Here is a 144179-nt window from a genome sequence, read left to right as displayed (position 1 = left end):
AATCTAAACTAAACTAACACATTAACTAACAAAAACTAAACCTAACACTAATACTAACACCTAACACTAACCTATTACTAACCCCTACACCCCAACACAAACCCCATCAAATGTTACCCACGTCACATCCCCTATCCCATCCCTCCATGCGCTTCCCCAAGCGCTAAGCGCTCTACCCAAAGTGCTGCGCAGACCCAGGCTTAAGAAAAACATGCACAGGCCTATGCTTGGGAAAGGTGGCGACCAAGTTTGCAAGGGGGGAAAAAGAAAAGTTAAAATAAATTTAATCCTTGTTCATAGCCTGCAAAAATTGAAGGAGGGAGACAGGTGATATCATCCATCATGATGACAATTTAACTTGCAACAAAACAACTTTTTTTAAAACATGACTCAAAACTGACACCCAGTTGGAGGTTAAATGCAAAAGTTTATTAGATAAGAAAAGATATTGTTTCATTTTATTTTTATATATATTTTGTCCCTTATTCTTCTTTAATTTAAATAGAAACATATATTAGATATTAGAGATATTTTAAGGAATCTTTTAAAGATTCTCTATTGCTAAGAGGGATTTAAATTGTTTCCCCATACAAGAACCAGAGAGTTTTTACTCTCTTGGAACATTTTTTTTTGTCAAAATTTTTCTAAGTATAAATTTACAAAGTAATGTATATATATATATATATATATATATATATATATATATATATATACAAGGGGTATATTATTTGAATGGATTTAAAACATGGATTCAATAGTTGTGTAAGTATAAATTTACAAAGTAATGTATATATATATATATATATATACAAGGGGTATATTATTTGAATGGATTTAAAACATGGATTCAATACTTGTGTCACAATAATACAAGATTTATTTGATCTCCTAATAAATACAAACTTGAATTGAAATATCACTCATATCCATTCTTCTTTCCTTAACATAATTTCCATTTTTTTTAACAGATAAGGAAACTTGAAAATTTTTCTTAATTAAACCATCATCATTTCATCCTATTTTTGATGTTCATCCATATAACTGAAAATTACAATTAAATCTCATGATAAGCAATATTACTCAATCACCATTTTATTGGAAAACTTGATTCAAAGCCTTAGCCGGGAAATAACCAAGAAGAAAACTCGACGTTGTTGCCATTACAACAAAGTTTTGAAATAAAAATTACATAGGATTCCAATCCCAAATTTTAAACAATCAAATAAATTTCCTTCAAGTCCCTTATCAAGGGATCAACATCATTTTCTACAACACATTGCTAAGATCGTGGAGAGAACAAAATCTGATCAGGTGTCAAGCAAGCATGATCAAGAGACAAAATCAAACATGCATATTCATACTAGGTTTTCACAACAGGATTCACAAAGAATCAAAACTAGGGAAAGGTGGATTTTTCCAACAGGAGATGTCAAACACAACACCAAACCAGGTGCCCAATCGGGGCTATAAATCAAGAACTTTTATTCTTCCATTCTTACATGCCAAAACTCATACATGGTTTGTGCTGACAGGTAGGGGCCCATAACACCCTACCCTCTCTCCCTCTTCTCGTCTTGAGAAGAGACTCTACACTGTTGGAGTCCAACTAAAAGTACCTTTCCCAAAATTGGTCACTTCTGCCCTATCCAAGGGTGAGTAATACCAAAATACCCATACAAGAAAACTTCAAAATTTAAACATTAACATGAAAGAAAAGCATTCAAGAACATGATTTTCAATCCTTCCCAACATACCCAACATACATACAAGTATCCAAACAACAACAAAGTAGCATAAGCATGAAATAAGCATGAAAATCTAAACAAGGGAGATGAAGAACTCCTACCTTCACTTTGAGGTAATGGCAAATGAACAATTTGAGTAGAGTTTTTCCCTTCCTTGCCTTCAATCTTCCAAGACTCCTCTCTAAAAGTAGATATTGGATAACAACCAAAACTACTCCAAGAAGGGCCTCTAAATAAGACTCAAACTCAACCACCAAAAAGGGCAATAACTTCTCCCACCCACCTACAAATCTAGAAGTTTCTAACTCAACCCATACTAAGGTTAACCACTAAGTGGAGTTGAGGTGATGCAACTCATGATAACCACTTTTTCAGTGACCTCAAAAGTCAATAAAAGGGGCTTAGAGGTTGGAAAATATCCCCAACCCATGCCCATACCCTTTGGGCATAAATATTTCATGTTTTAAAGCCTTAGGAATAGGTTTCGAACCAAACAAAGCTAGGAAATATTTAGGATCATCTAACAACTCTAAAAAAATGTAAATTAAGCACTAATCTGGATTAAGGGTGACTAAACTCAATTAAGAACCAAATTAGCAAAAAGACACTAACTTAATCCGACTTAGGTCCAAAGGTTACATAGCTAACCCTAACTAGCACGCTGAAGAAATAAATAATTTCACGAGTGTCAAGTGACACTATAAGAATACAGTTAAGAACATTAACATTTACTGATCATAGAAAGATACATGCATACATCTCACAATTAATTTAGTTACGAACAACAAGGTTTCCACAATTAGCACATAGGGATCATTTATGTTCCTCCATCGGATTTCTAGGCTAAAATATCTGCACACTCATTGCACACATCAGTAGTCCCATAAAATCACATGCACATATGTATATATGTATCAGGAAATCACATAAATTAAAACATACATCTATAAATCAGTTAGGGTTTCTCTCATCCTATTCAATTCTTAACCATTAAAATCTCTTAAATCAAAGTGTTGATCCTACATTTACTTATTTCATCAACATCCATATACATATGACATTAAATGACGAACATCAAATATCTAAAAATAACATCACACAATATGAAATAATATAATATGTTCTAAGCATCAGATAATGTCTCGATATCTCGAGTCGTGAGTATCAAAATAATAATGTAACAACTAAGGCTATGAAGGGTCGGGGCGAGGCCTCACATAGAAATAATAAAAGAATTAAAATAAAATTTATAAGTCTACCTAAGAGTAAATGCACCTCTTGATTTCACAAATGTCTACAACACAAGAGTTAGTGCACAAATTAAGCACATGGTGTCTACAACCTTGTGACTCATCTAGAAGGTTGGAAAAGACTCATGCTTAGTTGTCAACACCTTTTAGTTATTTTTAGAGACATTCTAGGTGCTTCCTAAGAGTTCTTTATATTCAGGCACTCTTAGAAGCTTAGATAGCGTGTTTGGAGGACCCGAGAATGTTGGAGAAGGAAGGAGCTTGCTCTACGAATTCTGAGGAGATGTGACTTAGCATCAATGTCCAAGTAGACACTTGTGATTTTGGCATATGTTATTTTGCTTCTTGCACTTCCTATCTTCTTTGTGTCTTCTGAATGCTTTTTGAGGATTTTCATATCTTGGTTGTATGCATTTTGTTGTGGGTAGTTAAATTCTTTATAAGAAATTTTCATATGCATAGATCTAAGAAAACTATGTGGCTAGGGTTTTCAGATGCGTATGGACAAACCTATTTAAAAGAATTAATGGGTAAATTTAGAGAAAATTTATTATTTAGGAGAAATTCTCAATTCATCGGATTGGAAAGCCTTTTTGTTTTAAAACTATGTATATGTTCTCTTTTTAAAATATGCAAATCTGCATACATACATATATATATATATATATATATATATATATATATACATATATGTTTATTATAAAAGAATGTTGTAATGCTTAGTAATAACCTGTGTGTGTGTGTGTGTGTGTGTGTGTATGTATGTATATATATATATATATATGTATATATGTATGTATATATATATATGTATGTATATATATATATATATATGTATGTATGTATATATATATATGTATGTATATATATATATATATATATATATATATATATGTATGTATATATATATATGTATGTATATATATATATATATGTATGTATATATATATGTATGTATATATATATATATGTATGTATATATATATGTATGTATATATATATATATATATATATATATAATTGTTAAAACGTTGCTGATAAAATATTCCCAAGGGAAAATATTTATTGAAAAATTTGAATTCGCATATGGGGAAAAAAAAAAATTTAAAATATTATAAAAAAAATTTAATCAAATTTTTGGGGGGGATAGACCCGCACCCCATACTCGTTGTCTTGCAGGGTACTTATCATCACAGGTACTGTGACGATAGAGGGCTACAAGCCTTGCGACAGTAGGGTACCTGCGTACCATGACAGCAGTTTAACACATGCATTATATTAACATTATCAGATTTCCACAATCCATTTGTAAATAATTTGTCTTCTGGATTCGATTGTGTGCGCTTTTTTACCATCAACATTTTGAATCATACTACATGATCCATCATCAGGATGAGAAAGTGCAGGAGTACAAATGTTGATCAACATCTCTACTCCTGCACTTTCTCATCCTGATGATGGATCATGTAGTATGATCCGAAATGTTGATGGTAAAAAAGCGCACACAATCGAATCCAAAAGACAAATTATTTACATGCATTATATGTTTTGTTTTTTTATTTGTTTTTTTTTAATTGAAATATGTGATTCGATTTTAATGTGATATTGATATTAAAGTTATTAAATATTAATAACTTTTAAATATTGATTATTATATATTATTAAATATTAATTATTATTATATAATATATATTATATATATTATAAATAGAATTTAATTAATAAATCAATTCTTTAATAATTAATCATTTTATAATATTTTAGTTTACTAATATAAATCCAATTTAATCGATCTTTCAATGAAGGTTAGATTATGAGGATGAATTGTGCTTGTTTACATTGAATTTTTCTTATGTCCTATGGAACATGATGGGGGTCTTTTTCAAATATTGTATACACTCTTAGTAACATCTTAAAATATAGATTTAATGGGTTATAGGAAAAATACTTTTATCTACCAAACAAATACATGGGTTAGGTAAAAATGTACAAATTTCTCCACTTGATATCTAAATTGGAAACGAAAATTGAGACCTTCAAACTTAATTCAACTGAGTAATTTTAGCAAAAAAAAAATATGTGTTTGCATTTTGTGTTCTCACTATGCTTCTTGTTTGGGTTTGGGTTGACTAGCTGTTGACCAGTTATAGGATGTCTACCAGAGGCTCGGGGGTTATGATTGTGATGTCATGATGATGTCTTTTGATCTCGATCTTTTTAAAACTCAACCATGGTTATGTGATGGCATGCTGATTGATATTTTCTTTAGTCTTCTTGTGTAAGCTATGATCTATGTAGCCTTTTATGAGATGTTGATCAGTTGTATTTGGATTACTTTCCAGTCACTTTGATGTGATTGAATTGTTTATCTGATCTTGATGATGTCATGTTGTGACATGTTTTGACTCAACCAATTTGGAGTCTTTGATCAGTATTACTTTGAGATACTTTTTGGTTTCTTGTTAAGAACCAATGATTATTGTGATTACTAGTGATACCTTCAATTTCCAATACAGAACTGTTGTGGTCATGATTATCTATGGATGCTTTTCAGTTGCTCATGGAGATTTGATGCTCTTATTGTGTATTGTCTTTTGGTATTTTTCTAGTCACTTGTATAGGACTGTGGTGATTTTGTGATTTATGATTCCATGAGCTTAGGGTAGGTTATCTACTTGTAGTGTCAGGAAGTGGCTTGCAATGGGGGCCAGGGCCCTAAGAGGTTGCCAGGGTAACTCATTGTAAGTTGTTTTAATAAGTGAAATCACACCTAATACTCACTTAAATGGAGTTAATAAGATAATTTTTTTTTCTTGCCCATGCCTCAAGTGCTAGTACAGACTAGGATAAGAGTAGAGAGAATGCTTGGTTGCGACCTTTCATTTCATAGTATGCCTCATCTGTATGAGAGGATACTAGTGGCCTCATAGGGATAACTAGGGGGTCGGGGTCTATTGAGAGACTGCCAGGGTAACTCTAGCATGATACGTGTGATGACACTTTCCCGCTTGCATAGTAGGTTTCCTATATGTCTTTGTGTGCCTCTGAGATTAGATGTCATTTTGTGATTGGAACCTTTGAGTTAGTATACTTTTAGGATTCTTGGACTTAGAAAGTGTTTGTGCTTTGTGATTTGATAACCTATTTGGGACTTGAGATTATCTCCTTAGTGCAGTGGGAGTGGACCATTTAGGTTCCACACGGCCGGGTGGTAGTGCTTTTTCACTCTTATCATTTGAGATCCATTTGAGACACTGTGGCTGATGCATTCTTTGTTGGCATCTATCTTCATTCTGTTCATGGATTATGATGGTGGACACATATCCTTAAATTGATGATTTTGATATGTTAGATGATTTTAATTAATGCTTTATTTTGCATGTTAGATTCCATTCTGCATATGATGTAGTATGTTTTAGGAGTGACATTCCTATTATGATAATACCGATGGTCTCTTTGATGATTTGGGATGTTACACATGGAGGGATGGCTAGGGCGGATGATGGTCTAATGATTCTATTTACGGTTCGAAGGAACCATGCACTTAGTCAATTATGGTTGATGATATATGGTTAACTTTTATGATGGATGTTTATATCTTCTATGATGATGTATCATGTATGACATGTGGTTTCATTTACTTTATTGCATCATGGACTAGAATAAGGATGATGATGTACTTTATTTTCACACATGTATATTCTTTTAAGCCTTTCATACCCTGTGGCATGTATAGTGGATGATTAAGCATTTAGAAATGTATTTAAGAACGGTGGACTTTTCATTATTATTTCATGTGGATGTAGTACTAGATGGCATTAATATTAGTTAATTTAAACATGATTCAACATTAAGGGATCCTTGAAGAATGTAACCTATTATGTATGTTTATGTTTACTTTCAGTTAAATGATGTTGTTGCTTTCACTACTATGTTACGAATGGTTTACTTTTATGTTTCAAAAAAAAAAAAGTGTTAGCAAACTTAGTGAAACTTTAGGTTAATTCTTTGAATCCCTTGGCGGGGTGTTACATTTGGTATCAGAGCCCAAGTTTCTACATTGGGAGCTCTGGGTATTTTGGAACAAACTAGGACTTTGAACTATCATGTATATCTCTTTCAAACTTGAAACTAGGTGAACTAAAACATAACTTAAACTATTACTTGCATATGTATCACACTGCAACACTTAGGTTTGAAACCTGAAATTATACTGAAAGCCTAAACATAGGCAAACTAAAATTGAACTTAGTCTATTTGTAAACTTGTGCCGTATATTCTATATAGTAGCATGCCTTATGGTTGTAATAGTACTTTGTATCTTGGATATTGTGGTAGGATGGTATCTGGGACAAGGTCTTTTGTTAGAGGCCATGGAAGAGGTTGTGGATGTGGAAGAGCTATCAGTGTCCATGAGTCTATTTTTGGAGGGCCTGCTCATGAAGAGAGCAGAGGAGAGCATGCTAGTGAGTAGCAGGAAGAGAGCCATGGGGGTGATCAAGATGAGTCTTAAGAGGTTAACTTGAGACAAATGATGCAAACCATTCTTGATGATGCACATCAGTCAGAACAAGAGTATAGACCTAGGTCTAGGAGCCCTCAAAGGGATTGACAGAGATCCATTCTATCTACTCAATTGAAGGACCTTTTTAGATCCAAGGTCAAGCCCTTTAACGAGTAGGGTTTTGGATATGTGGTCGAATAGTGGCTTATTGCCCTTGACAAGATTTTTTCTATGCAGGTATTTGATAATAATTTAAGGCAATATTCGCCATTACCAACTTGGAGAATTTTGGGGCCACTTGGTGGACTATTGAGGAAAAGAAGCTGGGTATAGATATGAACAGTATCACTTGGGAGCTATTCTTAGAGAGTTTTCGCGAGAGATTCTTACTAGAGGAATGGAAGAAGCAAAGGGCAGATGAGTTCCATAATCTCAGGTAGTATTATATGACTATGATAGAGTATGAGCACAAATTCTACAAGCTCATGTCCTTTTCAAGATTCAGTGACAACTTAGCTTAGTTGACACAACACTTTATTAGAGGATTGAACAACCATTTAATTGGGGGTGTTAAGGTGTTTGAACCTAAAACCCTCAAGGATGCAGTACATCAAGCCATCCTTGTAGAGAAGAATGTGAACCTAGGACATGGGGGTTTTGTAGGAGAACCTCCAGCATCAAGGTCGAAAGGTGGTCAGGGAGCAAGTGGCAATAGGAAAACTCCTTCTAGGGGTAATCAGCGACAGGGAGGAACTTACCTCTAGCACAGAGTGGTGGCGGTGGTTCCAATACTAGGAACTATCACAACACTCAACGCAACAAGTTCAACCAGTATGATCAGCCATCTCAGAGTGTTCAGCCTTATCCTAGTAGGGGTAGCTTTCATAGTGTTTATTCTTATCCTAGTGGGGGTAGCTTCCAACAATCTAGTGCACCTAGAGTTCAAAGGAGCATCAATGGAGAATGTTTCTCATGTGGACAACACGGACACAACTCATATCACTGCCCTCAAGAGAAACCTCAGTTCTCAGGCTAGGGATCCGTAGCCTTAGAACCTATAGTTAGTGGCATGGGTAGAGCCCAGAGAGTGTACTTAGTGGAGTCACATCCTCCTACAAAGGGAAAGGGTCCAATGGGAACCGCATAATGAGTTCTTAGCTTTACTTTTCTTGTAGGCTTCCAGGAGTAAGTCTAATCCTAGGGGGGGTGGATATAGTGCCTGCCCTCATTTACATTTTTCTAGATACATTGTTGCTATCATGGTCAAACTCTATTGAACTAGTTTTATGTTTACGATTAGTAGCATTGTTTTGAGATTTTTAGATATTGTGTTATGGATTTAGTTGATATGTGATGAGATTACTTAGACTCTACATTCAATGGATGCATGATGAGTATTACATTGCTTCTAGTTATTGATGATGATTAGTTAGATGTTTTATTATCACATGTGTTTTCTTATGGATACTTACCCCATATTTGCATGTGTATGGTGTGCGCGTTTGTTTCTTATGTATGGTGTTTCTGATTTGGTTAAGGAAGGGAGTCGTAGTCACCTGCTAGTTGGGATCTACATGATGCACCACTTCCTGCCATTACTTGTTTAGCTTAGCCCATATATATATATATATATATATATATATATATATATATATATATATATATATATATATATATATATATATATATATATATATATATATATTGTATGTACATGCATGGATTTTATGTAAGTTGTAGGTACCGGGTATCGACTTCCCTGAATCGCCAGGATAAGTGTACCCTATCGCACTATCTCAATGGTAAGAGAGGGGAGATAAATTCTCGTGTCCAAATCCTAAGCCCTTAAACCATTTTTTCTAGAAAGGTAGGACAAATATCTGAGATATTTTACCTTCCAAATGTGGCAGATGACATAATTCGTGATTTTACCCCTTTAGACTGATTTTGTATGGATTGTTTTGTGATGGGTTCTCATATTTTATCTTCGAGGTCTATGGTGAATTTTCTATTAATTAATTCTTAAATTAAAAGATTTAATTAATTAATAATTTAAATATTTTGGGAAAAATTAATATAATATCATGATCTTTTGATATTTTGACTTTTATTAATTAAATGGGAATTAACTGAGAAAAAGAATTAAGTAAAAGAAATTAAAATCAATAATAATAAAAATAACAATAAAATAATAAATAAATAATAATAATAGAAATAATAAAAGAATTAAAATAAAAGTTATAAGTCTACCTAGGAGGAAACACACCTCTTGATTTCACAAATGTCTACAACACAGGAGTTAGTGCACAAATTAAGCACATGGTGTCTACAACCTTGTGACTCATCTAGAAGGTTGGAAAAGACTCATGCTTAGTTTTCAACACTTCTGGTTGTTTCTAGAGACATTCCAAGTGCTTCCTGAGAGTTCTTTATTTTCAGGCACTCCTAGAAGCTTAGGGAGCATGTTTGGAGGACCTGAGAATGTTGGAGAAGGAAGGAGCTTGTTCTGCAAATTTTGAGGAGAAGTGATTTAGTATCAGTGTCCAAGTAGACACTTGTGATTTTGGCATATGTTATTTCACTTCTTGCACTTCCTGTCTTCTTCATGTCTTCTGAATGCTTTCTGAGGATTTTCATATCTTGGTTGTATGCATTTTGTTGTGGGTAGTTAAATTCTATATAAGAAATTTTCATATGTGTAGAGCTAAGGAAACTATGGGGCTAGGGTTTTCAGATGTGTATGGACAAACCTATTTAAAAGAATTAATGGGTAAATTTAGAGAACAATTACTATTTAGGAGAAATTATCAATTCATCGGATTGGAAAGCCATTTTGTTTGAAAACTATGTATATGTTCTCTTTTTAAAATATGCAAATTTGCATACATACATACATACATACATACATTCATACATACATACATACATACATATATATATGGGCATATGCATTGAGTTGTGGTGCCAAAAAGGTGACATGGTTTTTTTTTCTCCCTAATTTCAATAGTGTGTGCGCTATAGATCGCATGCACTATAGCGTGCATTCACTATTTGCGTTATCAAAAACTTATATATGATGGGCTGCAGACCTAGAGCCCATCATTTTTATGTTCATTTTTTGCTATTCCCATAGAGAACGGCATGCATGCGGGTCAAAAGCCCAAGTTTTCACCTTCATTTGCGAATATGCCTCCTCGCCAACGAAATCGAAGACAACAAGCACACCCACGATGATGCCGTAAGTGATATTAACTTAACTTTGCATTGTTTAATATGTTTTTCATATTGTTTTGTAGGTTTTTTATATTGTTTTTTAGGGTTTTTACAAATTTCATTTGGATTTGTTTATTTATTTGGATTTAAATTGATTTTTTATCAGGAAATGTCCATAATCAACTGAAAAATCCACAAAACCCTCAAAACCCTCAAAACCAAAACCCTCCTCAAGAAGAACAACAAATTCCACAACCCAAACCAATTGCAAGACCTTTGCCAAGCTCACAAGAAAATATAATAAATGAAATAGGGAGAGGCAAAACTGAATTGGAAAGACTCGTTGCTCAGTTGAAAGAATCTAGACAAACCAATCCAATGAGGGCTCAATTGGCATCATCCCTCCAATCCATTAACACCCAGATAGCCTCAATTAGTGGTCAGTTAGATATTTGGCAGGTTAAGAGGGATGAAGAAAAAATATTTTATGCAAATAAATTGTCATACGAAGATGTTAAGAAAAAAGAAATACCAAAAGGTAGTATATGTGCATTATTTAGAAAACCCGGTGAGAAAAATATTGTTAGAGAGGGTACTAAATGATTCCCCATCCATTGGTGCATACATGATGCTATTAGAAACAATTTTTGGGATAGATGGTGGATGGTTTTTGATGCCTCTCCTTGCAACAATCACGAGGTCCCCATGTATTTTTTGAAGAAATTATATTGTGAGTTTGTCCTTGGGGAGATCCCCAATTGTTTTGATATATTAGACTCCCAGCGTAGATGTAGGGGGTCATCATTTAAGAGGCCAGGAGCATGTCATGACCCTAATGTAGTTAGGGCACCTGTGGTCAAGCCACAGCGTAAGCATGTGACTATTCCTTCAGTTGTGAAGGAACATGTAGAGGTCAGCACTCTAGGGACCATTAATGCTTTGACACAGACCCTCATCCATTCCACAAGCCCATTAGTTGAGGGGGAGCCTTCTGTGCATCGTGGTCACATGTGCACTTCATGCGGATCCCTATGCACATTTGGCACTCATGCTGGAGATGGTGCGGATGATGGGCTTGTCCCCAATCAGTTCCTAAACGAGACATTTGGCATTGAAACATAGGTAAATTACAATTATAATTTACTAATTTGATCACATTTCATATGTATAGTGAATGATTAATTAATTAGCATCTATTGACATTGTTCAAAATATAGGGTCAGAGTGTTGCTGGGCCCAGCAGTGATCCTCCAAGCCCATTTTTTGTCCCTTCCACGAATCCTGAGGTATGTATCGATTTAATCATTTTAATTAATATATATATTTATTAGGTAATCATATTAAGGATTGGCAAAAAAAATATGCATGTGCATCAGTTCTCCACAGGACCCTCAACCTTTACCACAAACTCAGAGCATAGAGATCATACGAGCTTCACACAGGTACAGTTATTTCATGTTAATTTAATTCATTTGATTATATTTATTTTATGTTTCATGTTAGATGTAATGTGTATTGTATGACATGCAGCTCATGATGTCAAACACACCTCCTCATCTGCGATAGTCTGTTGATAGTGGAGTGGCCGCAGTTGTGGCTAGCTCACAGCCACTAACGGAGGTATGAAAGAATTTTCTTCATTTTAGTTGTTGTTTATAATAGTTAATCTCAAAATTTCTAATGTTAACCTTTGTTTATATATTACTATAGCTTTTATGGTTTTTACACAAGCAGTATGTATGTTAGGCCTACTAATACTCTTTTAATTATGGATCGAAACCTTGTTTTTGTTTTACTAAGTGGTAAGGTGTAGTTTTGTTTAATGGTTAATCTGTTGATAGTAGGTCAATTTATTGTTAAAGGGTCAGCCCCCTAGTTTTGGCTACTTTTAATTCAAAAACTAGGAGTGAAGGTAGAAGTGGCAGTGAAAGAATTAGATAAAGAAGAACTAGGAGTGCATATTGAAGTTAGAAGTAAAGAAGAAGTAGGAAAATCAAATAAAGGTATAGGACTAAGAGTAGGAGATAATGAAATTAAAAGTAAAGATAGGAATAGAAGATTAGTTGTATTCCAAGTTGATTACAACTAGGAGTAGGACCTACAAGATGGAAGTTATATGTTTTCGATAAATAATAGGTCAAGTTTAAAGATATAATTGGTGATTAGATATACTCACCTTGGTCTAGTAGAGTCATAAGTGCATGAGAATTTTTGTTTTAAATTAATATTATTCATAGGCCAAAGTCAAATGTTGAACTTGATAATAGAACTAGGCATATCCTTAGGATTCAAAGAGAGTATAGTTTTTGGAATCAACACCATCAACTCTCCTTCACTATTTCTTTTCGATTAATGGAACTAGCATAATAAAATTCTACATTCTTTCATTCTCGTCCTCCTCCTCCTCTCATACAAAATAAACTTGGATAAGATAACTTACTAGACTTTTGGATTCATGGCCCTTCTCTCTTCTTTTCATACTCTTATAGCTATGCTAGTGGGATAAATCATTGAGTATTTTCTTATCTTTTTTTTTTGCTCTTTCTTTTCTCAAGTGCCCACTTGATCTTTTTCTATAGCTTTTTCAACACGATGCTTGAGATTGAGACATTTTCTTGAGTAAGGTCTCTTCAACTAGTTGACTTGGAATCTTAGTAAGCTTTGGGATTTTGTTGTTCTTTTATGTATCCTTGCAAATGAATGTAATAGTTAATATTCTTGGTTTGGGAGCTTTTTTCCTTCAGCTTGGTGATATTTAATCTCCTTGTAGTTTTCCCAAAAATCTTTACCTCTTTCTCTTTTTTTCTTCTACTTTATTGTGTGCATGAGGTGGATACATGCTTCCAATAAAGTGGGGACTACATGTATCAGTTGAAAAAGTAAGAACACTTATTTGGTATTAATTTTAGCCCCATTTTAATATACATTATGGGTTCCTACATTGATTTCACACTCTCCTAACACTCATTGGACCTTCAAATTATTATTTAAGTCCTATATTGATTCATTTTCTTTTAAAACTCAAGGTTGCCCTTATCTATAAGTGTGCTTCTCTATTTCAACTTCAATCAAATAATTCCTTTCATTTATTGGACCTTATCTTACCATTCATGACATGTATTTTCTCTCTAAACCCAAAAATAAGTTCTTAGATCAAATTTCACATGCTCTAAATATCTTTGACCCACAATCAAAACTTGGGTTGGAATTGGTGGGCATAAGATGACTTTTGTGATATTTACTTGGGTACAATATTTTTTTTGGTGATATTTATATTTATAAGTGATTATATTTATTGAATTTTTATAGGGTCTTGTCACACCTGATCGTCCACGAGCATTTGAGGTGAACTTACAGAGTGACTATTTGTTGGAGGTAAGAAAATAATTGATTTTGTGTGTACATATATTTGACTTCAACATATAATAAATATTGATTCATATCTACTTTCTTTGTATCATTTGGAGCTGGAGAAGAGCCTCAATAAGAGGTCGAGTGAGCGTGTTAGGAGGGCCCCATCATCTCCACTGTCTCCCTCCACATGACAGCAGAGGACGTCGAGAGACTTGTTTCCTTCCCCTCGTGGGAAGGAAAATATGTAGTTGATCTAGACATGTATATATATAGGCATCAGTGGACATATTCGATACACATTTGATGTATATGACATTCTATATTTGATGTATGACATTTATTTGATGTATGACATTATTTGACTTATGACATTATTGGTTAATATATGCTACATTTGTTCATATACGACATATGATATGATATGTTTGTTCATGTATGACATTAAATTATATATGTTCATATATGACATCAAATTAGATATGTGCATGAATGAAATTAAATTCAATACCTAATCTATTCAAAACTTTGATAGAATATTGATTAACAATAAACTTTATCATTATTTAAGCATAAGTTAATCATTTGCAATATGTCATCATAATATGATTTATGATCTTGTTCATGTTTAAAGTTTTCCTTCTCTATCATTTGTTTATCAAGTTTAATTCAATACCTAATTAGTTTGAATTTTTGATACAATAGTAGAGAAAATATGGATTATTTGCAAAATAAAGTCATTTTAAAAATCATAATTGTAACATAATCCCTGATATTTTTATGTGTTTTCATACATTAATGATTGTAACATAATCACCAGTTGATTGGAATGTTTTGTTATTATTCTATAGTAACTAGATTAAGGTAAAAATAAAAGTTTAATAAATAGTTGTGATGTATAAGAAAGAAAGATATCTCACATGAGAGGGGGACGAATCTAAGATGACACATCAGATACTTGTAAGAGGGAGCTATACTTGTTAACGAATTTACAGTACATGTTATGGAAAATCATAGAGCATCTTTAAAAGGAAATAAAAGAGTATGACAAGTGGAAGGAACATGTTGTTTTGTAGACTCATATTCAAATTTGGGTGTTGATTTTCTAATGAAGGATTCAAGCACTACAATTTGGTAGTTTTGGCTCATGTTATCCTTGTATCTCACTCTATCTTATATCTCACTCTCTCTTATCCCCCCCCCCCCCCTCCCCCCTCTTTGTATTTCTATTTTTTCCATATCTATGTATCCATCTATCCTCTTCATCTCCCCCTCACTAATGTAGAGATGTTGAGCAAGAAGTGAGGTTTAAGCACTTTCTTGCTCCTAATCTACCAAACTAAACTTGTGGCCTTCCTAATATCTTACTCCTTTAGGATATCATTTTTGTGGCCTATCTAAAGTGATAGGGTCATTGTGAACTCCTCCAAGGTGAGTATTTCTCCAATCAAGATCTTGCACCTTTTTGTTTTAGGGATACTAGCCCTATTCCAAGCCAATAACTGTAACTCTTCACCAATGGCTTCAACAACCCCAAGTTTCTATTGGGACACCTTCCTTATGTTGAATTGATTGAGAATCAACTCTTGGTTTAACCCTCCAATTGTCATACAGTACAAAATGTTGACTATCATAGAATTCCTTGTAGGCCTCCTAATCTAATTTTCTGGACTAAATTCCTCTTAGTTTGAAATCTAACTATTCTATGGGTAGATTCAGACCCCCTTTGGAAATTTATTTAAGACTCCAAAGCCTAGATTCCCAATTCCATTCCTATAGCACCTAACCCATGTAAAATACATAGACCTAATAAGGTCACACTAGGTTTGGTTTTCAAAGTAATTGCTAGATAATTGGTGCATGGCCTCAAACCTCCTCTATTCACCAATATTTATCATCTTTAGATTATGATGAAACACAATAATGTTTCCACTTTTTTTCTATTATATATTCCCCCTTATGAAAATACTCATAGAACTAATAAATCATTCATCTCCTCCTTGCAACACTTCTCTACTTCATGCCTTTGCTTGACTCATATCTTAACTATAACACTTCTCTCCCTGAGTAGCATTCACCAATAGTTCATTTATCCCCCTTTGACTCATATCTTCTATTTTTACATCACTACCTTTGATATAAGTCCATTCAATATTTTATCTTCATTAACAATTTATCAATGTTTTAAACTAAATTTCCAATGTTGTTAACTAAATTTCCCCTTTTCTTAAAATCTTTAAAGTTAGTCAATATTGATTATCCATTGTCACATAGGAATAGGATGAGGTTGGGGATAGGGTTTACTCGGCCACTCGAAGCTAATAGAGTAGAAAATTTGATCCCACAACGAAAGGTGAGAGAGATTTGGCAGTTGGCAACTTTGTACTAGCCAACACTGCAAGTTTCAGCATCACCCGAGATGGCGTTGTAAAATGAAAATGGATTGTGATCTCCAAAAAGTGAGAGATTTTATTGTAGGTCTCTGCAACACGGTCCTATAGGAACTGGAATCGTATCCATACCTCACACGAGCTCTGAGATATGCCCCGTCAAAGATCGCAGCCCTATGGGATTTAGTGACCCATGGGGACATTCTGATTCAGCATGCTTGAGAATGTTTGAGCAATGAAGGGGATAGGACGAGGTTGAGGATAGGGTTTACTCGGCCACCCAGAGCTAATAGAGTAGATAGTTTGATCCCACGACGAAAGGTGAGAGAGATTTGGTAGTTGGCAACTTTGTACTAGCCAACACTACAAGTTTTAGCATCACTTGAGATAGCGTTGTAAAATGAAAATGGAATGTGATCTCCAAAAAGCATGTAACATAGTCCTGTAGGAACTAGAATCACATCCATACCTCGCACGAGCTTCAAGATATGCCTCGTCAAAGATCACAACCCTATGAGATTTAGTGACCCTTGGAGACATTTTGATTTGACATGCCCGAGAACATTTGAGCACTAAAGGGGATAGGACAAGGTTGAGGATAGGGTTTTCCAAACCACCCAGAGCTAAAGGAGCAGACAATTCAATCCCACGACGAAAGGTGAGAGAGATTTGATAGTTTGCAATTTTGTACTAGCCAACACTACAAGTTTCAGCATCACCCAAGATGGCATTGTAAAATAAAAACAAAATGTGATGTCCAAAAAGTGAGAGAGGTTATTGTATGTCTCTGCAACATGGTCCTATAGGAACTTGAATCATATCCATACCTCACACGAGCTCCGAGATATACCCCATCAAAGATCGCAGCCCTGTGGCATTTAGTGACCCTTAGGGACATTCCGGTTCGGCGTGCCCGAGAATGTTCAAGCACTAAAGTGGAAAGGAGGAGATTAAGGATAGGGTTTACCTGGCCACTTAGAGCTAACAGAGTAGATAGTTCGATCCCATGAAAAAAGGTGAGAGAGATTTGGTAGTTGGCAACTTTGTACTAGCCAACACTGCAAGTTTCAGCATCACCCGAGATGGCATTGTAAAATGAAAATAAAATGTGATATCCAAAAAGTGAGAGAGGTTATTATAGGCCTTTGCAACACGGTCCTGTAAGAACTAGAATCACATCCATACCTTGCATGAGCTCTGAGATATGCCCTATCAAAGATTGCAGCCCTATGGCATTTAGTGACCCTTGGGGACATTCTGGTTTGGCATGCTCGAGAATGTTTGAGCACTAAAGTGGATAGGATGAGGTTGAGGATAGGGTTTACCCAGCCACCCGGAGCTAATAGAGTAGATAGTTTGATCCCATGACCTTTTTTCCACTAAGTTGCAAATTTGAGCAACTTTTACAACTTTCAACAATGCAACTTTGCACAAAAAGTGCAATTTTTACATTTTTCACTTGATTCCAATTCTATGACTTAGAAAAGGTTTGGCAACAGTAAAACCTCAAAGGAATATAAGAATATAGACAGTTTTATGGTTATTTCCTAAAACTTGCTAAATTGTTGCAAAAGTTGCTAATGCAACTTTGCAATTTTTGCATTGACAACATTTGGGTGAATTATGCATTTTGGCTTGGAGGGTATAGAAACTAAAAGGTGTTGATAGGAACATGCTAGATAGGGTAGAAAAAACCTATTAAAGCCTAAAAACATCTTAGAGTTGACTATTTGTAGGATTTGCCCATCAGGACCTAGAAGGGTCACTTGGCACATTGTTACAAATTTGCTCATTTTGGGTTGTTACTTGGGTCCATCACCCTATCCTCTACATCAAGATTGATCCTAGGTTAGGGGTGGATATAAAAGATCTATAAAGGTATTAAATAATGTAATAAGGCTATCGAAGCCTCCAAAAGATGTAAAAGCCACTAAAAGTGAAATATTTTGTAAAATTGCCAACATTGGCAATATAAGCCAAAATGGGCTTAATCAAGTCATGTAAAGGGTCCAAAGGGAGGTTTCATTTGGTTTTGAGAGTCTAAATGAGTTTAAAACCTCATTCCCACATGTGGGCGACAGGTTTGGGTAGTCAAAATTTATTGCTCCAAAGATGGATTTAGTGTTTTCTCTAAACAAGAGTTTCATTTTACATTGGAAGTCATCTAATATAACCAAAGTGAAGGTGTTTGAACCATTTTGGGATTCTAGAGACATTGCAAAGTAAGATTTCTAGAAAGCCCTAGGGTAAAGGGGCTAGAAAGGAGGGTTTTGTAAAAACCATTGTAAAGTTGATCATGAGACCAAAAAAATAAAAGAATCCTTGCATTTGAGTCATCTCTTAAGATTTTTTTGGGTCATCAAAGTTCCAAAAGTCAAGGGATTGTGAGTTGCTTTCTAAATAGCCTTAAACTAGGCCTAGTTGGTAGACTAAAATAGCTAGTTTTGATTCTTTATAATAGTTGGTATGTACTAGGTGAATGGTTCATGGTAATCTAGCCTTCTAGTGTTGTTAGTTTTGATTGTTCTAGAAAATCAGTTTTAGTTTGGTATTGGAAATAGTTTGGAGTTGGAGGACAAATGATGGGGAGGATCTTGAACAAGGTTCTAGCCTCAACTAGTAGAACTCACTCCAAGCTTTTTCCTAGCCTCTTAGGGTATTTCTCCTATACCCTATTCCAAGGGAATCTTCTCTCTATTCCCTTATTACACTAATCCTCACCAATCAACTCAAAACTCTATTTCCATGGGGTCTCCCTAGTGCTCTCATTGTACCATTCTTCACAACTAGCTTCCAAGAGTACATTCTTGGCTATATTGAATTCCAAGGCTTGTATTAGGTCTCATTCAATAGTTTTAAGGATCACTAAGTGGATTGGAGTATTGGGTTTCCAATCGATTTGCAGATTGCATAGTTAAGAGGGCTACTAGGACTAATAACAAATTAGGCCTCCAAAACTAGTTTTTGGCTTATATATCCTCAAAGCCTTAAGAAGAACTCAAACAAATTTATGATTTGGGTACCCTTTTGGCTCCCCTTGAAGATTTTTTAGGTCTGCAACACCCAGGTTATCTGTATAAGGGATTCCCAAAAATATGCCTACTTACAGGGTTTCTTGTTTGTATGAAGATGAATATAGAGGGTTTTTCCTTCCACAACTCAAATGGAATCTACATGACTAATCTTCTGGAATTAATTTCCTTCACTCACCACTCTTGCCTTCCATGAATTTGTATAGCACCCAACTGATAGGGAGAGAAGGGATGAATCAATCACTGATTCATGTTTCCAGTCTACCTCTGAGACTTAGGGTGTCCTCCAAGATCACCACATGGATTTATAGGATCTTTTTCAATCAAAGATCCCCCAATCCTAAAAGCTTCTCCACTATCTTGAGAAGTTTTCACTTCTTGCTTTGTGACAGGGTGCCATTCTCAATGAAGATCATTGAAAACCTTCAATCAAGCTAGGTCTTCTTGACCAATCTTACCAACCACTTGTAGTATCATGGAAGGAGTCTCACACCCTTGCATTGTACTCCTTTATCATGTCAAAATAGGTTTTTGAAGCCTTCTTATTTACTAATTTCACAAAATTGCTCCAAAATAGAGCTATAAGGAATCAAAGGACAACCTGTTGTCCTATCTTGTTTGTTGGCAAAATGGAGTGGTGGAGCACTATCCTTTCACCCAAAGAATCTCCTTTCACTCCTCTTACAACCTCCTTCAGCAACCTACAACAAAACCCACAATATTGCAATGTAAAATGCTTATTTATGCAACTCTTCCCTAACTGGGCTTGCTTTGGCTTGCCTAGGGCAAGAGATTAAAAATGATTGCCAGCATTTTGAAGGGCCCCGCTTTTTCTTGCATATAGTACATTGAGTGTACTCACTATCCAAAAAAGGCCATAAAATTCCTACATTGTGATAGTGAGTTATCTCATTTTCTTTACAAAGTGTTGTAAACTAGACAGCAAACTACCTAAAAACAAAAGATTTTTATAACTACCAAACGAAATGCTTTCAAGCCAAACTTCCTAAATAAAAATTGTTCTAAATCATTCCATATAACATTATATGAGGTACAACATGCAAAAAAAATGAAGGAAAATCTCAAAACTGAAAATAACCAGTCTTTTTGCTCTCAAAATGCATGCTACAGCACTTGTTTTTTTTCAAAATGACAACTTCTTCCTCACTTTAGGGTTTGGGAAGTCATTTATACTTCCTCCTAGGTCTTTTCCTCCCCTCCTAATGCTTTTCATCAGGCTCTTTATTTTTTAAAGAAAAAAACTCCAATTTCTGGCAAAGGACAACATTTTTTTCAAAAATTGCAAAATTGCAATAGAGCAACTTTTGCAATTTTTCTTGCTTACATGCCTTTTTACACTTCCAACTTGTCAAATAGGTCACCCCTTAGAAATTTCATGCTAGAGACCATTTCTTAAGTTAGTTACTCATCACTTAAGCTACCCATTACCCCATGGTAAGGTATACCTTGCCTTTTAGGCCATTTTGCACTCTACCTAGGACATTTTGACTTCCTACACCCCAACTACCACACTTAGGAAGAAGTCAATAGTAGGAGGAAGAATTTCTTGACTACTAGCCCCTTTTTTAACATGGATACTAAGAGAAAGTAAAAACCTAATGTGGAAGGTAAGAATTATTGTTTGGGTAGGAAGAATAATAAAGAAATAAGAGAATTGGCAAGTAAAGTTGATATAGTAAATGGGAGACAGTTCACCATCTAGGAGAGTTGTAACAAAATTTATAAAGGAATATCATATCATATAATATTAGAGGATTGAATGCTCCTCATGAGAAGGATATTTTGTGGAATGTGGTTTGGTAGCATAAATAGGATGTGATTTTGGTGCAAGAAACTAAGATGACTAGAGATAAAGGGGAAATGCTTTCTTTCCTCAAAATGGAAATTTTTGGTTTTTAGGTGATATTTTACTTTATAATATGTCATGTATGTTCAAGGAAAGGTGAACTAACCTTTTTTTGAATTTGGAAGTGGTTGGAGAAGGCACTTTGAGAAAGCCCTAGTATTGAAGGGTAATTAGGCCTATTTTGTTGAATCCATAGTGTTGGATCAAATAGTTGGTCCAAAGGAACTACAAATGAGATTGCTATATGTTTTCATACTCCAATATTAGTATTTTTAACTATAATTTATTTGGATGGGGTTTGGGAGAAATTGGTGAAAATAAGGAATTACTTGATTCATAGTGATATTAAGATCAAGCCTAGATAATTTCCAAGTAAGGGGTTTTGAATAAACCTATTAAAGATATGCATTTAGACTATTGGAACAACCTAATTGAGATATTTGAAGACCTTAGAAAGATTTGGGACAAGCCAATAAATTTGGTAACCTGATTTGAACATTTGGAGGGATCCTTGTGGAGAAGGGTAGTTATTTAGTTTAATGGTTTGAATCTATTCTTGAAACAAGTCATTTTTTGAATGTTTATTACTTCTTGGGGATCTAGTTTGACTCCTCAAATCATTGGTATCAAATCTAGTAGATCTACTGAGGGGTGCAAAATTAGTTACTTGTGTTGTAGATTGTTATATTGAGAAGATGCCTCCAAAAAAATATATAGAAGGAGATACAAGAGCTGATATAAGCTACTAAAATAATGGATAGAGAGTTGAGGAATCAAAGAGACTAAGATGCAATAAGGTGAAGAGAACTGAGACAAGTAAGCAAGTAAAATGCAACCATCTTGAAAATCTTTGAAGCTTTGGAAAGGATTCCTACGAGGGATGTGCATGAAGAACAAGAAAGTGATGCTTAAGCACTTGAGAATCCTCATGGAGAGGATGGAGGGGACTTAGATCTTGAAGAAAGAAGGATGATAAGGTTGTTCAAAATATTTCAATGTGGTATAAGAAAGACAATAATTGATTTCCATATCTATCATGGCAAGATAAATAGTGAAGAGGTTTTGGGGTTGATAGATTCCCAAGAGAACTATTATAATTATGGAGATATAAGTGAAGTAAAATAAGGTAAAGCTATACAAAACATAGCTAGGAGGTAAAACATTGACATGGTGGAGTAGTGTAATGGAAAAGAGGTTTTGTAAAGGTTGAACAAACATGACCAAATGGTGAAGGATGTGCCTCTTCCATCAAATACTACAATCCAAAAATAGAGGATAAAGGATAACTTGAAAGAAAAGGAGATGGGTTTGATGACCTACATAGAGGAATTTCACAAGTTGAGCATAAGAGGTGGATTTGAGCATAAAGATGAAAATGTTGCAAGGTATCTTAATGGGCTTATATAAAACTTGCAAAATGAGATTACCTTGATTTTTCCTAAGATGCTTAGAGATAGTTTCCAATTGGCTATAAGTGCATAAGATATGGTCAATAGGAAGAAAGAGAGACAAGAAGGTGGTAGAGGAAATGAAAATAGAGGAAGGGGAAGAAAAACCAATAATATAGGAATAGGACAAGGAAGAAATGACAAGGGTAATGAACCTTTTTTTCTTATCAAAGAGGAGGCTATAGAGTTGGAGGAAGATTTTGTTTAGGTAGAAGAACATGGATGTTTATAGGAAGGGTAGGGAACACATCAATTAAGTGTCAATTAAATGATCAAGGTGAAAGGAAGATTAAGAAGAGGGTCAAGAAGTTAGAGCACATAGAGGTTTAGATCCTTATGTTTAACTAATTTTAGAGACTAAAGGATAAATGTTGATTTTTATAAGGGGAAAACAAAAAAAAGTGAAACCAAAGCTATTAATTTTTAGAGCACAATATAAGAGTCAAGATAAGTTTTGAATGACAAGAATTCATCTAGGTTCCAATAATAGTTTAGTTTCATATGAAATGGTGAACAATTTATATTTGGAATGGTCACCACACAATAGACCGTATAGAGCATCAAATGTAAGTAGTGATGATTTTCTTAAAATATAGATGACTATGAGGTGACTATCCTAAATTGAATGACATCTCTAGGAATTGATTAGAATCTAGTTCTATATGATTGTGCTCTACTTTAAATAAATGGAAGTTCTGAGCATTGTAAATCTGTTTCAAGTCATTAGAATGTGACTTTCCAGAAGTATGTACTTATAACTATTTTAAACTATGTCAAACTCTTCATGAAAGCTATGACCCACCCAATGCATCACCATTGTGTTGAATCTTCTAATATACATCTCCATTAAAATATGTTTTCTGGTGTAAACCTGTGAGGAATAGTTGGTATTAGGAATGTGACCAATTAATACTACAAACTTTAGTATTGAAAAAATTTAACCATATTGCGGGTTTAATTCAATTGGGTTTGGAAATAATTTATTATTAACATGTGTATGAACTGCCAGAGCAATTCTAAATATAGTAGATAATAGCCTTCCATGTTTGATATTGAGGGATAATGTATGCACATGCTATAACAAAACTAGAGGATCATATTATATGCAGATTGAAATTTCTATTTGTCATTCAAAACATAGTAAAAAATTTATTCTAGGAAGTCTATGCTAAAAACTATAGTGTACAAACAACCATTACTTCATAAATCACTTCAACTTAATCATTACATTGTACAAACAACCTCATCATATGTCACTTGAACAAACTGATCATGTTACAATAGTATTAACCTCATGGAACACACATGGGATGAATATACATAATCAACTATTAACCCTTTCCAACACTCCAACTTTATGATAATGATGAGTCAAATTCCAACAAATCGGAATCCTTAGAGAGAACTATAAAAGGTACTTGAAAAAAGAACACTAATAATTATTGAGGATGTGAATTGATAATACCATTTCGCAGATGATTTTGGCATCTCACCCTTTGTCGCTTGTGTGTCAACTTTATTAGCCCTCTTCTTTTGTGACCTACAAATGAAGAATTAGCACAGTAAAAAATCTAAGATAAGATTTTAAAAATGGGTCCTATTAAAGAATCTAATATAAATTTAAATAATGTATCTAGATTCTAAACAAATAAAAATTAAATCTCATCACTTACACATCATAACAATACGGTCCACCTTAGTCATGTGATAGTCTTGGGAAAGAGGTTGTAGCATTGAATTTGGATCCAATTGATCACTTTTTATCTCTCTCCCTCTCTCCCTATTCAAGCTAATGAGCCAACTAGATCTGCTCGACATTTTAATGTCTCAAGTATTGCCTCATGGTCTAACTCGTGAACTTTCCAAAGAACCTTATTATGTGGTTTTCCACCATATTTTATCAAGTGGACATTTGATGCGATAACAAGGTTTGAATAATGAAAAATCTTCCTCTCTGTTTGCCAATCCTTGAATAAACACAAGTTAGGATTCTTCATAGGATATCATCTAATCCATGTGCCTGTTACAACCACCGCACCAACATGGTACTCTAAACCTTCACCATCTATAACCAAGTGATCCAATTTTTTTTTGGATTCAACACAATGACACAAATAATAATCTATTTGTTCTTCATTGTCTTTAGGTGCAATAACAGTAAAAACATGGTCTGTAGTGACAAATGTACAAAATGTGGTCATTAATTCAAAAAATACTTGGGTAAAAGTTATAGAGTTACATATCAAAATTACAAAGATATATATATATATATAGATTACCAAGTTGCACTAGATCTGACAAGTAGTCAAAGTCAATAGACGAATCCATCTCCACCATTTCTAGTGCTTGTGGGGGATGATAGGTGTCAATTGGGTCCAACACCCGTATATCCCATTTGTCCACCCATTCAGTTGACTCATAGTCATCCCAATTTTCCTCTACACATGATGGACAATAGCATGCCATTTTTTGTGTGTGGATACTCCATGAACCTACATCAGAGCTTCTAAAAGAGTGTAACTCACTAGATCCTATTAGTGTGCAACAATCCTGATATAGTGTAATGTTAGTATTATCTATCAACCAAAAAAATCTACGAACTGTAGACTCACCTTCCTTACCTGGACCCATTGTAGCGTTACACCATTGGATGATGGATTTTGCATCTATCAATTTTGCTCCATCTTTGTACTTTAGTTCTTCACAAGCCAAGGCTCTTTTAATGCATGCGCCTACACCATTGTGCTCTCCCTTACCATTACCAGCCTCTGTGAAATTTCACATATATTGAATTCTATACAACTTGTGCATCCTGCTCAACCAATAGAACATCCACGTGTTCTTGAATTGAGATGCACAATTGTCTCACCAAATAATGTGTTGATGATATGATATGCCCCTATTAGCCAAATCTCCATAAAATAGTTGAAAACAACCATGTATGAACTCCATAGAATGTGATCAATCATTGCTGATGTAAAAATGGTACTCCCTCAAAATCTTCCTATCATCCTCTGTACTTGTAGGTGAATGCATGAATTCTATGTGAACAAATATGGAAACCTACTAAGATGTATAATACTTTTCTTGCACCTCATTTTTTGGTTGTAGTGTGTATTTCTCTACAAAATCTACAACCAAAACAATGGTATCCAATGGAAACGTATCTTTGCACAACTTGAATTGCAAATCCAACCATCGAGCTCTATGAGTATGCCTTGTGTACTCGTAAATAATCTTTTCATGAAAAATCTTCATGAACTCATACACTGGAATCTTTTCAATGACTAGATCACATCTTTTACCATGTTTTCCATCTTTTAGAGCATATGTCACTATCTTGAATTCTTCATAATCTACTATTTCATTTCCAATTGCATGCGTACTATCCATATATTGACAAGTTGATAAAAGTTGCAAAGAACCACAAAATAAGCATGTACCATCCAAGCATGATGTCTTGTAAAATTGTTGGCCATCCCTTATTTCAGATAAAATGTTGGATATGAATTCTCTTGAAAATCTTGGTGGCTCTTTTATGTCACAATTCTACAAAACAAACTAAGAATGCAAAACTACGCATATATGCCTAAAAACATCAAAATGGTTAAAAAATTCAATATGTATCCTACAACAACAAGTTGTGCGTGTGTGATTTATCTTCACATAAAAAGGTTTACCCATCTCAAAAAATATTTGACTTATTCGAATTTGAGGATACATATCAATAAGTTTTGCAAAAAATTGTGTTTGAGTTGAGTCCAAAAAATGTTTCGTATGTGGCTCGCGATTTCGGCTACCAATCCTCCTTCTTACAACATCCCTTTGATTAGGAGAAACATGTGTATTATTTTTTCAAAAATCTTTGATCAAAGATTTCAAGGCTTCACTAATTTCTTTATCCTTTCGTAGTAGTCTACTGCCAAATGTCCATAACTCATTTTTTGTTGGATCTTCTACTCTCTCATGCCTTAGCATGGCTCTCCTTAGGGTACCTCTACCAATTTTTAATTTTTTGCTTGTCTTTCTCATGAGTTGAGCTTTCTTCATTTGGCTACTTACTATTGTCGATGTGAGTACTCATCTTGTGATATTACTATCTTTGGTGTGTGATTTAGAACCCACTTTGTCATAAGAATTCATTAGATTCTTTACAATATTTATTTCATTTCAATCGTCCATCCTTCTTAGCCCAAGAATCTTCATGATAGGCCTAAATTTCAAATTTCTTATCATTTAAACAAATAATTGGCATTGACCTATAATATTTAATTCTTCAAAAAATAATCTCCACATACTATTAACTTGTCTTTGACAAGTACACTTGCTAATCTTGTCAGGAATTGATTTCAAAATGTTAGTATCAATATAAATCAAATATTTTGGTCTTCTAAAACAAATTCTAGAAGGTGTTCTAATCTCTTCAATTCTCTCAACATTTTGAACATCAATATAAGGTTGAGTGTATTGCGTACCTTGAACCGAAGATGATGTGCCTTGGCAATAAGATGTAAAAGATGGAATATCACCTACTTGATGTGTTGATGTTGTGCTTTCAACATGACATGATGGAGTTTGTATATCATCAGATCTACAAATCATTGTCTCTTCTACATGAGAGGATGATATGCCTTCAACATTGGAAAATGATACTCCAACATTGGAAGATGGTGTAGCAGACGATATGACTCCAACATTGGAGGATGGTGTAGCTTCACAATTCAATTGTCTTCTTGAGCGTAACAATCTCATTCGTTCTCTTTGTCTTTCTAATTCTTCCTCTTTGTTTCTTTGTACTGGTGGTTCTTGATCCTCTTCAAAAGTCAATTCTTCATTATTTCTTTATAATTTTCTTTGTTCATGTAGTAATTTCATTTTATCTCTTTTAATTGCCAAATCTCTCTCCCTATCTTCATTTGTTTGAACCTTTGGTTTCTTCCTTGGCATGATGATGATTTCTACATGTCAAATTATTCAAACATCCAAATTACTTAAAATATGTAAATTAAAAATTACTCAATTACATATAAAAATTATAATTATTTGAATGAATACACAATATATATCAAACGACTTGTCAAATTTCTAACCATTCTGAAATAACATTTCATTCAAACATACAATTTTTAATGAATTCACTATATATTAAATAACATGTCAAATTATAATCAAATTTGTATCTATATATTGACAAACAATATTTAAAATGGATCGCGCTAACCTTTTCTATACAAGGAATATTCAAAAAGTCTTCAAATCATGTATCCAATGATTGAATTTGGTGTTTGCTACCTTCTAAAAGTGTTGAAATAGTGTTTGCTATATTGAAATCCATGATTTCTATCAAAATAATTGACCAAAAGCAAGAAATGGATGAAATGGGCCCCAAGGTTTCTTTTTTACCATTTTTAGGTGATTTGAGATAGTGCATATGCACTATAATGTGTACGCACTATGTTAAATAACATCACTCCCCATCCTTCCTACTCTCTCTCCCATCCCCTCCCTCTCTCTCTTCCTACTCTCTCTCCCCTCTCCCATCCTTTACAATCTCTCACTCTCCCTCTCTCACCCTCTCTCCTCTCCCATCCTCGACACTTTAGATCTCTCACACACTTATCCCGCTATCTCTCTCCCTCTCCCTCTCCTACCACCTACTTTCTCTCCCCCATCCCCTACTCTGTCTCTCCTCTCCCATCCCCTACTTTGTCTCTCTTACATACATTCCCATTCCCCCTATCTCTCTCCTTCTCCCTCTCCCTCTCCCTCTCCTACTACCTACTATCTCTCTCTCCCTCTCTACTATCTCTCTCTCCCATCTTGTATGAGCTCTCTCTACCACCACCTACTCACTCTCAGACTCTCTCCCATTCCCTACTCTGTCTCTCTTACACACACACACTCATTCCCCCTCTCTCTCTCTCCCTCTCCCACTCCCTCTCCCACTGCCTACTTTCTCTCCCCCATCCCCTGTTCTCTCTCTCTCCTCTCCCATCCCCTACTCTCCCACACTCACACTCTCTTTCATCCCCTAGTCTATCTCTCTCACACGCACACTCCCATCTCCCCTCTCTCTCCCTCTCCCACTGCCTACTTTCTCTCCCCCATCCCCTACTCTCTCACACTCACACTCTCTTCCATCCCCTACTCTATCTCTCTCACACACACACTCCCATCCCCCCTCTCTCTCTCCCTCTCCCACTGCCTACTTTCTCTCCCCCATCCCCTACTCTCTCACACTCACACTCTCTTCCATCCCCTACTCTGTCTCTCTCACAAACACACTCCCATCCCCCCTCTCTCTCTCCCTCTCCCACCACCTACTTTCTCTCCCCCATCCCTTGCTCTCTCTCTCCTCTCCCATCCCCTAGTCTCTCACACTCACACTCTCTCCCATTCCCTACTCTGTCTCTCTCACACACACTCTCATCCCCCCTCTCACTTTCCCTCTCCCACTACCTACTTTCTCTCCCCCATCATCATACTCTCTCTCTGCCACCCCCTGCTCTCACACTCTCACACTCTCTCTCATCCCCTACTCTCTCTCTTTCATAGATACACACACTCTTATCCCCCCACTCTCTCCCTCTCCCTCTCCCACTCCCTCTCCTACGCCCTACTATCTCTCTCTCTCTCAAGTTCTCTTTCTTCCTCTCTACTCTCTCTCTCCCATCCCTTACTCTCTCTCTCTCTTCCATCCCCTATTATGTCTCTCTTACACACACACTCCAATCCCCCCTCTCTCTTTTCCTCTCCCACAGCCTACTTTCTCTCCCCCATTGTCGTACTCTCTCTCTACCACTCCCTACTCTCACACTCTCTCCCATCCCCCACTCTCTCTCTCTTTCATAGATACACACACTCTTATCCTCCCACTCTTCTTCTCTCCCATCCCCTACTCTCTACATCTATCACACACACTCCCATTCCCCCCCCCTCTCTCTCTCCCTCTCCCTCTCCCATCGCCTACTTTCTCTCCCCCATCCCCTACTCTCTCTCTCTCCTCTCCCATACTCTACTCTCTCACACTCTCACACTCTCTCCCATCCCCTACTCTGTCTCTCTTACATAGAAACACTCCCATCCCCCCTCTCTCTTTCCCTCTCCCATAACCTACTTGCTCTCCTCCATCATTGTACTCTCTCTCTCTGCCACCCCCTACTCTCACACTCTCACACTCTCTTCCATCCCCTGCTCTCTCTCTTTCAAAGATACATAGACTCTTATCCCCCCACTCTTCTTCTCTCCCATCCCCTACTATCTACATTTGTCACACACACTCCCATCCCCCCTATCTCTCTCCCTCTCCCTCTCCCACTCCCTCTCCTACCACCTACTATCTCTCTCTCTCTCTCTCTCTCTCTCTCAAGTTCGCTTTCTTCCTCTCTACTCTCTCTCTCTCTCTCTCTCTCTCTCTCTCTCTCTCTCTCTCTCTCTCAAGTTCGCTTTCTTCCTCTCTACTCTCTCTCTCTCTCTCTCTCTCTCTCTCTCTCTCTCTCTCTCTCTCTCTCTCTCTCCCATCCCTTACTACCACCCTCTCTCTCCCATCCCCTACTCTCTCATGCTCTTCCATCCCATAATCTCACTCTCTCTCTCTCTCTCCCATCCTATACAAGCTCTCTTTGCCACCACCTACTCTCTCTCACACTCTCACACTCTCTCTCCCTTCCCCTAATCTATCTCTCCTACATGCTTCTATTCCACCTCTCTCTCCCTCCCACTCCCTCTCCCACTGCCTACTATCTCTCTCTCACACTCTCTCCCCCTCTCTCCCATCCCTCTTCCATTGCCTACTCTCTCTATCTCTCTCTCCCTTCTCTCATTCTCTACTCTTTCTCTCTTTCACACACGCACCCATCCCCCCTCTCTCCTCTTCCATCCCCTACTTTTTCTCTCACTCGCTCCTCTCCCACTCCCTCTCCCATTACCTACTCTCTCTCTCTCTCTCCCCCTCTCTACTCTCTCTTACATTTTCACACTCTCTCCTATCCCCTACTCTCTCTCTCTCTCTCTTTCTCTCTTACACACATTTCTATCCCCCCTTTCTCTCCCTCTCCCACTCCCTCTCCCATTTCCTACTCTCTCTTCCATCCCCTACTCTCTCTTGAGCTACTTTGTCTTCCCCCTCTCCCATTCCATACTCTCTCTCTTTCACACACATGCACTCCCATCCTCCTCTCTCTCACTCTTCCTCTCCCACTCCGTCTCCCATTGCCTACTCTCTCTCTCCCCCATCCCCTACTCTTAATCTCTCTCTCCCAACCTGTACTCTCTCTCACACTTCCTCTCTCTCCCATCCCCTACTCTCAATCTCTTTCCCCCATCCTGCACTCTCTCTTTTCCATCACTACTCTCTCTCACACTTCTCTCTCACATCTTGTACTCTCTCTCCCATCCTATACTCTCTTTGCCACCCCTACTCTTTCTCACTTTCTCTCTCCCCTCTCCCATCCCCTACTTTCTCTCTATCTCTCTCTCACACACACATGGCCATTCCTTTATCCACCCTAGTTCTCTTATGCAATTTAGGTCTACTGAGAAATCATGTTTTAGATAGCGCATGTGTGCTATAGGGCACATGCGCTATTGAAAGCTTATTTAAATCCAAGCCTAAGGCTTGGTTTTTCCTTGGAGATCAAACCCAAAGGTTTGGAGTTTATGAAGAAGTCTGAGATGTGTTTTCCAGCAAACATACCAAAAATGATTGTTTTTTCTTGTGTGCTCCCCTTCAAGATTCCTTGTGGTTGGGTATCGATAAGATCAGGTTACATAGCATTATAGGTCTCTATGTTAGCTATCTAACCATATAATTTATTTTTAATTTGAACTATTTCAAACCTTTCATCTATAATTTTGTTTGAACGTATGTTCATTTTTTGTCAAAAACCACCATGTACTAATTGGGCTATAGAATTTAGCTTGTTCATCGAATTTTGCAACAACTAAGTGTTTTAGAAAATAGACTTCATTCTACACACTTTGAAAAAAAAGGTTTTGATTTTAGATTAGTTTTCAATTATTTCTAGGGGGAGCACACAGATATTTCACATTTTTGGGATGTGTCTAGTTAAAAAACTCATTAAAAAAAAATACACATTATAAAATTAACTAAAAATCTGGGATAAACTACACAGTGTTAAGTAACTTTTGACTAGAGCGATTAAAGAATTTCAAAAAAAAAGTTAAAATTTTAGGGGGGCCACACTTTGTGCTATGTTATATTTTTTTGTAATAAACAGTACCACTTTTTGTAGCCCCCTTTTTTGAGGACCTAAAACTAAACTATTTTTAAGAAAAACTAGTAGTTTAGAAACTAGATTCAAAGGACTACGACTTTTGTTTTTGTCATATCTTAAAATTTTGAGCATAACTATCTTCAAATTCTTGTTGAAGTTCAAAATTTACAGATTTTAGGGAAAAGGTGTCCACTTATACCCCCTTTTTATATATATATTTATATATGTATATATGTATATATGTATATATGTACATATAGATATATAGATACATATATACATATATATACATATATATATATATATACATACATATATATACATATATACACATACATACATATATACATACATACATACATACATATATACATACATACATACATACATACATACATATATATATAATTGTTAAAATGTTGCTAATAAACTATTCAAAGTGGAAAATATTTATTGAAAAATCCAAATTTGCATATGGAGTATAAAAAAAAAAATTTAATCAAATTTTTGGGGGAAATAGACCCACGCCCCGTACCCGTTATCTTGCAGGGTACCTAACATCGTAGGTACTATGATGATAGAGGGTATGATGTACCCGCTACTGTCGTAGGCCCTGCGACAGCAGGGTACCTGCATACTGCAATAGCGGTTTAACACATGCATTAAATGTTTTGTTTTTTTAATTGAAAAATGTGATTCGATTTTAATGTCATATTGATGTTAAAGTTATTAAATATTAATAACTTTGAAATATAGATTATTATATATTATTAAATATTAATTATTATTATATAATATTTATTATTATTATTATTATTATTATTATATATATTATAAATACAATTTTATTAATAAATCAATTCTTTAATAATTAATCATTTTATAATATTTTAGTTTACTAATATAAATCCACTTTAATCAATCTTAGAATGAAGGTTACATTATGAGGATGAATTGTGCTTGTTTACATTGAATTTTTCTTATGTCCTATGGAACACGATGGGGGTCTTTTGAAAATATTGTATACACTCTTAGTAACATCTTAAAATATAGATTTAATGGGTTATGGGGAAAATACTTTTATCTACCAAACAAATACATGGGTTAGGTAAAAATGTACAAATTTCTCCACTGGATATCTAAATTGGAAATGAAAACTGAGACCTCCAAACTTAATTCAACTGTGTAATTTTAGCAAACCAAAAACATGTGTTTGCATTTTGTGCTCTCACTTTGCTTTGTGTTTAGGTTTTGTTTGACTAGCTATTGACCAGTTACAGAACATCTACCAGAGGCTCAGGGATTATGATTGTGATGTCATGATGATGTCTTTTGATCTCAATCTTTTTAAAACTCAACCATGGTTATGTGATGGCATGTTGATTGATATTGTCTTCAGTCTTCTTGTGTAAGTTGTGATCTATGTAACCTTTTATGAGATGTCGATTAGTTGTATTTGGATTACTTTCCAGTCATGTTGATGGGATTGAATTGTTTATTTGATCTTGATGATGTCATGTTGTGACATGTTTTGACTCAACCAATTTGGAGTCTTCGATCAGTATTACTTTGAGATACTTTTTGGTTGCTTGTTAAGAACCAATGATTATTTTGATTATGAGTGATACCTTCAATTGCCAATAGAGAACTGTTGTGGTCATGATTATCTATGGATGCTTTTTAGATGCTCATGGAGATTTGATGCTCTTATTGTGTATTATCTTTTGGTATTTTTCCAGTCGCTTGTATAGGACTGTGTTGATTTTGTGATTTATGATTCCATGAGCTTAGGGTAGGTTATCTACTTGTAGTGTCGAAAAGTGGCTTGCAATGGGAGTCAGGGCCCTAAGAGATTGCTAGGGTAACTCATTGTAAGTTTTTTTAATAAGTGAAAACATCACACCTAATACTGACTTAAATGGACTTAATAAGATAATTGTTTGTTCTCGCCCATGCCTCGAGTGCTAGTACAAACTAGGATAGGAGTAGAGAGAACACTTGGTTGTGACCTTGCATTTCATAGTATGCCTCGTCTGTATGAGAGGATACTAGTGGCCACATAAGGATAACTAGGGGGCTAGGGTCTATTGAGAGACTGCCAGGTTAACTCTAGTGTGATTCGTGTGATGACACTTTCTTGCTTGCATAGTAGGTTTCCTACATGTCTTTGTGTGCCTCTGGGATTAGATGTCATTTTGTGATTAGAACCTTTGAGTTAGTATACTTTTAGGATTCCTAGACTTAGAAAGTGTTTGTGGTTTGTGATTTGATAACCTGTTTGGGACTTGAGATTATCTCCTTAGCATGGTGGGAGTGCACCATTTAGGTTCCACGCAGTCGGGTGGTAGTGCTTTTCCACTCTTACCATTTGAGATCCATCTGAGACACTGTGGCTGATGCATTCTTTGTTTGCATCTATCTTCATTCTGTTCATATATTATGATGGTGAACACGTATCATTACATTAATGATTTGCATATGTTAGACGATGTTATCTTATGCTTTATTTTGCATGTTAGATTCCTTTCTGCATATGATGTAGTATGTTTTAGGAGTGACATTCCTATTATGATAATACTAATGATCTCTTCGGTGATTTGGGATGTTACACACGGAGAGATGGCTAGGTCCCACAATGGTCTAATGATGCTATTTATGGTTGGGAGGAACCATGCACTTAGTCAATTATGTTTGATGATATATGGTTAACTTTTATGATGGATGTTTATATCTTCTATGATGATGTATCATGTATGACATGTGGTTTCATTTACTTTATTGCATCATGGACTAGAATAAAGATGATGATGTACTTTAGTTTCACACATGTATATTCTTTTAAGCCTTTCATACCCTGTGGCATGTATAGTGGATGATTGAGCATTCGAAAATGTATTTAAGAACGTTGGAATTTTCATTATTATTTCATGTAGTACTAGATGGTATTAATATTAGTTAATTTAAACATGATTCAACATTAACGGATCCTTGAAGAATGTAACCTATTATTTATGTTTATGTTTACTTTCAGTTAAATGATGTTGTTGTTTTCGCTACTATGTTATGAATGGTTTACTTTTATGTTTCAAAAAAAAAAAATGTGTTACCAAACTTAGTGAAACTTTAGGTTAATTCTTTGGATCCCTTGGCAGGGTATTAAACTCCCTTCCCCCATACCCAAATACATCCATGTGATTCCCTAATTACTCTCTAGCTCATCTCTCTCTCCCACCATATTGTCTCTTTCTACCTCATCTCTTCCCCTCTTTTATCTTTCTCTTTTTTCCCACACCCTCTTAACATTTTGTCCCCTAATTACTATTTATCTCTACATCATGTCTTTCACCCTCTCGCTCTTATCTCCCATTCTCTTTCTCCCTAATTGCACTCTTTAACTCTCTCCCCTCACTCCTCTCACAATATCACCCACCTAACCTTTTCACCCTTTATATCTACTACACATCTCTCACCCTCTCTTGCTCACATGGCTCTTTGCCTCTCTCTCTCTCTCTCTCTCTCTCTCTCTCTCTCTCTCTCTCTCTCTCTCTCTCTCTCTCCATTCATTTGATGCCCTAATTATTATCTTTCTCTCTACCTCATCTCTCTCTCCTACGAAGTCTCTTTCTACCTCATACCTTCCCACATTCCTCCTTTCTCCTATTTCCACCTCTTCTTACCATATACTCTCCTTTATTACCATTTATCTCTACATCATCTCCCTCCCTCCTAGCCTCCTTAATCTCTTTAACTCTCTCCTCTCCCTCCTCTCACAATATATTCCCCCTATTTACTTCTTGTATCTACCCCATATCTTTCACTCATGTATCTTTATCTCTCACAATATCTGTTGCACATGTCTCTCACCGTATTGTTTCTCATGCCTTCATACCCCCTTTATCATGACCCCTCTTATTATTACTATCTTATCTATTTGTTTCATCTCTCTCTCTCTCTCTCTCTCTCTCTCTCTCTCTCTCTCTCTCTCTCTCTCTCTCTCTCTCTCTCTCTCTCTCACACACACACACACACACACACACCTTTTGAAATTTGACTATATGCATATGTTTAAAATGAATTTATAAGATTGATTTTATTTTTATAGAACACTTTCTCCTAACATTCTTTTGATTTTAATTTTATACATTTACCTTCATTAATTTAATATTTTCCCAGATTTATAAATTTCAATCTTATTTTAAATTTTTTTATAATATCTACCATTTTTTTAAAATTAAAATCTATTGTAATTTCATTATTTTATTATAGTCAGAACTTTATTATTTAATTACTTTATCAAAATTTAGTTATACTAACCATCTTTGAGTTTATACTATTAGAAATATGGAAAAAATATCATAATCTTACTTTATTTAAGTATTTGTAAATAAACTACATCATCTAATTGAAAAATATAGAAACATCTTAGTTTTCTATATACTTTTAAAAATATTCTATAGACTTTTGAAACTACATATATGAAATGACACTTTTCTTATATATATATATATATATATATATATGTATGTATGTATGGAATTTTTTCACTATTTCTAAACATCTTTAATTTCAATTAGAAAAGTGTAAAAAAATAGAAACTTATAAATAAAAATGCATTTTGTCAATATAGAAATATTTTATTCTTAATTAGAAAAGTGAGATCTTTAAATGTTTGATGTTTACTAAATTTTTATTATAACAATTAAATTCTAAACACTTCATAAAATAATTCAAATAGATATCAAAAAACATATTATTAATTACTACTTATAAATAGATGAAAAATTCTAAATAATTTTCATTATTATGTGTGCTTGTTATTATTGTTCACTCATTCTTTCTATTACTAAGATATTAGTTTAGCTTTTAGAACACACATCAAGGGTGCAAATCTAGACCTGATTGAAAGATTAACCAACATCTAGAATAACTTATCCCACATTCAACCTCTCCTTTTGATAAAATTCACTTAAAAATCAAAATCAATTTATATACTTTAAACTCTACCCTATGATTCAGATCCATATGAAGAGGAACATACTTCCAACTTTGGAACAAAATAATCAAATGTCTATCATCTTTATTTTGATTTATTTGAACAATTTATAAAGAAGGAAAGAGAAATTGCTAGTTTGAACTATAAAATAAATAATAAATAAATAAATCTTCTAACCCAAACAACAAACCAGGCCCCAATATTTTACACTGCCTTCCTAGCACTAGAATTGTTGTTGCTACTACTTTGGTTGGATTGTATCTTTTTGTCTTCTTTTGATATCGATTGTTCCATTGCAAAAATTATGTCCAGAACCCAGGCTATTAATTAATATGTTGTGCAATGAATTTTCATGTAAAAGTTTAGTTTTGGCACTGAATTTGATGTTATTGTCTACCCTATCAAGATGATCGTAACACACTTGGCAAAAATATAATGTGACTTCATATTGCCTTCATCCTAGAGATTTTTGTCTCCAATTCCTAAAAACGCTCACTATACATGCAACGCTTCAATATTTTCCTCTTGCGATGCATGTGAGATTTGAGCACCAAGTTGTACTACATGCCAAAGGATGGAAAATGATTCTTTGAAATTCCTTGCTCCTTCAACTTGCATCAATGACACGACATGAGCTACTTTAAAGCCAAATTACCCCCTACAACCCTAAATTTTTCATGAAACATGAATAGAAACACTTTCCAAGCAATAAAATTGACATGGATTTTTATCATTTGAGGAGGATGACCTGACATTGATGATCAACGATTGAAAATAAGGATCTAGTTCTGTAAAATGCTTGAAATCACTCTTTTTTCTTTGGCCATGATAGAGAATTTCAAAAGAAACAGTGAAGTGACATAAAGCACTGTATGATACATCAATTTGCATATGAAATTCCATTGAAGAGAGGGAGAATTCACCATTTCCTGATCAATTTTTCATCGTTCGATCTGTTTCCACCACCTTTAGCCTCCTTCTATGTAGCCTCATTGGAAAGATTTTCTTTTAAACACCATAGGATTATGAGTTGTATCATTTAGCAAGATTTTCAGGTCTCTATTAGAAAAGTGAAGTGATATAAAGCGTTGCATAGGTTTGTTTGAATTGTAACCATCAACAAATGCATTAGTTCTTTATAATATATAATTATTTCATGTTGCAAGACATGCAAATGACCATTTAATTTAATGAAAATGTCTAAAAGTTTGTATTGATGAATGCTTCCATTGTAGAAATCCTCTCGGCTTAATTAATGATTTATAGTAAAAAATTATTCAGTTGACAATAATCCAATTCAAAGTTTTGTAATTTCTAAAACTATTTTTCTTTAATTTGATTGGTTAAAACAAATGGAACGATAAGAGCAGATTGCAAGGAAAACTAAAGATTATAACCTTAACAAAGTTAAATTAAATTTTGATAATTTTTGTGTCAATTTTTTATTTCATACCTATCTTGTCACCAAACTTTTTTTCATTATGAAATATTTGAAACGATGAAGAATAGTTTATAAACAATTATCACAATTTTCAATATATGTTAATAATTTATAGATAATTAAAATATATTACATTTTTATTTTGAAACTAGATAATAATTATGAATAAAAATATAGCATTTGTAGTTATATTTTTAAATTTTAATTACTTTATTTACATTCATTACTATTTCATATCTTACACCAATTTATTTTATAAAATTCAATATATCTTCATTGAATTTTTCATATCATCTTTACAATAAAAATTTTATGATAGAAAAGAAAATTATTTCTATAATAGAAAAGAAAATCCTTTATTTATATTATATCATAACTATTATAATTATTATTATAAATTATATTATATATATAATATTTTAAGTAAATAATTAAATTAACATCATGATTTTGACATGGTAAACTTAAAAATATGATAATAATAATTAATAACAATTTCTTTAACAATATTTATTTCAATATTTTTCTCTATATTAGTTAATATGTTATTTAAATTCTTTTCAATGACCGCGGCTCTATTTCAGGCCAAATTTTAAATGATTGAAGTTAAATTCTATTTCTAATTTTCTACCCAAAATCAAGACATGTGTACTCAAAGATTCTACTTGAAATCCTGACCATTATCTAAAAGAAAGATCGATGGCCCAAGATGAATTTCAGGCCAATTTGGAGAATATTTTTCCATGTGCCTAGATTCATCTGGAATCATGACATGTGTCCAGTCATTGCAAAGCTCAATTAAGTGTCAAGATTCAATATTATTAATAATTATGTTTATAAATAATTATCATAATTATCAAAATATGTTAATAATTTATAGATAATTAAATTATATTACATTTTAATTTTGAAACTAAATAATAAATATGAATAAAAATATAGCATTTGTAATTATATTTTTTAATTTTAATTATTTTATTTGAAATAAACTATTGTCATTATAATTTATTATTAGTACTTGCTGGTAGGCTTAGGACTAAGTACTATTGTGATACATTTTGGATTTTAGACTTTAACTATTGATTAAATTTGTTTCATATTTTTATGAGTAAGAATAAATCATTTTAATTTCTTTTATGAAACTAATATATTGCATAGCATAGATGCAAAAAAATTAACTTTAAAATTTTTATATAATATTTTTCTAAGTTATGATTGGATGAATTCATTTAGCTCTTATATTGGCCGGATATAAGAGCTAAATATTTCATTTTCAATGTGATTCATTAACGTTAATATTTTTATTTTTTTAATATAAGTGCATTGGTTTATATTTTATATTTTAATAATGTATTTTTTAATAAATTCTAATATAATATTACTTATATATAATCATTTAAGACTTATATTATTATAAAATTATTATCATTTTTATATTATAATTATTTATTATATAATAGAACATATAACATAATTATTTATAATAGAATATAATATAATAGAAATGAACGTGAAGACGATCTATGATTTTTCGCATTGTGAAAGTTTTTATTAATGTTTTTTTTCTGCGATATCAATTTTTGCCTATTGGGTTTTTCTACTAGCAAGGTGGTGTTGCCAGAAGGTAAGTCAATCGATGGTGGTGGATAGCTGGATTTCCCCATGTGTGTAACAGAGATAGGTAGTATCTCTCCTCCCTCTCCCATTAATTCAAATTTGCATTATGTCTTTTTGGCAGATGCTTCATTAAATTGCTCAGCACCTCTTGAACCTCCTTCATCTGCAACAAATGCTCCTCTAAATGCCAATATTAATGGCACTACTCCTCCTGCTAATCCTACCACCTTCAAAGCCAAAACATTTTTAGAGGTAATTTTTCATTCTACTAGGATCGTCAATGCCAAGGTAAGGTTTGTTATTGCACAATGAGGCCACCCCAACTGGTAAGGACCCTCTCGCTTCCTTGATACCCTTTTCTTTGGCTCCTAACTCAGAAATGATAACTGAAATTGTTAAGGAAAAAAATAGACTTAAAGACACTGCTATATTTTTTGTGGCTATTTAAATTGATAAGTACCCTCCTTGCAAGTTTTTGGATGATTGGTTCCATAATTTTTGGAACATTAAGCTAGGGTTTCATATATCATTTTGTAGAAAAATCCAAACAGGCTTATTTGTTATCTTTTTTGCTAATCAAGAGGCACAAAAAGAAGTGTTGAAAAAATAATACTGGTCTGTAGGATCGACTTCCTTCCACACTTTGGCTTGGACCCTTGAAGCTGTCCATGAAGAAGTTCTAGCTCTGTCAGTTCCCTGATGGATCCTTATGAAAAATATACCCCCTTTTCTATGGCATTTTTTAGCACAGTTATTAGAACCCTTGGGTAAAACTATTAGGATGGATGATACGATTAGACTTGTCCCTCACATGGATGCTAGGGTTCTCATCTCACTTCTCCTCGGTAATAAAATTCCTTCTGAGATTACTATCAATGTGCTAAATGAAAGTGTTGTTTGCCCTGTCGAAGTTTTAGGTGGCTTGAATGCTTTTTTTTGTGTAGGAAGGAGGGCCATCTCAGGAAGGATTATCCCATTATCAAAAAACCCTTGGCTAAATTCACTAGTAACCCTAATCTGCCTTCAAATTTTGCCTTGCCAATTAACTCCTCTTTTGTTTCATCTTCTACTAATCTTCCTTCTATGAAAATTTTTGAATCATCTATTATGGTCCAGAACGCTCCTCCTTCCAATTTAATTCTTTTGCCTCCCCCAGGGATGTGTTGGGACCTGATCTTGATGATGGTTTTAGAGTGGCTAGGAATAGGAAGAAGAGGAAGGGGAATAGCTCTAGTAACTCAAAGCCAAAGAACCCCAATGGTAAACCTACTACTCTTCTTACCATTGCCCCTTCTTAGTGTGTTATGATCAAGTATCCTCCCCCTATTACTAATTTTGTTAAACCCATTTCAAATACTCAAAAATTGCCACCAAATTTTTTTAAGGAAATTGATGATGATTATTTAGTTGAATTTATTCCTACTAATGGCTTGTCTCAAAATGTGGATATGGAATTGCCAGACTTTGATGAGGATCCTAAACCAGATGACCTTTCCACAAAAAGGCATGGGAGGCCACCTGGGTCAAAAAATAAACTTGTGGGTAAAAAATCTAGAGATAAATCTAGCAGTCACATAATGTTTGTTGATAATGTGTGCCTTACTCCTATTATTGGTTCTCAATGATTTTTTTATCATGGAATGTTAGGGGTCTCAAGTCTCTAGATAGAAAACATGTTAAGAGTTTGTTAAATTCTTTTAAGTCTGTGGATTTATTTATGATGCAAGAAATTAAAACTACTGGTTTCACCCTTGAAACCAATCTTAATTTTATTTGGCAAGATGCTATTAAATTTTACTCTAACCACATTAGGGGTAAAGGAGGAATTTATATCCTCGTTAATCCCAAATGGAGGTCAGTCATTACTAATAATGGTGCCTCTCCTTGTCAAAGGGTTGTCTAGTTCATCATGAACGTTAATAATAATCCTATGGGATTTTGTTCTATTTATGCTCCTAATGATACCAAAGATAGAATTTCCCTTTGGAATTTGCTTGCCAATCTTCCAAATATACCCTGGCTTTTTGGAGGGGATTTTAAAACATAGTTGAATCCCAAAGTGATAAAGCTAGTGGAAATCCTTTTAGATGGAAGGATTATGAAAATCTGCACTGGTCTAAATCTATAAATTCTAAAAACCTATTTGATCATCTTGCTAATAATAAAGATACTAATGCTAGAATATTGCAACTTCTAGCAAGGTCAAGCTAGGAGATACTCTAGATTAGATCATTTCTATGGTAATAAGGATTATTTTTCTTTTTTACCAGATAATAAAGACAACATTGTTTTGGTCACCGCTACTATTATGTCTGATCATCATCCTATATTCACCCATGTTAGTATCAATTCTATTCCTATTACACAGAAGCCCGCCTGTCCTAAATTCTTGTTAAACTCCAAACTTCTTCAAGATGAAGATGTTCTTTGTGCCATTCAAATGATCAAAAACATCAATCATTTTAATTTGAAGGACTCTTCCATGATTAAAAAGTGGAAGGCTAACCTTCCTGCCTAGAAGTGTTTTCTTCAAACCATAGGCCAAAAGTTTTCCAAAGATTATAGATTCATTAAAATGCATCTCTACTTTGAACTTCAAATCGTTGAGCAGAATGTTCAGGCTAACTCCTCTAATATAAATCTCTTGAACTAGGTGCTAGCCGCCAAAGATGCCCTGAGAAAACACCAAAAAATTAAAATTCAAGGAGCGAAAATTTGATCTAGAGCCAATTGGCTTCAACATGGGGACCGTGGATCTAATTTCTTCTTTAATCTTCTTAAGAAGAAGAAAATTAAAGAGTCTATTGATAAGCTTGTTATTAACAATTAGGAAATTTTGGACCCTGAAAGCATTACTTTGGCTTTTGTTGATTATTATAGTAAAATTTTCTCATCTTTGGATTCTTTGGAAGCTGATGAAGTTAGAATGAAATGCAGGTCTCTTCTGCCTAATAAACTAGACTCTATTGATATCATATCCCTTTTTGAGCCTATATCTATTGATGAGATTATGGGGGCTATAAATAACATCAAGGATGACAAGGCCCCTAGGCCTGATGGGCTTCCTGTTGAATTTTACAAGTCCAATCTTAGCTAGATTAGTAAAGACATGCTGGATCTTTATAATGAGGCCATGTGTGTTGGTTCCCTTAGTTCTGAGATCAACAAGGGTATTATTAACCTCCTCCCTAAAGATGGGGATAAGACTCTTATCAAGAAATAGAGAGCTATTACTCTCCTTAATGTTTCCTATAAAAATTTGGCTAAAGTTTTAGCCCTTAGGTTAGTTCACATTCTCCCTAAGTTAGTTAGTGCGACTCAAATGAGTTTTATAATAGGTAGATACGTATTGAAGAATCTTATCACTACTTGGGAAGCCATGGATTGGGCTAAATGTTCTCATCAAAACTCTGCTTTGCTTCTCCTTGACTTTGAGAAAGCCTATGATAGAGTTGAGTGGAATTTTATCATTATGATGTTATAATCTTTTGATTTTCCTCCTTATTTTTGCAATGCTATTCAAATCCTTTTCAAAGATTCTTGTGCTCAAGTTGAGATTAATGGTTCTCTCTTTGACCCTTTCCCTCTCAGTTGGTCCATCAGGCAAGCTTCTCATTGGCTCCTGCTCTTTTTGCAATTACTACTAAAGCCTTCTACTATATTCTTAAAGATAATATCCTATCCCCAAAAGTTAGAGGTCTTTACCTTCCTAACAATGATGAGCTTATAAATAGCCACTTTGCTAATGACACTGCTTTGTTTTTTGAGCTCATTGATAGCAACCTTAATAAATTACAAACTAAGTTTCGGGTACTCACATCTCTTAGGCTAAATCTATTTTCCTAGGGTGGGATGATCAGCCTCCTGAATGGTTTTCTTAGCATAACTATCAATGGGGAGGTCCTAATAAAATTTTTAAGTATCTTGGTATACGCTACTCTGTTGATCCTTCTCTTAAGGACATGTGGACTTGGGTTAAGGCTAAGATTGAGAATAAACTTAATAAATGGCATTATAGATCCTTATCTCTTGCTGGGAGAATTCAAGTTTGTCAAAAGATTCTATCCTCTTATAATATTTACTATTCTTCTGCTTGGATGTTCAACAATTACCAATTTCTTGAAATTCAAAAGGCTATTAGGCATTTCCTTTAGTATGATGGCAAGGGAAAAAGAAAAAATCATGCTATTAAATGGGATTGGTGTCATACTGATAAGACTCTAGGAGGGCTAGGGCTAAAAGATCTCAAGTTACAAGGTATAGCTCTTTTCGCCAAGTGGATCTTTCAATCTCTAGAGGGTGATAGTCATTGGAAAGTGCTTGTTAGACACAACATTGAGAGAGGGTTTTCCAAGAAAGCTAGATCTTGGAAGAATCTACCTTTCTGTGACCTTATTCTTGGTAAATTCTAGGTTGTTGTTCAAGCTTTTTCCATCTTCAAATCTATTTGGCATACTTGGGACCATGTCTGAAGATTTATTTCCAATAAGGATTTTTATAATGATAATCAACTTCATGGTGAAAGATCCATTTGGTGGAATTTGAGTATGAATGACAAACCCCTAGCTCTCTACCAGGGTTGTTCTGCCAAGTCTTGGGCTAATTCTAGTATTAGTCAATTTGCTGATATTTTTGAACATGATAAACTTATTCCTTGGGAAGATCTCAAGAGTAAGTTCAATTTACCTCAATCTCATAAGAAGACTTATAATTTAATATTACAAGCCTCTAAAGACCTTCCTTCTATCTATCATGTTGATTCTCATAGACACCTTAAATGTAAATGGCCAGATGGAATTTTCTTAGACAAGCTTAAAGCTAAGAATATTTACAAGATCATTGATTAAAATGAAGATATTATAGTTCATATTAACAAAGTCTAGTACTATCCTTTTGATAATAAAACTTGGAATAAATTTCTGGACACTATTTGGAAAAGTCCCTCTGAACCAAAAAATTCAATGTTGTAAATGACTGTCGTTACTTGATAGACTTTCGATTAAAAGAGATAATAAACATTTTAATATATGTAATATCTACAAGTTGCCTGATTCTAGTAGACATATCTTGTTTGATTTCCTTTTTGCTAAAGAAATATGGAACCTTTTTGGTATTGTTTATCCTATTAATGTGAATATCATTGAAATTGTTACTGGTCACATTAAAGGTCTTAGTAAGGATGCTAATTTTTTTTGGAACATGCTATCTTCTAACATTCTTTGGCAGATCTAGAAATGTGGGAATGAGGAAAAATATCAAGGTAAGCCAAGGGTTCTTACTGATTTTTATTGTAAACTCACATATTTTAAAATCTTCTTGTAGATTCAAACTACCATGATGATTGAAAAGAATAAGCTAAGAAGGTTCTCAAAGATGGTTAAGCTACTTTCTTCTTTTACAAGCTTAAGTATGGCTATCAATGGAGAAGGACTCTTGATTATTTGCAAATGTTTGAGCACACGTGTTGGAGATTGAACCAAGTGATTAGAAGGAATCATAACACCAAGAATGAGCATATCCTTATGATGTCTCAGTTCTAGGAGTGGAAGAATATTAATTGGATAGAAGGCCCACTCGGTTGGACCGTGTGGGTGGATACTTATTTTGATATTCTACACTAGTTCCTCTATTGTTTATGTTTTGTTCATGTTGTATATGGTATGTTCTAGTTGTATAGTTGCTACTTTGGATTCGAAGTGAGGCTATGCCTCTTTTTTGATACTCAATGAACTGTGTATTTCTCTTTTTGATCTCTCTATAGCTAATAGAAAAATAATATAATATAATATAATTATAACCATATGATATATATGTAATACAACATTTATATCAGTGATTATATTTATGAATAGAATTTAAATTTAAATTAACATCATTACAAAAATATATAATTATATAACATTTTTATTAATTAAAATATTTTATATATTATAATAAATGTATAAAATTTAAATTTGATTTATATAAAAAATAAAGGCAAGTATTAAGCCACTATGTGGAACTTGTTTCATATCTTGCACCAATTTTATTTTATAAAATTTAATATATCTTCATTGATTTTTTTATATCATCTTTACAATAAAAAGTTTATGATAGAAAAGAAAATCCTTTATTTATCAGATCTATTATTTATGTTATATTATAACTATTATAATAATTATAAATTATATATATATATATATAATATTTTATAAAAACAATTAAATTAATCTAAAATCAGGACATGTGTACTTGAAGATTGTACCTGAAAACTTGACTGTTGACTAAAAGAAAGATTGACAACTCGAGATGAATTTTGGGACGATTTGGGGAATGTTTTCCCATGTGCCTAGATTCATCCAGAATCATAACATGTGTCTGATCATTGCAAAGCTTAATTATGTATCAGGACTTAGTTAGTATTATTAATAATTATGTTAGTCTTTAAAAAAAATTATTACTTAATCCTGACTTGATGATGTTGTAATTGTTAAGTAAAAGATAGATGAACGTCAACAACAATGGCCCAGGATGAATTTCAGTTAAATTTTGGGTCCGCCATCACTATTGTCAAGAAACATCTAGAATCATGACACATGTCACAATTTCGAATGTTTCTTGACAACAGTGATGGTGGACCCAAAATTTACCCAAAAATTATATCGATAATTAAGTTTTATTTTTATTAATTAATTTATTTAAAATGAACATTGAAAAAATTTCAAAATTCAAATGTATATTAACATAATAAATTTTTACTTTTTATTATTACAGTTATGTACAAAACTGCATTATTGAGTCTTTATGTTGTTTAGATGTAGATTGTACATACTATTAGTAAAGTACCTAAAACTATTAATTACTTAATACTTTCACTTTAACTTTTAACTATTAATCTTCTATGTTTTTAGAGTATGAAGTTGAAAGTTCTTCAAGTCAAGAGTCTGATATGATAGGGTTTTCAAATTTCAACTTTTCAAAGACTGACGAAATTCCATTTTGTATTCTGAAAGTTGAAAACTTGAGTATCAAAAGACAACACCAATTATCAAATCTTGATTTTAGGTATTTAATTTTAAAAAAAATTCATTGCAATTTACAACAATAGAAATCCTTATTTTAGTTGTTTTAGGTTTACACTTTACAATTTTTTTAAATAGGGCTTGAAGAAGAATTTTGTGTAATAACTAGTAGTAGGCATGGGCAAAATAAAGTCAAGAACCTCCCCTACAAGTGCAAGCATAAAGGAAAATCAAAAGAAAGACATTAAAGAACTCAGGCAAGTGCTACAAACCTCAAGTTTCATGATGAATATCATGATATTTATTATCCTATTACCCATGGAGATTTTGGAATCATGGAAATTAGACATTCATTGTTTAATAAGTGGAAATATCAACAAAAGGGGAGAACTTATTACAAATATAATAGTAGTATTCATGCACATAAAAATAAACTAGCTACTTTGGTTACTGGATTAACAAACCTTGATGTACCCAAAGTATTCCTTGCCCTGAAATTATAATGCTATGCACTTAGAATTATGATGAAAATAGAAAGGCAATTATAAACCAAAAAACTCAAGAGGAAATTTTATCTATAACTAAGAGTGAATTTTTCACTCCATTAGACCTAGGGCTAGGGTTTAAACTAGAAAGCTTTAACAAGCACATTGACTTGAATAAACTAGCACAGGCTTATGACAAACTAGAAATAGTTTTAAAGATTTATATATTAAAGGTTTAATAAACTTAGGGTCCTCTACTAGTGTTACACTTGACATAGACCATAAGCTTCCTTATCAGTATGATATTTTTATGTCATGGGTTCAGAATATTATTTCTTTGTTATCATTTTGTCTAGGATTGGACAATAACAAGGAAGTGGGGGCCAGTGTTCTTGAGATGATTTATAATATCCATTTTCGAAGTCAATTAGTTGAGAAGGTAGATGTAAGATATAATTTTGTTCAGCACATTGTTCAATCTATGCAATAATAATTACTAATCATTAAACAAAGTACAACTATAGACAAGACAAAGACTTTAGGTTCACAAGTTACTTGTGATACCTTCTTTTAGCAAAGCATCACCTAATATTTGAGATAGAGAACAACAAGCTTGATATTGAGGTATATAATTTTGATGAGAAAACCCATAAGAAAATAGAGACTCCAAGTCTAGTATATGAGTGGACACATAAGATGAGGATGACTGCTAAGAATAAAAACTACAACCATTTTGTAGACTTCTTTTTGGCACATATTTACCAAAAAATCATAGGCACTACGATGCTTAGATTGCCTATGTCTTGTAAAGATTGCATTCAACTGGGAAGTATGATTCAATTGGCTAATTGGTTCTTCATGGAGGAGTACACTATCTTAAGGTTTTATGGTTCAGTGGTTGAACCCTGCAAACTTTCAATGCATGTTACAAAAAGGGTTTTTGCACTAGAATATATATGGTAGATGAAGAGTGCAAATGAACTTTTCACTGGACAATAAAGAAAACAATATTTCCTTCCTTGCCTTTCGCAATTGGAGGCCTCACATTTGAGAGAAAGGCTTTCAAAGTGGCAAATGAATTGGTAACTTTTTTTGGCTTTGATTTTGTTAGTCACTGGAATTATGATCCATTAAACATAATAAAAACAAGACTTATTGCCAATGGGAACTATGTGAGCAAATATCAACATCAGGAGAGACCATTGATAGAAAATTAAAAAAACAAGGATTCATAAGATGAGGTTAAGAAAGAGATGGATAAACATGCAATAGAGAATAATATTTCAATACAAGAATTGTCATGCCAAATTACGACATTGTACATATTAGAGTCACACAAATCAGAGCCTCTGACATACTTAAATTTCTACAAGAAAGCATCTCAACCTTGTAAGAGGCCTATGCCAAAAGAAATTAAAGAGGCATGCATAGCTGAATTTTGGTGTCGAACCGAGATGACTGATTTTTGGAAAATGAGGAAAAAATTGGGTGAACCAATGACATCAATAGGTTTTGAAGAAATTGAGGAGGATGGACTTTTCAGCAATTTTTAGAATAAAGAGCATCCAACTATACTATATGATTTTGGTAGTTGTTGTGACAGTGATATTGAAAGACAAAAGGACCTCGAGTCTAATGCCAACATTCAAGGTATTTAGGATTCTAGGTCAACCAAGAGTAGACATATTGTTAATCTTCAAATGAGTGATTCTACTAAACAAACGTATGGTAAAGGGGCAACTATGATACAAAAAATAAGTTATGCAAGTATAGGGCCCATTGGTACAAGTGGTGAAGGGATTTGGAATCCAATTCTAGTACCAGACCCACCCAAAAGAGGAAGTAAACCAATTATTAGACTCTCTAATGAGATTGAAGACAATTCATATAGAAAGGGCAAAAAACATTATACTTCTACTTTTGAAGGTCATCCCAATACATCATTTGTTAAATCTTCAAATCTAGTTGTAGTTGATCCCACTAGCACTGGCACTAGCATGGATGAACCTTGTGTAAAAAAGACCACAAAAAATGTCAGTGGTTACTTCACCAATGTATGCACCAGTAGCTTCTATACAAAACCCTAAAAAATAGTCCTAAAACACCAGGATTTGGAATGGGCCATCTTCAATATGTTGGCAATCCTCAAAATATAATTGTAGGTGGAGTAAGTTTAACTTGAGTTGGAGGAGCATACAACAATACAACTGATAACTCACCTTTCAAACACCCAATTGTATCAACAAACCCAGATTTTAGTTTGAATGAGTTTGTATCAAAGTTTGAACAGACAAGTGAAAGAAATAGGAAAATTATGAAGACTTTGAAAAGTGATGCAATTGTTGAATGTCAGGGATCTACTAATAGAATATTTCCAACATATGATCCAAACAATGAAATGATGAACTTCATGTTTGTTATGCTCCTGGGTAGAGATAATAATCATCCAAAAAAATGTAATAAATTATAATGATGTACAAGTTACTAGTCTTCAAATGGATTTGTCAAAAGTGAAAAATATTGACAAAATCAATATATCAAAAGAGAGCAACAAAATGGTCTACTCTACACTTTTTAAAGTGGAGAGGGAAAACAAAAGGCTTACAAAGAAAATAGAAAAGTTACATGCAGACCTTGATAATGTGAAGGCCAAGGAGAAAGCAAAAGACAATAGGTTGAAAGAATTACAAAATAGGATAAAGAATTCTTCTCCTACAGAGGCAATTGTCAAGCAAGAAAAGATGAATGAACAAGTGAAAAAATTGACTAAAGAATTGGATGAGTGCCAAAAAAGAATCCAACATGAAAAGCCTTTACTGCACAGTTGTTCAAGTCTATAGAGAGTAGTGCACAGGTCAATAATAAATTGAAAACTAACCTGGACTTTTTTGTTAAAGAAAATAATAATTTGAAGATTGAATTGGAGAATGAAAAGAAAAAAGAGGAGTCTAAGGCAAGGATAATTTATAATTTGTATAAGGAACTAGGGAATTAGAAGAAAAAAGAGGAGTCTAGTGCAAACACAATCCACAATTTGAACAAGCAATTGGAGAATATGAACAAAAAAAGAGTAGTCAACTGCAAAAATAATCCTTGATTTTGAAGAACAAATTGGAGAATGCAAAGAAAACAGAGTCTAGTGCTAGTGCAAGCAATAACACAATCCACCATATGAGGAGGGAATTGGAGAATGAAAATAAAAAAGAGGAGTTAGCTGCAAAGAAAATCCTAGATTTGAAGAATGAATTGCAGAACGTGAAGAAAGAAGAATCTACTCAAACACTTCATGATTTGAAGAAGGAATTGAAAAATGCAAAGAAAAAGGAGGAGTCTAATACAAAGACAATCCATGATTTGAAAATGTAACTTGAGGATGAGAAGAAAAAAGAGGTAACTAGTGCAAATACAATCCAAGATTTGAAGAAGAAATTGGAGGATGAGAGGAACAAAGTAACTAATTGGCAAGGGCAACTAGAAGAAATATAGAAAAAGAGTGAAAAAGAGATGTCTGAAATGAAGAAACAAATGGAGAATGTAATAGCACAAAATAGAACAACATCTTCCAAAGACCATCATGCGAAGGATACTATAATAAACATGGTTAAGCTTATCAAACAAGAAAATTGGGACAAAATAATGAAGAATAGTGATAGTTTGTTTGAATGGCTTGATTTAAATAGCAATCTCAGACTTCTCTTTGAAAATGTAAAAAATGATGTTCAGGTTAAAAGAGGAATCTTCAAAAATTCCTTAAAAAATCATGGTAAACAATTTTTGAGTAAAGTATGAAGATCTAGTGATACGGATTTGGAAAGCCATGGAATAAACAACTTCTTGGATGCCTTTGTAATGTCATTTTTTGTCTGTCACAATTGTTAACAAGTAATGGAAATAGGTGAAGCTCTCAAATCTACTTCAAAAGACTTGATGAAGATGAATCACATCATACTAAACTTGTTAAATGTTGGATTACCAAATCCAACTAACTTAGAGGGTAGATTCATTAGAAAAGAAGATTACATAAAAAAGTTGCAGAACACCATGAATTCTAATTTAGGTAATTTGCCTAAGGAAACAACTCCAGAAGGAATTACAAGTTGCATCAAACTACTATCAATAATGAATGCAATTATAGATAAATTCCTCAATTCATGTAAAACTATCTCTCTGAAGTATTCATTGTTGATGAGGTAACAACTATTTAGCTACAACCTCAATGTAATGTCCCCATTTTAGCAGTTGACCAAGTGTGTGTGTGTTAGCCTTTTTCTACATGGTCCCGAGGGTTAACGAAGGGTTTAATGGGATCCTGGAGAGTTTTGACCTAGTCATTTCCAGTTTGGGCCAAAACAAAGTTGATTTACTTAGTTTCAGGCATACTTACTACTTTTAGTAAGTCGACAGGACACAGTGTAGGTCAATTTTGGTGATTGGATTCGATACGCCTCGGTGAGAGCTTTTTGATGAGCTATCACTCGCATTATTTGGAGTCCGATTGCTAATACATTTTAATGCCTGAAGTTTTATTAAAGTAATGTCTAATTTAATTGTAAAATATTAAAGTGTTACTTTAATATTTATTTTATGGTGATGTGTACCCAAGGGAGACATAAAGGGTATTTTAATATATATTTTATATATTACACATCTTTTATCCCACATTGCCCATATGAGTTGAGCGGACCCTTGGAAATAGAATAAAAGGAAGCATTTGTGGCTTCATTAGGCAGGTTGAATATGAGAAGAAATTGGTGTGTGAGTTGCAGCTCCATTCTTGGCATTTGAGGATGTCTATCCTCTCTTGTAACATTCTAGACGTCATTCCCTTGGGGGTTTGGCCTTTGGAATTCTTTTTTATTGGCTTCATTATCAGGCAGTTTAGTTGCATTTTCGACTACAGGCAAATTTGGTATTTTGCTCATATCTTCTTCACTACTTGTCTGACGCTTATGCTGCTTTGAGGGAATGGTATTATGAAGGTAGTGGACTGATTGAAGGACAAAGTATTGTAGCAGCAAGTGCAAAAGCATGGGCTACAGTATTATGTCAATATTGCTGAAGTAATTAGTGAGTTGATAAATCTGCCATGTATTTGGTTTTATGAATTCTGAAAATAACATTTTATTAGCAGCAGTTCATTTCCACTTTGCATATCATTGTAGTTTCTTTCTTGTTTATGTTGTATGATACCAATTCCATGCATGAAACACAAAAAACAAATAAACGTTTAATTTTTGAAGTTATAAGGGGTTTAAAACATTTAACGAAGAAATAAGAAGTTGAATGCAAACTGGTTGACATAATTCCTTTCAGCAATTTGGTTTAGTTTTTTTGGGACATCCAGGGGTGCCCATCATAGTGGTATCAGAGCTATAAGTCTTGCCATCCTGTGGAGGTCTTATAAGGAATTTGGAACAGCTGGATAGAGGGAAAAAGTGTTTGATGAGATGTCAAAACACTAAAATCAGAAATAAGTAAAAAACACAGGCTAAGCATTTATGTTTGAGCATGCGACAGGGGTCTTATAATTTTTGCGATACTAGAGCAAGACAAAATAGGGTTTCAGACTTGCAAAGAAAATAGTCTAGTACGTCCATGCAGGTGGACATTGAATCCAACCATACAAACACAGAGGAGATATTCTTTGATCAGGACAATAATATGGGTGATCGAGATGACAGGAATACAGGATTAGGTGGAGGCGAAAATGCTGGTCCAGATTAGGGGGAGGTACTATTCAGATAGTTACTAGATACATTAGAGCAGGGGCAGCGTATGCAGCAGGAGCAGAATAGGCGAATGGACATGATGTTGCAGCTCATGGCTAGATAGATGGGTGTCAATATTAATCCAGGTGATGCCAACAACAGAAACAATAACAATGAGGGAAACAATAACAACGGGGGAAACAATAACCATGGAGGCCAAGGCAACAACAATGGTCCTGAGAATAACATTAATGGTAATAATGGACACGGCAACAATGGGAATGAGGCTAATAACTTTAGACATGTTGCACACCCAGCATGGACTGTGAGCTCGAGACCTCTTCTACCCACTTTCCCACCCAGAGATCCAGTTCAACCAGTAAACGAACTGCAGATTACCAAGTTACAAGATCAGTTCAGGAGGAACTAGGAGGCTAGTGGACCGGAGTTTTAGGCAGATATTTCTCTTAGAGATTATATGGACTTGAGGATGAGACACATGCCTAAAGCAGGAGGGAGGAATCAAGACTTTGAGTTGAGGAAGAAAGTTGGAAAACTTTTTTTACCTTATTATGATGCTTCAGGGAAGATGACTGTACGAGCTTGGATGCAGAAGGTAGATACATACTTGCAGCTAAATCCTATGCCTGAGGAGGAGGCTATCAAGTATGCGACTATACACTTGGATGGCGTTGCACATGAATGGTGGCATCATGGCATGGTGACTTTGGGGCATAATCAGATTACATCCTATGAGGAATTCATCAAAACATTGATTGAGAGATTTGACACTAAGGATCCTGAGTTAAATTTCAAGGACCTAGCACAGTTAAAACAGTCAGGTTATGTGGATGCTTACATTGCCGAGTTTCAGCGCTTGTCTGTACTTGTTACTGATATCTCTTCTAGGAGATTGGTGGTGTTATTTTGCGATGGTCTTGCTGATCCATTACGAGGTTGGGTGAAGGGACATGATCCACTCACCTTAGCTGAAGCAACTAAAAAGGAACAAGATTTAGCCCCTTCGATATACAAAGGAAAAAAACATTCAATAGATTCTTCCTACCACAAGGACAAAGACAAAAAACCATTTTAGAAAGAGTATAGCAAACCCAAAGAAGGATCAAAAGGACTAGACAATGAAACCTTGACTGAACTTCGAAAGAAGAAGTTGTGCTTCCATTGTAGAGAGCCTTGGGACTTATCTCATAAATGTTCTCTCAAGGCTAAGGCAAATCAAATGGAGTATTTTTCAGCAGAAGAGTCAGAGTCAGAAGGGGAGGATCAGCACTCTGATTCAGATGACGGTAACACTATAGAGGAGAACAACATTCCTAAGGATGATAGATCGTTGGCATGCTTGACAAGGGCCCAAAAGGAAATCACATTTAAGGTCAGGGGTACTATCCAGGGGCAGAAAGTGATATCTCTTATTGACACTGGGGCTACACATAACTTCATAGATGCATAGTTGTTAGCTAGGAGAGGGTTATAAACAGAGGATCATGATGGGTTTAGAGTCATGGTGGCTAACGGTGATAAGTTATTATGCACTCAGAAGATATCTAATCTTCACATCAGGTTTGGAGACGGCTATGAGCTGGAGGATGAGTTTTATGTTGTGGACATGGGAGATTATGATGTCATCCTTAGCATGACATGGATAGCTTCACTAGTTGAGTTCACACTCAATTTAGCGAAATTGGAGATGAGATTCCAACATGAGGCCAGAACTGTGGTACTAGGAGGACTTTTAGATGGAGGTTGCAGAGTAGTGTCCTTGAGGATAATGCAGAGACTTTTTTGTCATGATGACATAGAGTGGGCAGCAGAGTGCTACATTATGCCAACTTCACCAGAGCCACAAGAAAAGAGTCATCCACCAGATATCTAGAAGATACTTGATAGACACGCTAAAGTATTTAGCGATATTCCTCATGGGGTTCCTCCTGACAGAGGGATGGAACATGTTATTGAGCTCAAGGAGGGAGCCAAACCAGTTATGATTACTCCCTATCGTCATCCTAAGAAACACAAGGATGAGATAGAGAAGGCGAGTAAGGATTTGTTGGAGATGGGGCATATTAGGCCCAATAAGAGCCCCTTTGCTTCAGCAGTAGTATTGGTAAAGAAGAAGGATGGGACGATGCGCATGTGCATTGATTATAGGGCACTGAATAAGAAAACAATTAAAAATAGGTATCCCATTCCTAGGATTCATGAGTTGATTGATGAGTTACATGGGGCATGCTTCTTCACCAAAATTGATTTGCGATCCGGATACCATCAGATCAGGATGAGAGCAAAGGACATTGAGAAAACAGCCTTCCGATGTCACTATGGCCACTTTGAGTTCATAGTTATGCCATTTGGTCTAACCAATGCACCTGGTACATTTCAAAGTTGTATGAACCAAGTATTCAGGAAGCAGCTGAGGAGATTTGTCTTGATCTTCTTTGATGACATCTTGGTCTTCAGTAAGACCTGGGAGGAGCACTTACATCATCTGGAGGAGGTGTTGTCTATTCTGGAGAGAGAGTCATTGTATGCTAAGGAATCTAAATGTGAGTTTGGTATGATTGAGCTCCTTTACCTTGGGCATATCATTAGTGCAGATGGCATTCGGGTTGATCCCGAAAAGATTAGAGCTATTGTAGAGTGGCCTACTCCCACAAACCTTACACAGCTTAAGGGATTCTTTGGTTTATGTGGTTTTTATAGGAGGTTTGTTAAGGGATTCTCACAGATTGCTACACCCTTGACAGATCTTACCAGGAAAGGAGCCTTCGTGTGGACAGGGGCAACACAGAGGTGTTTTGAGCATTTCAAGAAGGTAATGTCTTCATGTCCAGTTCTAGCTCTACCGGATTTCATGAAGCCTTTTGAGCTTCATTGTGATGCATCAGGTGATGGGATTGGAGCAGTATTGATGCAGGAGAAGCATCCCATTGCATTCAAGAGTAGGAAGCTCTGGGGAGTTGAGAAAAGTTATTCTATCTATGACCAGGAGATGTTGGCCATAATGCATGCATTAGCCAAATTTTGATCATATTTGGTAGGTGGATGTTTTGTGATCAAGACTGATCACAATAGTATTAAATACTTCATGAGCCAGCATGATCTTAATGACCAACGACAAAATGGGTGACTAAATTGAAGGTTTATGACTTTGACATAGAGTTTATCAAAGGTAAGAAAAATGTGGTGGCTGATGCCTTATCTTGGAGACCTCACTTATGTGCTCTGGCAAAGATTTCAGGAGATTGGAGAGATAGGATTATAGCAGAGTATGTTAGAGATGCTTGGGCTTCTGGATTGATTTCAAGTACCATACAAGATGATCGCTATGAGGTGATAGATGGGTTGATCAGAGTTCAAGACAGGGTTTATTTGATTCTGTCATCACATTTGAGAGAGGAGATACTGAAGGCATTTCATGATGCACCCACAGCTAGACATCTGGGGGTCTTCAAGACCTACAGGCAGATCTGAGAGCGATTTTCATGGAAAGGGCTCAAGGATGATGTTCAGAGGTATGTCACGAAGTGTATGGTTTGTCAACAGGATAAGGGAGAGCACACATTTCCTGTAGGTTTATTACAGCCCTTGCCCATTCCTGATAGGAAATGGGAAAGTATTTCGATGGACTTCATCATTGGTTTACCACGAGTGCAGGGAAGGGATTGCATCTATGTGGTGGTGGACCGCTTGACGAAGTTTGCTCACTTATTTGCTATTTCGTCCACTTACACAGCAGCACAGGTGGCAGATCTTTTTTTTAGAGAGATATTCAGGTTACATGGGCTACCCAGATTCATTGTCAGCGATCGAGATAGTAATTTTATGAGTTTTTTGGCAAGAGTTGTTTAGGTTGTGTGGTACAGATCTTACACCTAGCACTAGTTATCATCCGCAAACAGATGGGAAAACAAAGATTGTGAATAAATGGATGGAAGGATATTTGAGAAACTATGTAACCACACAACAAAAGGCTTGGATTAGATGGTTGCATATGGGAGAGTATTGTTATAACACCACTTATCATATGTCCAGCAAGATGACTCCTTTCATGGCACTCTATGGTTATGAAGCACCTAGCTTCATGGATTTAGTTTTGGGGGACAGTAGAGTGCCCAAAGCCAAAAACTTATTGCAGGATAGTCAGGACATCCTGAAAGTGCTCAAAGAGAATATACAACAGGCCTAGAATCAACAAAAATTGTATGCTGATCAACACCGAATAGAGCATAGCTTTGAGGTAGGGGATATGGTTTACTTGAAGCTACAACCATATAGACAGTCATCGCTCAAGAAGAGCAGAGCTAAAAAGTTGAAACCTAGATTTTATGGTCCCTACAGGGTGATTCGCAAAGTGGGCAAAGTCACCTATGAGCTTGAGCTTCCATAGGGCAATCGAGTGCACAATGTGTTTCATGTGTCTAGGCTTAAGAAAGCCATTGGTCAGAGTGCAGTGCCTTCTGCAGACTTACCCCCTTTGGATGAGGAGGGGAAGCTTGTGTTAGTACCCGAGGCTATTCTGGACACCAGAGAGAGGAAGCTTAGAAACAGGATAGTGAAGGAGTATTTGGTCAGATGGAAAGACCTGCCGAAAGAAGATTCTACATGGGAGAGTGAGCAGGTTATTCAGCAGGCTAGACTGAGATTGCTTGAGGACAAGCAATTTCAAGGGGGGTAGACTATAATGTCCCCATTTTAGCATTTGACCAAGTGTGTGTGTGTTAGCCTTGTTCTACATGGTCCTGAGGGCTAACGAAGGGTTTAATGGGATCCTGGAGAGTTTTGGCCTAGTAATTTCCAGTTTGGGCCAAAACGAAGTTGATTTACTTAGTTTCAGGCATACTTACTATTTTTAGTAAGTTGGCAGGACACAGTGTAAGTCAATTTTGGTGATTGGATTTGATACTACTTGTCTAATGCTTATGCCACTTTGAGAGAATGGTATTATGAAGGTAGTGGATGTTAGGATAAACCACGGACAGAAATAAAAACTACATGCAAATATAACCAATAACAAAAAAAATAATAGAACACACAGAAATGAACACAAGGCACCAAGATTTAACGTGGTTCACCCAATCCTTGAGCTACGTCCACCAAACAGCAAGTCCGATCTTATTACAATCCAGTGATTACAACCTGATTACAATCCGTAATCCCTTACAGCTCAATACCGCCGCAAGAACCAATTTCGTATCACCACATATCAAAAATACCCAACCCTAAGCCCTTTTTATACAAGTATTAAACTGCTTTAGGGTTATAACATGTCGGCCATATGTCGGCCATAATATGTCGGCTACCATGTCGATGTCGGCTACTTCCAAAAAAAAAAAATTTTCGGGGCGATGCCCCGAACCCCACTATTTATGAAGTATGTACAGTACTTTCCTGATCAGTCACCACAATCTAACAGTGGACTGATTGAAGGACAAAGTATTGTAGTAGCAAGTTCGAAAGCATGGGCTGGAGTATTATGTCATTGCTGAAGTAATTAGTGAGTTGATAAATCTGCCATGTATTTGGTTTTATGAATTCTGAAAATAACATTTTATTAGCAATAGTTCATTTCCACTTTGCATATCATTGTAGTTTCTTTCTTGTTTATGTTGTATGATACCAATTCCATGCATGAAACAGAACAAACAAATAAACGTTTGATTTTCGAAGTTATAAGGGGTTTAAAACATTAAACGGAGAAATAAGAAGTTGAATGCAAACTGTTTGACATAATTCCTTTCAGCAATTTGGTTTAGTTTTTTTGGGACATCCAGGGGTGCCCATTACACTCAAAGAAATGGAGCTTCCAAATGATGCAGAATGGAGTGCCCTAAAGAACTTCATTGGAGCTAGGTCATCTTCTCAAACTATTACTGTTGATGTTAGTGGTAGTCATAACTAATAGCACTAAGAAGTAACAAATTAGTAAGTGATAGTACTATAATCATTTTGTTACTTGTTGCTCTTTAATTTTAAAATTTGGATTTAATTTAACTTTGTTTAATGTTAATTGTTATAGGAATCAAGAGCCAACATATCAGGATAGTTGGACAACTAGGAACTAGCATACTATTACTACACAGAGCAGATGGAAAAAATTTCCCTACTACTTGAAAAAATTGTAAATTGATAATGTGGAAAATTAGCAATGTGATTGTATACACATAATGTATTATGTAGTAATAATCTGATTATATATACAATTACAAACTAACCTACAACTATTGTTACTCCCTTGTATCTACAAAAGGGAATTCAAGGTCATTTCAATTTGACATTAAGTCATTTGGAAAGGGTTGTAATTATTTGTAATTGTTAAATGTATTATGTTATAGGCTGATTTATAATTATAAATTATAAGAGATTTTTTTTTTTTAAATAGAGCTTCTTCTATTAAATGTATTATGTTACAATTTCTTAAAGAAAGTAGAATTGATCTAAAAGTACAAATGTCTAAAAATTGGAATGAATGAAAGTCTCAAGTTCAACATGTACTATTGTATTAAAACTAGAATCAATGAAAATCTCAACATTTGTAAAAGATACAATTAATGAAACTCTCAATATGTGTAGACTCTAAAAGTAATAACTAGTTTCAATGAACATCTCAACATGTAAGTTTGTAACATCAACATGTTCAAAAAAAATTTAAGCATCTATAAAAGGACAGTGAATGAAGGCTATAAATTCACTTCTACAAACATAATTAATTAGTAGATAGGGTCTTAGGTAAGAGCTACTAGCCTACTACTTGACTCACGTAGAAGTTAGAACTTGAACTTGAGAAGCTAATATAGTTGCCACTCTACCTAGACTGGCTCAGAGTCACTATCATCAGAATCCTCCTCATTTATTGCATATAATATTTCATTATTCATTGTATTTTCTTTAGATTCACTATCAGTGTTAGTATGCATGCCAAAGTCAACATCATCTTCATTGCTTCCAATATCAGGACATGAACCACTACCACTTGGGTTTGAAATGTTGGCAATCCCTCTTCTTTGACATTGGTTTCTCCAAATGATGAGAGCCCTATCATAATGAAAAACGTCTACCTCATACCTAAAATTATAGAGCCTCAAACAATTATCCAAATTTTTGTCTAATTTGTTTCTACCCTTTGACTTCAAGAAGCCCAAAGTATTGAAAACTCCTCCACTGAACCTAATATCATTATCAAACATAAATTGGTAAGCTTGAAACAAGGTTTTTTCCAAAGCTTTGTTACCACTCCTCTTCATTTTGGTTCTCCATAAGATCATATTGTTCCCTCATTATGTTTGCAAAAGAATATGATCAATCTCTCGGTCAAGATTCATCTAAAATTCCATTTATAGTTACTCCATTGATTACTTTAGGTTTGCAAAAATGTTGAATCAAATTTTTTATCCTTCTTCAAAAATTAGTCGGACAGTTTAGAGACCAATATTGTGGAAAACCAATTGACATTGCTTTGAGCATTTCCTTTAGAGGGAATTTGAATCTAATTTCTAACAAAAGATTGTAGCAAACTCACTTGACAGAGTCAAGCATAGAGTCTTTGATCTTCTTGAAGTCTTCATTTATAACATGTGAAATTACCTTTTCTATTCTGATTCAACTTCACTTCCTGCTTCATTAGGGTTGGAGTTAGGGTTGATGCGGGCATAATACTACATTGGTATGTCAACTCCACATACCCTAGCATAAACCTCATCATTTGCACAATTATGTAAAAAGTTCCCAAGATTGTTCAAATCTATGATTTCTATCCACTTGCAAACTTTGATTTCTATCCATTTGCAAACTTTGATTCATCTAATGATAGTAATCGATACAAAGTATCCAGGCTATTACATGTCATTTTATGCAACTTATTATATTCTGTAATGTACATAGCTCTTTGTTGAACCTTTTTTATAATATTTCTCCTGTCCTATAGCATGGGGAGAATAGCTGCTAAAGTGAAATCTATCTCGCATAGAGTGGATTAGTCCAAGCAATGATGGATATTCAAAGATTACTTGATGCACTGATCCATCCAAAGAGATCAATTTGGTATCATTGTCTTTAAGAAGCTTCCTCCCATTAATAAGCCCTTGAGCAAAGTGTTGAAATTCTTAGACCCATTTTGGACTTTGACAAAAGTATTGGTAAATCTCTTTGATTAGAGATTCCACTTTACTTATACAACCAAAATCACGGACAATTCCAAAAGCTAGATTCATTTGATGGGCCATGCAATGAATGGAAATAATGTAGAGTGCCAAATCATTCTTGATCTTTTTGCAAAGACCACCTTTATGACCTTGCATAACTGAAGCTCCATCCGATCCAATACACACACAATTTTTGGTAATCTCCATGTTATCCAAACCTCCATATTTAATTAAAGTAGTCTTTAATCATTCATATAATTTTTTAGCTGTCACACTACAATTCAATTTAGCAACAGATAGTAGAAAGGGTTGACAACAAAGATCGTTTATAGTATAAACATGCATGCACACCTAGGAAGTGTTATCAATTGTTGTGACTTCATCTAGAGATAATGCAATGAAATTTGAGTATTTTATTTTTTCCTTCATATCTTCTTTTTCAACCTATGCAAGACATCTAGCCCATTCCCACCTGTTATTTACAGACCAGTGACTATTCGGATAGTTTCAAACTTTGAAAAAGTACAATAAGGTATTAATTGAAGGGTAGTCTATCATAAGATGTCCTCTACTCAAAATATAAAAGACCACACTTAATTGAACTACTTTTCCAATATTTTTCACTTCCATTGCTTTCCTAATAAAATCTTCAATGGAGCCTTTTACTATAGAACACTTCTCCTGTAATTGCTGGTGTAAGTCGTATATTTTGGCATTCTTGATATGTAGACAGTTGTCCTTTTCTTTCCAAGTTAGCACATATTTTTCAACTCCATCTATAGTTTCCTTTTTGTAAACTTTACCGACATGCTTTTCTATGGTATCAAGTTTAAGCTGCAACCTCTTCTCCTTCTTTGTTATCTCTATGAAAATCTTACATCTGTATTCTATAGGAGGCTTAGCATCAATTGGATTGGCCATTGGTTCAATGAACCAGTACTTTTCCACCCATTCTAATTGAAAATTCCTTTTGGATAGATCCCAATGAGATCAATCTTTCTTTGATTCCAATTTTCTTTTCCCCTTTTGTGCATGAACATGATTTATGGAATCACTTTTGGTTTTCTTACCTGATTGGTCTAGGATTGACTCCAACTCTATAATATCATCTTGTGACTCCCTACTTAGGGGAAGTGCCTCCAAATCATGTTCAAGTTCATCCTTGACTGAGATATTAGGTTCACCAACTTTAACTTCTTCAATATGGTTTGAGTCTCCAACTTGTGATGATTCTCCTTTTTTAATAAGCACTAGAGATCTAACTTGTGAATCTTGTAGGTTGCCAACATTTCCACCACCAAAATATGCCACTATGGTTCTACATTTTGGTAATGGTGGCCTCTCTTCACTTTCAGGCAACCTACCAAAACCCCTGTTACCCCTCTTGTTTGACATTGCAAGCTAATAAAGGATGCAAAAAATAAATCAACTTAGTTGTTGAACAAATGACTCAAATAGTGATGACTCAAAGACTATGAACAGTGATAGTAGACTACTTAGACTACATATAATAACAATAATATGATTCATTCTCTAGAAAAGGGTACTACTGCTATGGTAATACAGTCTATAGTACTACCCAATATAATTTGAAAACCTATAAGCTATCTTAGCATGTGAGATGTCCAATCACTAGTGGACATTAGATAGTAAAACTAAACAAATAACTAGTACCACTGTACTAGTACAACAGTACCACTGTCGAAATAAAAAGGAAAATAAAAATCAATTGCCTTTTATGAAAACTAGGGTCCATGAGTCAATGGGCAATGCACTCAGCACTTTAAAACTTTGGTAGCAATAAGAAATGCCAGTCTCTAGACCGAAAAAGAGTGAATTGTGTAGAACAATAATATTTTATAGTCCAATCTAGGTTGGTGAATTACGCTAGATTAACAAATTGGAATGTCAAATGCAGCATGAAACGCACCTTCCTATGCAAGCCCATAGTAGGAAATAGTTAGCTAAATCGGGCTGGTGGTCAACACACGTAGGGAAAATGGTAGGTGACACCCAACCAAAGGGAAAATTATTTGGTTGTCGTAATGGCGAAAGAACGTGGGCCAATAAGAAACAACATGCAAAGAATGGTGACATGTTTAAAATAAATGCATATTGCATTGGCAATTGGACTGATATTTTTGGCCAATCATGTGATAACTAATGGGTGACTACCACAAGCGTTGGACCTAAATCTGATAAATATTTGGCAACACGGTTGACCTACGTTGCATGTGCTATTCGCCAAATGGCGAAGATTCGCTGCTAAAGTAATCTCTAACATGAAATGTATGTTTGTTCCCCATAGAAATAATTGAGAACTAATCAAGAACTAAAATTTCTTTTTTTTTAAGTTTGTAGAATGGAGTTGAGTTTCTAAAAAACTAACTTGTTGCAAAATATGATGAAAGAGCCAAAATCTAACCCCCAAATACTACACATCAGTTTTTGAGGAAAAAAATAAGCATGCACTCAAAAGAAGTTATAGTTGAAAGCCTTAAAATAGTCCAAACTAAAAATAAATAATATGGCTAGACAGATAACACAAAGATCTACAATATCATGTAACCTAATTTTATTGATATTCAACCATGATGAACCCTGATGGAGAGCACACAAGAAAAGTTAAGCAATTTTGATAAGTACAAATCATGTCTATTTGAGACTACCAAACCTATGTTTTGGATCTTCAAGGAAAGTCCAAGCCTTAGGCCTGGTGAATTCTAATGCATGATTAAGTGCATATTCCCAAGAGCATTCTTTCACTATTGCATATGCATGATATATAAAATATCATGTGACAACATTATAGGGAAATCACAATATAATGTGTAAGTGCTTATTAAGATATTTACAAAGGAAAAATAGAGGAAGGGAGGGAGGGAGGAGATAAGGGGATGGGAAAAGAGAGGTATAAAATGAATAGAATAAGGATATAGAGTGAGAGGATATGACATAGAGAGAGAGAGAGAGGAGAGGAAGGCATGGAGATAGATAGAGAGACAGAGGGGATTGTTATCTATATATGATGGAGAGAGGAGTGTAGAGAGAGAGGGTGTAGATGAGAGATTGAGAGTGGAAGGGAGGGAGAGGGAGGGAGGGAGAGAGAGAGAGAGAGAGAGAGAGAGAGAGAGAGAGAGAGATTTTTGCTAGGATGTAGATAGGAAGGTAGAGAGTTGATATGATGGGGAGAGAGAGGGAGGGGGAGAGAGAGAGAGAGAGAGAGAGAGAGAGAGAGAGAGAGAGAGAGAGAGAGAGAGAGAGGGAGGGAGAGAGAGTAGGGGGTGGAGATTGATTGAGTGAGTGGATGTGTGTGAGAGAGGGAGAGAAAGAGAGAGGATGTCTAGATAGGAAGATAGTGGGAGAGAGAAATTGGATATAGGAAGATAGTGAGAAAGAGGATAGGATGGAAAGATATAGCAGGGGATAGGAAAATAGAGAGGGGATGGGAGATATTTAGTGGAAGAGAGACTAGGGAGGATGGATAGAGTTAGTAAGGGATACGAGGAGAGAGAGGTTTGTGAGAGAGTAGGAAATAAAATGCAAAGAGAAAGAGATAGTTGATAGGATGGAGAGAGATAGTAGAGGATAAAGAGATAGAGAGAAAGAGGATGGGGAGAGAGTAGGGGATAGGATGTGGAAAAATAGAGGGAGGATGTGAGAGAGATAGAGTCCAATTGATCTTCGTTGATTCTTTTTAATCTCCTAAGGTTTCTTCTCTCTCTCTCTCTCTCCCCATGGACTATCCAATCTCTCCCCCCAACCTCTCTCTCTCTCTCTCTCTCTCTCTCTCTCTCTCTCTCTATCCCCTACTATCTCTCTCCACACCCTCACTCTCACCCTCTCTCTATTCCTATCCCCTACTATATCTCTCCACTCTCTCACTTTCTATTCTTATCTCCATCTTATCCACTCTATATCTCTCTTCCTCATTGCATCCTATCCTAGGTACTCTCTCCCAATCCTCTCTTGAAGATACAAGAAACCTTTAGAAATTGAAAAGCATCAAGAAAGATCAATTTGACTATCTCTCTCTCTCTCTCTCTCTCTCTCTCTCTCTCTCTCTCTCTCTCTCTCTCCTCCTCCTCCTCCTCTCTCTCTCTTGTTAGGATTAAACCTCATACAAAAATAACAATTAAATGCAAATATAACCAATATCATAAAATAATAGATCACACAGAAAAGAACACAAGACACCAAGATTTAATGTGGTTCAACCAATCCTTGGGCTATGTCCACCAAAGATCAAGTTTGATATTATTACAATCTAGTGATTACAACCTTGATTACAATCTATAATCCCTTACAGCTTAATACCACCTCAAGAACCAATTTTTGCATCACTCATAATGAAACCATCCCTAACCCTAAGCCCTTTTATACAAGTAATTTTTTACTACTTTAGGGTTACAACATGTCAACCATATGTCAGTCATACGTTGGCCACAAAATTAGCCATACTTCCCTAATCAGTCACCACAAACTAATAATCTCCCACTTGGGGAGTGATCAGACTCCAAACTAGACAACAATCTCCCACTTGGAGACTGGTCCTATAATAATAAAGCTACCACATGGGGCTCTCATTGGATCAAACCACTCTAGACTCTATTGTTCTTGCATTCATGTTCAGTCTAGAAGATCAACCGAAGTTGAAGAGGAATTCAGCTTCTCCCTTGTTACTACCTTTGTAAACATACCCACTAGATTGGCATTTGTATGTACCTTATCCAACTTTAATTGACCATCATCCAAAATTGACTCAATGAAATGGTACTGCAACTGAATGTGTATTTTCTTTTAATGTAGAGCTAAATTCTTTGCAAGATGAATGACACTCTAGCTATCTATAAACAAATAATTATCCCTTTGAGGGTGTCCCAATTCTTCCAAGGAGAATTGAAGCCATATCATCTCCTTGGCTGCCTCTGTAGCAACAACATACTCTGCCTCTGTAGTGGATAAAGTATTAACCTTTTGTAACCTAGAAACCTAGCTCACTGCTACCCCACCAATAGTAAATACATAACCTGTAGTACTCTAGCTGGTATCAATATCCCCTACCAAATATAAGTCGACATAGCCCTATAAATTAGTAGTAGAGCTCCCAAAGTGTAAACACTTACTAAATGTTCCTCTCAAATATCTAAGAATCCATTTAACTACATTCCAATGCTCAATTCCTGGATGACTCGTATACCTACTAATGACTCCCACTACATGTGCAATATCTAGCCTTGTACATACCATAGCATACATCAAGCTTCCTATAGCTAAAGCATAGGGTACCTTGGACATCTTATTCTCTTCTTGTGTCTTTGGACACATATCCTTAGTCAACTTCAAATGACCAAGTAAAGGTGTGCTGATAGATTTAGCATTCTCCATAGAGATACATTGCAACACCTTCTCAACACAATCAGCCTAAGATAGCATCAATTTCATGTTCTTCCTATCTCTAAAAATCTTCATACCAAGACTTTTTTTTTCTGCCCCCAAATCCTTCATAGAAAATACATGTGCTAACTAGTGTTTCAGCCCCTTAATGTGATCCATGTTAAACCCAGCTAAAAGAATATCATCAACACTTTCTAAAGACAAAAGCAAAGCATCCTCTTTGGATTTGTCACTTCCCACATTTGTCTCCTTGTCTCCATCTAGTTTATCTCCTCCTTTTTTCTTTTGAGTCCACCAATCTTTCTTTTTATGCCCTAGTTTCCCATAGTACCAACAATCATTTGGTCCTCTCGATTGAGACCTCCTCCCCTTTGACTTTCCTCTTGATTTCCCACGATTTCTAAAATTATTTCCTCTCTCATCTATTCTACCTCAACTTTGTGCGTTGAAGGCACTTCTAGATCTAGATCTACCTGGGGATTTCCTACAAGTTTACTCACTCAAAATAACATCGATCACATCATAATATTTTAGGGTACTAGATCCAGGAACATAATTACTCACAACCATTACCAAGCCATTTTAGCTTTTAGGCAAAGAACACAAAATCAAGAGAGTCATAATTTCTTCATCAAAATTGATGCCCATAGAATATAACTGACTAGTAATAGTATTAAACTCATTTAAATGATCCACAATAGATCCAGCTTCTACCATTTTCATATTAAATAAATGCTTCATGAGAAATACCTTGTTTGAAGTAGAGGGCTTTTCATACAATTTTTCTAGGGCTTGCATCAACTCTTCTATCATCTTCACTTTTGTAATGTTAAATGCCACTAATGGTGCTAGACATAATCGAATGTTTCCAAGTGTCTTTCTATCCAAAAGATCCCAGTCATCATTTGACATAGATTCCTAATTCTTGGTTTTTCCTTCCAACGGCTTCCATAAATCTTTTTGATAAAGATAGTCTTCAATTTGAATCTTCCATAACTGAAAGTTCTGCCCATAAAACTTGTCAACCCTCAGCTTACCCTCATCTGTCATCACTCTGACTCAATCATGAGACTTTCTTGCAAAGGATAATTGAAAAATAACATTGCTCTGATACCACTTGTTAGGATCAAACCTCAAACAGAAATAAAAATTACATGCAAATAGAACCAATATCAGAAAATAATAGATCACACAGGAAGGAACACAAGACACCAAGATTTAACATGGTTCACCCAATCCCTGGCCTACATCCACCAAATAGCAAGTCTGATATTATTACAATCTAATGATTACAACCTTGATTACAATCTGTAATCCCTTACAGCTCAATACAACCACAAGAACCAATTTTCACATCACTCACATTGAAACAATCCCTAACCCTAAGCCCTTTTATACAATATTTTTTTACCGCTTTAGGGTTACAATATGTCATACATATGTTGGCTATAGTCCAAAAAATAATAATCCTAGGTGATGCCCTGAACCCCAAAGAATTTATGATGTATAGTACTTCCCTGATTAGTCACCACAAACTAACATCTCTCTCTCTCGTTATGTGTGTGTGTGTGTGTACATATATATACATATATGTATATATAAGTATACATATATGTATGTATATGTATACATATCCATATATACATATACATATATACATATATATAATATACATATATCAATATATATGTACATACATATACATATATACATATATTCATACATACATACATACATATGTATATATTTTTATGTATGTATATGTATACATACATACATACATATATACATATACATACATACATATATATATGTATGTATGTATGTATGTATGTAAATGTATTCATGTATACATATATATACACATATACACATACATACATACACATGTGTGTGTGTGTGTGTGTGTGTGTGTGTGTGTGTGTGTGTGTGTGTGTCTACATATGTTTGTGTGTGTCACCTTATCCCTCTATATTTTGCACTCTTTCCTCCCCCTCCCACCCTCTTAACCTCTCTTTTCCCTTATTGAGAATTATTTATTGGACAAATACATGGAGAAATACACCAATTGATATTTTAATTGACATTTCACACCTATTTGACATACACATTGAACACTAATGTGCAACTACTAGTGAATATTTTCAATAAGTGTTATGAATTTTCTATAATTGAAATTATTATCAAAATGATATGCAATGATAATACAAAAATCCTAATTAGAAAGCTAATAATATTTTAAATATATCAAATTAAAAATATTCACAATATTAGAAATTTGAAAGTATTACACCAATCATTTTGATTACAACCTTATTTCTTTCAATTAGGAATTTTTTTTTTTTTAAATGAACATATGTTGTTGATAGAAAAGTTAAAATCTATTTTTAAAAATGTTTTAAGTATTTTAAAATTATAAAAATAAAAATATTTTAACTACTTTAATTGATCAAAATTAAAGTTACTTTAGCTAATCAAAATTAATATTAACATACTCTAGTATAGTAAAACTAACTATAATATATTCTAGTAAATTGAAACAATGCTAAAAGAAATGCCAAACATAAAACAGAATGTTGTCGTTATAAAGCATCATGTACAAATGTTATCATCATATGTTAGTGTAACTTTTTTATGATAATATTCATGTAAACTAAGGCAGAGGAACAATTTGGTGATAGGGGTGCCAATACATGTTATAGCAGGTGGACAAAATAGACCTTATAGTGGTGCACTAGAAAGGCATGGCAATGCTCATCCCAAAAAAAATCTTCTAAGTTTCAAAATAAAAAACACTCGTGTGATGCTACATTAGCACACTATTAAAAATGGAGTATTGCATTTTTGTAGGTCTTATCACCTTTTATGGCCATTTGAATTCACAAAAAAACATCTTGATGTGGTTGTTACAAGCTATAGTTATCATTTCACCAAAAGACTGACTTGTCAATGCCCAATACAACTACTATACTTATAAACATAGTATTAAATTAAGCCATGTCATGAATCTAGAAGGGGAACGTTCATGGTCAGTCCAACAACTGTGATAGGGTTAAGGTGATGGGATGTTGAGAATTGAAGTGAAATGAGCTAAGGGAGAAAATTGTGATTATTAATGTTAATTAAAAGTAAAAGCTTAAAAGTAGTTACTAAAGGGGACAAAAAGACTTAGTTTGCAATTAAACTAAAATAATAATCTTAAAATAATTTTTTTAAAGAACTAAATGTGAAATGAGTTAACCAAAAAAGATTGCATGATTATTAGTATCTATTATAATAAAAGATTGATATTTATCTATTGAAAGAGATAAGAAAACCTAGTCTACGATTAAGTAATACAAATGATCTAAAAATTAATTGAGTTCCTAAAAAGAAATAGTTTGTGTGCTTATTTTAGTGGCTAACTCAAGAGTAACTATTGGGGGAGATAAGAAAACTTAGCTTGCAATTAAATAATAACAATAAGCATAAGAATACATCTTAAACAAATTATATGTGAAATGATTTTTCATAAAAGGAATACTTGACATGGTTGTTACTGTTTATTCAAAAAGTATCTATTAAAAGAGAAAATAAAACTTAGCTTGCAATTAAATGAAAATATAGTATTAAAATTATATCTTAAAATAATAAGCTATGAAATGGGTTACTATAAAAGGAATGGTTTGTGTGCTTCCTAATGTCTATTAAAGAACCTAAAAGTAGCTATTGAAGGAGACAATAAATCTTAGCTTGCAATTAAATAATAATCAAAATGAGTTACTATAAAAAGAATAGTGTGTATGGTTATTAGTGTTTATTCAAAAACTTTAAAGTAGTTATTGAAGGTGACAATAATAATTAGCTTGCAAGTAAACAATAAAATAGTCTAATAACTTATCCTAAAGAATTAAGAAATGTGAAATGAGTTATTAGAAAAAGAATAATATCAAATAGTCCAATAACTTATTCTAATGAATAAACATATGTGAAATGAGTTACTAGAAAAGGAAGAATTTTCATGGTTATCAGTGTCTATTAAAAGAAAAACTCTAGAAATATCTATCAAAGAAGACAAGAAAACTTAGCTTGCAATTAAATAATAAAATAACATACAAAAGATATCCTAAAAGAACTAAATGTGAAATGAGTTACTAAAAGAAGAGTGGTTTGCCTGATTATTAGTGTCTATTAAAAGAAAATATAGTATTAACATTATATCTTAAAAGAATAAACTATGAAATGGGTTACTATAAAAGGAATGGTTTGCATGCTTCCTAGGGTCTATTAAAAAACTTAAAAGTAGCTATTGAAGGAGACAATAAATTTTTAGCTTACAATTAAATAATAATCAAAATGAGTTACTATAAAAGGAATAGTTTGTATGGTTATTAGTGTTTATTCAAAAACTTTAAAGTAGTTATTGAAGGAGACAATAATAATTAGCTTGCAAGTAAACAATAAAATAGTCTAATAACTTATTCTAAAGAATTAAGATATGTGAAATGAGTTACTAGAAAAAGAATAATATAAAATAGTCCAATAACTTATTCTAATGAATAAACATATGTGAAATGAGTTACTGGAAAAGGAAGAATTTGCATGGTTATCAGTGTCTATTAAAAGCAAAATTCTAGAAATATCTATCAAAGAAGACAAGAAAACTTAGCTTGCAATTAAATAATAAAAATTTTCTTGCAATTAAATAATAAAATAACATACAAAAGGTATCCTAAAAGAATTAAATGTGAAATGAGTTACTCAAAGAAGAGTGGTTTGCCTAATTATTAGTGTCTATTAAAAGAAAAGATTTTAAAATGTGTATTAAGGAGACAAGGATAGCTTACCTTGTAATTGATAAAAGCACTTTAATGACTAATATCTCATGCCACTACATTTACACAAAAATATTATGAGACATGTCAATGTTTAAGTTTGCATTATTATCAATGTCTATTTAAACCAAAATTATATAAGTTGGTGTTGAAGGAGACAAGGAAAACTTGGCTTATAATTAAATAATTAAAATAGTCTAACAACATATATTTCAACTTTGAAAAGTTTAACAAATCATTACATTTTACATAGACATGTTACAAGACATGTTTATCATCTTAAATGATGGGTTATGAATAACCACATCGAAAATATAATTGAATCTCACCACACCATCACATAATTAGGAGACCTAATACTCAATATAATGACATGATAATAATATATTCAAGTCATACTTTACTTGACATGATGTCATAATAACAACATGTTTAGGTTATGCTTAGACCTCAAAATTTTGCCTTCTTTGCCATTCTTTAAAGAAAGATCCTACTTTTCAACTATATTTCTTTCCATCTAGCCTAGCAATTTATGTCACAACCATATGAATAACTTTAACATACTATTATGTTATGAATACAAAATTACAAGGCCTACTCATATTCATATGAACAACTATATCTAAAGTACAATTGAATCCTACTATACCATTACATAAGTAAAATACCTAGAACTTAATATAGTTATGTAATAATATGCGAGCATCAATATAGTAAAGAATCTCCATAATAACAAGAATTAGACATTCAATGTCACTTTGTGAAGAAAAGGCCACCAAACCTTCGCATAACATATGGATAGCTCTTTTTTTCCGCAAAAGATGTTCATCTTTATATAATTGTTGTTAACATAAGAAAACTTGAACATTTTAAAATCTTGTTGCATATATGAATATACTACATGTTATACTTATTTCACTAAAAAACAATATATTGAAGTCATATTTTACTTAACAAAATGACACTTTAACATTTTTGAGTTATGTTTAGGCCTTAAATTTCCTCTCTACTGTACTCTAACGAGAGATCATACATTTCAATGTTAATTATTTTTATCTAATTTAATAACTTATGTCTCACCTATCCAAATAGCATTGACACACTATCATATCTTGAATAACATGCTCAAATGAAGAATTACATCTTAAGCTAATATAATAACGTATTTCTCAACTATCCAAATAGCTCTAACACGCTATCATATCTTGAATAACATACTCAAATGAAGAATTACATGTTAAGTACAATTGAATGAGACATAATACTTTAATATAATACTATTATAACATATGTTTAGATCTCAAATTCTCACTTTCACCCAAAGACATTTTCCAACCATATTTCTTTCCATCAATCAAGTCCATAGTTGGCGAAGTGTAAAAAGGGGAACCAAAATGCACTAGCATTGAAGCATGGGCAAGTGGGAACACATATATTCCACGAGAACCTTCGAGAGAAGTGAAAAACACAATCCTTCAATATGACCTTTTTGTTACCGACTTTTAAGCGAGTATTACATAATTTCCTTTTTAAATAAAACCTAAATCCCACGAGAAAAGTCTGCAGAATTAAATGAAAAAAAATTTAAAAATGTTCGCTCACTACTTTTCCTGATAATTAAGAGGAGGAGCTGGTAGGCCCACATGTTTCCTCGGTCACGGGTCATCCGGTAGCCGGTAAAATTTCTGAATGTCAACACAACGAGAAAGGTGTGAAATTGAAGAGCTTGACTGGATACAGGGAAAAACGGGTCACAAAGGCCTTGTGACTTGATGCTCTCTGCGTGTCTCACAGTTGTAGGAAGAATGTGTTAAGGTCCAACTCATCATCTCATGCATTAAAGAAGGCCAATTCAAATGCTCCGAGCACAAAAACAATTAGTGCTTTTGTCGTGCTCTAATGGTCACATTGACCTTTGATGTGGGTCTTTATTGAAATAAGTGAACAGGGAAAGTCTTGACATAAAATGGTACTTTTTTAATTATTATGATACATTAGTAGAGGTCAAACTCTTTTTTTTGATGAATAGTTCTTTTCAATTAATAAAATTTACTAAGATTACAATTCACAAAAAAGAGTCGAGGGATACAGGAACACCCTGCGAATGAGTTCAATCGGCCAAAGTCGAAGCAAACAACATGGCCGCAGCTAGCAACTATAAACTATTCATCAAAAAAAAATATAACAACCTCATGTTGCCAAGGCAGTACCAGCAGAGGGAGGAGGATCATCTTTATCAGGAAATCTCTACGCATCCGTGGGATTGTGAGGCGGACTAGGAACAGTCCAGCCGTCAGCAGCATCCGCAGGCTCTGGGGTAGAAGTCAAACTTTTAGAAATGTGATGTCTTAGGGTTGGTTTAGAGTTGTGCCTTTGATTCTATCATAATTTTGGTGAGAAAGTAAGTTATGGTTTAGATATATATTTAGCCATCATCTTATTTATAAGGAATTAGTTTGGGTCAAATAGTCATCTTATATAGAAGGAATTAGTTTGCATAAGATAGTGTCCATTGTGTGTGATTCAAAACATTGATTTAATAAACAAGCATATTGTAATCTAAAAATTTACATTCTAATCATGTTATAATTTCTATAATTGAAAATGTTATAAATATCTATGTAATTCATTCATTTACATCATCTTTTGTTTTAATACCCATGTTATTTTCTTTATGCTTAGGTTTTTTTAAAATATAAAGTAAAGAAGGGTTTATGCCTAGAACAAATTTTCATGAGGCTAGTGAAACAAAAAAGTTAGAAATCTGTATAATATAAAAAATAGTAAACACATAGATGTGTGTCTCTGTGTGTGTGCGTGTGTGTATATATATATATATATATATATATATATATATGTATGTATGTATGTATGTATGTATGTATGTATGTATGTATGTATGTATACATTTATATACATCTATATACATATATGTATACATATACATATACGTATAGATATATGTATATGTATATATGTATAGATATGGCTATACGTATAAGTGTGTGTGTGTGTGTGTGTGTGTGTGTAAAACAAGGATGATGGTATGTTCATTTGAGGGTGACAATAATGAATGGTCAAACTTTTAGATGCATGATCAATGTGGGTCAAACTTTTAGTTGACTTTTTGGAGATTTTGATAAGCAAGCTCCCCCTACTTGTTACAAATTAGGGAAATGATAAGTTACGGTTTATAAATGTGCTTAGTGATCATGTTATATAATTTGCATGGATAAGAAATATGGTTGACATATATGCCATCCATTCATTTGCACCCTTTTTTCATAACAATTCTCTTTATTTATTTTTAAAGTTATTTAAATTGTAAAAGCAAAGAAGGGTTATAGAAGATTTTACCCAATGCAAAATGTCATGGGCTAGATAAGCTTATAAGATATATAAGAATCCATGATCTCAAAAATAGTAAGCATGTAAGTCTAGATTTAAAATATTAATGAAATATCATCAAGGATGGTGGCATGTTCTTTAAGACTATAATTTCTTATGGATTTGATTGTGTGCTAAGTTTTACAACATATGTGCCTAGTGTTGACATTGTATGTATGGTGAGTGATTTTGACACAGGAAGTAATCAAACAGGAGTCTCTACATCATTTTAGTAAGGCTAGGTCTACAACTTTATTAGCTAGTTTTATCCTTAACAACTTCATTAGCTTTGATTTCCACTATAATTCCTTCCAATGAAGGGTATCAATTAATTTTATTTCAATATGACACCAATGAATGGTCAAACTTTAGAAGTGTGATTGAGGAAGGTTAGATTTTTTGGCAATTTTGATAAACTAGTTCTCCCTACATGTTACAATATAGGAAATTGATGAGTTATAGTTTAGATATATGCTTAATCATCTCATTATATAATTTGCATACATTGGAAAGATACATGTACCTATGTAGTCCATAATCTTTGTGTTTAGGGTTGTCTTTGATAAGTAAAGATGGGTGGCAAGGCTTCCACCTAATGGAAAATGTCATGAGGTTACAATAGAATGTTCTATAAGATGTATTATTTGCATGGTCTTGGATATAGTAAACAAAACAAAGGAAGAGGTAAAACCAGAAAAGAAGAGGTACAATAGTTGTCACCTTTCATAGTATTGAGATTAAATTAAGCCTCTAGCTTATGCATCACAAGTTTCATCTTCTTCTACAATGAGGCGGCGTCTATTTTTTCCATAACCTTATGAGATTGACCTTGAATGGGTTTACTTTTTTAGTTGTCAAGAAAAGGAATGGATTGAAATTGTTCATTGGTTTTTATCTCTCTTTGGACTCAAGGGACCTCAATTGGGTAAAAATCCAAAAAATAGCAAGAAAAGTTTCTTTTCTATGAGAGAGAGAGAGAGAGAGAGAGAGAGAGAGAACTTTTGGGGTAAAAATAGTAAACACAATCAAGAAAAACATCAATCAACATGCCCAGTTGTGAGGCCTTTTGGGTTTTGACCTTATACAAAGAACTACAACATCAGATTCTAAGTGTGCAGTCTTTAACTACCTTCTAGTAATCATCCTACTTCCTACTACTATTCAACTTACTTTCCTACAAATCCAAGTGCTTAAATAGCTAGCTAGACCACAAGTTGGCCAATCGGGCATTTAATTACAATGTAAGTCCAATCTAGGAGATGTAAACCATAACCCAAGAAATGGGCATCAATTATTCATGCACTGTCTAAGATAGTTCCAAACACAAGTTAGGAGTATGCTCCCAACTACACAAGATGCCACATCATTACAAAAAATTGCACCAAATGAAACAACACACCTTGAAGAATGCAAATAGTAGAAAATAGGGACTAGAAAAAAATAGCTACAGAACTCAAGGAATGTGACACATCAACCTTTGCGCTCTTAGGGTATGGAATAAAAATAGGTCCTCAACAACATGCTAACTATATATAGCACAACTCAAAGGAGCAATGACTACACCATGAATAACAAATAGGTATAGAAAATAAGAAATGCTTTTACATGATGCAAGATTGCTCATTGACCCAAGATGCTCCTGCATCATTGTCATTGATGATAGAAAAGGGGAGATGATGAATGGAGAAATAGGGAAGATGCAAAGAGAAAGGGGGGGATGATAAAAGATGAAGAAGAAGATGGAGAAGATTATGTAAGAAAGAGATGAAGAGGAGAACACACAAAGAAAGAAATTAGAAAGGGGGAGTAGACTCAAGAATTCTAAGGCCAAACAAGCAAAAAGGAAATGGGTTAGCTCAAACCTATGAAGCAATAAGTCTTATCACCTACAAATTTATATCAAAGTATAAAGATTTTTCCATCAATTCCAAAGGAGGATATTGTTGGACTAAACTACATTGGCATGATTAACTGGGCAAAGTGGTGAGAAAATAACTCATGCAACAACTAAGTGATGAAGTGTTGTCAATGAAGAGTTGAAGTGTTGCAAGTGCAACCATTAGTAGATTGGATTACTGGTCTTGAAAAAAAGGAGGAGATAGATCAGGAAGTTTTATGGCCGTGGCCTAGTCACCATTGATGTGATAAAACAAGAAGGTTTGATAACGACATGACATGCATGACGTAGAGAGAAGTGACTAAATGTGGCTAAAGCATTCAATGGAATAGGTCTATAAGTAGATGTGTAGATGGACAGGTATGCCTACACATATAGGCACTTATAGATAGGTAGTTGTGAGAATTTTTTGATTATGCTAACTATGCAATTCAAATTTATAATTCATAATTTGAGTGGCATAACTTTTAGGGTTTCTACTTGTGAACAATAAAAGTGTTTTAACTACTCACAAATTTTATTTTGAAGGGGAGAGAATTTTTTTTGTTTTTATCATTGGTGTTGAGTTGAGAAAAGATCTATGAGGTTAGAGAAGAATTTTTTTGAATAGAAAGTAATAGTAGAATGGTGTAAAAGCACGAGAAGAAGGAAGTGAACAAAGCAAGTTCATCAAACTAGAATAGAGGAAGGAGATCAAAGTATCTTCAAAGAAGTTTACATAGAGGATCTACTAGGCAAGTTGTGCCAAATGTTTAGATCTATTCTTTAGCTTTCTTTCTAACCATTGCAACTATTGTGAGTCTTTGACAAGGAAGACTTGAATAAGTCTTTTAAATCCTCTAATAAGGTATCTATCATAAAGAAATTAGAATTCTCTAGCGAGATGACCTGGACAAGCTACTATAATCCAAACATATTATAAGCATTCCTAATAGGATGCATTCACAAAAGGAACAAATATAAGCCTTTAACAAGGAACCCTTTTACATGCAAGGAAAGACTAGCAGGTATATTACTCCCCCCATGGTTTTCACTCTCACACTCTGGGTTCCCACATAAAATATCTATGTTTCTTTGTGTAATCTTGTGTGGTTTTACTATATTGCCTTTATCACTACTTTAACAGTAAAGGTGTAAGTAGAAAATTTTGTGTGTAAGCTAGTTCCATTAAGCAGTAGGCTTTGTAGAATTGGGCGTTGATAACTCACCCCCCTCCCCCCTCCTAGTACTAGTTGGGAACAACAATTTCTAGAATAGTTGTCATTTCAATTTATTAAGCAAAAAAATCTCTTATAATTGTATTTAGTGGGCTTGTACATATATTTTATCTTAAATATAGGTAGGCATATGTATGTTTCCTCTCCCCTTATGTGCCTATTAGCCCCTATTTTATGCCCCATTATTTCAAAGTGTCTCTGCAATATTTTAAATTTTAAACAATTATATCCTTTGTCTAGGGTGGGAAGTTTAAAATAAACCCTAAATGAAAATTTGAATGTTTTGAAAAAACTCTCTTATTATTTAAAATCTTTAGATTGGGTTATTTCCTTGTTAGATTTTATTTTTTGAAGAATGGGATAAATTCTTTTAAGTCTTGGTTTTACTCTACCTGTGGTTGCGCCATCGTTAGTTCACATGCTAGTTTAATATTTTTCAATTAACCCAAGTATCAAGCTATTGCCAACAACCATCAATCTACCTCAGATCTACGACTCTCACTTTGTTGTTTTGTTAAAATGTTATATTTTCATTTTATGTGATAATGCAATCTTTTGACACCTGTCTAGTTGGACCAAAGAAATGCAGTAATCCTCATTTTAATCTTATCCCTTAGATCCTGTCAAGATCAATGTCTCTCACTTTGTCACTGAAGAAAGTTGTGCATACTTTAACAATTGTGAAATAGTGACATTTTGACATGTGGACAATGTGCACCCAAAGAAGACTCTCAAAATACCTCATCATCATATGCCAGTTGTCATGCCATGATTAGTTATCAACTCAAGCCAAGAAAATTCCTTGGTAACTTCTTGATCATTAATCAAATTGAAGATCAAAGGTTGTCATGATCTTGCAAAATGGAAGTGCTCAATGTTTAAGAAATATGAGAATGTGAGGAGTTACCACGTGTTCATGTGGGTCCCCAAAAAAGAGGATAAATCTTTAACAGTTGATCAAAACCAAGATCAACAATCATCGCATTGTCGTGATTTCAAACTACATGATATTTAAAAAGTGCGACAAAGTGAGGAATTGACACATGGATTTGGTGGGATCAAGTGTATTGCAAGCTTTAAAAGAAATTATGTCATCATAAAACACCAGGTGGCAAGTCTTGATCCGCTCTTAGTATTACACACACAACATTAAGGTTTTCTTCCCAACTGTCAAATCAAAAGGTGATCTATGCTTGTTGCTATCTCGCAAAATGAAGATGTTCGAGGTTTAAGAAATGTGAGAATGGGAAGAATCACCACGTGTCCCTATGGGCCAACATTTTGATACATTAGCATGCATAGATCATAACCATCCAATATCTGATATATCAACGAACATCATATACTCACAAAATAAACATGTTGGATGATTAATCAAAGTGACAAAGTGACAAAGTGAAATGTGTCCTTAGTGGACCTGATTTCTAAAAGAAATATTAAGAAGCCAAATTTATGTTTGATCATCCAATACAAAGTTGATCAAGGGTTGTCACTATGTTGCAAGTTTGAGTTGCACGATGTTTGACAAAAGTGACAAAATAAGGAAATGACACATGTCCTACCAAGTAAAAAGATGATGTAGTATCAAGTTTGAATCACAACCATCATATGTCTTTTAGATCAATGACCCATTTTCAAATTATATTGTGTTACATGCATAATTTGACTATTGGAACATTAATGTTGAATCAAGACACCCTCGTATGAATGAATTCATCATAAAGTGTGTAGTTTATTCCGCGATTTGATACAATGCAAGACAAATTGAAGCAGAGTGAATAGAGCTTGAATTTCTGAGTTTTCATATTGTGAATTATTGTGATTGAGGTAGTTTTTGTTGTGATTAGAAGTTTGCAAGTAAGTGTCTAGACATTGTTGTGGAAAGTTTTTCTATTTAATTATATGAAGCTATAAAGATGCCTCCATGAAGGGATTTTTCCAGAAAATTGGATTACCAACATAGGAATGTTCATGATGATTTTCTTGAACAACTTCCTACTTCTACAAATGAAACTGCAAAGGGAAAGGAATTGGTCTCGAAAAGCCCTAGGCAAAAATGATGAGGGTTTCTATAATGAAGGAAATTGGTTGATGGATGCAGACACATCAATGGGTGGCTTGGAGTTATTCAGAAAATGGCTTTCACAAAGAAGTCATGATACACCACTCAACAATGTTTGAGAATTTGACATTGGAAAGCTTGGTATGCCGAGTATTTTCATTGATGACAATCTATTGAAAATGTTGGCAAAGAGATATGACCTTGTGTTGTGGGTTGTGATGAACCATGCTAGGGAAAATTTGTTCAAGGTGACATTTGAAGTGATCAAAGAAGTCTTTATGTTAAACCCCAATTTCGCTTTGCATGAGAAGATTGACTTCGATGACTTGCAAACCAGATATGATGCACAAAGAGTATACCTTCAAGGTGGACCACTGGAGGAGCATTTTATTAAGGTAAGGCATCTAACATTAGTCATACTTTTTAGGTCTTTCATGCCAAGGAGTCAAAGCTTTTCTTAACTTGACTAATGAATAAAAATTAGAATGCCAAAGATTGCACTTAGAGGATGAAATGGAGGGACACAATTTGACAGTGACATCACCATCTGTTCTCTCACAATCATCTAGGCATGTGTCATCTACCACTAGTACTAGTATCAACCCTACTAAGTCTAGAGGGAAGAGAAAGACGAGTAGTGGCGAGAACGGCTTGGTGGAAAGTATGTTTAATGCATAGACAAAAGAAAAGTGTGAGACATCCTTTGGTAGCTTCTTTGTCCCATATAATGCAGCCCATTCCATTTATTATAAACAAATGGTGAAAGATATTTTGAGCATGAATTCCTCATTTGTACCCCCTGGTGAGCGTAAGCTACGAACCACCATCCTAGATGAAGAGTGCTTAAAGGTTGTTTTGTTATTCGAGGATATGAAACACACTTGGGTTAGGAAAAGCTACTCTATTGTGATGGATGGGTGGACCGATGTTAGACATCGACCACTCATCAATATCATTCTCACATCCTCTGTTGGCTCTTATTTTTTGAAAGTCGTAGATTGCTCAAAAAAGAAGAAGGATGCATAATTCTAGTTCATGCTTTTGAGAGATGCCATAGAGGAGATTGGGCCATCTAGTGTTGTACAAGCTATCACAGATTCTGCACCTATGTGCAAATCAGCTGGTTTGATAATAGAGGGTGGTTATAGACACATTTTTGGACCTCTTGTTTTGTTCATTCCATGAAGAATGCATTGAAGGACATAGGGAAGATTGAATGGGTGAAATAGGCAGTGCTAGAAGCTAGAGAAGTGCAAATGTTTATTTGTAACCACCACACTTCACTTGCTCTATTTAGGTCCTTCTCTAAGAAGGAGTTGCTCAAACCAACTGAGACAAGCTATGTCAATTTTAACTATAGTTTACTTTTAGTTTTTTTTTAACTTTAAGTTAATTAAAAAAATTATTTATAAGTTTACTTACATGTGATGCTTTTAGTTTTAAATTTTAATCATTAATGTTTAAGTTTAACTTTATTAATATTTTAATTTATAATTGTTGATATAGGTATTGCACATATTTCATCTTGATGGAGAGGATGATTGAGGTGTATGAGGCCCTTCAATTGATGGTGGTGAATCTAGAGTGGGGAGGATGGTCTAATTCTAAGTCTTCTGAAGGAAAATCAGTGAGGCAAAGGATCCTTGATGAGAGTTGGTGGTGCACAATGAAGTAAGTTGCTGATTTTTGAATTTATTGTTAGTCTTTTGCCTACTGATTTTCCTACTACCAATTTTAAAATTCTTTAAATTCTAATTCTGATTTTAATTTTTGTTTACATCTTACAAATATATGTGCTCTGTGATAGAACCCATTGTGAATTTCATTAAATATGTTCATACTAATACTCCTAGTTTGGGAGAGATCTATGAGACTATTGACAACATGTTGGAGAAGATGAAGAGAATTGTTGCAGCAAATGATTCTACATTAGGGTTTTATGAGGAGCATATTAGGCCTATTGTGATGCAGAGGTGGAACATGATGAATACCCCGCTTCATATGGCAGCCTTTGCTCTACATCCCAAATGCTATACACAGTTGGGTAGAAGGGGCCTCCCATGTGATGATCCTGAGGTATTGGATGGCTTCACAAGAGCAATGGATAAGATGTATTCAACTCTAGATGCCTCTACTCTTTGTGCATAGTTCCTTGACTTCACAAACCTTTATGGCCCAAGCTTGGGTAAGCCACAAGCAAGCTTGGATACAGTTGTTTTGGAATAGAGATATCCTATTGGATGCTGGACCTGACATGGGAGAGATACACTTGAGTTAAAATATTTGCTAGTTGCCTCCTTGCATAGGTTGCTAGTTCCTCAATTGCAAAGAGGAATTGGTCTACATATTCATATATCCACTCTATCAAGAGGAATAGGCTTACCTCTACAATAGTAGAGAACCTAGTGATAGTGCATCATGCTCTTCGACTTGCGGATCATCAGACTCGAGAGTATATGTAGACACCAGCTTTGCGATGGGATGTTGAACCTGAGGATGTGGCCCAGATAGATGAGGATGACACATCTCTAGAAGTGGTTGGGGTTCCATTAGATGAGATTATGCTTCCTATGGAGGATGATAGTGAAGAGGACTCTGATTTTGATGCCATGGTGGTAAAGGTAGAATAGGAGCAACAGTCTACTTCATCTTTCTATGTTTTTTTTTTATATGTTGAATATGAATATGATTATGATACATTGATACTTATTACTTTATGGCAGCCCTCTACCCTTTGGGCATATTTTGATTTTGATTTTCCATTATGACATCATGATATTGTTAATGTTCATTGTTCAATGTTCACTGATATAATGATATTGATATGCATTTTGACAATTGGGTACTAGAATCAGATATTATTTCCTAGATGGCATTCAAATGTTGTATGTTATGGTTCTATAATGTTTAAATGACATGTTTTGTGCTTAGTTTCAAACTTTCATATGAATGACATGTACATTTGCAAATTTCCCTATATATATAGCCATCCTCATTTGTCGTCCCCTGCTATCCCCAAAATCACCAAAAAAATTTCCTATCCTAGAAATCCATCTTGCTGTCCCCCATCGTCCCTATACCGGAAACTTGGGGGAACATAGTTTATTATCAATATGAAATTTGCAATAATTGGTCTTGTTATGGGAAGGGAGGGAATGCAAGGAAGGAGAATGGTGAAGGATTCTCACTAGGTATGGCACCTCATAAAGATTATTTAGGACCTCAAAGACACTTATGATGATATACAAGGCTCACATGAGGCCAAGGAGGATAAGGTCTTGTCATGGGCCTAGAGTTGAGGGTCAAGGACACACTATTGCAGCCCTCCTACTAGCCCCAAATTGATGAATTCTTGAAGTGAATCAATTGTAAAAGGCAATATATTGACATGAGGGTGGAGAACAGCTGAGAGCCTTCATTAGGGATGCCACCTCATGATGATGGTTAATGACCACATGAGGCCATGGAGAATAAGGTCTCGTTGTTGGACCTAGGGTAGAGGACACTTAAGACACCTCAACATGTTTTCCAATACAACCATCATTACGGTTGAATTTGCATGTAATCATGAATATTTGTTGTGTAATCATTATGGTTGAACTCTCAGTAATCATAAAGATTTGTTGTGTAGATGCATATGCATATTTCCTAGCCCTAGAATTGGATTTATTTCATGAATTGTATCTAAACTATTATCTAATCTTGTTGCAAGTTTGCAGAGCATATCTATCACATCTTATTTTTTAAATGAAGGATTATATCTCTATCAATGTTTTGCTATTTGCTTCACTTGGATTTATAAAGTTGAAACAAAGTATAAGGCAATTCTAGAAGAGGACATATAGAACAGTCTTGTACAATGCTATGATTTCAGGATATACACGTAATGGATTTTTAAAAAGGCTTTACAAACTTTGAAGCAAATGCAATTGACAGTTGTAAAGCCAACTTGCTCAACTTTTGCCAGTATCCTGCCTACCTGTGCTAAAATGGGAGCTTTAAGATAGGGTGTAGAGTCTATAGACATCCATCAAAGCATAAAGCAAGGGAAATTTCTATCAGATGTTGTAGCTCCAACTACCCTGATAGGCATGCATTCAAAATGTGGAAGCATTGACAAGCCATGTGAGCTATTCAACAGAATATGTCAATGAGATGTCTACTCACATACTGCTATGGTTGTAGGATATGCACAAATGGAATTGTTGAAAAGCATTTAATAGTTGTCAAACAAATGCAATTAGTAGGTGTAAAGCCTAATTCCACAACAATTTCCAACATCCTTGCTGCTTGAGGAAAAATAGGAGCTTTGGAACAAGGTACGAACATTATCAAAGCATAACAGATAGAGGAATTTAGCCAGACATTGTAAATACAACTTCCCTGATTGTAAAATATGGATGAATGCAATTGGCAGTTGGAAGGCCAGACTTTGGCATCCTTTTCTACCATCCTCCTTATTGTGCTACAATCCTCCTAAAACCCAGAATACTTGAAATCAGAGGACTATATACTACCAAGGCAATCCTTGAAATCCAAACTCCATATTTCCAATATTTCTCTTGGAATATTTCTAGCAAAATGCTTAAATTGAAAAATACAACTTAAAAAGTGTTATTTGCATATGAACTTATTGCAAAGTGTAAAAGATTGGGCAAACACAGGTACAGTGGAACAGGAGAATAAGTAACTTGACAAAGGAATCATCTCACCAAACACATTGCCGTGAGGTAGAAATAAGTCTCCAAATTATACATATTGCTCAAATTTCATTCAATCCTTTTATACAAGGCAGTGTATTTATTGCAGTTCGCCAGTGGTATGAACTTGCACCTTACATGTATGGCATTTAAATTCTAATCAAGTTCAACATTACACATTTGAGAATCTATTACATTATTTGATCCTAACTGTCTGACACCTTACCCTCTCCATTCCCTTCACCCTTCTACAACCCCCCAATACTTATATATCAACATATAATTAATCATGCACCCATTCCTTAGGATGAGATGTTGATCCTGGTACGAGATAAAGATTTAGGTACACTAGTACAACATTATTTTACTTTCCCCTATGGGTTTGTGTATATATTAAATATAATTTATGATCTTTTATTTATATCAAAATTATTAAAATAGTGATAATCATTATTGCCAATAAACAAATATTTATAAACTTAGACAATTTGCAAAAAAGAAAAGGCTCATAAATTTATCAGTAATTTGTCTAAGTGCCAATACAAAATGCAAATTACAGTCAATATTCAATAATCTTCATATCGCTCTTCATCAAGAAAATCAAGTCAACATTTGAATTGAAATTACAATGAATTAAAATGCCACTTCCACAAGGGATTTCATACGTAGATGTTGCCTCATCTAAAGATATTTTGGTAAGTTGTGCAACAATAATGTCTAAGTCAGCACATTTAGAAGTTAAATCCAATTTCTTCATCATCCCCTCATTTTAATCTAGTGTTGTATGTGACACGAGATCCCAATATCTATTGGGGGTCTGAAAAAGGAGACTCCAACGGGATTGAAACTTTTTATTTTCTTTTAGTTTACCTTTTGTTTTTGTCACTCTCACTAACACTTCATTATCTGAATCAGATGTTCTAGCACTTTTCAATCTTCTTGTTTTCTCATGTTCATTATTATACTTTGAATAGCTTTTCTTTCTTGTTTGTTCCTTCCTCCTCTCATTATCAGTTACATTTTCAGAATCTGATTCTGGTGTATCAGAATTCAGTGAGCCTGATGAATTTTGCTGCTGCATTATAAGCCGTGGCATATTCTTCAAGTACACAGTGCACACGCAAACTCTCAGTGATACTACCAAGTCCAATAGAAGTGGAGAAATCGATAGCAAAACGTGAAAGTTTTCCATCGCCTCTTGGAAAACGTGAAATAAACGACTCTTGTATTGACGGATCATTCAATCTCTCATTAAGTAACAATATGCCCAGATGCTCTGTAAACTCCTGGAAGAGAATCTTTATAAAGATACGGGAAGACGAAGTAGTATCCTCCTCTGTCAGACTGGTGCAGGGCACCCTGACAAAGTCACGGGAAAACTTTGAAGTCCTAAAGTCTAGAAAGCTATTTAAATAAGTTTTAAAATTTAAATATTTGAAAAGTAAGGTCAAATAAGGATTAGTTACTTTGTTAGAGGATCCAATTACTTTGGATTGGTTAAGGAAGTTATTTTAAGTATATGTAAGCCTCAAAAGGCATGAGGGTACAGTGGTGGAAGTGGGAGTTTTAGATTGTACGGACTGTGTCCATATTGGAATTAATAACAGTTGCTTTTTTACAAATTTGAAGTCTTTTGATGCTGTATTGACCTATTGATTTGGAGATAGATGTGTAATGACTTTTTAAATTCCATTAGATCTAGTTCCAAGTGATTTTTAATACTGATTCAATCATTAAGATTGACTGTTCTGTAGAAATCTCTAATTTTTGTTTTAGTGCCAGTCATGGATTCATGAGATCCATCCCCTTTTGTACATATTGTTTCTTGGGGATGGATCCACACTTGTAATATAATTTCCTAACAATAATTATGAAGGAGTGAACCCCATTTGCAGGAGAATTAGAGAGGTTGGTCATGTTGGAGGGTAGAGAAGTGACTGGACAGTCACAGGAGGAAGGAATACTTGTCTCAGTAAATTGCAGTTCAATGCGGGGGGTCATTTTTCCAAAGTTAACTGTTGGATCTTGCCACATTTTGGATATGTTGGAGAGAGACAAATTGCGTCAAATATCAAGGGTTGGATTGAGCAAATAAAGTCTGGTTCAAAAGTTATGAATGACTGTTGTTGGGTCTATCTAAGGGGCAGTGACATGGCGGTCTGTGATGAATTTTCCCATGAATGTGTTAAGGGAGTTTTGTGAAAGGATTAGATGTTGTAGGGGGATCTTTAGAGAGTCCTAATTTGTGATAAGGAATAGTGGGTCCATTGATATTGACCCTGGTGGATAGGTCTTTGGAAGAAGTTGAAGCAATAGTATTCTGAGGACAGTCACAATACATACGATCAAATATGCATTGTTGCATGAGAGGAAGATTTCCAACAGTATAGACATTAGTATATGGAGTCTAGTGGAGTCTAAAATGTTCGGAGTTAACCTTTGATAGGTCTATAGAGTGGAGTGGGTCCAAGAGTGATCAGTGATTGGAGAAGGGGAAAGTTTCTATCAAACAAAGAAGGAAAGAAGTTATTAAACTATGAAGGAATCATAACATTCCATTAGCCTCTGCATCAGATTGGTATCAGAGCACAGAAGATTTTTTGGGAGAAGAGGAGAAGGAAAACTAAGGTTTTGAAGACTTAGAATCCCTTGTTGAACCTTGAAGTTGAATTATCCTTTAAGAGTATTCCAAGGTGGTGATTCAAAGTTGGATGGATCTTAGTTTGTAGAGGAAGTCGGATTGAAGGGCAAAATAAGTTGAAGCCATCATGACTACAGATTTTGAGACTCATGGATACTCACAATTTAGAACACAATGCAGATGTATGGGTAAGGTTTGCAAAATGGTCATTTCTAGCAGTTCATTTTTCAATTTTGTTGCAATTGAGATGGTTGAGAAGTTGAACCTACAACAACTAGTGCATAGAAGACCTTACATGGTACAAGGATTGCATGATAGACACCAAGTTGAGGTTAGAAGGCAAGTATATGTTCCTTTCAACATTGGAACCTATGAGGATTCTGTTTTATGTGATGTTATTCCATTGGTAGGATGCCATTTGATCCTTGGGAGGTCATGGCAAGCAGAGAAGCATACATTATATGATGGGGCATTGAATAGTTACACCTTCAAGCATGGTGGAAGTCAAGTTATACTGAGATCTTTGGAAGAAGAAGCAGCATCATGGAGGATGCCAACAAATTTTTTGTTTGAAAGAGTGGGGTTCCTAGGACAAAGGGAACAAGAAGAAGACAAGGTGGACAGCAAGATAGCAATTGATTTGGTACATCAGGCCTATGATAAGGCACAAGGAGTTGTGGATCCAATAAAGATCCTGGAGGAGAGAGTAGTGGATGAGCAAGGTTCATGTGAAGAGCCAAGAAAGCAAGCAGAGAAGCCTATGAAGGTGAACCAAGAGCAATCAGGGTATGAAGATGATAGGACAGTGAAAATGGTGATAGGTGAGCCACAAACAGGAGAGGCTCAAAAAGACGAAAAGATAGGGATAGAGGTGAAGATTGCAGAAGATGCTGAGGTAATGAGTGAATGTATGGGTGGAGATATCCAAGTTGGGACAGTCATGCGTCCCTTATATGCTGCTGTTAAAAACAGAGAAGATAGGGCTATTAAACAAGCCATAGATGACATGTTTGAGGGCCAAGAAGGATGGCATAGGGAAGATGAATTGAAGAAGGTCTCAAGGATGACAGGGACCTTAAGGGATGAAGAGTTCAGACTCTTGGAAACAGAGATGGTGAAGAATGCCACAAGTTGGCACATGAAGATGACAAGAAAGATTGTTTGGCTCATTAAGAGACTGACTGAGAAGAGGAAGTTGCTGAGGGAACCTACTGAGATAAAGGTTCTAGAGGATGATTGTGAGGTAAAACATTGTGTTGAAGATGGTGGAGTAGCAAGTCTACAAGGACTTGATAAAAAGACAGATTTTTGGGATGAGTTGGATGCCATAGTTGAAGAATGGAAAATGAAGGGTGGTGTAGTGGAAGAGTGCCTAGGACAGGGGCATGAGGATGGTCATGGAGAGATCTTGGAATCATATTTCTCGACAAGGAAAAAAATCTCACAAGGAGTGCGTGAGGAGGAGGATGAAGTAGTGAATCTAATAGAGGGAGCAATTTGCCAAACATATGTTTTGGTGCATAAGAAAACCTTGTTTATTTTTGTTTCTAACACTTTTGTGACAGGATTGCCCGAGTTTGATAGTGTTCACCATGCAAGTGCTGCTTTTGCACACATCTATGGGAATATAAACATGAAGACTAACAGATTTAATGCTTGGCATGAGCACATAATGTTTGATTTCAGGGGCATGGAACACATGAACATGGGATACTCTTTTGTTGCAGGTCCTCAAAAAGAAGTGGACAGAGATTGGAGGAAACGGAAGAAACTCCCAATCCAAGGGACTTGGATTGATTTGATCCTTGGGAGTATGGTGCAGGGCACCCTGACAAAGTCATGGAAAAACTTTGAAGTCCTAAAGTCTAGAAAGTTATTTAAATAAGTTTTAAAATTTAAATATTTGAAAAGTAATGGTCAAATAAGGATTAGTTACTTTGTTAGAGGATCCAACTACTTTGGATCGGTTAAGGGAGTTATTTTAAGTATATGTAAGCCTCAAAAGGCATGAGGGTACAGTGGTGGAAGTGGGAGTTTTAGATTGTACGGACTGTGTCCATATTGGAATTAATAACAGTTGCTTTCTTACAAATTTGAAGTCTTTTGATGCTGTATTGACCTATTGATTTGGAGATAGACGTGTAATGACTTTTTAAATTCCATTAGATCTAGTTCCAAGTGATTTTTAATACTGATTCAATCATTAAGATTGACTGTTCTGTAGAAATCTCTAATTTTTGTTTTAGTGCCAGTCATGGATTCATGAGATCCATCCCCTTTTGTACATATTGTTTCTTGGGGATGGATCCACACTCGTAATATAATTTCCTAACAATGATTATGAAGGAGTGAACCCCATTTGCAGGAGAATAAGAGAGGTTGGTCATGTTGGAGGGTAGAGAAGTGACTGGACAGTCACAGGAGGAAGGAATACTTGTCTCAGTAAATTGCAGTTCAGTGCGGGGGTCATTTCTCCAAAGTTAACCGTTGGATCTTGCCAAATTTTGGATATGTTGGAGAGAGACAAATTGCGTCAAATATCAAGGGTTGGATTGAGCAAATAAAGTCTGGTTCAAAAGTTATGAATGACTGTTGTCGGGTCTATCTAAGGGGCAGTGACATGGCAGTTTGTGATGAGTTTTCCCATGACTGTGTTAAGGGAGTTTTGTGAAAGGATTAGATGCTGTACGGGGATCTTTAGAGAGTCCTAATTTGTGATAAGGAATAGTGGGTCCATTGATATTGACCCTAGTGGATAGGTCTTTGGAAGAAGTTGAAGCAATAGTATTCTGAGGACAGTCACAATACATACGATCAAATATGCATTGTTGCATGAGAGGGAGATTTCCAACAGTATAGACATTAGTATGTGGAGTCTAGTGGAGTCTAAAATGTTCGGAGTTGACCTTTGATAGGTCTATAGAGCGGAGTGGGTCCAAGAGTGATCAGTGACTGGAGAAGGGGAAAGTTTCTATCAAACAAAGAAGGAAAGAAGTTATTAAACTATGAAGGAATCATAACATTCCACTAGCCTCTGCATCACAGACGTATATATCCAAGACAGGGCCATGGAAGAAAACCCGTGCCAAGCAAGTGAGCAAAAAAATTTGCAACAGTGCGTAACTTACTTGTTTCGAGTCTGTGGATGATTGAGTACTGTTGTACAACACACTTATCAAAACATTCCTGATAAATTTTGTTTATCATACATAATCTTTGCCCAAGAAGACTATAATAACGAAGGTATGTCCTCTCTTGACTGCAATATTCTAATAGCATGATACACAACTCCATCTCTTGAACAGGTTCAAGCTTGCTCTTAAGTAGCTTATGACTAGCTTCCTCAAAATCAGCACTCGACATGATTGTCAAGTAAATTGTGCGCCTTAAATTGACCAAGTTCGTTTCTGTCTGGTCCTGTATCCTTGGTGCTTCCTCCACTTCCTCTTCATCATCTGACTCATCCCCTGAATCATCCTCCCTTTCCGGTTCATCCGAAGAAGCATCACCAAGGATATCTTTCTTTACTCTTTCAAAGGCTAACTCATGTTCTAAGAACTCAGGATCTGGCTTGAAAGCATCCAAACCACCTTCCTGCTCAAGTTCGTCTTCTAGAAAAACTTCATGTGTTAATTGCTCTACATGGTCCAATTCTGCACGCACAGACGGGTGATTCTGAAACTTAGCTTTGCGAATTGCACAAAGACCTTCAATCAAAAACTGTACTCGTTTGCCAATTTCCCCCTCTTGGAGAATACCTCTGAATCGTTCGAAGATCCCGTAAAGACCTTTTGGGGAAAGGTCTTGCAACAAAGACCGTCAGTTTTTCACAAACCCAACAGCAACCTCTACAATGTCATCTGTAGGACTCTCTAGCAAAAGGGTGAGAATTTCCAAGGCAATGATCTCATGTGCGACTTGCTGATTCACTAAATGAGCTATAAATTTTGCTGCAGCCATCAACGTGTGCTTATCATTGCGTTTGTATGCCCTATTGAGCTGCAAAATATGTCTTCGCAAAAGTAAATTCCCAATTTCAGGAAATTTCGAATTTAAAACAGCAACCAACTCTGCAAGAACGTCCGTAAATCCAGGGGATGCCATTTGGGATTTCAAACAAGACCTACAAAATAGACCCCTTCCATGGATGAGATTCTCTGCGAACAGCTCTGGAATGATGTTTTTGATGTTGGATGCATTCACCTTGTTTACCAACCCATTGATACTCTTTCGAAGGGCATCCCAAGTCATGCGCTGATATTCCACACTGGTCTTGTCTTGTTCATTATCCATCATTTGGGCTAGCTGAAATGGGGGAATGTAAATACCCAGACTTCTCTTATCTGCTACATGCTTCTCGTACCCACTATTCGTTTGCTTTCGATCTTCTTTTGACGACATTTTCCCCTCTGAATATTGTCTTCCAGATGACCGTCCTCCGCTCATACTTTAGGTTTTAGATTAAATGTTTAATGCAGATCCTCGCCTAAAACAAATTGGGAAAAAAAAGGTACTCCCCTTGAGATTAAAGAGCAATCAAATAATTATGATATGAATATCAGGATTTAACTGTGTGATTTTGAGTCAAATTCATTGACCCATGTTTCATGAGTAGTGATTCAACATGAATCCATCTCTCATGAGAATAAATGGAACACTTAGCACTCATTGGATCTAGGTGATGCTCACAGGGGTGAAGCACCGGGACTTTCCGGGAGGTCACCCATCCCAGTACTACTCCAGCCTGAGGGCGCTTAACTAGCTGTGAGCATCACCTAGATCCAATGAGTGCTAAGTGTTCCATTTATTCTCATGAGAGATGGATTCATGTTGAATCACTACTCATGAAACATGGGTCAATGAGTTTGACTCAAAATCACACAGTTAAATCCTGATATTCATATTATAATTTGACTTGCTGTGGAAATTATCTCCTACGAATCAAATAATGTTAAATAGCAAAATGAAATAAAGAGACAATCAGGGCATAAAATTAAATAGTTGTCGACTTATGTACATGTGCATGCTTGAAATTGAATGAATACCTTTATTCTCGTGACAGTTATTCAATCCCTCTCATTGAAATTCCTCCTCTTCTTAGAGATTTTACCCAGCAGTTTGGATGTGGAGAGTACGTTGGGGAGAATTTCCTAAATTAGCTTTCTCCTTCCACGTTTACAAATGGAATCCAGATGCACCATCCAGTTCCAACTCAAATTGTTAAGGGTCCGTTTGGTTGCTGGAATAGGAATAGACATTCCGGAATGTGTTTGATTTTTTCTGTTTGGTTGACCAAATTGGAATAGAGAATAGGGTTTCGTATTCCAATTTGACCCCTAAAATGAGCATAATTCTATGCCAAAAAAACCCTGTTATTAGAATAGGCCATTCCTATTCTCAATCCTATTATGCCAAATTTATGAAATTTTGGGGTTTGTGGGCGAGTGCATAAGGACATAAGGGCATTTTGGCGGGATTTTATCACACTGTAACATTTTGCTCTTCAAACCCTAGTCGGAGGATTAAAAAAGACAAAAAATTGTTGTCGGTAGGCCTCAAAATCCTCATAGCCGTCTAGTATAAGTCTCAAATTGATAAAGACTAATAATTTTTTCTTACGACTGTTAGACTAGCACTGTACATACTGTAACTTTTTGATTTTGAGTTGCTTTCTGAGGATTTTTGGCTTCACATTTGTATAGTTTTGTGTGATGATTGGAGAAGAATATGCGAGAAGAAAAATAACAAATTTGTTCTTTCATTTTGTGAAATTTGTTTTGTTAGGAACAAGGGGAAATAAGCCTCATTAAATTTGCTTGTTAGGGTTAAGAGATGGACTCTGAAGATGATATGCACGATGCAAATGATGGCTCTGAAGTGTATGATAGAAAAGGTTTTGCAATGGATGAAGATGATGAAGAAGATTATTTAGAGGAGGAAGAGGAAGATTATGACTTTGCTGAGAATTGCACAAATGATGATTCTGATGAACATATTCCAATTTCTCTCAACCAAATAGGAGAGTAACATATTCCCAGTCAAATACTAGACGAACCAAACAAGAATGGGATTACTCTTTTCCATTCCCATTCTAATTTTCCATTCCTATTCCACATACGCATTCTAATTTTCTATTCCTATGCTTGCAACCAAACAGGCCCTAATATCATAAATTTAGGTCTCTCTGAAAATATTGGATAGCTCCAACGATTTATATATACTATTGTATTATGACAAATCAAAAAGGAGAAATAAGGGAAAAATCATAAAATATGTTTATTCTTGGAAATCAATCTATATTTAGAAGGAAATTGGTATTCCCCGATTTCACTCTATTAAATGCAACGGTTGCATGCTTAGTGTATCAAATCTTATATAAATTATTTTTTACCATAAATGAATAATAAAAATAATTAATTTCTAAAAGTCTTAAAATATTTGTTATATAATATTTAAATTAATTGAATTAAATTAAAATAACTAATAACAACAACATATAAAATCTAAAAATAAAAAAATATAATAGTTATGAAAAGATAGAGAATTATAATAGAAATAATTCATTTTCAAAATCATTAAAATATTTGTTATATACTATTAAAATTTATTTTCAAAAATTCAAAATATTTATTATAGTTAAAACTAATTAAGTTACTAGTAACATCTCACAAAATATGATAATTTTTTTTAATAAACTAACATTTTAAAAATAATAATAAACAATAAATAAAAATATTATGATATTGTTTTCACAATAAGTGTGTAGTTTTCTACTTCTTTTCATAATTTTAAAGCAATTCATATTAGCTACTAAAGTTAAAAAAAGAAAAAGATAACTAAATAGGATAAATCATAGTTGAAAGGACTTTAACATAAAAATTGGCCAAAAAATAAAATTTGCTAGGTTTGACAAATTTTTAACTAAAAATTATTTTTATAGGAACAAAGCCTATTGGCTAAACTATTGACTAAAAAATGATTAAATGTAGTAAGGTTTGAGAGAATATTTTTTTTAACCAATTAAAACATTATAAATTGTATTTTTTAATTGGTCCAATGTTGGGCTTTTTTTTTTTCTCAAGTATAAAAATAGAAAAAAATATGATGGATGAGATAAAGATGCATGAATTGTGTATCAAGAAATATAAGAAATGAAAGCACTAGAAAAAGGGTTAGCTACCAGAAAGGGCACCACCTTTATATTTTATTTTTGTCGCTGGCATTAATCCCCATAGAACATATTTAGGACAATCTTCAACAAACTGGGAACTGGTCTTTGTTATAGATTTGCATATTGTACATTTTTTCTTTGAAGTTGTTTGTAGAATATTGGTGTGTTACAAAATAGCATATAGAAAAGGTCTTTGCAAGAAGGTATGATGATTTTGTTCTATTTTCTTTCTCACTTTTCTATTATTTGGACTGCTTTTGCACAATAATGAGAAAAGAGGGCTTTCACTTTCTTGCTATCAAATCCTCCCACCTAAACACCCCTAATTGCTCTTTGTTGTTGGGGATTAGAGATGGTTTCTCGAATGGGGGCACAACATAGTTTAAGCTCTAATATTGGGGCCAACTCCTTTAAAGAAAATGTTGAAGGGGGATGGCCTTGACCAGGTTGAATCAATCGTGCACCACATATGGATAGATGGCTTGTCTTCTCATGCTAGTTAAGCATAACATCTTTGTGCTCTCTCTAGCATTTTAATTTGCTATATTTTGGGCTTTGTTTGTTTCTTCACATTGAAGCTCCATATAACCCTTTGAATAATAGGGCCTTTTTTAATCCTTCTTTTTTGTTAGTTAGAGGACTTTTTTTTTGGTTTCTTCATGGGTAGAGAATAAAACCCATGTTTTCCATTTCTTCAATGACTATGTAACTCACGTGCGTGTATCTTTTGCATGAACTATGTTATATTGCAATTCTCACTATTGATTATGTAGTGCATACTATATGTTGATTATTTAGGAAGAAGGTTTCTCTAATTAGTTGATTGGTATGAGAATCATGTAAATGCTCATTCAATCTAGTCAATTTGTTGTAAAACTATATTTACATCAAAGTAAGAAGACTTGAACAATATACTTTCTTTGGTTCCACTAAACTATATTTAAAGAATCGGTAGTTAAAATTCTTTTTGTGCACTAATTGGTATGACATAAAGCTGACTTGGATTGCATATATTTACTCAACACATCTACCTATACTATGTTGATTGTGATTCATGCTACTTTCTTTTAAATAGTTTAAATCCTAGTATCCCGGTATAATCTAGCCTAGATACTAATCACTTAATGATTAGCTTCATTCTTTTTGTGTATATATAGTCATGCAAGGCTAATAAATCTTATACCCTTCATAGAAAATATGTTTTCAAGAGATATGGTATGTCACAGAAGGATTGTGTGAGAATGAATAGGTGTTTAAAGCAACGGACATATGCACATATAGGAGCTTAGTCTATTAAGTATTGGAAAATTGCTCTTGCATTGTTGACGATAATTTTTTTAGTAGTATTTTGACACATTGCAATATGGGTATTATTTGTTAGTGATGCATGCCTTTCTTTAGTATCTATATGAATTATTATTATTTTTGTAACAAATCAATAAATAAAGTGTTTATTTGTTATTGCACTTGTTGTAGGCAATTTACCATTGCATTCACTTTTTTTGAAAATTGTATTGGTTTCCACCAATCACAATTCATCATTTTTCTATAACTAAAATATTTCTAAAGTTTTACTTTTTATTTATAAACTTTATATGTTGTACAAATTATATCATTGGCTAAATGGGTTTTTTGTTATATGAGCCCTTTTTCAAGGTTCTCCATATTGCTATTTCTTTGGCTAAATTCATGGTACATAGTTAAGTGGTTTACATATTAAGTTATAATTATATTTCAACTAACATGTCAAATAAAATTTTAATTTCTTCTCTACCAAGGAAATATTTCCATAAAAACAAAATGTTTTTTAGTAGAGAGATAAATTTATGTATGAAATATAAAGGTATGTTTCAATTAGGAAAAAAAATGCACACTTTAAAAGAAAATTTGAGTGGATAATCAAAATATCTTGGCTATAATCTCTTAGCATATTATTTTATTTTATGATATGCTTACACAAAAAATATTTGTTTGGAAAATAATAAAATAATTTTAGAATTAACTTTATTTTATATTCCTTATTTCTTAATTGAACGGTGTTTTTTTTATCATTAATATTTTGATTGTGTTACTTAATCAATCCTAATTAAAAATACTTATATTTGGTTACTAACACTTTTATAGATCATGAAGTATGATTCTAAATATTTATTATAAAAAAATCATATAATTTAATTTACAAATGAGAAAATCTAAAACTACATTACTCCAAATAATTTTATTTTTTAATTAAATGAATACAAATTTTACATTTTGTATCAACCATGATTAGATTAAAATTTTTGACCCAAATAATTTGAAAACTAAAAGGTAAGTACATGTCACTATGTGACACTTGTTTTAATATGCATATGTAGTTTGAAGAGAGTTGATATGTGTAGTTCTATTTTATTGTATATAGGTTATTTATCTAGATGTATTCAAAAATATCTATGTGTTAATCCTAACGTACTATATAGAAGAAATAAGAGAGATGTTAAATCTTACCATAATATATTATGCAACCTATAAGAACATAGAAATTGGAAAGTGGGATATTAATCTTTTCAAATATCATAGAAATGAATATAGACTGATATAGATTGAATATATGAAAGTAGACATCCTATTTTTAATTATCTTGTCTCAACAATTTTTAGATTTTTTTATTTTTATTTTAATTGATCTTTTTTAGGTGAACTTTTACGTGAATTTATGCCAATTATGTTTAAATTTTTAAAATCTATTTCATGTAATTTTTTATTTTAAGAACATGTTTTCATGTAGCTATATATCTCACAAATAATATATTTTATAAAATTAGATTATTTTTCTATTATCCATATTTATCATATATTATCATTATAAAATCAAAAAATATAAGTGTGTTTGTAAATTATGATTTTTTTAAAGATTATGCTAAATCATAAAGTGATTTTGTTTAAATTTTAAGATGCAAATTTATCTAATTAACTTTGACATATTTTAAAATTATCATGTTTACAATTTTAATCCAAGGCTTTAAATTGAATTGTAATTCAAGCAAATACCCTTTATAATTTAAGCAATTTTTTAAAATTATATTATCAAAATCAAACATTCACAATACTCATATTTGCATGTTAATGTGTATAATAATTATTTTTCAATGATACCAACTGATTTGTGATATGTTGGGACATGCTACATTTTCCATCTCTACAAGGCACTAATCTCTACATTCTAGTCTATGTGAAATTTGATTATTTATTTATCATATAAATTATTATGTACAAACTACAAATTATTTGTTTTTCTATAAATTAACACAACTAGATATAGTTAGTCAAAACATTATAATCAACTATATGATAAGGCTTCCTATTGAATCATTGTCATTTTTTTACTATATTGAACATAATTTCAACCTTTCCAAGTATCATCTTTTTTGCATAAGGAAGAGACTCAAGCTATAACACAACTCTTGTTATTGATTGTTGTTATTGTTCAAAGAAATTACAAAAAAAACTATAATTTTTTTAGAGATATTCATTGCAAATATGAGAATAATGAGATGATGCTTAAATATATTAATAAATTATAAAAAATTGTAATAGAAAATTAAGTCAATAGGCTTTATATGAGATCTTTGCTCTATTTTTTTTGGAGGTACTTTTGTTTGATTTTTATTTTTTCAATAATGTTTACCACTAATGAATCTTGTCTTTTATTACCCACTTTCTAATTCTTTCATCTATCATCTATATTTCTAATTGAGTCTACAATTTCTATTTTCCACCTCCACATGTGATGAGTTTTCTTTAACCTTCATTTATAAAAATAAACTATTTCATTTAAAGTGGAATGGGATTTTTCCTATTGCTTCCTCATAATAGAGTCCTCTTTTTCTTGGCCTTTTTTTGGGTACTTTGAAAATCTATTTACTAGTCAGCAAGGATTTAATGCTTGTAGTTTTCTTGAATTTTCTCTCTAGTATATTTATGCTAACTGTCAATGAGGGTTTCTTGGTGCATGTTTTTCTTGAAAGTCTACTTTTTTCAATTATAATTTAAGCTCTACTGATAGATGTTGTTTTATGTTGTCTTAATGGAATCCCATTTGAAGGGTTCATGTATTGTTTGGGAAGCTAAATAGAAAGGCTAAGGAACACATGATACTTGCAATTTTTTGAAAAGAAACATACAATGTTTAAATTTGTCAAAACCTATGTGAGTCTCTACATACATTTTTATTTGATAATGTCTCGTCCGAGAACCTAAGAGAAATTAACCTAATATGTTATAAAGTTTAGTAAATATTTTTTTCCTTACAGTTTATACAATGCACTTGATAACAATGCAAAAGCAATATACACATACAAATCAAGTATACATAAGCAACTACAAATACAATTTCTATTCCTCAAGGGTTCCTTCACATTGAATTAAATTTAAGAATTTTTTATTGATTAGTTTTAATCTTAAGAAAAATATCTATAATCATAAATGAATAACAGATACATAATCTCATAAATAGATACATAAATACAACTAATACAATGAAGCACATCCAAATTACAACATCCACTAAACATGTTGTAGGGTATGTAATAAAAATAAGTATATCAATTAATAATAAATCATCCCATAGGATCTCAGGATATAAGGTACATGATACATAGATACATCAAATCAATAGAAGTCTCCAAGCCAAGAATAAGAATGATAATGGTACAATTGCATCAATGAACATCCTAAATTGGTGTCAATATGTGGGGAACTTGAATGGTAAGAAGTCACTACCTCTTGATTGTGTGGTCTCCTAAGCTCCCACTCCCACGTTAGAGGCGAGATATTGTATGATCCACATATGGATAATCAAACCACACAACCACCAACACAAATCCTAGGAAAGGGTCCTGAAATCTCTTTATAAAAGTTGGTACTACTTATACAAAAAGATGATCCCAAAGAAAACCTAAAACAAACAAAATAAATATAAAAAATAAATAGGAAACCTAAGATGCATATGAGGAAGTGTCATTATATGAGTCAACTCTAAGGTTACCCTGGTAGTTTTTCTGGTCCCTGACCCCCTAGTGATTGCATGTGGCATCAATAATTCTTTCATATAGACAAAGAAACTAACTATGCAAGATCACAATCAAGCATTTTTTCCCACCCCCATCCTAGCCTACAATAGTGCTCAAGGCATGGACAAGAAACACTTAATCTTTTTAATTCATTTTGAAACTCAACATTTAGTGTGTAGTATTATCACTTAATTAAGTTACTTACAATGAGTTACCCTTGGGGCCACTTAGGGCCCCAACCCCCATTGAAAACCACCTCTCCTATATACACCTAGATAACCTAACCTAATGCTCCATTCAAACATAATCCAAACAATACCAAAAAAAATTCTCATAAATCATAATCATGAAAATCACTAAAGTAAAATAATGGAGCCACTAGTAAATTTGGACCTATTTTTTGACACTTTGAGGTTGAAAATTTGATGCTTCCATGTTGAAAGTTTGATGCAACATGGTAGTGTCAAACTACTAGTTTGAAATGTTGAAATATCGATGGAATCCATAGATGATTTGATGGGGTTTTCATACTGTTGACGGTGGGCCACATTGAAATATTGACTCATGCCAAAGAATATTCAAAGGGCTTGTCATATCGTCAATGACAAGCTGCATTGAAATATTGACAACTCCTAGAGATTATTTGACAGTCTTCTCAAACCCTCGATGATAGGCTACACCAAAATATTGATGACTCTCATAGTTTTAAAACAAAATAAAAAATTAAAACCTAATAAGTCAGTTTCCACCTTTTAGTCCATTGCTCCTTGCAAACAATAGTCTTAGATACAATGCTACAAGAGCTTCAAATGATACTATATTCTGCAAGCATTAATAGTCAAGATCTAATGAAAGACATCACACAAACTCATCATAGTTGAGAGACCCATAAATATTTTTAAACCCTTCTTAAAATGGTGTAACAAAAAATATATATGTTATTGTTGAAGATTATAGTTGGGATAGAGATCTTTATAGTTTGTAATTTTGTTTGGCTTATGGATAAAAATTATGTGCTTATAATCATTATGATGGATCATGGAGTTCGATCCAAAAAGATATACATAGTTTTAATTGAGAAGACTCATGCAAACATTTATGAGATATTCATTTTTCAAGTTTGTAGACTATATTATGTATTCTGCTAATTTTAGAACTAGAGTAGTTGATTTGAAAAATAAAATAACTCATTTTCTTGGAGTAAATAATCTTTCTCACATATCCATTTTCTTCTTTTCCACATAGATAAGTTGTGTTTCGATTATCAAATATTAGGTCAACACTATAAACATAGGAGCTTGAAAATAGAAACAAAACTATCATGTACAAACAATAAAAGAGATATTCAATGGAAGGGTGCACAAGAACAAAATTATTTGAATGGAAATTTTAAAAATAACCTGGGACCTTTATCAAGACCATCAATAGTTTTGCCATCAAGTTCTTTGATTTCTTTATCAAAGTCCTGTTTCAAAATAGATGATACCCATTCACCAATGAACCATTTATACGAAAAGGCTTGGAAAAATATGGGAGATTTGTTGAGCTTTATTACCTTTGCTAGAAGGACTCAAGTTCCTGCATGTTTATCATTCAGGATGAATATATTCACATTTTCCTTAGCACCCAACATATGGCCATTTACTTGAATGTAGTTTAGGTAAGATTCATTTGCAGTGGCTCTCTACAACCATGCTTGTCCCCAAAGTAATTTGTCTTGCATAAATTTAATGAATATATCTCAGGCATATTCCAATTTGTTTTCTATTAGTTAATTGTCAGGATATACTTACACGATATCCAAAGTAAGAGCAATAAATTGGGTAAATGCCAGATTGTAAGGAATCACTATATGTGCCTCTGTATTTGTTAGCAAACTTGAAAAAATGGCCACTGACAAGACCATCCCATTGTCACAGTAATAACTAAGAGAATGAATCAGTATTGAGATGGTTTCTTTAGAAATCAACTGTATATAATTTATTATAGGACATTTTTATGTCAAGAAGTATTCTCTATAATGGTTGTTGTAAAAAAATATAAAGAAAACCTATATTAAAAAAATACTAGAGAATAAAGAAAAGTCACTTTAATAATCATATCTATCACCATGCACAAATTCTTCTTAATAAAAATGATACTAGTATTATGGGTGTTTCCTATCGCACTCAATATAATCATTAGAAAGTGGCCAACATGCAAAATATTGATCAAAAACTCGATTGAAAGGCATGAAACATGTCATTGATTTAAAAGATAATCTCTTGAATAAAAATACAAAATATTATGAAGAATAACTAGTTGGACTTCATCATTACACACGTACATTATATGAACATATGTTGAAAGAATACAATATGTAGATAACAATATATATAGTTATGATTTTTTATTTATCTTTTACTGTCTCACTTCCAATGAAAGAATTTTGTGAGGGAAAGAAATACACAATTTTCTTCCCACAAATAGAAAAGTGGGATGATTCAACAACAGAAAAGGCTTTTCATATAGCCAAGAGGAGGTATTTTGTAAAGATTAATGACACTCCTTGTGACATACCAAAAGCTGATCTAGATGCATTTACTGATGTAGTTGATTAGAATTCACTTAATATTAGAGATGTTGACTGGCTACATGAATATGCATCTAATTCAGAAAATGTAAAGAATTGGTACAATGAAAGCCACATGATGGAAAATCTACCAAATTTATATCAAGATATGACAATTTCTGAAAAGGTGAGATATGAAAATAATAAAATTCAGTAAAAGGAAAGACGTTTTGGATATGGGCAAATCTACTATCCTAAAATTATTGAAACACATACAATTATTTGCAAGTTTGTTGAAAGTGGACTTGTGGTTAGAAATGTCAATGTTGCATGCAACCAAGGATGATTTTGGAGTTTATGGGTCGGGTTCAAAATTTGAGAATGAGAAGGAACTAATATGCTATTGAGTTGTTTTTCCTTTTTAATAAGGATAAATTTTTGTAAATATACTCTTCAAATTTATAGCAATAGTTGATTTCATGGATTCTTGATTATAGATTTAACATCATTATAGAAAGGAATCAGATAAGTACAAATCATTACAGATGTTTTACTATCTTATACTTGAGATAATGTAGATTTAAAAAAGTAAGGTTGACAATTAAATGAGATTCATAACAAAGCAATTCAAATTATGATATCCCAGATAAATGGATTGCAATGATATTCATATCATTGTTAATTTTAATTCTAACAAGACATTTAAGCATCTCAAAAATAGAACTAATAACTATTCTTACCTCATTACTTACAATATTATAGTGGAACAATGAGTTACATTGAGGTCATCTTCCAATAGTAAGCAAGGTGTTGAAAAAATTGGTTGATTAAGATAGTCTCTAGGTGAGCAGTGGCTTTGAGAAAGTAATCAACCACCCAACAAATGACATTCCTTGCATGTGGGAGATCATCACCCATTCATCCTCCAAAATAAAAAATACTCCACAACAACATTGTGGTGGTGAATGCCATTGGAAACCCAATTATACATTGTCTCCTAGATCATAATATCCTCCCGTCGCAACAACAATGGCAATAAACTATATAAAAACATCAAAACTACTATATTTTTAATAGATTAGAGAACCTCAAGCTAAAGAGACAAGGTATTGGACATAGTATTAGACCAATATCACTTAAATGGCTTACCAACTTCATTGTTATTGAACAAAAACTATCAAAAATTAGTATACTTAAGCTTTCAAAGTTTTTGAATGTACCTTTTCAGTACACCCATCAGAAAGGCTAGAATCTCCTCACCATCTCATTCTCTGATTAGCTAGAAGTTTTTCGGAATGTTGACCTTCAAAGAAAAAAAGAGATTTAGTGAGAGCATCTTCGTAATTATGAGACAAAGAAGAGACTTCCCTGGCATATACATAGCACATATTATTGTAGACTAAGTGAAAGAAGTTGGGTCTCACTTTTGGGCAAAAAGTGGAAGTGTTTTTCCTATTTTTGAAATTTCTTGTCAGTTGATGTCAAAATTTGACGCATTTAGATATTTAATATATAAAAACTTCAGAAATAAAATTTTTACTGTTCAAAATCAAGTTTTTGAATATGTAATTAATTTGTGTACCCATATGATAGATTTTGTTTTTTGTATGGATCTTTAAAAACCACTTTTTCAAAATGCCCATTTCAAGGGCATACCACACTTGTGTACATACACCATAATTTGACACAAACAAATAAACTTTTGTAAATCCTTTTAAAGAGAATTACTTAATACACCTAAGATTGATGGCAATATTTTTCCTTAATTTTTTATTAAATAATTTTATTATTATTAATTATTAATTGGCTATAAAGGTAAATTTCAAAACCTCTCATGTGCAGACGCCATAATTTGTTCAAAATTTCACATTTTTCAAAAATTCTTTTTTTAACCTCAAAATAATTGTATGTAGATCAATGACATATAAATTAATTTAAGAAAAATTATAAAATAAAAAAAGTTATTAAAGTTTTAGTGAACTTCACTATTTTACATTTAGGTACCACCTTTCATTAAAAAATATTTAAAAATGGTAAATAAAATCATAGCACTATAAAATTTACATTTCTAAACTTAGGACAGTGAGAGCTCTAATGGGTTTTTGTTTCATAAAAAAATTTAATTGAGAAGACCCTCTAGAAATTATGGCAAGGAGTAAATTTGTCAGTTCAATGCCTTAGCCAAATCTTGAGAGGTCAAGGCATATGTTTGGTCTCACCAAGGCTATCTCAAAACAAAATCTGAGGTAGGCGGAAAAAAACTTTCCCAATGTTGTAAGAAATAGGCACCCGTTATTTGAAATTCAAAAAATGGGTACCCATTTAAAAAAAGTCAAATCGGCATATAAAATCCCCTCCAAGAAACAAAATTTTTACTTTTCAAAAATAGGTACTCATTTTTGAAAAATACAATTTTTTTATGTTTTCAATAATGGGTATCCATTTTTTGAAAATAAAAAATGGGTACCAAATTTTTTTAAAAATGGGTCCCCATTTTTAAAATTCGAGCCTAAAACGGGTACCCATTTTTAAAAAATAGTTACCCATTTCTAAAAGTGCACAATCTCAATCCGTGGAGTTTCATGGAATTGAGACCTAACTCCTTGCTTCTACCCTGTAATAGTTGGCTTTTGTCGTGATAACAAAAACCAAGAGCATTATGACTACAATGCAACTCCCACTTTCCATTATAATCCCCATTTTTTTCCAACACAATGGATTGGTGGTGGAATCCCTGAGTCACAATGTGGTGATTTATAGAAAAATAAGTGAAGATAAAAGCTAGTGCAAAGCAAAAAGTGTCTAGTTCACTTTTAGCCTAGTCCACTATAGGATGCCACTTGCCTCCAAGTTGAAAGTCTTGTTTGCTCGCAACTCGATAGGTTTAGTTTGAGCTTCACTTGGTTTCAAAAATCCTTTCTAACAAGGCCAACCACGTGAAGGTGGAAGCTCATTTGGCCTCTCCCCCACCCCCCCGCCTCTATAATCACTCTAAATTCTTCATTAACAACTAATGAAATAATCCATTTATTCATTTTAGAAGTATATCATTGAATCATTATAATCACATAACATTAATTAACATTGTATATGAGCAATGTTAGTATGCTAATAGAAACCAAATTTAAATAAAGCTTCTACAAACTAAACAAAACTCATAAACTTCAAGATAGACTAAGATGAGCTCTCAATTAAGAATATGAGCCATTAATAGGCTCTCTCAATGAGAAGCTCTCTTGTTGAGTAGCTTTGTCTAAATAGATAGGATGTATGCTCAAGCTTTATACTTCAAAAAGGGCTTCAAATGGAGTTGGAATTTGGGTGTGAGTGTATGGTTTTGATGTAAAATGGCTTCTTAAAATGGCATTATGACTTTACTTCATGGATTGTGTTGTTTTGCAAAGGGGAAGGATCCAATTTGTAGGCAAGAGGCTTGAGGGATTGAGGGCTAAGATGCAAGGATGGAAAAAAGCTCATGGAGGGCTCAGATTGCATGAGAGGAGAGCACATGGATTGTGCTTCCTTACAGCCAATCAGGGAGTGACACATGTCACAGGGTGAGAGGATGGAGGAAAGGGGAAGGATGAGTCAACAAAGGAGGCTCAAGGGATAAAATCTTTATAAAGACCCTTATAATGGCTTGTAAGAGCAATAAAAGGGCTTGGAAAAGTCATTTATGGCCTAGTGGGCTTCATAAAGTTTAATGGTTGGGATATTTTGAAGGAGATGAGAGGAATTTCGACTTGGGATTGATTAGGAAGGTTTTAAGCTTGCTTAGGATTGTGAAAATGATTAGAGGATGGATTAGGATGGTTTAGGATTAGCTTAGGGATAGGTAAGTGGATGGCATTTAGTGAGGGTGGGTGAAGGAGGAGATATTTGTTAACTTTGGCTTGGGTTAGTAAGTTTTAACCCATGTTTAGGGAATGTGACAAGGTTAGGAGGGGATTAGGATTTGGTTTAAAGACATCTTCTAGAAGAGTCTAGACTTTGGATGAGGACAAAGACTTTCTAGAATAGTCTAGAACTTCCTAGGATGAGGATGAAGACTTTCTAGAAGAGTCTAGAACTTCTTAGGATGAGGATAAATTAGATTTTTAGGAAATAAATAAAGTTTTATTTATTTCAAGGGTTTGGGTTGAGGAGATATTTATTAAAACTTTTTAATAAACATAAGGATTAATATTTAATCTTAATTAAATATTTTGAGTTGGGATTAGGGGTAGGAAATGATGGGATTAGCCTTTAATCAAAATTAAAGAAAGATTAGAAGATTTTGGAAGAGGTTAGTGGTCTTAAGGAAATTGGCCAAGTTTTGGGCAAAATTTTTTAAAATTTTTTTTTTGGATTTTTTGGTCAATTTATTAATTAAATAATTAATAAATAAGGAAATAATGTTTAAATAAGATTTAAACATTTTTGGGAGGGATTCCTTAATTAAATATTTTTAATTAAGATAAAGGGATTTAATGGCATAAAAATTAATTAATTAATTAAATAAATAATTAATTAATAAATGATGATGTCATCAAATTTTTTTCAAAAAATAAAAATATTTTATTTTCTAAAGATTTTTAGGTGTCTACATTTTGCCCCTCTTTGATGTGATGCCACCAGTGGCATGGCATCAAAGATAAGAAAATAAGATGCTCAAGGCTAGAGCAGAAGAGGAGAGAATGGACTGCAAAATGCCCCCTCAAGAAGGCGGTGGGGAGAGAAGGCGAGGATCAACAACTTTTTGAAAAGTACAAGAATCCGAGATGAGAAAGAAGACTCAGATTGGCTTAAGAGAAGAGGTTTAGTTAGCACAAACTCTCACTATGGGAGAATGATAAAGGGAGAATCAGAGGCACAAGAGGAAGCAAGTTTAAGATCTCAGGGATTGCAGAGGATGAAGGAGCGGAGCGCTATAAAAGGAAGCCAGGATGGGGAGATGGATGAGGGGATTAAAAAGCTGATGCAACAGGATTTCAAAGAGTCAGATTGACAGAAGATGGGTTTCGAAGATCCTTAGGACTAGGATTGTGGATCTCGAAAGATGAGGCTTGGTGGATTGATTTGGATTGGTGGATCCCTAAGACTAGGATTGTGGATCCCTAAAGCTAAAGGTGAGGAGTGATTCAAAGAGATACTGATGCATAAGTTGGGATAGGAGAGATGGATGCTAGATATGGATGGGGGATAATGGAGATGAAGGAAAACCATTGAAGCTTTTTGAGCGGGGGGGATACTTCAAAGAGAAGTACCACCATGTAGTTGAGCACTAGATTTGCTATAGAACTATTGGTTAATTGCCAAGGTTACCAAGAACATCAAGGCCTTTTCACCAACTGTCCAGAGGACTAACGGATTGACTCAAAACAAACACGCAAGGATTGCCCCAGCATCACACATGAATCTCGAAAGAATCAGAGTGGAACCAACACTGGGTAAGCCACAAGCAAAAAAGAAAAAGAAACAAAAGACTTGATCAAGACCTTATGCCCAACTTGCCCCATTCGCAGTATACCGTGATATGGAAGATCGTGGCAACTTTGAGGAGGGAACAAAAAGATCGTTTGGAAAAGATACCTCAAGACCCAAAAGGGAAGATTCCAAATCAAAAGAAAGTGAAAATCCAAAAGAGAAACATTTGCCAATGAGATGGGTAGGATGAGGTACTAACAGACCAAGATCAAACATGAGGAAAGCTATATCCTACAAGGATCTATCGGAGAACACCTAAGTTGGTGGATCTGGATGAGTGATGCGTCTGGTAAGCTGAACTAAGAAGGATAACACTTTGGTGACAGGAGATCTAGCTAAAGGATGCATTGGAATAGCTAACCAAGATGTGCGATGTGTGCAAGATGCTGATCAAGGAGGAATTGACACAAAAGCTAGATAGATACAATGGTACTAAGCTAAAGAGGATGTACAAGTTGATGAAACAAGATATGTTACAAATGTACAAGGTTGTTCATGTTTGGGTTTTGTGAGATGGAAATGTTGGTGAAGGGTGGGATGTCTGCAATAGTTGATAGGCAGATAGGTAGATGGTTTGCGAAAAGCTTAAGTGAAAATGGGATTCTTTATGTGCATGTGATAGGATACAAGCTAGGATACAAGATTATTTACAAGCTAGAATATGGTACAAGCTTTGGACAAGATTCGGATATACAAGGTATGATACAAGGTATGATACAAGGGATGATACAAGATTTACAAGCTGAGGTATAAGATTTACAAGCTGAGGTATAAGATTTACAAGCTGAGGTATAAGATTTACAAGCTGTCCAGGAGGTATTTACAAGCTCCATTAGATTTTGGATATTTGGTTGGAACACCAAGGGAACAAGAAGGTGTTTTATGGGATGATGGGTGAATGGATGAGGGATATGATAGTGATAGATAATGGATTAGTCTTAGTACACAAGGCGCCTGAATTACCAGGTTTTCACCAAGGTACCTATCCAAGGCGCTTGAATTGCCAAGTTTTCACCATTGGACGCTTATTTCTCTTTACTATTTTATTTTTTTATTTTTTCAAAAGCTGGGTATACCAAGGATTTTCAAGCATAGAAATTCTTGAGATGAATGATGTTAGTAGGATCATTCAAGAGTTCTCCTTCGGGTGTAGATAGCTGATAGGCTTTGGAGCCAAAGGATGTAGTGACAACATAAGGACCAAGCCATGTAGGTTCAAACTTGCCTTTCTTTTCTCAATCTGCTTGGACTGTGAGATGATCATAGGCTATTGTCGCTTCTCGTCTAAGAGATCTAGCTGGGTGAGTCGAGCTACTCTGTATTCTTCATTTGATATTTTCCCTTGCAAAGATATGTGTAAGGAGGGAATTTCAACCTTTATAGGTAGTACCGCTTTGGCACCATAGACTAGGGAGTATGGAGTTGTGCCTGTGGATGTACGGAAGGAAGTTTGATAGGCCCATAGGGCTAGATTTATTTGTAGATTCCAATAGCGATCGGAATCATTGACAACTTTCTTTAGGATTTTGAGGAGGGTTTTGTTAGTTGCCTCTGCCTGGCTGTTACCTTGTGGGAAATATGGGCTAGAAAAGCGATGATGGATGCAGAGGGAGGTGCATAATTCTTCCATGTTGAGATTTTCAAAGTTACCTCCGTGGTTGGTGAAGATGGTGGATGGGATGCTTAAGCGGAAAACAATGTGGTATAAGATGAACTTGGAGACCTGAACTCCTGTAGCTGAGATGAGGGGGACTGTTTCCACCCACTTAGTGAAATAGTCTGTAGCTGTTATTATCCATTTATGTCCATCAGATGAGAGAGGTGTGATAGTTCCAACTAGATCAAGGCCCCAACAAGCGAAAGGCCAAGGTGGTGCAATAGGCTGTAGATCTTGTGCTGGAGCATGTACAAGATTTGCATGCTGCTGACATGGGAGACACTTTCTGACAAAGTCACAGGAGTCTTCTTCAATGGTAGGCCAATAGTAGCCTGCTCTAAGGATTTGTCGTGATAGGACAATACCACTCGTGCGGGCACCACAAAGTCCAGTGTGTACTTCTTTTAACACCATCACAGCCTCATTTTGGTCTAAACATCGAGAGAGAGTATCATGATAACCCCGACAATATAGGGTATTGGCTATGATAACATAGCAGGAGGATTTTTGGATGAGGTTCTGGCGTTGGGTACATGTGAGGTGAGGGGATATGATACCATCGTTAAGGTAAGCATGAATCTCATGGTACCAAGGGGATTGGGGACCAACCAAGATGCACACATGGTTTGAATCCTCATTTTCATAGGCGGGTGTGAGGAGCTGCTCCACTAAAAACTCATACTGTGTAGCTGCTTGGAGAATTTCCAAGAGCGAGCCTATAGTAGCCATAACATCTGCTACTTTGTTCTGTATTTGAGGCACTTGTGTAAACTAAAGCCTTGTAAAATGCTGGGTTAGCTGATCAACTAGCTCTTTGTAGGGTAATAGCTTTTCATCTTTGGTTTGATATTCATTTAGGGCTTGCTTGATGATGAGATGAGAATCACCAAAGATTTGTAACTTAGCAATGTTCCATTCTGCAGCTATCTTTAATCTTGCTATAAGGGCCTCATATTCAGCTATATTGTTGGTGCTAGGGAATTGTAGCTTGAAGGCTTTTGGAATGTAATCTCCTTGAGGTGTGACCAACAATATTCCTGCTCCTAATCCATGAGATGTGTATGAGCCAACAAAATAAAGTTTCCATGGGGGCTATTCTTCAATTAGATAGATATGCTCATCTAGAACTTCTGTGATCAACAGATAAGCATTTATTAGAGGTGCATCAGCTAGGTGATATGCTATAGCTTGCCCTTTGATTACCTTTTTGTCCACATAATGGATGTCAAATTCGCTAAGGAGCATAACCCATTTGGCCAAACGGCCTGTAAGTGTTGTTCTGGAGAGCATATACTTGAGAGGGTCAATCTTGGAGACTAGTTGGATGGTATGACTTAGCATGTAGTGGTGAAGCTTTTGAGTTGAGAAAACAACTGCCAAACAAGCTTTTTCCATAGGAGTATAATTGAGTTCATAACCAACTAGGGTTCTACTGATGTAGTAGATGGCTCTTTCTCTATCGTAGTCATCAGGCTGTGCTAGAAGTGCCCCTAGAGCAGTAGGCGTTGCTGATATGTACAAAATCAAGGGACGACCAGGAACTGGTGGAACCAAGATAGAAGGATTGGTGAGATACTACTTGAGCTGATCGAAGCTACAATGACATAAAGGATCCCACTTGAAGTTCTCATCCTTCTTTAGTAAATGTGAAAATGGTGTACACTTATCTGCAAGCTAGGCGATTAAAGCTTTCCCTGAAGAGAGCAAAGCTGTCGTAGTGTCTGGGGAGGAGGCATGTCTAAGATAGCCTTGACCTTCTTGGGGTCGATCTCTATACCTCGTTTAGACACTATAAAGCCTAGAAGCTTGCCATATGTGACCCCAAAGACACACTTCTTGGGATTCAACATGAGATGACATTTGGCTAACCTATCAAAGACTTTCTCTAGGTCAGCAAGATGATCCATGAAGGTATGAGATTTGACCAAGATATCATCCACATAATCCTCCAAAATGCTATGGATGAGATCATGAAAAATGGCTGTCATAGCTCTTTGATAGGTAGCCCCACCATTCTTTAGGCCAAAAGGCATCATGTTGTAACAAAAGGTTCCCCAAGGGGCAGTAAACGTTGTCTTATGCTGATCCTCTTCTACAATCTTGATTTGATTATACCCAAAAAATCCATCCATGAGGGACAAAATTTCATGTCCAGTTGTAAGATCTATAATCATATCTATGTTGGGCAAGGGAAAATCATCTTTTGGAAAATCTTTGTTAAGATCTCTGAAATTAGTGCAAATTCTGATGTCATTGGAAGGTTTAGTGATGGGGACCATGTTGGAGATCCACTCTGAGTAGTTGATAGGTCAAATAACCTTAGCAGCTAACATTCTTTCTAATTCAGCTTTGACCAGTAATGCCACCTTGGGGTGCATTTTTCTAAGCTTTTGTCTAACGGGCTTGATCTTTGGATCGACTGCAAGATGATGAACTATAAGCTTTGGATCAAGTCCTGGCATGTCCTGATATGACCATGCAAATTGGCCAATTTTCTCTCTTAAGACCTCAAAGAGGAGATCAGCTTGGTCTTGTGATAGGGATACAACAATGTGAACAAGTCTGGGGATCTCTGAAGAACCAATGTTGACTTCTCGAGTATCCTCAATTAGAATAGAAGACACCTCTGGTCGATTATCTTGAGGAGGCAATGCTAAATCTTCATGTTCTGCTTGTGGCTCTAGATTTTCTTGCTAAGGGGTTCTCTTCGTTGCCATAGCTAGTCTCAGATTCACCTTAGTTCCAATTTTGGGTGTGTCGAAGCTAGGTTGGGGATTTTTTCCAAAATACCCCTTGGGATCTAGCTTGTAGATATAGGTAGAATCTGGCTTTGTTTTCTTATGAGGAGTTTTGGCTCCCATGAATCTCAGAAGAACTTCCTCTGATGTGAACTCATCAATGTGTATGACGCTTGGTTGGTCCCAATCTATGAGTTATGGATGGGTGAGTGGTAGGTCAGTGAGGTGGATGGATAGTTCTTGGAGAACAGAGTCTCCGAGGGAGATTTGGTCTGGGATATCATCATAGGCTCTCTTTTCAACTTCCTCAAGAATGTCTTCGATTTTGACAAGGTTGCGATGAATGTTCGAAAAAGCGTGACCATTCATATTTGGTGCCCCCAGTTGTGGGTATGCCAAAGCCAAGACCTGACTTCGATTCCCACTTGTGTGCATCGATGGGGCACTACATGCCTCTTTTTTCTGGTCCTAGACCACCACCTTGATAGTTCCATTTGTTAGTGATGAGCTTATGTTCTTGGGGATACTTTTGGGTAAAGTGATCAAGACGTGCTTGATTTCTTGGAGGTGCATCCTTATGTAACCAATTGTTGATATCCGGAGTGAGCTCCTCATGAAGAGGGATTTTTGACGATACAAAGGTTGTTGGGCCAAGCTATTTGTATCGAGGAGGTGAAATCTCCTTAGCTTTGTGATATGTTGGTCGTCCATGGGCATGTGGATCAAGTGGGAGTGCCCCGACAGCAAATGCATCTAACAGACTATACTCTCCACAGCCTTTGTTATTGATCTTCACGGTCGATAGGGTGGAAGCGAGGATGGTTTCTAGGTCATTACAAGTGTGGGATGAGCTGGTAATGGATGTGCTGATATCAATTCCAGGGAAATGGTTTGTATATGAAGCTTCAACCGCATTGTAGTAAGCAAAGGGTTCTGGATCGGCATGGATGGTTACCTCAGTGCCTTGATGTGGAAATTTGATGCACTGATGGTAAGTGGATGGAATGGATTTCATGGCATGAATCCATGGGTGACCGAGGAGGATGTTAAATGGTAGGTTTAGATCAATAACATGGTAGAGTGTTTCTTGGATGACTGGCCCAACCTTGATTGGTAGCAAAATAGTTCCTTCTGTGGTTCTTTCCAAGTTGTCATAAGCTTTGATGGTGATAACCTCACTGATGATATTTGCCTTAGTATACCTAGCTTGTTTTATGAATTTTAGGGTGCAAATATTCAAGGCTGATCCATTATCTATCATTACACTTTTCACGGAAAAATTGGATACCATGATGGCTATGCAAAGCGGAAGGGTGTGATCTGGCTCGACCATAGGTATGTTGGTGGGTTTGAATGATAGGGCACATGAGGAGGATAGGTGTCCAACAAGATTACAAAAATTAGTAGCGTTGATATCTGAAGGGACACGAGATTCTATAAGAGCACTGTCAAGGATGTTCTTGTACATAGGACTAGTGCGAAGAAGGTCTAAAATGGAGATTTGGGCTGGCATGTTCCCAAGGTGTTCCAAGATATTGTACTGGCTTTTTGATGGAGCTGATGGAGCTAGTGAAACTAGTGAGCTTGCGATGTTAAATCGTGCTCTTCGAGTGGTGACTACACACTCATTTTTTGGTCCTTGGATATTGATAACATTGATATAAGGCTCTTTCTTGGATATACAACCTATAAGGCTACCATAGTCTATATAGGATGAAGTGTGGTCATTGTTCTTCCCATGCTGTTGGTTTGGCTAGCGGTTGTTGGTGTTGTTGTTGTTGGCTTGGATAGGTGGTTTTCCAGGATTTTGGTTGTTGTGTGGAGGAAAAGCATTTTGATAGATCTGTAAGCCTACATTGGGAGAGGTTTGGGCACCAATGGTGATTTCTTTCCAATCAATGAGGTCTTGCACATAATCCTTCAGTTTCATGCATCTGAGGGTAGTGTGACCTTTTACCCTATGAAATTTGTAGTACTCATTATCTTTGTACCATGCAGCTTTTGATTGGCTTCGGTTGATTTGTTGGGTAGGAGGAAATTTGATGAGGTTTTACTTGACTAATTTCTCAAAAATGACATCCAAAGGTTCACCAAGGGGTGTATAATTTCTAGGTGCAGGTTGGAATCTGGGCTTTTGCCCTGTAGCTACATTGATGGCATTAGCTTGATTGCTAGACCATTGAAAGTTGGGTCTTGGATTGTGGTTTTGATAGCTTTGGTTATTTTGCTGTTGGTAGTTGATAGCTTGTTGATTGTTTGATTGATATGGTGGGTTAGACTGATTTTGGGAAGGACCAACAATATTCACATGTCTGGTGTCAGTGATGCCATCTATTGCAATGTGCTTGTTTTTGTTCCAATACCTAGACTTGTCATTGGAATGTGATTGATTTTGGTTGGCTTCCTTGTAAATCTTGACCACACCATCTTTAATGAGTCCTTGCTCAAGGATCATTCCTTTCTCTTTGATGTCTTTGTAGGTCTGCAAACAGTTCATGGTCATGTGGTGAGCCAAGCTAGGATGGGCATTATCAATAAACATTTTCACCAAATGGTGCTCTGGCAAGGTGCAAGATATGCGGGTGGTAAGGGTTTGCCATCTTTGCAGATATTCAGGAAGGCTTTCTCCACCTTTTTGCTTAGTGTGGACAAGATCAACTACTGATAGCTCTGTTTCAACAAGATGGGCATATTGGGCTACAAATGCCTCAGACAATTCAACAAAATTTTTAATTGTGCCATAGGAGATTCTATAAAACCATTCAAGAGCTGGTCCGGCCAAGCTTTTGGGAAAGAGACGCAAGAGGAAGACGTCATCGTATGCCACTTCTTGGAAGTGCATGTAAAATTCTTTGATATGTGTGACAGGGTTTCCTTTTCCTCTGAATTTGTCAAACTTAGGTGTCTCAAAATGCTTGGGAAATGGTTTCATGGTAATGGCTCTGTCAAATGGGTAAGGACACACATTCTCAAACTTGAAGATTTTTGGATCATTTCCCTCTTGGATGTTCTTCAAAGCTGTTTTCATGGCTTCCCATTCTGAATTAATGGGTGACATTTGGGGTGCCCCCAATGAAGGAGTGCCCTAAGGTAGGTATGTGCTAGATGGGGCAGTGGAATATGGATGGCTTTGAGGTATGGGCTGGTAGGGATTGTACATGGCTTGGGCAACTGAATGGTGGATGATGGGTTGCTGAGGTGGAGGTGGCACATATTGCTACATATGTTGCGAGGCTTGCTGCTGATATTGGATTTGAGGTTGGGATTGAGGAACATAAGCTGACTGTGGGATAAATGGATTTCTTTGTGGAGGTAAGGTATAAGATGGGTGTGAAGCTTGGGGAAAGGATCAGGGAGCTTGTGCAACTTGACTTTGGATTTGAGGAGTTTGACCAATATATGTGGGCTGTGCCCCTATTTGGGAAGGTGTTTGCATGGCAAAAGAGGCCAAGTAATTGGTGGTTGGTGGTGGTGGATTTCCTCCTAGAAGTGGCATAGAAAATAAGTTGGTAATAGGAGGTAATGGATTGGTTGGTGGTGGAGGTGGTGGGAATTGAAAGCTTAGGAATGGAACTGATGGGGTTTGATAGCTTGGTGGCTAGATTTGAAAGCTTGGTAAAGTAGTGGCAGGAGCTTGAGTCACTTGAGAGCTTGGCAGAACATTGGTAGTAGCTTGTGGGGTGTGATAGCTTTGTGGAGTGAAGGTAGTAGTGTGTGGATTTGTGGCTGATGGCACTGAGCTCCAAGGACCTAGTGGAAATGATGGAATTTTGTTCTGAGCAGAGGTAAACAGGTTGGTGGTGATAAAAGGTTGATTACTTGGCCCCATAGGTGGCATCCCAGTTGTATATTATTGCGGTTGGCCAAAGATGCTAGCACTAATTTGGGAGATGGGTGGATTTGGAAGGTTGGGTTGGGGGGCAGCAGTAGCAATAGTGAAGCGAGTGAATGATGAGGTGTTTTGGGCGAAGGGGGTTTGGGATGAAGTGGTATGGACCAATGGTGGAGTGGTCGTGGCTGGATTGGCTTGTGGAAGGGAGATTTCAACTTGAGTGGAGGCTGGTATGTTTGGGTCTGTTGGATCATATGGGGTGGGTTGAGGCTCTTCTTTTGACACATATTGAGGATAATTCGAATCATAAGAGCCTATGGGTGGTGGGAGTTGCTCAAACAAGGGGTGAGATGGATCTGATAAGGGGGGAGGTCTTCCAAAGTCGAAGGCTCCAATGTTGTCCCTTTGAAAGTTAGCCATGATTGTTTCCTTGTTTTTGTCTATAATGGCGTTCACCAATACTGCACTTCCTGGTTGGTTCATGAAAGCTTCAATGTTAGTAGGTGATGGTATAGCATTCTCTAGGCTGAAGGATGGTTGAGTGCTCAAGGGGAGAAATGCTGTTGGATCCAAATGATAGGGCTCCATTGTTTCCTTCTTCTTCTTCTTGCCTAAGCGAGTGATGAGTGGCATGAAAATGCAGAATGTTTCCTAGAGATGAGATGCAACAATGCTGATGGAGGCAAAAGAGGAAGGCTTTTCTATGCAAATGATTTCCTAGGTTGAAGCAAAGCTGTATGACAAAACCTAAGGAGGATTGGGTTGAGGATTCTAACTTCAAAGATATGTTGCCAAATTATGAAAGGTCTGCTTTCCTATGTGCAAGGTTGGCGGTGATTGTGTCAACTTAAGGATAGACTGATGATCCTTTAGGAAGAACACGAGATTGACCACTTGTGGATCCCAACCTTTAGCTCAAGGTGATGAGGGATAACAAGTGACAAAAGCTAGATTATGCTAGACAAAGCTCTGTCAAAGGGATAACCTAGGTGAGATTGGTGGATTTGGAAGTTGTTAGGAATGGCAAACTTTTGGCAAGGTAACAACAATTTTGAAGGCTTGGATGTGAAGATTTTGATTGCTGGCTAGATGGTTTGGTTCTAAATGAGATGGATGAGCTAAAATGCTTAAGGGGAAGACTAAAGATAGCTGGCTTTCCTACAAAGATGACTCTAATGCAAAAGTGAAGCTTATGCAAGAAGATGTGGAGAAACAAGGGGGTCTAATCATAGAAATCATGCCTAGTAGGTAAGGCATAAGCATTGTTAACTCCTGGATGTTGGTTAAATTGGATGGTACGATCTAACCAGGCATCTTGAAGGGCTTCGTCAGCAGCTTTGTCCTCTGCTTTGTAGAGTTTGGCAATTCGAGGACTTAGTGTTAGTTCCTTTCTCTTGGCTGAAAGTTCTTGGTATGCTTGAGATGGTTTGAGTTTAACTTTGTGGAACTTTTGTTTGGGTTTGGGTTGTTCTGACATGAATTATTGAATCTACTTGGCTTTGAGAGACCTCAGTTATTTTGCTTCAACTTGTTCAACTTCTGGAATAGGCAGTGACTACACTAAGTGTGCCCTAATCTAGGATTGACCAAGTTTGGAAAACATTCATTCAACAAATAAAAAATCAAGCAATAGATAGGAATAACTAGATAGAATTTTTTGATTCTCAGAATGTGATACTTGCACCGAGGAGTGTGTATGTTTTACAAATGTTTCAATTAGTCACTTCAAACACATTAACACCCTAGATGGTTGTCTACAAGGCTGACAGTTGGTTTAGCTAGCTCGATATACCCAAGGTACGTGAGGCTCAAATCCGTAGATGAAACCAAAAAGATGTCACACAACCGAGAGGAGTGGTAACCCACTTCTCCTCTTTCACTTCTTAAGGGTATAAAGTTCCTTGAGGCTTAGCCCGAGTGACAAAATCTTGATCCCAAGAGAGGTGTCTTTCGATTCACCTCCTGATCTTTATACTCCACCAGAACACTGGAGTTAAGGTCATCCCAAGGGGTGATGAAATCCCCAAGCAGGCCTCCTAAAAAGAGAAACAAGGTTTTGGATCCTAATCTTATGCACCCAAGATGGCCACGAAAGACGACAAGGGGAGAGAAGACTTGGATGACCTTGGGCTAAAAAACACGCTTGTTCCTTTTCCACTTGACTCTTATGTGTTTTGATCTAGACTTTGCAAGCACTCATGTTTAAGAGACAATGTTCAATTACAACTTTGAAATGTGCCAACAAAGAAAAATCGATCGAAGAATGAATAAAAGAAGAAGAGTTAGGGTCAACAAAAAAGTAAACCCGCCTGCTCAGAGGCCCTCCACATCAAGTATCGATTAATTTCCTTTAAATCATTCAAGAGTTGGTGTGATTTTTTTTAAGCCCAAAACAAAGATGTGTGAAACTCGATTGTCAAGCATGTGCTCGGAGGCCCTCCACGTCAATAGTTGTTCAATTTTAGTGCCCAAACTTGAAGTGTGATTGATTTAATCTAGAGTTTTGGTCATTTAAGAATTTTGATAAAGTTAAAGCAAACATTCAAAGACCAAGTGAGTGAGTTAGATTGTGGAATATTTAACACCTTTTTCAAGTAGACCCATCCCCATAAATGGCGCTGAGATTGCAACCAATGGTTGAATTGATGGGTGATTAGAAAAGAGGTGAGTCCAAGGAACTATTCAGATTGATTTTTGCAAATTTGTATTTAACTTAATGAGGTTTCTTAAATGTCCAAAAATCAAACTTTTCCTAAATTGCATGTGGAAAAGAGATTTGTTTTGTTCAATTTTAAAAGCTCCAAATGAAATGTTTGATATTGCAATGGTTAATTGACCTTTTGCATTCAAGATTGGATTTGTTGTTTTAATCATGAATTCATAAAAAAACAAACTTGATTTTAATCCATGACACTCAAGAGTGATTTTAGCAACATGCATTCAAAGACAAGTGATTAAACATTCAAGTTTTTTTTTCTTTGAGCATTCAAGATTGAGATTTTGTGTGTTGTTTTAAGAACTTTGAAGTGCTTTGTTTTAACCTTAGATCATTCAAGATTGTTTTTGGACTCAAAAGTGAAAATGACTCTTTGGACTTTGCTTTTCATTCAAGATTTTGTGTTCTAGTTTGTATGTTTTAAGCCCAAAAATGATATTCCTAGATTGTTTTGATGCATGAAAAACCTAAGAAACATTCAAGATTTTGCAACAAGACATTTGTTTGGAACAAATAACAAAGCTTTTAGGAAAATTTTGGCAACCATTTAGGACTCTTAGTTTTCATGAGATTTTTAAAAGAACTTTAAAATATTTGCAAATGAGGTTCATTTTATCCTTGATTGATGCTTTGAGTTTGATTTAGATTTTAGTGTGCACTTAGTGTTGATTTTGAACCTTTTGAAATGGAAACTTGAAGTTCTTTTTAAATTCCCAAAAATGAAGTGTTCCTAACTTTGCATGAATGCATCTAAAACCTTGATGTTTCAAGGATGCAAATGATTGGATTGGTTTAGTTTCACTTATTAAAAGGCTTTTTTTTTTTTTTTTTTTTGCAAATTTTTAGTTTTTAATGGATTTAAGTATGATTTAGGGGTTCATTTTAAGCACTAAAAATAAGTGCGTATGATTTTGCTTCCTTAAAAAAAAATGGCCAAGATCTCCCACAAGAAAAAGAAGAAGAAGAAGTAGATGGAATAAGAAGAATATAGACAAGAAGAGGAAGAAGAATTCCAAGTGCTTTGTCCACCTATAAGCTTGAAAAATCTGCAAACACTATGAGATAGACTATGAGTTCCTTTGTCTTCTTCATGCTCATGTGGACCTACAAAACCAATTTATACAATCCTACCAATCACAAAAATAAGAAAAATTAGCCAAAATTAGCAAATGACATACAAAATTTGACTAAAAAAGCTAATGAAGATGACCCATGCGGGGTCCCACCAGACGTGCCAAAATGTATATGAGCAATGTTAGTATGCTAATAGAAACCAAATTTAAATAAAGCTTCTACAAACTAAACAAAATTCATAAACTTCAAGATAGACTAAGATGAGATCTCAATTAAGAATATGAGCCATTAATGGGATCTCTCAATGAGAAGCTCTCTTGTTGAGTAGCTTTGTCTAAATAGATAGGATGTATGCTCAAGCTTTATGCTTCAAAAAGGGCTTCAAATGGAGTTGGAATTTGGGTGTGAGTGTATGGTTTTGATGTAAAATGGCTTCTTAAAATGGCATTATGACTTTACTTCATGGATTGTGTTGTTTTGCAAAGGGAAAGGATCCAATTTATAGGCAAGAGGCTTGAGGGATTGAGGACTAAGATGCAAGGATGGGAAAAAGCTCATGGAGGGCTTAGATTGCATGAGAGGAGAGCACATGGATTGTGCTTCCTTACAACCAATCAGGGAGTGACACATGTCACAAGGTGAGAGGATGGAGGAAAGGGGAAGGATGAGTCAGTAAAGGAGGATCAAGGGATAAAATCTTCATAAAGACCCTCATAATGGCTTGTAAGAGCAATAAAAGGGCTTGGAAGAGTCATTTATGGCCTAGTGGGCTTCATAAAGTTTAATGGTTGGGATATTTTGAAGGAGATGAGAGGAATTTCGACTTGGGCTTGATTAGGAAGGTTTTAAGCTTTCTTAGGATTGTGCAAATGATTAGAGGATGGATTAGGATGGTTTAGGATTAGCTTAGGCATAGGCAAGTGGATGGCATTTAATGAGGGTGGGTGAAGGAGGAGATATTTGTTAACTTTGGCTTGGGTTAGTAAGTTTTAACCCATGTTTAGGGAATGTGACAAGGTTAGGAGGGGATTAGGATTAGGTTTAAAGACATCTTCTAGAAGAGTCTAGACTTTGGATGAGGATAAAGACTTTCTAGAATAGTCTAGAACTTCCTAGGATGAGGATGAAGACTTTCTAGAAGAGTCTAGAACTTCTTAGGATGAGGATAAATTAGATTTTTAGGAAATAAATAAAATTTTATTTATTTCAAGGGTTTGGGTTGAGGAGATATTTATTAAAACTTTTTAAACAAACATGAGGATAATATTTAATCTTAATTAAATATTTTGAGTTGGGATTAGGGGTAGGAAATGATGGGATTAGCCTTTAATCAAAATTAAAGAAGGATTAGAAGATTTTGGAAGAAGTTAGTGGTCTTAAGGAAATTGGCCAAGTTTTGGGCAAAAAATAATTTTTTTATTTATTTTGAGTTTTTTGGTGAATTTATTAATTAAATAATTAATAAATAAGGAAATAATGTTTAAATAAGATTTAAACATTTTTGGGAGGGATTCCTTAATTAAATATTTTAAATTAAGATAAAGGAATTTAATGGCATATAAATAAATAAATAAATAAAATAATTAATTAATTAATAAATGATGATGTCATCAAGAATTTTTCAGAAAATAAAAATACTTTATTTTCTAAAAGTTTTTAGGTGTCTACAAACATGACATACAATTAATTAATACATATATACATTCATCGATAATTTGTGAACACATCAATCATTATATTCACATGACATACATTAACACAACATATAATTTATTAATACCTATACAAATTCATGAATAATTTGTGAACACATCAATTATTATAATCACATAACAATATTCAATAACATTACATAAAATTCATTAATAAGCAAAATTCATTAACATGACATACAATTAATTAATATGTATAAACATTCATCAATAATTTGTGAACACATCAATCATTATATTCACATTACATCCATTAACACAACATATATTTCATTAGTACCTATAAACATTCATCAATAATTTGTGAACACATCAATCATTATAATCACATAACAATATTCAATAGCATGACATTAAATTCATTAAGGAGAAACATTCATAAAAATTCATCAACACATTCATCATCAAACAAGGTTTATAACATTCATTTCTTCTTTTGTTTTTTCTTTTGTTGAAGATAAAGGCTAATAGGCACATTGTGGCTGTCTTCAGCATTCTCCTGTGGCTCTTGTGGTTATGACATTATGACATGAGGCATCCTCTTCATTTTTCAAGGACAAGGCTGATGCACCCAGACAATAAGAAATAAATGGGTTTAATTCTAAATATTTTTTTGATGTTATAATTATTTCATTAATCTAAAGAACATAATATAAATTTTTCTTTACCTGATAGTACCACATTATCTACTCTCACTTTTTTTTTAGTCCCAACCTCAACATGCTCAACACTAACATCATGCTCTGCATACTAAAAAAATATCACATAAAGGTTACACCAATTGTAATTTATGATGTTAAATTTTATTAATAATTACATGATTAATTTTCAATAGAAATTGAATATGTACCAGTAGCATTTTGATGCACATAAAGGTCATCATCATGTATAGGATTTTCTCCTTTGTCATCATGAATAAGATCTATGCCAGGAGTAGACGGTTGTATTGAAATGTCATGCATGCATTATTATCATTGTTTGAAATTAACATCAAATAGATTATTTCTCATGAAGTTCTCAACTACTGTTATTATTTATTAGGCCTATTGACCTATGTATGAACTGGTGCATCAAGATCTTCTACATTTGTTTGGCCACTAGAATCTATGTGGTGGCAGGCAACCACTACTTTATAGCCTTGCTTGAAGCTAATTTGTTTGTCCTCTTCTATAGGCACTACATTAAATTCAATGCCTTGCATTTTTTGCATAATTATATTGTCAATATTGAATGTATTGCTTATTTATAATTTTATATAAAAATTGATATGAAATTTCATTTGCTGCTACTTACAAGAAATGATTAAATTTTCATATATCCACCAGAGCCAAGATGGTGTTGACCAACCTTCTCTTTCCTGGCTTGTGTCACCTTTGATGTGTCCTATAGCCTGTATCTGTAAACTTTGAAATATGTTAGAAATATGTTTGATTCAATTAGATTCAAATGGATAAAATTTAATTTAAAAGATATATATATGTATATATACACCATATACATTTACTCATAAGAAAGTAGTTGTAAGTTTATTGATATTGCTGAACATCATAGAGCAAAACAATCATACAACTACTTGATGGACATACATAGTGTGGAAGTACATTTTAAATTTTTTCTTGGATGCAATTTTTATAGATTTGTGTTGCTGTCCTATTGTTTGAGTGTGGAAGACTTCATATTTTTGTTGAATGGAGTGAGAGGTTTGAACATCTTAGTCATTGGGATTTGATCTACATGTAAGTGTGATACAAAGGAAAGTTTAGGTATACAATTCTATTGATCAACATTATAATTTGATGTTTTTTGAGCCTTGTATTAACAAAAGGAACAAGTAGTGAATTTGCTAATATTCTAGATTTGTTTCAAAGTTCATTGGTGATGAGGCATATTAATGTCTCAAATTTGATATAGTTTTTATATAGTCTGAACTTACTCTTTGAGCCATGCGAAAAATATTTCCAAAATATTTGTTTTAAATGTCTTGTGAACTTATGTTGAATGCAGCTAGAACCTATTAAACCTATGGATAGTGGATATGACGTATCTTGCTTAATATTATATATAAAGTGCAGTATTTCATATAAATATTTTAAGCTATGTTTTAATATTTGAATGAGAGTAGAAATATTGTTGTATGTGTTTGAATCTTTCTAATTTTTAGGAAATGGAGAAGTGGAGCGAAGAGTGGTGACCACCGTATTAAAGGAGTAATGAAGACCAGTCATAGCATGAGAAGTGTAGGTTAGTTTCGAGTAATAAGCTATGTCTATGAGAGGAGTTATTTCAGGAAGCCCAACTTGTTAGATTATCTGCAAACCATTATTCTGTTGCTCAATCAATTTTCTAAAATTCATGGTTGACATCCCACCGTTTTTCTACTGATGATGTTTTCTCATGAGCTTTTATGTTATGTTTGTAATAAGTTCCAATTCTCTCTCTATATGGAGAGTTAGAGTTAGTTAGGGGGACTCTGAAGTTGTTTTCTCTCTTCTCTATGAATTGTTCAGTCATGTAAAAAAAGAAGGATTCTAATAAGAGAGTGATTTTGGATTACCTGTTGTGTTCTTAGTTAGTTGAAGCCAACAAGGGGGCCCACTTGGAAGGTGGAATAGATTTAGGTAGAGTAGATTTGTTTCTTGCAATTTCCTATTTAAGATAGATTTACTGTATTAGTCCTGCAACATAGTTACTATGAAAGTTCCTACAACACTTGTGGAAAATAATCATAGTGGATGTTTGAACTATTAACTAGTTTAGAATTCCCTTTTCTGTAGTTTCTACAGTTCTTTGTTGATAATCTAAGTGTGTTTATTGTTCTATATCAGTAGTATAGATTCCTTTCATGCATTTTACTTTCTTGAAGCATAGGTGTTAAGACTCTTAAAGGAACTTGGTGCACATACTGTTCTGAACCATTTCAAGTCCTATATCCTTGGGTTGATAATTCAAATGTATTATCATAATGGAATAGATAGTTCTCAAAATGGATATAGTACCCTTCATAGAGGAATAGTGGTGTGATTATCTTGATCTATTATAGAAACCTACATTTTTGGTGCCATTGCTAGGGATGTTTTCAAACTAGGAACCTTCATGAGTCCTCTATTTCTAGATTAGTGTGTTAGTTAGAAACCACAAGATTGAGTGCTTGATTCACAAGTCACCAATTCAATTGCATGCATCGAAGAGGAATACCACAAGATGAATATGGGAGATCTATTAATTTGAAGAAATAAATTGAAGAAGAAGTTGAGTTTCCTTTTTTAGATGCAAGCCCTATTTTTCCTATAGAATAATCCTCAAGGGAAAGTCCTTTGGATACAAGCGGTCTTTAAACTTTTGCTACGATTTTGGCCAGTTTTCTTGATAGTACTATTCCAAATCCACTAGTTGTTAACAATCCAGTGCCCAATATCCCTTTTTAGTAGCAAACTTATAATCAAATACCTCTAGTAATGGCACAACCTACTTTTTCATTTCCTCTCCCAAGCCTAGCAACCAATGCTAATCTCAAAAATATACCTCCAAATGCTCTTCCAAAGTTTTATGGCCTCGCAACTAAAGATCCTGATACTTTCTTGTCTGAGTTTGACATACTCTATCATAGCTTTGATTATAGCACCGATGCCCATAAGCTCAAATTAGTTCCTGCAACACTAAAAGAGTCAGCTTTATGATGGTTCATGGGTTTAGGAGCCAATGCCGTAAGTACTTGGGATGAAATGAAAACTCTATTTCTGGATAAATACAAAGAGTATTTCAAAGCAAATGATTCAAGAGGAGATGATATCTTTAGAATATCAAAAAAGTAGGAAGAAACATTAGAAGACTATGTTTCACATTTCTTGTATACACTATAGAAGAACCCTCAGCATGTGTTGTTTGAGGATTCACAAAAGCTAGTCTTTTTGAGAGGTGTAAATGATAGTTGTCTAGAAGCATTAGACTTGATGGTTGGGGGAGATGTGTATCAATATTCTTGGGATGACCTCAATAAAATTTGTCTTAATTACTCAAGATCAACCATGAAGAAAGGAATAGGACACCAAACTACAACTACTAAAGGAATCAGTCAGGGTATTTCAAAGCTTGAGATATCTAATCTGCTCATAGATTTTAAGAAGGACATTATAAATGACATTGCTACACGTCTTGACATAATGATTACAAAGAAGAAACACACAGAAGCTAAGGTGCAACTAGTTGAGTACTACCCACATTGTTAGAATTAGAAGAAAGATTGCCAATGCAAATTGGTCGCTAGCGTGAAAAAACAACATCTTCCAACTGAGTACATCAAGATAGATGGAGATGATGAGCAAGTATTCTTTGTTGCTCAATGCTAGCCATGGGCCCAATGTCAAGGTATGCCTCAGGACCCTTTGCAAAATTCAAATATATATGGTAATTAATGGCAAAATTGTAGTACCCAAGGTCCTCGACAATATAGTCAACCTAATTGGAATAATGCTTAGCAAAATAATCCACAATAGCCTCAATGGACTTAGAATTCCCAACCTTCCTAACCAAACCAAAAAAAAATCAATGGCAGAATGAATAGAACCAATGACAACTACCTTAGGGGAATTGGCAATCTATAAATCAATGGAGAGGACCTCAACAATGGCCTAACCAAAATACTAGTAATCCACAATTACCACCTCCAATCCAACAACCTACACTAATGCCACCACCTAGGAGTCCTATACCTCAAAATTAGATCCAGTTACTTGCACAACCTCATCCAAATCCAAATACCTAGTAGTCACAACAACCCATGTACTCTGCTAATGCTCAACAATATCTTTCTTACACTTTGAATGTTGTAAATATACATTTAAGATCTGGTGCAACCATACCAACACCTAAACTGCCTCTTATAACTAAAATACTAGATTCTTCTATAGCATCAGAACCCCTAGTTTCTAAAGAGATTGACCCAACTAATGTCACTATTTCAGCTCAAGCGCAGCCAGCAATTGAACCTCCTTTTCCAGAGAAGCTTGTACAAAGTAAACCTGTACAAATAGAGGAAAAATCTTTTGATATTATTGATCAGTAAAAGAACATGCATGTCCAAATACCACTATTCTAAGCTATTAAAGATGTTCTTATCTATGGAAAATCCATTGAAGAAGCCTACCTGAAGAAGCTTGGGAGGAAGAAAAATGACCCAACTATAGTCCATGTTGTAGGATAATTGGCTAACATTATATTAGGAAAATTGATCATTCCTAAATATTCTGATCTAGGTAGTCCAGTTGTGAATGTGATTAAATATGGTCAACCTATTAAAAATTCTTTAATTGATCTTTGTGCTGCTATAAATATCATGACCAAGGATACTATGAAGAAGTTGAAAATAGAAGGATTATGGGCTAATCCAACAATTCTACAACTTGTAGATAGTTCTACTATCACTCCTATTGGGATGATAGAAAACATAGTTGTAACCCTAGACTCTCTAGAGTGCCCTAAAGATTTCATGATTCTATTTCCCAAAGTCAATTTATCTAGTTACCTTGTCATTCTAGGATGACCATGGTTAGCTACAATTGATGCAAATATAAGTTGCAGGTCAAGGAATATGACCATATCTAATGGTCAAGCAATAAATAAATTTTATTTATATCCTCTAGCACAACTACAACTAGATTTAAGCACATCTATCTGGCCAGATTTAGGGGATGAAGAAGAAGAGTTAAGCTCTATAGCATAGCTTATGATATTACATAGACAAACTTTCTTAAAGCTACAGGAAGAGGATTCAGTAATTCAGAGTATTCTTACTAACACTTGTGTGGTAGAAAAACATGTATCTAATAGTTCTGTGTTAGAATTAACCACATCCGAGAAATGTAATGAGAATTGTATTATGCTCAAAGAACCAAACATTATTCATCAACTCTTACCATGTGAATCAGGTGCAAGTCCAATCTCTAAAGCTACTATAATTGAGTCTACCACTACTGTTGAGCTATCAAAAGGTCATAATCTTCATGTCAATCCCAAATTATCTTCCACATAGATGAAACAGTTAACAGAATTGCTTCAAAAAAATGAAAAGGCCTTTGCATGGAACTATGGGGATATGAAAGGGTTGAATCCTTCATTATCTACTCATAGAATATTCATCAATGAAGGGTTCCTGTCACTCTGTCAACCCCAGAGAAGGATTAATCTAGCCCTTAGAGAAATAGTTGAAATTGAATTACAAAAATTGCTTGACGCTGGATTTATTTATTCTATATCTAATACTAGATGGGTGTCATCCCTAGTCATAGTGCCTAAAAAGGGAAGGAAATTGCAAATTTGTGTAGATTATAGAGAATTCAATAAGGCAACCAAAAAGTATCACTTTCCTTTACCATTCATAGATCAAGTTCTGGACACTCTAGCTGGAAAGAAGTGTTTCTCTTTTCTAGATGGGTATAGTGGTTATAATCAAATAAGTATTGCTCTTGAAGACCAAGACAAAACCACATTTACATGCCCATAGGGCACTTTTGCATATTTTGTTTTGCCATTTGACTTGTGTAGTGCTTCTACAACATTCCAATGAGTTGTAATCAACATTTTTGCTGATATATCACATGATTATATGGAAATATATATGGATGATTTCATAGCATTTGGAGTCAACTTTGAAGAAGCCATGATGAATCTTGAAAAGGTACTTATCCGATGTAAAGAACATAATCTAGCACTTAATAGTGAAAAATGTTTCATGCTCATGTAGGAAGGAGTGGTACTTGGTCATGTCATATCAGCTACAGGAATACAAGCGGATCCAGCTAAGATAGAGATAATTCTAACGCTGCCCATACCTACAAAATTGAAAGATGTAAGATCTTGTTTAGGTCATGCTAGATATTATAGGCATTTCATAAAAGATTTCAGCAAAATAGCTAGTCCTTTGTACACATTGTAGACTAAGGAAGCTGAATTTATTTTGACACCCGAATGTAATGAAGCCTTCCTGTAGCTTAAGAAATTTCTCACCATAGCACGAATTTTACAAGGACCAAATTGGTCAATTCCATTTCATATTCATACTAATGCATTAGACTATGCTGTAGAAGCTGTATTAGGACAAAAGCCTACTAATCTTGAGAATGCCATCTACTATATTAGTAAAAGCCTTCATGGAGCTGAGCTGAATTACATAGTAACAAAAAAAGAAATTTTAGCTGTAGTCTATGCATTGAACAAATTCAGACATTATGTGATTGGATGTCCTATTTTTGTTCATACTGATCACTCAACTATAAGGTATTTAATGAAAAAACCAACTATCACTGGTATATTGGCAAGATGGCTGTTGTTGTTACAAGAATTTGATATTACTATTATTGATAAGCTAGGCAAATACAAAATAGTTGTAGATTATTTGTCTAGATTGACCATTGCTGATGAAGATCTAACTCTAATTAAAGAAACCTTTCCAAATGAGCACTTGTTCCATATAGCAACCCATACACCCTGGTATGTAGATATTGCACATTATCTTGCTACAAATAGATTGTCCCCACACTTCTCTTGTAAAGAAAAGAGAAATCTAGTAGAAAAACATTTTCAATATTCTTGGATAGATAACAATCTCTTCTATGTAGGACCAGATGAAGTCATGAGGAGGTGTATTAGGGAAGATGAGATATATGATATACTACATGCTTGTCATGATAAACCTTGTAGAGGCCATTTTGTAGGGAAAAGAATAGCACTGAAGATACTTACAATGAGATATTATTTTCCAACCGTACATAAGGATGCAATGACATATACAACTAATTGTGACAAATGCCAAAGAATGGGTTGACCAACCAAAACTGATGAGATGCCACTCACTCCACATTTTGTGGTCACACCTTTTGATAAGTGGGGCATGGACTTCATAGGTCCAATTGACCTAACATCAAGTGGAAAATCCTACATCTTAGTATGTACGAATTATGCAACTAAATGGGTGGAAGTTAAAGAAATGCAAAATGCTAGAGATGAGAAAGTAGCTAAGTTCCTATATGAAGAAATATTCACCCATTATGGAGTGCCTAGAGAACTTGTCATAGATCAAGGAGCTTAGTTTACATCAAATTTGATCACTGAGGTTATGAAGGAGTACAACATAATGAATTGTAAATCTAGCCATTATGACCCTTAAGAAAATGGGCAAGTAGAGATTACCAATAGAGAAATTCAAACCATTCTGATGAAAACAATACACATACACAAGAAGGATTGGACAAGCAGGTTAACTGAAGCTGTTTGGGTATATCAAACCACATGGAAGACAACAAATAGATTCACTTCATTTGAGCTTATCTATGGTAAAGAAACAATGTTGCCCATTTAATTTGAACACAAGACACTATGCACTACTTTAGAATTGAACATAAATCTTCCTACAACACAACAAGAGAGACTCCTCCACTTGAATTCGCTGGATGAAATACAAAAGAGAGCTTTAGAAAGAACATAAATCATTCAAAAAAAGTGAAAGTAGTGGCATGATGTTCATATCAAGAATAAAAAATTCTATTTAGGAGATTGAGCCCTCCTCTATGATTCTTACTTTAAAGAGAATATAGGGAAATTGCAGACTCGATGGTTAGGGCCTTAAGAAATTTAGCATGTATTAGAAAATGGCATAGTGCAACTGACAACCATTGATCCTGTACAATTTAAGTTACTTGTAAATGGCCATAGGCTGCATCTCTATCATAAGCCACAAACTAAAGTATAGTTCCTAAAACAATTCCAACCAACTAGTGTACCAACTCTTCTAAACATAGTTCCTATAGTAGAAGATGAAAATCTTCTTCTTGTATCCATACCATGATAGAATTTTAGGAACCTTCATAATAAAACCTCATTTAAATATGATGCCCCATTCTTCCATTCTTCCATTCACTTTTCTCATTCTTCATATCAACTCATCTCATTTTTTTATCTACCATCCACCCACATTCCATGTCACCTACACTCTAATGTTTGCTTTCAATAAACAAAACCATCAGCACTTTCTATGATCATCAACATTCGTCACCTCATCAACTTGCATGTGGATGTACAATCTCAAATTTTTAGGTATGACAATTTCTTTTATTCTTTATTAATTTTTAGAATATAGGTTTCGATATTTATATCTAAAATTGCATTATATATATATACATATATATATATATATATATATATATATATACATATATATACATATACATATATACATATATATATATATATACATATATACATATATATATATATATATACATATATATATATATACATATATACATACATATATATATATATATATATATATATATATATATATATATATGTATATGTATATGTATATATATGTATATATATGTATATATGTATATATATATATATATATATATATATATATACACACACACACACACACACACACACACACATATCATATAAGACTTAAGCTATCTATCTATATATATATATATATACATATACATATATATATATATATATACATATACATATATATATATATATATATACATATACATATATATATATATATATATATATATATATATATATATATATATATATATTTACACACACACACACACACACACACACATATCATATAAGACTTAAGCTAGTTTCTCCTTCCCATACCAAATTTTTTAAAGTGAAGACACTTGTCAAATTTTAGTGGGGGAGCAGGAAAGTGTAGTATTTCCAAATGTCACCTCCACATTATCCTAGTCATGTCAACATTAAAGGATGTACTTTGGCAGTAGTCTGATAGTTTTCATTTCATTAATTTTAAAAATCTTTCTGTACCCACTGTACCTTTTATTGCAATTTTTGGGAATAGATTTCCTATACTTGGCATGATCAAAAGGACTAAGAGCTATTATGGGAAAATGTGTAGTTAAAGCCTCAATGTCCTCCATTATTAATGTATCATTATTCTACATGTTGGAAACAAAGGGGTCTTGATTACGAGAAGTGGTAACAACATACGCCATTTTTAAGATTAGTTTTGAAGTTTAGAGAGAAAAAAAATTGCAAAGGTAAGAGGGGCAAAAATTTTTCACAGTAGCAAGAGTAGAAGCAAGAAATTTTGAAGATGGGAGGATAGATAAAGAGGTATGAGCCAATCATTCATAATATTTTACTCGTAGACATTGAAGTAGTTTGGTGATATCATGCTTGTGGATGGCTCAGTTATTTCTTACAATTAATAGAATTCAATGAAGAAGTGGCAATGGATTCATGACAAAATTTGATGAAGGAGAAGCCTCAATTTTGGGATTAAGAGTGGTTGCTACCAAGGAAAGGATAACAGAGATCATAGGATTATCGACAATTGGGGAACATTATCCAAATGAACATGATGCTAGATCTTCAAGGGCATAGTTACAAGGTGACCCTCAACTAGACATTACAAAACAAGGATGTAAGAGACTTTCTCTTCCACCTCCATATCCAGAGCTAGCAACCCACATTATCAAATATTTAACCTGTGAAGGTAGGTTTTCAAACTTACATGCTCATCATTTTAAATTTATTAGTTGCATAAGGCTGTATCATTATTCTACGTTTTGGAAATAAAGGGGTCTTGATTATGAGAAGTGGTAACAACATACGCCATTTTTAAGATTAGTTTTGAAGTTTAGAGAAAAAAAAATTGCAAAGGTAAGAGGGGCAAAAATTTGTCACAGTAGCAAGAGTAGAAGCCAGACATTTTGAAGATGGGAGGATAGATAAAGAGGTATGAGCCAATCATTCATAATATTTTACTCGTAGACATTGAAGTAGTTTGGTGATATCATGCTTGTGGATGGCTCAGTTATTTCTTACAATTAATAGAATTCAATGAAGAAGTGGCAATGGAGTTCATGACAACATTTGATGAAGGAGAAGCCTTAGTTTTGGGATTAAGAGTGGTTGCTACCAAGGAAAGGATAACAAAGATCACAAGATTATCAACAATTGGGGAACATTATCCAAATGAACATGATGCCAGATCTTCAAGGGCATAGTTCACTCAACAAGGTGATCCTCAACTAGACATTACAAAACAAGGATTTAAGGGACTTTCTCTTCCACCTCCATATCCAGAGCTAGCAACCCACATTATCAAATATTTAACCTGTGAAGGTAGGTTTTCAAACTTACATGCTCATCATTTTAAATTTACTAATTGCATAAGGCATAACATGCAAGTTAATATTCCCAACTTTCTTTACAATATGTTGTATATAAGTGCTAAGGAAACTCAAAAAGGAAAGCCAAATTCTTTTTCCCATCATGCCCTCATCAAACTTCTAGTTGAAAAATCTCTTAGGGATTCTTCCCCTATTTCATAGGTAGAATTTGTTCAACCCAAGACCTTACAGCTGCAAGCCAACCCTGTTCTTCAAAACTTAGAAAATGAGGAAGAAACCACAAAGCCAATTCAAAATCCAGCTGAGAACGAAGAAAAACCCTCTCTTGATAAGTCTGTTAAGCCTAATTTAGAGGATGATATGCCAAGCTCTTCTAGGGGTAAAGGCAAGTGTAAGGTTAGCCCTAACCTTGAAAAGGAAGTGCAAAATCCCTCTGCTAAGGTAAAAAAAGGAAAGAGGATTGTTCTTGCAGCAACTAATCCTACATCATCTACTCTAGTCATGCCTAAACCAAAATAGACCAGCAAAGTGGTTGAAGCTAAAGAAGTTCCTATATAGAGAAGCCCTCACATGCAAGGTTGAGTATCTCTAGCTTCTATTGAAAAACCAAATGCCCCAATTTCAAAGTTTCAAATAGAGTCAGTAGTTGAAAATGTCCCTAATGATTCTCCTATGCAATTAGAGCCCCAAAATATAGAGACACATGAAACTGAGTCTATCAAGGAGACACTGCAAGAGAATCAAGAAATGTGCAAGTCAAATCCTACTATTGTTCCAGAAAAGGCACCTAGCAATGAGCAACCTTTCGTGCCATCAGTCCCTAGATATTCCAATGTCTCCCTTATACCTTATGAATTTTCTTGGTACACCCAACATTTCCAACAAGTTACCAATGTGTTTGAATGTTTCTAATTTTTAGGAAATGGAGAACTAGCACGAAGAGTGGTGAGCACCATATTAAAAGAGTAATGAAGATCGGTCATAGCATGAGAAGTGTAGGTCAATTGCACGTGATAAACGGTGTTTGCGAGAGGAGTTATTTTAGGAAGCATGACTTGTTACATTATTTGCAGACCATTATTCTATTGCTCAATAAATGTTGTAAAAGTCATGGTTTACATCCTTCCCTTTTTCTACTAATGATGTTTTCTCATGAGTTTTTATGTTATCTTTGTAATAAGTTCCAATCCTCTATATATATGGAGAGTTAGAGTTAGATAGGGGGATTCTAAAGTTGTTTTCTCTGTTCTCTATGAATTGTTCAGTCATGTAACAAAAGAAGGATTCTAATGAGAGAGTGATTTTGGATTACCTGTTGTATTCTTAGTTAGTTGAAGCCAACCAAGGGGGACCACTTGGGAGGTGGAATAGATTTAGGTAGAGTATATTTGTTTCTTACAATTTCCTGTTTAAGATAGATTTACTATATTAGTCTTGCAACATAGTTACTGTGAAAGTTCCTAAAACACTTGTGGAAAATGATCATTATGGATGTTCAAACTATTAACAAGTTTAGAATTCCCTATAGTTTTTTCTATTCTATGTTGATAATCTAAGTGTGTTTACTATTATGTATCAATAGTATAGATTTCTTTCATGCATTTTACTTTCCTACAACATAGGTGTTAAGACTCTTAAAGGAACTTGGTGCACATATTGTGTTGGCCCATTTCAAGTCATATGTCCCTAGGTTGATAATTCAAATGTATTTTCATAATGGAATAGATAGTTCTCAAAATGGATATAGTACCCTTAGTAGAGGAATAGTGGTGTGATTATCTTCATCCATTATGGAAACCTGCAACTGGTATAAGAGAATTGGTAAAAGACATACTTATAGATAAAATCTACATGATAATGTACACATATAGTAGAAGAGATTGGTTTTATCTTTTGGATTGAATATAATATTGTATTGGTTGTATTCAAGGTTTAATTAACTGATGTATTTTTAATATTGAGTATATTTCTGAGACTTGGCGAGTATTGTATAGATATCAAAATCTTAGATCATTTTAATTGGACATATTTTGTAAGATTATTTACTAATGTGAATTTAGACATAATATGATTCTTAAATAAATTGTAATGTAACTGAGTTGATGCTTAGATTGTAATGTGGTTGGAGCTCAAATAGATATTGTTAAGTTTCTTTGGGTTGCTGATCAAATAAGGTTGAGGAGTTAATGCTAAGTTTGTGTAAGTGGTAGCTTACAATGTGAAAGAGTTGATGATGTTAAGAGGAGAGGGTCTTGATGATCCCTTAGGGTTGAAACCCTTAAAGCTGTATTGGTTTCAAATTTGTGAGGCTGGATTAGGATGGTAGATCCTAGTGGCATTACTCACTATGGTTGTATTCCAACTTTATTCCTCCCAAGTACAAACTAGGTTGTGGCTATGAAAAGTATGAACCCAGATACCACTCAAGGGTAGGAAGTGTATGACTCAAAAATGATTATAAATGGTAAAATTACACACTATAATCTCTCCAAGTTTTTGGTATGGTGCCGTAGAAAGGGGGAAATGCTTTTGGTATGCGAATTATCATAAGATATTTAATCAATACATTACTCAGATATGTCCAAAACATACAAGGAAATATGTATGCAAATTGCAATCAATGATAAAAGTAGAAAATGCATTAGCCTCCTAACTAGAGATCATTATTTTGTGCATAATTATATTAATATTACCACATACCTATTTTTTTTCATGTGGTGGGTTAATTCCTTTATCTCTTGGTCTCATCTCTTTTTATCTTCAATGATTTCATTTCAATCTAGTTGTGGCACCATAGGAGGTTGCTCATACTTTGGGTTGAGCTTTAGAGCCCTTCTATATTGGTCTCTCATAATCTTTAGATGTTTGCAAGCTTTTTCTAGAATTTGGGCTCTGTTCAAAACATTTTGACCAAATAACTCCTCCATAGTTTTTCTGAGCTAATCTTTTAATTCAGGGGCTTGCTCATTCTACCTTTTAACAAAAAACAAAATTGTTAGATAAAAAAATTAGTTCAAGCTATGTACGTTGAATATATTATAGCAAATGGATGAATGAAAAAATGTAGCAACCAATTATATCAAGTCATGTACTTTTTGCATAATGTGGCCCAAATATCATCAATGTTAAATCATAAAAAATATCATTTCCTGCAAAATCATCACAAGATCATTAGTTGAAAATGAGTTATGAATAAATAAACTATAACTACGCTCTAAATAGTTGCAATTTTAAAGTACCCAAAAGCTTAGGAAATTTTAAGGGAATCATATCTTTCTCAGCCATCAACAATGATGCCTCCAATGATCTAGTACAAGTAAGACGTTGCTCTAGGAAAGGATGGTAAATTATCACTAGTACTGGTATTAGTTCTATCACCAGGAGAAGGTGTACCTATCCCTACACAAAGTTAATCAATGTTATAATATACTCAAATGAAAAAGAAAGTACAAATCAAATCATATTTAACACATAACAAAATATAGCAAAACAAGGATTTACTAGCTCTAGTTGTAGCAAGTGTGGATGTTTGCATGCTCCTTATTGCCAATCTTATAGTCGAAAATCATAGAGTGTTGGCTAGCCTCATGGAAGTAGGTGTATGGAAATCATCAACACCTAAAAAAAATTAGATACACACACACACACACACACACACACACACACACACACGCACACACGCATGCACGCACGCATGCACGCACGCACGCACGCACGCACGCACACACACATGCACACATGCACACGCGCGCGCACACACACACAAAATGTATTTTCTTTTTAAAATTTACATTGCAAAAACATGACAAGAGTAATATAAAACTATCAATAATAATCATGAAGAAAATAATGTCCCTTTTGATGATTGAGAATTGAAATCACATACCTATATGACCTACACTAATATCCTCATCAAGTGGAACAACTCGGTGTGGTCTCAAAAAATCTTGTAACAAAACATACATGGGTATGTGCAGGATGATGGTTTGCTAAAAAGTGGCGATTTGAAAAATCTGTAGTTCTAAAATATTTCAAACCATTTCAAAATCTATTCCAACTTTTTTCCTATCCACCCTGATACTAAATGAAAAAAATTAATATCTTTATAAGGCCTACTATATCTTTGGATAGAAAACCTATATGATCAACTTTAAAAACATCCTAAAAATGTGCATTTGGTCTATTTTTATGTGATTTTTACTTCAAACATGTCGCTGATGATTTTTTTTTCACTGAAATTTGATGGAATGAAAACTGTTTCTTAAGAATGTTCTTATCTTTCCATAAATGTAAGGTTTGTCAAATTGTGAGTTTAGTAAGTAATTATTACTTATTTTCTAATGGAGTTACGTATAAAGTGTTGACTGACACACTACTTGAAAAATAACTATAACTTTTAAATGGTATAACATTTTTTAAATCCAAAAGATGCATCACATTCTATGTTTCTTCTATTATAAGGGAAAAAATGAAAAATTGAATTTTGTAGAGTTTTCAATTAGTTAAGGTGGTCAGACACGAGAGATTTTTTATTCCAAAATTACTAAAGTCAAAAATTAATTAATTATTATTTATTTAGAATAAAAATACCCAAAAATATGTTTCACATCCAAGCATGAGTCTACTACTTAAATCTAGAGTATTATTAAAAAATATTATTATTTAATTTTGATTAAGGTGGTCAGACATACATCTACTTCTTCTTTTTTCTGAAATTTTTGTAATATTGCATTAAAATTCAAAATTTTGACCAATCAATTTTTATTTTTTTGAGATAAGTCCTAGTAGTTTAGAGACTAGATTCAATTTTCTAAAGATTCTTTTCTCTCAACTTTTTGATATAAAGTTAATAACAAGTAGAAAATTGCACATCAAGTTGACATAACTCTGATTTTCTTATTTTTTATTGCCACTTAAGAGCATAGTTTGGTTGACCATGATCCTGCACATACCCACATATTGTGGCTCATGATCCATAAATTAGTATGAAATATAAAGCTTCATTAAACTATTGTCCTAGCAAAAGACTCATTACTACTTACTTCCAAACATCATGCTCTATGACACAATTCATTTCTTGTGGCCTGTTTCCCTTATGTTGGATTTGGATCCATCACAAGCCCAAGAATTTGTAGATTGATGGTCTTGAGGGTCTTTTTACACAGGGTTACAAGATCACTGCTATATGCGATGTCATCATCACATAATACTATGGTCACCATATCAGCAAGTAATTGCTTTTGTGTAATATGTTCTTTTCCCTTTCCCTATGAATCAAATTGTGACAAAAAAAATCAGTAAAACAATCAAAACAAGTCTAAAACCTTGACGAAGAAACATAATAATATGACATTCTGTAAAATTACAATTGCATAATTTTTTATGCAGAAGGTTTAGCTAAGTTGTAGAAAGGGTGGGAGCAACATCCCTACCTTTGTCATTCAATGGATCATCCATTTCGCCTTGTGATAATATATATATATATATATATATATATATATATATATATATATATATATATAAACATCAACATAATGAAAGGAATAGTTGACTTAGCAAAAAAACTAATAATTAAAATGGTATATTGTATATTGGTGTTCTAATTGGAAGTAATTAAATATTTCATATATGGTACTTACAAGTCTCATGATACTAAATTTATTTGCATCTATCTGATTCAAATTGTAATCTATTAGCAACTTTTCCCCTGAACTTAATGATTTTATCACACATACAAAAAGATGATTTCCCTCACATGCCTTGAAAATGCAAAATGGGTCACTTACTAGTTGACCCAAGATGTGTACTATTTATAAAACCTGCAATGTTTCCTATTGCTTTTGGCCTTCCATCAATGTACACAACAAGTCTTTTACTTTTTGATCGTTTTCTTTCCATTATAGATAATTTTCTGACAATGCATACCTATGCATACTATTTTTATATTGAACTATCCACATCTAGTTTTTGTAATTGTAACAAGGTCCTACATACTTCATCAATTCAACAACCTTTTTATAACTGAACTTTATTGCATCCATGGAAAATAGGCTCAAACCATGTAATGATGATGGAACTATGCAATATATCCTCTTGTTAACACAAAAATTAGTGTTAATTGGAGGTAATTCCTTGGGTACCCATTCTTTCTCAACATGTGTGTTCCTCAAGGGAACCTTGATGTCACCCTTCATCTCATGATCATAAGAATGTGACCCCCCTTGAGCAAGGAAAAATTGCATGCATCTATTGAATTTTCTTCTAATATTTTTCCCTCTAGTTTGTCTCTCTTTCGTATACCTACTACATGTCTCACTATCCTCTTCTATTTTTGCATTTCTCTCACTTGAGGAAGGCAAATTTGATAGATACCTATTTGGTGCTACCTGGAGCCCATCAAATGAGAGATATAGTTGAAGGAGCGAAATATTTTGCTATAAAATGAGGCTAATATTCATGAAGTTTCCCTAAATTTAATGTTGAAGGTAAAAAGAAAGCAAGCATATAATAAACTTATGCCTCCTGATCCATGTCACTTTGTGTGATCCTCATTAAAGGGGTATAGTTTCCTACATATGTAAATCATTTTTCTTAAGTTAGTTACAAATTACATGATACTTATGCTACAAATTACATAGAACATAACATGAACAATATGCATACATCGCAAAAAAATAACATTACATTTTTTTCAATTGGTTACCTCTACAAAAAATATATTATTAGTAATAAACACCTAAGAAATTTCCATTGATCATTTTCTTCATCCATCTCATCATCATCCAAATCGTTAGAATGACCATTATCAACATTATGATCATTGCTATGACCATCATCATTGTCATCATCATCATCACCATCACCATCACCATCACCATCACCACTGTCGTCATCTTCACCACCACCACCACCATCATCACCACCACCATCATTAGCATCATCATCATCATCATCATCATCATCAATGCCATCACCATCATCACAAACATCTTTTCCATCATCAACATCATCATCTCCTTCTTCATATTCACCATCATCATCATCTACTTTGTCTTCCACTTCTTCAGTATCTTCTTCTTCGATCACATTATATTTTATCAGTCTTCCTCTTGTATCGTGTCTAACAAAAAATGACCAACTTGGTTTATGTGGAATGCCAAAGTAAAAGACTTGCTCACATTGGCTTGGAAGAACATAGGGCTCATTTCCAATAGGTTCAAATGACCTTGAATTAATCATTGTAAATTCATTATCATGTTCAATAAAAGTTCTATCGAGATCATTTTGATTTAGCCATAGCCTATACCATTTGATATCGAATATAACTTGTTTGAAGGAATTAAAGTCACACTCAATTATATCATCCAAAATTCCATGGTATCTATTTTTAGATTGTTGAGGATGCTTGTTGTTACTAGACAAAATATTGGTGACCTCAAAGACTGTAGTTATCCCAGAATCACAAGTTCTCTTAGTCTTGTCCACCATTTTTATGCAAAATTTATGATCATTTTAGTACATAGCTCTATGATGCTTGATCTATTATTTTTAAAACACGTCAAAATTATGCATCCATTCATCAGTTGATATTAAACAAATGGGTCATGATAGATTAACTTATACATACCTTTGCACCTCTTAAGCCATTTGCTAGATCAATTACCATTGGTGTAACATTGAGATTTTTTATTATGATGAACTTCTTTAACCAATGAAGCAACACCTTCCTATGTTAATGAGGGACCATTTTATTGAGATCGTTCAATCTACACCATCATCCAATCAAGATTGTTTGCAATATACAAATGAAATGCATCTCACTCATGAGAAACTATATAAAATAAGTAGACCAATTAGAAACAATGTATATTGATGATGGATAAGAATTAATTAACTACAATAACATCTTAGAATTACCTCTCACTTTCCTCAATCTACCTTTTTGCATCAAGTACTCCCCTTTGAATCTATTCATAGAGTTGTGATCCCAAATGTAATCTACATGGATCTTTGATTAAAACTTGGAAAGTTATTCACTAATGTACACCATGGTCTAGTAGACCATATATCCCTCGACCATGGAACACTCCTGACATGGTCTCTGTTGAGCCAAGCCCTTCAAAAATTTCAAGTGCCTCTCAACCATCCATATTGAACTAGTTGGTATAGGTCCACATAATTTGATCTCCTTAACTAGATGTATGAGGTAGTCTTCTTGTGCTTTGAAAAAAGTTGAAGGTAGGCACTTTTGCATCTCACACAAAAATTGAGGAATTTTTCTCTTCCATTGTTTTACCTTTTTTATCAATTTCTTTAAATGACAACCACCTTGAAGATATTCATCATGCAAAAATATATTAACAAGACTAATAACACTTCTATACGACAAATCCAACAAATAACACTTCTATACAACAAATTTAATCACCTTTCTTTGATATTAGACTCCTTATGTCTGCAGAAAATCCTATGGGAAATTTAGTTTTCTTATGGCTTCATAGATGGCATCAGTTTGTTTCTGCACTAATAACTAAGGAATGGCCCTCATATTAATCCGATTTCCATTATTATTTGATTCAAGGAAAAACTTCAATGCATGATTGGATTCATCAATGTCATTGCAAATTTTGATGAATTTTTCTTTGTCAAGCCTTTCATCCAATATTCTCTATAGTGTCTTTGTTACATTCTTTCCAATATGCATAGCATCAAAAAAATACACAATTGGGAGGTTCCAATTGTACGACAACCTACTAAATTGTCTAGGATAGCTTGAAAGTCCTTTTGGAAGTTTCTCATCAATGCCTTGACGATCTTCATGAGCATTAAATATATCATTAGTAAATAAAAGATAGTATCCAAATTTAAATTTCATACAAAAACCAATATCATATGGAATGACATTACCTCGATGATTTATTCTATTGTATTCCAACTTCCACTGTGAGGTGTCATTATTCATGGCTTTGATGTTGTCTCTTCTTTCCCATTGAAAAGACATTTTTCAAAACTTTGATACTTATACTTTTTTTGGAGAAAGTGTATATGCTCATCGAACACCTATTTTCCTAAACCTTTTGAAAAATGAGATTTCATCTTTGGACCACAAATTAGACAGGAAATTTTTCTCTTTGTCTGAAGACCAAGATTGTGTATAATTGGATGACTTGTGTACTATAAGATTCATATTTACAATTATCACACACAACTTAAACATACATAAAAAATGTGTTAGCACTATTACATACCAAAAATATGTGTTATCAGTTTTAGATACCATAAAAATGTGTTAGTCTAGGGGCATCATGTATTGTCCATACAAACATTGCACGAAATTGAAATACAAACATTGCACGAAATTGAAATTGGCTTTCACTAATTGGTCTAGAGATGTCATACATAGTGACCCCATTCCATAACTCCAAGAACTCACCAATCAAGGGCTCAATATATACATTCACATCTTTCACTTGGTACTTACCTAGTTGAATGAATATAAACAAAACATAATTATTATGGCCATTTTGATACTATGTTTATAAATTAATTTAGATGCCTATTAAATTGAAAAATACTTGGTACAATCATTGACAACATTATGTGCTCCCTCTTTATGAACATCCAAGAAGGAATGTTATTGTTAATAAAAAAAACATGCTAGATCGAGTAAGAAGATCTCATCTCTCCAAATGGATTGGCACTATTTATTGCCAATGAAAGCTTCAAATTACAATGTTCATCCTTAATTAATGGCCACCTATTTCCTATGTCCTTAAATGCAAAACCATATGTAGGAATTAACATAATTTCACCCTCACTTCTATTGTGTGCATGGCAATCCATAAATTCTGCCAAGCTAGTACACCTGAATAATTATTGTAGATGTGAAATAATGAGGATGTACTGAAGAACCTTGTGAGGCACCTTTTTTGTTATTTGATCTGATTGATATCTACTAATGTGACAATTAGGGCATTCTATTGAAAATTCATATTATTTATGATATATAATATGATCATTAGGACATGCATGTATTGTTTGATACTCCAATATCTTTCATAATGGTTGATAATTCCCAGTAAGAGTGAGGTAGAATGTTTGATGGTGGTACCAAACACTCACCTATCAACCTATGTAAAAATATTGTTAATATAAAAAACATTAATGGTACGCTATCATAGAAGATGACAAAAATGATACTATACCTCTCACAGAGGTCATATGGCTTTTCAATTACAAGTATATCAAGGTTGTCTTCATCATCATCATTAGATGCATGAATATCATTTTCTTCATCATCTTCATCAGTTACATTAGTAACATCTTCTTCAATCCTATTCTCTGGCACATTATTAGTTGCACCAATACCAACATCTTCAATTATGTTCTTTGCCTCAAGATCACCTTCTTCCATGGGAGCATTACCTTCTTCTTCGATATTCACACCTTCATGTTCCACCAGTTCAAAATTCACATTCACTAAAGGAAAAAAATCATTTCTCCCTTCAACGTGATCATGTTGCCTACAGTGTCTCTAAGCTATTGTTATTAGAATTCTTCAATTCTTTAAGCCTTTTCATTTTTTGCAAGGATGATAACATTTTCCATCACCATTTCTTTTGAACTAAGACCACAATCTAACAATTGTCACCTTATTTTATTCTGGGTTCATATTGTTAGGCATAGACTTTCTTCACAAGAAAATATTTGGGCTATAAAATTATATCAAATATAAACATACAAGCATTAGTAGTATCTTGTATATAATTGATAATAATTAAATAATTAAATATTACTGTCTCTTCAGTAAAGATGGAATCTAAACAAATCAAATGAATTATACAATATAAATATGGATTGCAAATAACATTCGATGACATATGTCATAAACCATTTAAGGAAATCATATGCCTCTAAATTTCAGATTACATTTGTGAACTACCAATGGAGTTTGAGAAACTTGAGCATCTCAGTTACTACCATGGCCCTTTCACCAAGCCATGAGTTTTTATGAGGTAAGATCTGTTCTCCTTAGACCATGTCATTTCAATTAACTTCCATTCATTAAGGTGTATAATAAGACTTGGTATCCATTTTAAGATTCTTTTCAAGAAAGGGGTTAGAGATTTTAAGGTTCTTCCAAGAGTAACTTAAGCTTATGATCACTTTGAGTGCAACTTAAGGGAGAATGAAAGAACATGCAAAGATAGGTTATTGCTACAAGACCATGTGAGGTAACTATGTATAAATGAATCTTTCACAAACACCATAAAGAAGAAAAACCCATGGAAAAAAGCCCCTCCAAAAGAGAAAGAAGATGAAGAAAAAATCTACAAGTGAAAAAGGAAGGTAGAACTCGTAAGGAACTTCCATCACCAATGTATAGTCAGTGTTCCCACCCATTGGAGAGAACAAGAGAAGGTGTGCAGGCCCACAATGTATAATCAAATAAATCAATGTTGGATGTTCAAAAAACAATGATGAAAATC

At 34.4% G+C, this 144179-nt stretch overlaps 1 pseudogene; it reads right to left on the bottom strand.

The window, feature by feature from the left end:
- Positions 1–73898: 73898 nt before the first annotated feature.
- LOC149566704 (pre-mRNA-splicing factor cwc22 pseudogene) lies at positions 73899–92016 on the bottom strand (annotated as a pseudogene).
- Positions 92017–144179: the final 52163 nt, after the last annotated feature.

Source organism: Cupressus sempervirens, chromosome 3, assembly GCF_028749045.1.
Source record: "Cupressus sempervirens isolate cs-2001-9-10 chromosome 3, ASM2874904v1, whole genome shotgun sequence".
NCBI classification, from domain to species: domain Eukaryota; kingdom Viridiplantae; phylum Streptophyta; class Pinopsida; order Cupressales; family Cupressaceae; genus Cupressus; species Cupressus sempervirens.
Note: the sequence above shows the minus strand (reverse complement) of the source record. Positions and strands in the feature narration are given on the sequence as shown.